Genomic DNA, 144179 nt, shown 5'->3' with positions numbered 1-144179 from the left:
AGAATAATAATTAAATTGCAGCGTGTCAAACGTATAATAGTCGGTTAAGTACGTTTAGTGAAACGAATTATAATTACGTTGCTGAGCAGAAGAACAAACGAGCTATTCTCGTTGTTATTGCTACCAATGGTAAGTATATTATATAGGTATCGTCACGCGTAGATGAGACTTGTTTTTCCGAAACACTGGAAACGAAATCGTGATATAACAAACCGATGGTGTGTTTACACAGATGTAACACAATCGATTATAAATCTTTGGACAACGCGCGGTTTTGAATATCAATGACGTATACGTGACTGATAATAATATTAGACAGTCGAAATATTATAATAATATAATGTAATTCATTACGATTTTGGTGGTATAGCGACGATACGATGGCCAGCGTTCCAATGCATATTATTGTTTCGCACGTCATAACAATATTTTCCGAAAAAGTATATAGGTAGGAAAATCGGCAGTCATAAATAACCGATAAGTATATTATGATGATAATATGTAAACGATGATGATATCGATGTAATCGATGCGTTTTTATCAGGCAGGTGGCCGTCCGCGCCGTCGCAGCACTGCCTACACGATGATTCGCGGCGAACGCGTTAGGACGCACGCGATCGAGTGGAATATTTTCAAAGATTCGAGCGCGCAATTAAGGATTTTCGCTTAATACCGGCGATTCAAAGTTTGACAGTTGTTTTAGATCCAAACTGGCCATTGCGGTCGCATTATTGTCTGCAGTGCATGCACATCCGCGATCGCATAATAATATAATGTTGTTTTCGTGGCGCAGTAGTAACTATACAATTCAAATGTTGTCTATACACTGCGTCCAACGGGAAGCGTCATAAATCAGTCGATCAGGTATAATATTATAATATATCATAATATTATGTATATATACCCACCCAAAGGTACAAATATACACGATGCAGGCTGCGGCTGATCGGGCCTCGGAATGTGTCCGTAGTATATATTATTATTATTTTACTGTATATATGGACGAATGACAACCGATCGTTTGAGCTGCAGCTGGTTACTCAATTCGGTTGAGTATTCAAAAATGTAAAATTAAAAGTATAATATAATATACATGCTATATACTTGTTTCGTAATCCTCGATGGAGAATATATAGTAGTTGTTCGGGGAGGTACACTTTTCATCTTGCAGACATCGCACCACAGATTTTTAACTGCCTCCCCCGTTGTTTAGAAATAATATTATATGTAATACTTTTCGCGCACAAAAACTGGTGACGGGACGGGCTGTTATATGCCAACACATCACTCTACTCGTATGTTACAGGGCGACGGTGGCGTAATTAGGTTTTTGTCTTTGGGGTGGGGGGGGTATGATTTTGTCCAATATCCACGCCTTTAAAGTTAGAGGCCTTAGGTTAAACTTTTGTACATTATATGTACAGCCTATGGATAAATACGCCACTGCAGGGTGACCCATCGCGTTTGCCAGTCTTTCTGCGTTAGTATTACATAATATTATGTTAGTGTTACATTATACATGGAGTGTGTGTAGTACAGTGACGGATAATATTGTGCTTAACCTAACGGTCCTGACGCGTTTACCGCCGGTCGTTAACCGCCCGCTTAATATCGCGTCATCGTCAAGTCCCCGGCCGCGGCTCGTCGATGCGATATGGCTTATTATTTTATTATGACATGCACGAGGTGTACGCGACTCTAATGGGATTTCGTTTTGTCTACGATACAATATTATATTATAAGATCATTATGGCGGTGTGTATTATGTGTGGCGAGAGAGCTCATTGTTTTCGACCGAAATTCATATCGGCCGCGGTGCAGCAGTGTGCGATGTGTGCAGCGCGCGCGTGTAGGTTATACGATATATTATTATTAAGGCCGCAGACGTTTCTGCAGCGAAGACCGTCCCGCGATGTGCACTGCGCTCGTACAGAAGAGTTCATGACCAGACAGTGTGTGTGAGAAACAAAAATTCGTGTATAGACAAACATAATATTATTATAAACGCTATTATAGACGGGCGCGCTTATGATATTATAAAAAGCTATTTCGACGAATCGACCGCGGTCATACGGCTCATACCTATAGAGTATCTATATACGTATATACTATAATATATTATAATATACGACTGCGTCCATAACACGACGTGTACAGTACCTAACCTGCGCACGTTATATTTTATACGCTCGCGTGTGCCTACGCGTAATTAGATTCCACGAACAACATAGGAAAGAAAAAAAAATTAAAAAGGGCACACGGCGACGACGACGACGACGACGACGACGACGACGACTGTGCCGCGGCGATCGACGACTGCGACGACTATATGTGCGACGACGATCATTAATCACCCGAGTGAATTCACATGGCGTGGCGTATATTATTTTATACACGGTACGTACACGTTTTGTTATTATATTCGACGACGAGGTGTATTATAAAATGGTATATATAGGTATCCGCCGCCGCCGCGTTGTGAGTGGCATTCTGACAAGCCTCGGACGAGATAAGTATCTATCCGCGCGGGCACAATATTATTATTATATTATTATATCCGTGTGCGGCGCGCGCGTTATCCGCGACCGTTGATTGGTCGACGTCAGGTGTCGGAATGCGGCCGCTGGGTGTGTGACATATTGGCCCCGCGCGGATATCGTAGTACCGCGCCGCAGCCCTATCGTCACCCGCCGCCGCGGAGTAACGGGCCGGCGGGCGGGTTGTCGTTGCTCGGCGGTCGGACGTGTGGTGGGGTGGAACGCGTCAGCGGGGCGTCCGTGGGGAGGTGCGGCGGTGGCCCCCCCGCAACGGGGTTTTAGGGGAAAACGCCGAGCTCGATTGATGATCGTCGTCCGTCCGGCCGACCGACCGACCGACGCATTTACATAATTGAAGTGGTTTCCTGCGCGCTCATCGATCGACGTATCGATCAAATCTGCGATGTATACATGTGTATAAACACTAAGACGAACGTAGGTATATAATATACCATATACGTCGTTATTATTATTATATATTATTATTATTATTATTATTATATATTATACCGTTTCTCTGCCGGGCGTAAATTATTATTAATATTTTAATAGTGATGTGTTTTCAGCATGACAATTAGGTATAATTACATTTAAGTACATGGACAATATCGGATTGCCTTCGATTGAGTTTTCTACTGCAGACGATTTCGTGTTCCGATGTGAATACATAAATCCTATACGGAATAATAGGTCACGTTGTACATGTGTGTGTGTATGTGTGTGTGTGTGTGGACTTTGAATGGGAAGGATCGGTCGCTGCAGATAAGACCGACGATACTATTGTGTTTTTGAGTTGTTTTTTTTTTTTTCATGTTAATGTTCAAAAGTCTGAAGAAAATAATAACTTAGGCCTGGCAATAACAAAACGATCCATTACACTCGCTCACTCGGTTTGTGTGTATATATATATACATAATAAATATGTATATAAAAGTCTTATATATTATAGTATATAGAAGAAGACGACTGAAAATACATGGTAGTTGTTGTCGAGTTGTGTTTTACTTAAAGAGTAATAAAATAATGTATTACCATAAACAATATTTATGAACAAGAAACGACCATTACGCCGTCATAAAACTTCACGATTTTTCCGGCGTGACAATATTCTGGCGTTGTGTGTGCTTCAACCCAATTGGGGGGCGACCGGAAATTTCGAAACGAGAACGGATGTTAGCGCGGTGCAGTTTATTTTCATTACAAATGTACGTAATGTATATGTATATGATATGTATAACTGTTTTCTCATCTTTTTCTCAAGACGTTTTTATCGGATAAAAAGATAAAATATGCATATAATATTATTCTCGGTAATAATACAGTTTTACGTTAACCAAAATAATAATATAATAATAACATTTGAGTTTAAGTATAAAAAAATCATACTATAGGTTGAATTAAAAACGAATACCATTACTCATTCTCGTTTGAGTTTTTAATTAATTTTTTTTATATACATATTATACATCTTATACTAAAAATCATCAGATTATATTGGTGGTGGCTTTTATGCCACGTGCATAATGCAATATTAACAAAAAAAGAATACGAGTTCACGCGGTAGTAAGTACATTTTTTTCGTTATTAAAGTATTAGGTGTATTTTTTTTGTCAAATTGCAAATAACCTTTCTTTGATTTTGATTTTTTTTGCCATGATCTGCAGATATCTCATTAACGATTAGGCTCCATCACTGTCTAACAATGTCAAATAATAAAACGGAAAAAAATAATGATCCTCTCTTTGGTTGGTTTGGTGCCTATGTAATATGTTTAAGTTATTTGCCGCTGCGAAAAAAAATTGAATGAGCCATTATCAGAGTTCATTTCATTTAAACCGGTTACCGCGTTTATTTGAAATTAACTTTAATTTGTCTACATGCCATCCAGAAACACTCGTTCGTATATTAAGCATTTAATATTTTGGGTGTGTATTTTTTGATAAAAAATAGATAATCCCAATGATTTTTGGTAGGTTAAGTACAGCGTAAAAAAAAATAAAAATTATCGCTGATCTCAATGTTAACCAGTTTAAGAACATTTGATTGTATAATAATGTATCTACAATATAAAATATATAACATATATACAATATTAAGTGTATAGAATGGGATACACAATATTATATACCTACCTACTTATAAGTTTAAAATGAATTTGAATGAATAATTATTATTTTTCGCCATCCATTTTAAACCGATTATAACACTGATTACATCCACGTGTGATAATTATTTACATCCGCGCAGAGAAAACGTATATCATACAAATTATTAACTGTAATGACGTAATAAGAGATTGGAATCATTTCGCGGACTTGAAATAATAATATTTATCAACTCTATACGCGTGGTTAACATTGGCCATACTTCAATAGAAAAATATTTGTATAATAAATTCCCATTTATTTATAAATGATCAATATTAACTGTATATATAGGTATGTATATGAAAAAAAAATCACGGCATTTCTATAAATTGATATTATGTACCTATTATGTATCGGTTTCAATGAAAATATAATTTACAATAATTATGAAAAAATGAATATTCCATATTATTATACGTACCTATATAAGGTACCTATTATTCGATTCAAGACCCCGCATTAGAGTACAATAGCTTTGATCAACTGTGCTGATTTGCTCTTAAATACGGCAATCTATATTTTATTACTTAACAAGTCATCCATTGTTCAAGACCTATTTCCTTCGGGCATTTAACAAATCCATATTATTTATTTTTTTGAATTCCGTTTCACTGTAGGCTAAACGTGAAAGTTCAGTTTGAGATACATTAAAACCATATTATTAAAGTATTATCCTTCCGATATGATATTAATTTTATTTTGCGTCTCATAATATTATATATATTATATATGTATACCCACATCAAAGTATAGGTCGAAAAAATATTGTGCACATTATTAGCCGACCATTCGAATAAATCTAAATCTAATTGAATTCATAGGAAATAATAATTATTTAGATTTTTTTAAATCAAATAACAATTATTACCTACTGATTTCCGCTAAATCTACTATAACAGCCCGAGAGTAATAACTAATAAGTAATAACAGTCCGAGAGTAAGTATATTCTTATAAACATTTTATCTTTTGCAAAAGCTTAAGTGCATCCGAAAACGTATTAATATCATGTATAAATAACTATCAGTAATTGAATAAAAAATGATTTTTTTACGATTTTAAATTATTAGTATACCGTAAAAATAATATCTAGAAATATATTCGTATCTCTCCTAATATCTATATTATAATATTATAACATATTATATTAAGACGATTTTAGTAAATAATATAATATAATATGTATTTGATATATTTACAATATATTCTATATTTATAATGTATCTAAATAATATGTATTATTTTGTTTGTAAATAAATGAAAATATTCTTAACACGTACATAACACTAACATTGCCATATAATTTAATATTATAAATATCACTTAAACTTGAAACGATATTTGATTTTTCTGTATCAATGTGAACACTGTAATTATAATAGTCAGACACAAGCACGTCACACTACATATTATATTCAATACTAATGCATTAATGTATAAAACGCACTAAACACAAACAAAATGTTCAACTGATAGACAAATGTTTGATTCGTTAGCTATTTTTCACTTTTATTGCACTTTTATAATAATGTAACCTATTGAAATGGTTTATAATGTTTATGTAATATATTATTACTATCGATAAATCAGAAAAATGTATACAAGATCGTCTTCGGAATTCGGGAGAGTTTATTTTACGACTATTTTGACCTTTTTACCCGGGAGAGTTCGACGTAGAAAGAATTATTATTGTGTCGCTAAACCACGGGAGCTCAGTACCTCACAATTCCACAGCCATCATCGTCCATCACCATCAAGCATTTAAGGGTGCCCCACTATCGTATGATGAGTAGAAATAATACGTTTGCCCACCCTCGTGCCCGCCTGCTATAATATAACTTTGCCTTTTGTCCGGCATACCTACATATTATAATGGCGAACAGCTAATACGTACACGTGTCAGTAATTTACTGATTCGACTGACTTTGGCCTATACCAATTTATAAATACTGCAAACCTATATAATATTATACTACGATAATGTTATAATATAATATATAATCGGTATTGATTTCCGAAAACAAATATAATTTAAATTAGAAGTTTTCATATCACTCGTTAGTTGATAATATTATACACATAATAATATATTATTTGTTGCTAATTAACAGTTTGAATTTATAATATATCATAAAAAAAAATGTACACTATAGTTATATTATTTATATATATTATAGAACAAACACATCGCATTTAAAAACATACCTATTTAAATTTAATATTTGTTTTATCTAATAATTATAACTTTTTTTATTATACTCGTGTCTCTCAATCAGTAAAAAAAAAAATTTATACTACCTATTACATTCTTATTCGGAAATTACGTCTGAAATATTATTAATAAACTGATAATAACTGCGGCAGTAGTTCAAGTAAATTATAATATGGTTCACGTAAAAAAAATATGATGATCAATATACAATATTATAATATATAGGTAGTGTCGTCCATCACGTTACATTATTTTCTCAAAGAAATTCTTCGTGTGAGACAAATATTTAATTAAAAATATCACGTTGTAATAATACAAAACAAAAGTTCGTTGAAATGATTGTAAGTTATAACTTATAAAATGCAATAAACAGTGTTATAAGTATAGTACAGGTTAACAGTGATTTGTTTTCTCATCGAATCCTGCAAAAAATAACAATATGTAAACTGCTGTGAATGTTTAAATATAGTCGTAATATCGTATGGATGGTAAGTAATGTCATAATATAGAACATATATTATATATATATATATATATAGCATAGTACTACTAACACAGAATCACGACAACGTGTAGGTACATTTTTTAACCTGAAGGTGCAGTTTATTTGCATAATTTGTCGAAAGTACAGGTATTTGAGCGTGATACTTGTAATATTATATTATACAGCTCTGTATACGTAATGCTGAATACGTCTTATTGGTCGATACCGTACAATAGTAGCTAATATAATAGATTGTGTGCCTATATACAATGCATATTTTAATGTAACGGTTTTGGTATGTTTAATAAATTTATCGTTTCAACAAAGTTTTGACGTTTTGGACTTTCTCGCGGCGTCGCAGCGGGAAAACCGCTATACGTTTGCTACCGATTCGATAAAGTTCAATAGGTACGGTATAGAAGAGGTAAATACGCCACCGTGCCGGTTTGTACGGGAAACGCAATATACATTTTCATTTACAACTAAAACGATTAAAAATCTATAGCACAATGGATTGGCATGACTATTGCGAGGTATTATTGTACTATGCGTGCACATATTATTATAATATATATTGGTATACAATGCAGCCGTGATGTACACCGTATAGGTACAATACGACAATGAGGACGACATTATTATAATAATTTCCATTTTATAATAATTATAATAATTGTATAAACTATGTAAGCATGTTTAAACTGTTCAAGATAGAGAAAAAAAATTATGTTAAAATCCAATTCAAATAGTATATTCTAATAACATAAACATAATTTTATTTAATGGCTTCGATAAATAACCGTCTTATCGCGATGATAAGAATCGAAAACGGCCAATCGAATTAAATATTATAGTAATATACATATTGCACGCGCAATGTAATCACTATTTACTTTGGATGCGTTAAATACTTAAATTGTATACAAATGTTTTACTTCAATCTCGTACAACACCATATAAGCCCATTCCGAAATATGTGCGGAACATCTCTCGGTGAAACACTAATTTTTTTAATGTCCCACCATCCACCTATACCAGCAAGCCCGAACAAAAGCAAACATCAACACCATCTCATCCAAAGAAGTATTCGATCCCAGACCAGAATCAAGAATAATAGATTCCCTCAAGCTAACCGATTTCGCAACAATCATAATATTATAGAATAACGCACCAAAGATATTTACATTACAACAATAATAATTATTGTATTATATAAGAGCTCAGATTTTTGTCCAATTGCATATTATTTTTTCTTTTCACATTTTTGGGATTTTTGGCAGTAATTGAGCAATTATTTATCTCGACGAATTGTAATAGCTTGAAGCTAACGGCGAATTTTTTTTTGCATATTTTATGGTTATTGCATATTTCTGCATATTTTGACAAAGGTACCTAGTGCATATGAAAGCGAAAATTAAAAAAAATTGTATAAAATAATATTTTGTCAAGTATAAAATGTAATAGTACATTTTGTAGGTACTACCTGAGTGATTATTCATTTTAATAATATTAAATTGTAAATTATTTTTTGTTTATTTAGGAGATAGTTACGATAGGTACCTATAATTAGGTATAAGTTATTTAATTTGTTCTAAATTATTTTTGAGTCATACATTTATTAACTATTAAAATGTAATTTTTTACCAAATTACTCAATTTAAAGTTTTTTTTCTCGCATATTCGTTGCATATTATTTTCACGATTTTGACTGCATATTATATGAAATATTTTGACACTTTTTAGTTGATAATAATCCAGGCTCTAAATATATTATTACGTTGAAATGTTCATAATTTGTGCTAAACTTTAAAGTTTAAGGTATCGTAGACTAATGAACACTGAATTTGAAGCCTTGATCTAAAAACAATAAAAATGATATATATATCATAATTATAGTGATCTATATTATACTATTATACTATAAATATTATGTACTTCCCCAAGTTAGAGGGTATCCACACTGGTGGGCCTCCTCACGCCATTTTATGTTATGTACCTTATATTAGCCATCCAATTTACTTATTGCATTGTGTATAAATATTACAGATTATATATTATATATTATAATATATTATTATTTATTACGATCGACAATAGTGTAATCTCCACGCGTGTCCACAAGAACTATAGGTACTTACTCGTAATCTCGTGACGCATGACATGTCATTATTATTATTATTATTATTTAGGATCACGCGCACCTATTATCGTATTAAGTCGCTGCAATCCCGCGACCGCTGTGTTTTTCGGCGAAACCGAAACATATTTTGCTCATCATCGTCTGTGACGTATTATAACGCCGTCAGAGTGAACAGATTAAAATCAACCACGGATCGTATAATAATAATTGTATGCTTTACATTATACTATTAGCTGTTATAAACGTTCTAATATTATATACACTACCATACGTCAGACACGGGTATTGCATGATAAGTATTTTGCGACTGTCCAACGTTCGTCCAGCGAATCCCAAAATCGTGGTGTACCTATACTTATTGTATTCACCGTACGAATTATTAAGATATTAATATGATGAATCTAGAAACGTTTTCGGATACAGCGAAACTGTCTGCCAGTGATTACGACAACTTATTTTTTTGTTTTAACGATTTATAATCGATTTACATATTTTACACCTCAACAGCAAGTCGCGTTCTTAATGATTACTTATTTTTAAATATTATCTAAAACCATATTTCCCCTTGATGTTTTTGATGTAATTAAATGATACAATCAATAATCTGCATGTAACGCTTTGATTGTATTGTCAAAGAATAAATGTGTTGAAGGCCCTATCTAAAAAACAAAAATTATGCTTTAAATATAGGTATTATAATAATGTGTTTAAATCTTTTCAAAAATTATAATATGAAAAAAATACTTAACGATATAATAAAAATCGGAGATAATATCGATTTGACAGCATTGACCCAATTTCCTTTAGTCCTTTAAAATCTAACCTTTGGACCACGGTTGAAATTTTTAAGAATCTACGAAAAGTATAAGTTCGATCGCGTTGGCCATGTATGATTATCATGATTATACTGATAAGCCGTAATATGACGAATCTGGACTGTAGCTAAGCATTGTGTCCACGAATGTACCTCCTATACTGTGGCTGGCTGCGGCATATAAATAATAATAATAATACCGCGAATGCATTTTGAGCGACAATAAACTGCATATACAGCACTACTCGCGCGCGCGGTTAAAAGTGTGGCCGTTATGGGTATTGATGTATAACATAGACTGCTGCAGACTATACGTTGAACGTGAAGTGTTTGCACAACGGTCGAACAGATTTCCGGTCGGATGACGGACTGTACACCACTGCAAGTGGAAACTAAAATATATAAAAAAAAAATAACGGAAATGAAAAAAAAAGCGCACGTGGTAGACCGTGGCGGCACGCGTTTCCTCGCGGGACTCGGGTCGGCGGGGCTCGTGTGTGTGCGTGTGTGTGCGTGCGTCGGGGCGCTCCTACACGGGGCGACCGGAGACGATGTCGACCATAGACGACGACGGCGACCGCGACTGTTCCGCTGCCACCGTCTGCACCACCTGTTGCGATCGCTCGTGTGTTGGGCAGACGGTGACGTCACCGTCTGGGCCGTCGCGTGGCCTTGACCCCGAGAGATGAACACACACACACACACACACACATACACACACGCACACACACGAACGCACAATCTGGACCCTACCCCCGACACTGCTACCCACCCCGTGGTATATATATATTATATTTTATTTACCGGCCGGACGGGGCGGCGCCGCAGACGAGACACACACAACAACCGCCGTCGACCGCGGCTGCTGACCGAGCGAACGGTACATATAGCAATATAGTACATAATATATAATGATAATAATAGCGTAGTGGTGTGTTTTAAATAATTATATTAAAAAATAGATTTTTACTGTCTTAGCGGTAGGTATCGAATTATTCCAAACAGGCAAACGTCCGAAGAAACCCTCCCTTGATCGCCACGGTATGTAGCTACAATGCTACATGATTATATTGTTATTATTATTATTATTTATTATTATCTGTAATAGTATTGGCACATTTGAGGGGTTGATGAGTGAATTGCTCCTCGTTCTTTAAGACTTGAGACGTTCGCTTTTTAGTTAGGTATTTATAATAATTGTAGAATATAATTGTCAAATTAGCATTAAATAAAATAAAAAATAATTATAGCTGATTTTGATAAAAACGTAATGGAAAAATGCGTATCAAGAAATGTACAAACAATTTTTGATTTCCCTTCCCCTCGCTTCCTTCCAATAGTCTAGCTTCATAAAATAATTGTTTATTATGATAAATGAATAAAAATATGAACATCTAGCCGAGTATTTACGTGCATAATCCTTAAGAATATGTTTTTGATATTGTATACGTCTTGATATATTATCGAACAGGCATTAATGTTTACGACCCTGAGAGGTATTAAAGCTTAATTATTGTACAAAATTAAAGACTATCCCAGGATTTGGTTACAAAAATGAATTCTTTTAATCGTTGTATAAATAAGATAGGTAGGTACATCGACAAAACTCGCTCAAGTAGCTGCGGTATACGACATGTAGAGATTGCTACTAAAAAAATCTTAAAACAATACACTTTTTTTAAGAAAATACGTATTAACCTAACATTATAAGACTATCAAAAATGTATTACCTGACTACTATTTGTAAATTGCGGTAATAACATTAAGTCGTTTCTAAGTCATTATCTAGTTTAATTAGGATCAAATACACCTTTTAAGCCGTGGGAATGTTGTAATAATTATATTACTTTATAGTTAATATTATTATTATCATGTGTGTGTGTTACGATTTTTATATAATATAATATTTAAAAACTTCGCTGCTTGCATTGCGTCAATAACGATAATCGATGTTGAGATTTTTAAGACATTTTCCTTATACTTTATTGTTGTATCACCGTTACGCCTGCAGGTATGATATCAGCTACTATAATTTATGTATTGTTTCCTGTAATGCGATAAAATGTGCACTTGAAATATGTGAAAAAACGGTAGATATGGTGATTAGTAATTAGATAATGTTTACTGATTTATATTATTGGTATTTATTCGTCTTCAGTTAAAATTGCCTGCATTGACTATAGTAATTTATTTTTTAAAACAATTTTTATTTCCATTACGGAAATCGTTGGAGGAGAATTTTTTTTTCTTCCGCGGTATCACCTATAATATAGGTCCTATATTATACAAATGCACAATAATTGTCATCATCATAAGTTTGTATAAGCGATATTAATATAATGAATACATTCTCCGCTGCACAAAAAATTATTTCAACGTTTAATGTATACAGAGCAGCAGCAGTTATCTTTATTCACGTATATTTTCCTTTATACTACGACGTATTTCATCTGTAACATTGTAAACTCGTCTCGTGAATTAAAAATGGGTAAAGTTCATCTACGGACAGAGTGAACAGATGGACAGGAAAAAGCTGTGTATTGGATATATAAAATAAAATATTATTTGCATGTACAAACTGCATATTATGCATAACAATATTATGAGGCCGACCACCTATTATAGTGGACTATAGGCTCTATAGCCCATACTCTGAACATGCTATTATATTGAACAAATAAGTATTTATGAACGAAAAAAAGCTGTATAGTGTATAGGTATACTATTTATACAAAGCAAAAGAAAATGGTCTCATAAATACTATAAGGAATATATTAATCTATATCTATTAACAAAAAATATACCGGGTATTATACTGTCCAAAGCACATTAATTTAGCGACAATTTATATTTTATAATCGATTTTAATGACGGGCAAAAACATAGTAACAATAATAAAAGTAATTTATATAATATTGTTTATTGTAACTATCATTATTTTCATAGGCCAACACATAACACAACGATAATATAATATTTTGGATATGTTATATAAGTAACCTCGACCATTATTATTATTGGAAAATCATCTTTCCCTGAAATGATATAAGTCGAGTTCTGTTAACACAGAAATAAGAATATTATTTCATTGCTATAAAATGAACATAATATATATGCGGTTTAATATTAGATACTTAAAACTATATAGTTATAATAAGTTATAACTTGTAACTATTGCGCAAGAGATTTGGATTTAAAATGCACTAAAATTCTAACATAATCCCGCTAGATACTGACATATGATTTTATTGAATCACTGAAAAGTTTATCGTCAGAGTTTTCAAAAATGTTTAAAAGTCATAATATAATGCTATAAATTTAATAACACAATCCGACCATTAATATAGTATGAACTATGAAGATGTAATATTATCATCGATCATAGACCAAAGACATTATTACTTTACTTTGCAGACAAATAAATTGGAAACTCGTTTAACGATTTAGAAAAATCACAATTATTCAACACAAAACAAAAACATTTATGTGACTGTTTACTTTTTATGTTGGAAAAATAATAATGATTGAGTTATAGGACACCATCATATAATGGGTTTTAATAAAATCATATATTTTTAAAGTTATATTATATTTTTTATTGTTTAAAAGTTTCAATTTGTATTCTTTGCGAATAAAGAATTATTGATTTATTTGAAATATTTATTTTGTTTCGTTAACACTTTTTAGTGGTAATATTTTGTTCAAAATTGTTTTTATTATTGCAGTAGCTAAAAACTCTCAGAAGATAAAATCTTCATTACTAACTTTAATAATTTATCCATGAAAACTTAATTTAAGGCAGTATTTTAAATTTACTTAGTTTGTCTTTCGGGTAATTCAATGTTATTGTATTAAAATAATAGTTTCAGTTACTATTGTAATACTTTTACTGGTAGTTTTAATTTTTAATTAGCTACAATTTTTATAATGTTTATGAAAATATTACAATAATTTCTTTAATATTACTATACCATTAAAAAAAAATCATTTTTTTTCCATCAAATATATTTTGTATGAATAATAATGTGCCCTGAAATGCTATTAGGACCTAAGTAATATACGCACTAACGTATAATATATTATTATTTCATACATTTTCGTAGGTTAAACCTATACAATAAGTACCTATAATAAATGATTATAATTTCATGAAATCTGTTATTCATTGACTACAATCTTAGTATAAAATAAATAAAATAATTATTACTTATTTATCAGAAAGCCAAAATGTATTAAATAGTTATACAAACATATTACATGGTATAATTTAGGTAGTCATATTATAATTTAAATTTTGTTAGGCATATTTGTTTTTTTATATTAATATTACTATTATTATTAATAACCTAGAAGATATTACCTTTTTTTTTTGACTTCAGAGGAGATACACTATAAGACTTGATGTTTTTACGTTAGATACGTTGGAACGAAAACACGTCTAAATGCACATGTTCCAAGTGTGTTTAACAAATACAGAAAATCACCGTTTCCATTACCCTTAAGCCGGGCTCACAGCTATATCGTCTGTCGTGTCGTCGTGCAGTACATCGTATTCTGATTAGGTATGCTAATCGTGATATAATTCATTAACTATAATCTACCAGGAAATTTCCAATGTTGTGTCGAGCTCAACTTTTGGACACCACATGACAGACAACCATACGTACGTTTCCCCAGCAACCCTCCCCCCATATGATTTTTTTGAATTTGTACGACCTCAAATCTAAGTACACATAGCGTTCCAAGCATTTTGGCAATTCTTCAGCCCCCCTCCAAATATAAACGATAGCGTCAGGGTATTTTTTCGATCCCATAATTTTTAGTACTCGATTCATTAGAATTTTTGCGCTTCTTTGCAAAAATGATAGTTAGGTAAGAAAATAATTATTTTTTTGAGATCGTGTGAATCAAATTATTTACTACCTACTCAACCAATGGACGCTGTCCATTATTTCTATGTGTGTTGGAAACGAAAATTCACGTTGATCAGAAAATAATTTACTGTTTTGAGTTTCACGCTCTTTATGATAAATAATAATCAATATCTAACTAGATCTAAGTCTAACAAATTATCCTGATTTAAAATCCAGAATTTAATTCACACACCATCCTTGTCACTTCCGTATAATAATATGGTTATTATGGTTTAACGTGCTGATAACGTTTCAGCATTTCGAATTAATTCTTTAAAGTTAAATTATGTTTATTACATGTGTCCCTCCGAATACTATTGTATAATAATTAAATGTTTTAATATATTATAAATCATAATATGGCACGTATTGCCTGACATTTTTTTCTGTGCCTAATTTCATAAAATGCCTAAGCATTTTAGCATTATGTCGGTATATTTGTTAACATAAATCGGCTGGAACGCATATACATAATTATTTTTTGTTTGACTGTTATAATGTTGATTTCAAGCAAGTTCAGCCTCGTACACTTTCTCAGATGTATACAATTATGTGTATATAGTTATTGCAAAGGTTATGTAAAACTATTGTTCCATTGTTATATTGAATCGAAAACGCATTATTTCTTCTCCGAGAACTACATATTTAATAGCTGCAGTTTCTAAAATATGATATGCATATAATACCGATGCCCGATATAATAACTTTTCAGTGCTTACAACACTATACGGAGCAGCGTTGTCGTAATATTATGATATGCACGAAGGCTATACAATATAATATAATATAATGTAAGAATCGTATTATTATTGGGATCAATAATTAATATAGGTTTATATTATAATATTATGTATTACGCAATTACAAATCAACACCAGACGAATTGAATTCGTCTTAATTTTTCACCGGCTCTTTTTCTAAACAGACGCGTCACCGCGATGAAATAATGTACAAAAAGTCGTGTCATTTATAAGTCTAATAATATAATAGTATATAGGTACTCGTATACAACGGTATAGAACAGTGCAGTGACAGTATAACTGCAGCGTGTGTGTGTTTGTTCAGTGGTGGTAAACTTGGGCGAATAGTAAGCACTATCTCTGCAGCATAATATACAATACTAATAATAGTATTACTTTATATTATAATATAGTATTGTATAGTCATATTATATAGACTATATATCTAATACGACTGCACTAGTCTGCACAGTGCACATACTAATTTCGCCGGTGGTCGCTATAGTCGCAGCTGCAGTTCCGGTCACAAATCCTCACACCATTTTATCCGGACACTCGCTCTTCCTGCTTCTGTATTCTCCAAGTATTTTTGTCATGAAGCGTTCTTAGATACGTACACGTAAGATTTGAGTGCTCACTATCAAGATTTGTTCCAAATATGAGAGAAAACTACGCATGCCACTAAAAGCCAATGGGAACCAAATTTAAAATTTAAAGTTGGCGTTTATATATTATAAAGAGTCAATAATTCTTCTAACCTCACACTAGTACTCGTTTAAAATCGTCATATATGACCTATAGGACTTTTAAGACTTTCTTTTCCGAGTGTTTAAAAGTGACTTTTACATGACGACGCCAATCAACATTTATTTTCTGTTCTTTTAGAGGTATTCGGTTCTCTCTTTTATAGTCTCTTAGTAATAACTACTCCATTGACGACCCTGGTTTTCACCTCAATCACAATCCACTTCCGAAACGTTTGTTGCAAGAATCTAAAAATGTGAGACTTATTCTCAAATACCATTTTATCATTTGGGAATCTTGTTCAGTATCTGACTTTCTACAACTTGAATGGGTCCAACGCATTTTTTTTTTAACATTGTCGCATAATAATATATATTATTTAAAATCGAATGTCATCCATGACCTCGCATGGTTACACCCCAGTAGAATTGAAGCTAAGTCTCCATCCCGTCCCAACCATCCTTAGCGGACCGTAGACAGGCAGCTAATATTATCCTCGTCCCTCTACGAACCTTCGTACATTTTATGTGCCATTTAGCACGACTATAATTATCTATCCGATGAGCCCTTTACTCGGTGCATGTGTTTGGCTAACACCCACATATCTTTTGTTCCATGAGATATAATTCCGCTTTAATTAATTTCTTTCGTTCAATCAAATTGTTCCACACATATATGTTAATTATAATATATAATATAATAATATATATTATGATATTTGTGTACGGAATCGAATCAAGCGATTAAATAAAATCATTATAATATTATTTTCAAAATGCTAATAATTTGACATCATAGCTTCTGCCGAGTGTCGACAAGCATTCCGCGCAGCTTTATATTATGTATTAGCCAATATGGGTACCTATTATAGAGGCTACAATACATCATCATAGTAATATTATAATACCTAGGCATTTAATGTTTTTCTTACGTTTCGTTTGAAAAATTCGATTATATTAACATTGGCATTTGGCAATCATAGCAATATGATCGACTTGTTCTTAGTGCGCAGCTGGGTCAAAAATATAATGAATAATGATATACGATTGTATATAAAGAGTGATTGCCCGAAACTTTTAATTACAGACATGAGCGGGCCGGCGCGCGTGTGTGGGTTTGTATTTGTGTGCGTACGAATCAACTGTACACACAGTACCTATATAGGATAAGGTATTCGATTTAAACGACCTCTAATCTTATCAGCAACATTATATATACGTTTAACAAATCTGTACCTAATTAATAAAGGCATAATTAATATTATTTGAAATACGTTATTTGTTTTTTTAAAAAAAAAAAAAGCTCGGGAATCGATTCCGTGAGTGTATAGTATAATATATAATTTATACACGCGTATAATGCTCAAGCCGTAATAATTACCGTAGGTAAACATAAAAATTATTATCGACATTTATAACAGGGTCATCGAAATTAAATGATAACGCGTTCACCTAGCTATATATATATATATATATACCTATACCTATGATGTGTGTGTGTTTTATTATCGTGGAAAAAAAGCTGCTCTCGTCGTTTTCGTTTTACAGAAAAACGGTTGTGTTGTAATCTAATAATATTTCAGAAGAGAGGCGATGACGAACGGCCGCAGCATTCGTACATAGTTCGTACGTTAAAGCGAAATTTATATTTATTATATTAATATAATAATTAATAATCTATATGGTTGACGATGAATTCCGGAAAATTCCACGGATATTTCCTATTATTATTAAGCGCGCGCGTTCGTATCACGCGACATATTTTTGGATTAATTGTATTTTAAAATAATTATTCGTGTTCCTGCGCCGACATGTGGCGACGGATGATCATTAAAAAATGAAAATAAAAAAATAAAATTTAAAATATAGGGTGAAGATCGATGTCTATACTCGTCCGCGGAGAACAATGCCGTATACGTAATTTGCATAATGAAACCCTATCGTATATAATATGTTGATTAATACCGCATGGGACTGAACCGCTCTATTTGTATAATACCCAGTGGACGAATATATGTTGTGAATTATTTAAACTCGTTTAAAAAAAAAAATGTATATAAAATATCTATGTAAACAATTTTAAAAACGCTCGCATGTGACGCGTCCATATATTATTATTATAAAAATTGTGAAACAATAAGACTATATAATGATGTAAAACGCACGGGTAGGAATAAACTACGTACCTATATAATATATATAATATAATATGTGCCTATAATATCGTAACAACGTGCCGATACAGGAACCACAGTGTGATAGGTATATTGTGTGTATATAATTTACAAGAGATATCACCAACTATTTTTTTCGTCTATATAGTGAATATAATATCGACGAATGATATACAATGCGGAATGATTCATATCATATTATTTACATTTAATATAATATCATATTATATATTATTCACGTGGACTGACTAATTAGACGTCGGTAGTCGTTTCGTATAATATTGTTTTTTGCTGTAATTGTTAATGAATATTATATTATAACTTATGGCACAGGTTTGCCGGTAATTCCTGCGTGCAATGCGATAATCCGAACCATAGATTATTATATGAAATATTTAATAATAATGCATCGATGACGTTAAAATAACGAATAACGATTATTACAATATTGTACTTACGCATAACCTTTGAAACTTGTTCATGATTGTTTTCTTCAAAAACAATAATTACTTTATAGTTTATAAGCCAAAGCACATTGTTGCATAAAATAGATTGGTAGTATTATAAACTTGTAGAAATAAAAACACACACTATGATAATATTTTGTATGATTTGAATCCGTGTCTTCGTGACTTCGTCAATTTATTATTATATTATATTACAGTAAAAAATAAAAACATGAACATTTTATTAAAAATGTATATTAGCAAAATATCACGGCGTTTAAAAATAATTTATAACAAATAATAACTAAATAAACAGAAAAAAAAATAGTTTTTTTTAATGATGTTAAACTTTTATCTTATTACTTAATTTTAGAAGACTATTTTATCAAACAAATAAAAAACAGATGTTGTTTAATAAACTCGTGATTTATCACTTTTTTTATTGATCTTCAACCAACAGATTATTACAACTCGACAAATTATAAATTTTATAAAGGTTATTACTTAGGCATTAGAAATTATATAAGTGTTAATAAAACAAACATATATAATACGCATGCCCAAATCGTTATACATATTTTTATTATTAAACATGGTGTAGGATACCTATATTGTAGAATTTCACTAGCATAAAAATATCTTAGTAAAATAAGTTCAATAAGTAAGTTGTAAGTAAGTTGGTCTATCATATGAAACAAAATAAAACATTTCGAGTATAAAATTTAATTTTAATATGTAAAAAATGCAATTAAAAAACATTTTGGTAACTATTATAACGTTATATATATATTATCAAACCAGTATGCATACAAATAATATTACATTTTGTACTAGGTATAAAAGTTTTCAATAAAATAAAATAAAACAAAATAAATAAATTTAATTTGTGAATTTTTTTTCTTGACAATCAGTCGAACAATATGTTCTAGACTCTCGTATGATCAATCGGTCGCTGTTGTATGCGGTTTAATAAATTGAATTGTGATTTATTTTTTGTTTATCGATCAAAATAATGACAACCTTGTTCTAAAATAGTTTACAACATCCAATAAAAAGCGCAGATACATAAGTATATAGCCATATATGACGGTCGTCGGCGGGATACGATTTAGTTTTATCAAAATCGGATCACAAAAACTGTCATCGATTTTCTTGTCGCTGCAGTGCTCAGGACCTATAACAATCGTAATAATTATCCGCCGCGGCCGTCGTCGAACAGTTCAAATTCGACGGGCTGTAATAATAATTATCGTGTCCGACGACGACGGCGGTGGAGGATAAAAAATAAATTTAAAAAAAAAAAGAAAAAAACACGAGAGAGATGCGCTGTTCTAATTTAAAACATTGTCAGCGGCCATCTGGCGTCCCTAGTGTTTTATTATTATACAATACATAATTTTTATCATCCTTCTCTCTGCATTTTTTTTTCCGTCCCGATAATTATTGCCCGTTTCGATACGGGGCGAAAACATACACATGGGTAGAGGGGGAGAAAAGGGATAAAATATAAAAACACACACACACACACACACAAATGATGAGCGGCAGCAGCAGGACCTGCAGCAGTGGCGTATTAACCCGATGAAATAAAAACGAACAATTATAACGAACGAACGAACGAAAAAAAACGGTTATAATCGCTAAAACATAATACGTATACGGCGGTAAATAAAATTACCGATGATATATTTTTTTTCGGAAAGAACGTCTCTCTCTCTCTCTCCTAGCCGGAGATCTACGCGGCCGATAATCGAGGGTCGTCGTCGTTGCGTGTACATTATTATTATTATTACTATCATCATCGTCCTGCAGCAGTTTGGGTACCAGCTATAATACTATATTATGTGCACATAATATACGTAACTATCGGCAGTTAGTCCGAATGTCCGATGCATCGTGTACACAATAATACAATAATATTAATTGTTCTCGCACGCATTATAATATCTTGCTGCTGTATTATAGTCGACCGGATGATTGGTCGTTTTCGCGCGACAATTATGATTATAATACGGCCATCACAATCCGATATAGACATATTTATGGTATGCACTATACAGTATTATTGTTATCCTAGATTTCTTACGAAAATCGTTTATCCATCTATTTTTGTTTCATTTAAAACTGCAATTTGTTGATGGACCTAAAATTTACCTACTGCTATACTGTACCACACTCTTTAAATCTGCACCGCACGTGTATGCATTTTAGTACAAACTGCATACTGCAAATTACGAGGGGCCGCGGGTCGGTGTGATATCATAATAGAACTCCACCGTCACATCGTGCGGCACACAGTGCATAGTAAACGTCCGGACTACATCACCGCACAGTTTAATATGTAATATGTCAGTCTACATCACCGCAATAGCGTAAATCGGGATTTACGACAATAATCATAATAATACCATAGTAATAATACCTATATAATATACTTTTAATAATATAATATAATATAGTTCCGGTACTCGTTCATATAACAGAACTACATAATATCATACCCACAAATAGGGAATAAAATCAATGCACAGCTGCAGAACGGTCGAAATAAATAATACAATTTACTGGTGGTCGGTAGGGAGGCTTAATATGTTCACCAAGAGCCTCCCAAGTCCCACCTCTATTCGTGAATATGATGATCTGCACCCGTTCTTTACTTATTAATATATTATAATACAACAGACCGCGTACACACTATAGACATAGTGTTATTATTCATTATTATTGTTATTATTATTTTATTTTTTTGTGGTGGGGAGGAAATACTGCAGTAGTGTACTAACAACTCTGTATCTTTTGACTTCGACGAAACAATTGGCATTCACTGTAGTTGTTCAGTTTAAACGCCACCACGTATTTAAGAATTAAAACACTAAATACGAACAAGTTGGAAAATATTGGCACCGGTCTTATGCTGTATAATTATTGCGAACCACGCCGAATGAAAAAAATGATGGAATTAGATTGATTTCAGTTGAATATAATATTATAGTAATAATTGCGGTAAATGTTTCGTGAAAAGAATAACGCCATAGTATAATCACTTTACAACGCAGAAATCATTTTTATTGCAGAAAAGCGATGTAGAAATAATGACTAGGTACCTATTTGATGAACCGCCACCGCCGTGGATGAAAATATTATTATTATTATCGAGTTTAAAATGTGCACCGTAATATTAGACATTAGACTTTATGAAATATATTCCTTATTCGTCATAATAACAATATTAATTAGTCGTACGACATTTTAGCCGGTTAGTTTCATTATTCGTGTGATCGTGTATTTTGTTTTTATTAAATTGTAATACATTTATTCGTACAATACAATGTTCTGTAATCTATTATTATAGTTAGCGTTAGTTGTTTTTACGATGCTTTTTCACTTGCTTAAAATATAATGCCAATCGCAAAGTACAATAACATGAAATATTATTCATTAACACTATATTTGTGGTTAGTTTGTAAACCATTTTTATTTCAAGAGTCAGACATCGTGTACATTCACGTTTTACAAGTTAAATATCAGTGCCCAAAAATTGAATTTAAAAATCAATTCGAAACATGTGTATAAACTGTTTTATAAAAATATATGTTTCACTTCGAGTGGTTTTATGAAATAAAAAAACCATTTACAATTAACCGGTCTGTGATTATTAAAACCAATGGTTAGGTAGACAGCCTTAGATGATATTATTTTTTAAATGGTATTTTTCATCCGCTTTTCATTGAAATTAAATAATATGCTATGCACTATCGTTTTTAATATTTAATTAAAAACCTTCAAATTGTATAATTATATTTTGATAATAAATTTGGAGTAATATAATAATACAATATTATATTCATTATTGCATCGTCATAATCTTATGTAACACTCTATACTGGCCACGGTCATTTATAGTTCGACACAATAATATCTTATAAGGAAAAAAAAAATATTTCACTCATTTAAGCACACATTTATAATATTATACGAGTATAATAATATACATTATAACTTTTAATACAACGTATAGAATTGTATAGAAATAATTACGGTATTTATGTGATTAGCTTTAACTGTACTGATGAACTATTTTTGAAATCAGTGAATGGTAAAATTTATGACATTTTGGTTTTTGATAGTATTATAATATTAAATGAAATCATATTATCGAGTTATTACGGAACAGCATTATAGATAAGAATACAATAATTTGGATAATTATAATAATAATATAATTTGATATCGAATTTATATACGATATGTATTATACTCAAATGTAATTTTTCAGCGTCTTGGACATTCAGATGCATGTTTTAGTGATTACCTAAATTCAGTATATCACTTATACACGATGTTACGCGATGCTTTTGTAATAGTTTTATGATAGTAATATAATATATTATTATGTGACGTTATCAGCCCCGTGCATAGGCAAATTGAAATCCAGACATGTATTTTCGCACGTTCAACATCAAACCGCGTTACCTGTGTGATATAAGAAGGGCAACACATCATTGCGTTGTTATTATACTATACTACCATGACATTGTGTTGCAAGTAGGTATATTGTAAAATTATAATTTTTATTTATTAATATTTATACGACTTTTTAATGTATACGCGCGCTCAAAACGCAATTAATATAATATGTGTTCGAATTTATATGCGTCCCGCCGTAAGTATATTATTAATGCTTAACTTATATTATCGTACAGTATGTATGATGTGCAGTTTTACACGAAAAGCACGCGCATATAAGTACATAATAATAATGATATATGACTTTTAATAATGTACGGTTGAAATTTTGTACCGATTTTTAGTGAATAAGGATTTAGTTTTTTTTTTTTATATATATCTGGCGCGTCTGTCTGTTGCTCACGTCGACTTATATATGGGTATAATTATTTCTGAGTCCCGGGTCTGACATAAATAATTTTGAAGTTACATACTATATTATACAATATTATACATATACATATTATATTGGTATGTGTGTGTGTGTGTACATGTGTATGCGGTATATCGTATATATATGTGCCACACAATCAGACGATGGTTTAAACAATTTTTTGTTTCTTTTAAACCCATTGTGTAGTACATTTTAACCACCAAGTTAATCGTTCAGATAACAATGTGCTCGGAATAGAGCATAATAATAATATAATATAGTGTATACGCACATAATATGTATAAGAAAAGAAAAGAAAAAGAGAATATCATATGTAAGATACCATCGATTACGCCCAATATCAATCAATTATCCTTTCTATATGTTTCTACCTCCCGTCGACCACTGCCAAGAACACGTTAAACCATATTGTATTTGGTTGGGAGTTCTAAGAAACATCTAAGTAACAGCGCGCGTGTGTATCTTTTTGAACTTATTAAACCCTTTCGTAATTAATATTTCCATAATGAAAAATGCGCGTTAAGTACATTATTGGGTGTTTCTCGGCCTACACGGGTAGAATAAAATACTAAAATATTTATTAATCATCGATAATACTCTGTCAACTCTGCGACCTCGCGGAGTCATCAAAAGACGAATAATAATTATTTTATATCTTATCCCGAAAATCTCGCATTACCTGTACATAAGACCGTACTCGATGAAATGGAAAAAAAAGTTTTACTCTTGCAGATTCGTGGTTGCACTATTGTAATTTCGTTATAACTTTTCCGTTGCGTCTTCCCGGAAACAAACTAAATTATGTACGCATATATGTAATTATTTGCTCGTCTTGTACGAATTTTGTAACCATAAAATGAAAACAGCGTTGTACAGCACACGCGTTTCGTATACTGACTATGACTATCTCAGTGATTCTCAACCTTTTTAAGCTGACAACCCCTCTCAAATTAAATATGCAATGTTTTTGCGATCCCTAAAAATATATTTTTTTTCTATTATGCGTGCACACCTAGATATCATTATTAAAAATAAGTGATTTACATCATGTGTTGGTGATCATAAAATATAATTTTGGCAAATCCAGGTTGAGAATAGCTGTAGACATCGTTTGTTCAGTCACAACCAATAAAATTTGACGCGAGTAAATTTCGATTTACAAAAAGCGAGATAATTTGATTCTTCGTGAACTTTTGATGTGCGGGTATTATTTACCTATATTATATGCAGTGAGTCGGTGATGTTATTGTCATTACTGCTGCGGCAGTGGTGCGATTTTTCTGAGACACGTTTTAATTCTAGATAATAATACATACCTATAACATGTCTGTATTTCATATTTTTATTGTTGCCCACCATCATAGTCACTTTGAATGACAATAGAAATCCCATTATAATAATATTCATGGGCGTATGCGAAAGGAGGGGCTAGGGGGCTCCGCTCCCCGACAAGAAAAAATTAGCCACTCCAAACTAGTTTTTTTCGCTCATAATAATATTCGCGAGACAAAAAAATCACGCATTTCTAACCTAGATTTTTTTTTATTATTATTATTATTGAACCACTTGACCCTCGTCGTACCGTTTTCGCCCCATTTCACGTATCCTATGATAGGTATATATATAGGTATACATATACGATGCATAAAACTACATAAAGAGACCGTTAAATTTCGTAAACTCCTTTACACATTATTTATAAGCAAAACAAATGCAACGACTGGTGATTTCTACCCCTTTCCCTCAGCTGCTGAGGGTTTGATACGCAGATATAAATAATCCGTTGAATCTTTTCAACGTAAAATCTTAATAAAAGTAATGTTATATTATTTATGCACTAAAATTAGGAATAGAAGTATAGAATTTATTTAAAAACGGCGTATATTTTGTAATATTATTGTTACTATTTTTTATTATCTAAGCGTTACAAATATTATATAACTTTTTCAAGCTATACATAAAATAAAATATAAAAAAAGAATTTTATTAAATGTAATTTTTAACATTTAAATCAAACTATTATCTAAAACAATTTCCTAGTTGTCAAATTAATTATGTCTTAGTTTATAGTATAATCTATTGGTCATAAAATAAACATTTTATGTTTTATTTTTAGATAATATAATTTCACAATTATAATAATTATTATAATATTATAAAGTATATACATATATTGATAGTACCTACATACTTAATATCTTCAATAAATTATCGAAATGAATTATCATGTATATGCGTATATAGGATGATTATTTTAAGAATAAATTATCATTCATTATCTCTAAAATAAAAATAAATCGTTTTAAAAATATATTTTTTACATAATTTGTAGTTATTGCAAAACAACATTTTTGAAATTATATTTTTCTCTATTTGTTTTCGTTAAACACAAAATTTTATTCGAGTAGGTAGTTGGTAAGTGATATCGATCAAAATTCGATTTTAAACCTAAATTTCAGGATAATTTCCCATGCTGTTTTTCAAAAATTAAAAAATATAATGTTTCCAAAAACGTTAATACCTAATGATAAAAAAAATTCTTGTTAACCTTTAAAACAATCACCCTGTATATAAGTATATTAAATAGTACCTACTAACATTTTTAAATGGATTTTATATTATATAGTTATCAAAATTAATAGAAAATGTACTATCGCGCAACTATCTATTCATATCTAAAAAAATGGTACTTTTGTTAAAACTCATATAAATTATTCAAGTGTGTTGATAGTTATTTCAAATTGAGTTATTTAATTTTCATGTAGGTATAACAGTTTATTTCTGAGAAATAAAAAAATATATAATTCATTAGCAAAATGTTTATCATTAAAACAAATAAATGTGTAGTTTAATAGGTTATTATTTTCATATCACATCGATACGTTTTATTATGAAACAAATATAATTAATTTTAATTTTAATACACTGCGTACTGTATTATAAACCAAATTTAGCTTTGCGTACAACAGTTATTAGAAATATGTTACTAGTCTTTAAAACTTTAAAATTAAAAAAATAAACTTTATCAGTAAAAAGCATAGTTTTTTTTTGTATGTACCTATGGTAAAAAAATTGAATTCACTGAAATATGTTAAAACTTTACATCCCAGAAATAATGAACGAGAATTAGTTTCAATTTTTTTTTAATTTTATCATTTTAAATTTTTGATTGACAATTAGTCGGAAAAATATTTCAAATGCCTGTTTTATTTCTGTATATGATAGGTAAACGGCCGTGCTCTTTTTTATTTAGTTTTAAAATATAAACAAATCTATTAAATATATTTACGAAATCATTAGGTTCCTACACTTATTTTGCTACAATATAGTTGATCTCAAAAGCTTATGACTTTGTAAAGCTTTTAAGTAGTGTTTCATGTCTGAAAAATTCAACTCAGAAGTTTTAAAAATATAAAAAGTTAAATCGCATAAAGTAGATACAACCTAACTTTGAAGTAAGTTTTTTTTAAAAAAACAATAATAAATAAACTAGTTTTACTATAGATTATTAAAAAACAAAATGTCAAATTTTATATTAACCTATTGTTTATTTTTACCAACATTAAATTATAATTACAAATATTTATCATCGAAAAATAATTTGCATAATTTAAAACTATAATACAGTATAGATGTTATAGAGCTATAGCTCAATATAGCTAGTAGGAAATGTTTTTCAATTTATTTAACTATTCTATAAACTATTTTATACAATATACGTTATATTGACACATTGTTAGATTTTAAATATTTTTTTTTTATATAATATACCTTATAATATTATAACCTATTTAATAAAGTAAATTATATTTTTCGGTCTTGATATAGAATGCACACAAATTATTAAAATAACCTGAAATTCTTCTTTACGTCTGTGTATTAATTTCACATAGAATTCCCACAGTATCAACACATAGCTACAATTTCAAATTTCTCGTTTAAATTTAAATATTAATAAGAAATCCGGATTACCTATATATACGGTCATTATTATCCGATTTTTAAAAATATTATTGCAGCGGTGTTATACAGTACATAATGAATTCAAAATTGTTATATTTGGAGAATAATTATTAACTTATTCGTAAATATGATAAAATACGCTTCACGGAATTTTTCGCTTCAATTATACACTGCACAGGATAACGTTTCTTTTTTTTCCAGGAGTATGATAAATGTCGATGCGATGCAGAACTAACGCTCGGATACGAAATCTGCGTTTGAAAAACGATCGACCGATTACGGTTAATTTGAATAACATAACCGAAGTACATATTATATTATTATAATAATATCATAAACGTTTTTGTGCGCATGTGATTTTTCTCAAAATTCCGTCAATTTATATACAACATAATAATAATAATATTATAGTGTTTAAAAAACGTTTGCGCAGCGTAAATACCTATACGACCTAAAAAAAAAAAAAATCGTAATTTGTTTTTAATCCGACTATATGAGGCGCCTATAAAATATAATATTATAATAAACGCGTTTTATACGAAATACCTATACATATAATAATAATATAATATAATAGGTATATATATTTTTTTAATTGAAATTATTAACTCAACCACCGCATTATTATAATACCTATAGGCACCTAAACAACACAGGTTATAGCTACAACGTAAAAAAGTCGAAAAAATCAAGCGAAATCTATTTCTAAATACACGTCTATAACAGGTAAACGTCGTCGAGATCGCAGGTTAAGTCGCGGTTTACTCCCGGACGATCCGACGCAATAATAACAATATACATATATATATATTATAAGTACCGAAATAATATAACGAATATTGAAACGGCACGGTGGTACTGGTATACCTACACGGCTATATATATATGTATGTATAGGTATATTATATTATAATATAATATGAAGTTACCTCACCTATACACAATAGAGCAAAAACGTTATAATAATATATAATTCGGTTTTATTTTATTATAGTGTTAAATATTTTTTTTTTGGAGGGAAACGCGCGAGACGTGGCCATTGGACTCGAAAATCCGTTCCCCCCGCCCGCGCAGCGGGCCGCGCCCAGACACGGCCGAACGGTTGCGGCGGCGTGACGGGGGCCGGGTCGGCCGCTCGGGCGCCGTCGCCGCGTCCGCGGTGGGGATACGAAGGGTTTCCTGCTTTTCGAATTTTACGTTTCAGTGTCACCTGGCCACCGCACCGGCACCGGCACCCGACGACAACGACGACGACGTCGACGACTATTACACTATATACGCGGTACGACACACACGCGCCGCGAAAATAATAATAATAAAATTAATAAAAAGGAGGAAAAAAATTACGCCGCAGCAGCACGCACGCGGGATATACACTCGTCGCTCCGCCGCCACCGCCGCCACCGCCGCCGTCGCAGTCGCAATCGCCGTCGCCGTGGTTGTCCGCTGTCGTCCGTCGTCCGTACAGCACTGCACGCGCGCGCGCCCGGCAAGCACACGCGGACCGACCGACCACCCTCTGCCCACCGCCGGACCGACTACGTATCACGCGGGGGAGAGAAAAATTTTTATCATTATTTTCTCGCCGGAGCTGAGAGAGATTTTCCTCGATTTTTTTCTACACGCGATTAATGCGATTTTTGTTTGTTTGATTTTTTTTTTTTTTTTTATCGTGTCATTTGCTCAAGTATAATAATAATAGTATATATTACAGTGTTTTTATCCGCACCGCCGAACACGCACCCGCGACATGCCAACGCCGCGTACCGTGAGTGCCGATCGCCCCTCGTCGACCGTTTCGCGATTTTTGCGGATTTTTGCCGATTCTTAGTTTTGTATACTTACATCAATTTTTTTTTTTTTGTGCTTTCCGTGTGAGTGAGTGAGTGACGCGCTCGTTAAAACGCCGGTCGTATCGCCGGTATATACGCACCTGTATATAATTATTTTGACATTTACGAACGGTTTTTTTTAGTAATATTTATTTGTTGTTGTTTATTTTAAATTTTTCGTTTTTTTTTTGCGGTAAAACCGTATAAAAATTTCACTGTTAAAATTCTCACTGTTTGTGCAAGTGTCGTGGACGCAGGACGTGTACGTGATTGTACACCACGATCGGCTGTTACTGTAAGTAAATCATCATCGTCATAATATTATTTTGTACACATTAATGTTAATTTAATTTTTTCACTCGAAAAACGTAATCGAACCAATTTTTTTTTGTTAACACCACATGCATTTTCTACGTAAAAATGTCACTAATATAAAAGATTCAAAATTTTTATTTTCTTTCGTCCGAGACCTAGTCAGGATCTGTTGAAAAATTGAACTTATCATCCCACTCGCGACGGTTAACGAGCAATATAAGTCATTGATTTTCTTTTGGATAATTTTAACACGTAATTATGCGTTTTCGTCGATATCATAGTTTAATTTTTCCTTCACATTTACCATTTTCGCCTCAATCCGTGTTTTGTATAGAGTTATTATATTAATATATAGAGTAAAAACCGTTTGCGTTTACAAAACTCGTAATCGTATATATTTCGCAATTATATTAATTCCCAACAATTACCATGTAAAAACACGCGTAAAAATACACACTCGCATACCAGCTAATTAATTAATTAAACGATACACCTATACTTATTTATACTTCCAACGTACAGTAAATTTCTTAATACGCGTGAATACAATGTTAAGCTATGTGCGAACATTTACGTCAGTATTTATGGCTTTAAATGTTAGAAAAAGAAAAATTTTAGAATAATATAATTTAGAAAATAATAATAGATTGAATTTATCGATGCAATTATTTTGGCAATCGCAGTATTCTAGTAATTGTAGACAATTATAATTATTTGCCATCTGAACATAATTATTATTAAGTGCTGCCTATAATTATTTGCACAGTAAAAAAATTCGTTCAATTTCGTGAAATTCAGTCTTATCTGGGTGTGAAGTGGCATCCATAAAAAAATTATGATAAATTCACGTAAGCCTGTAAAAAAAAACGAAGAAAAAAATAAGACTAGTTGACCTAAACTAATTATTACACCTCGTTATCTAATATTTTTTTTTATTTAAATTTTTTAATTCTTTCCCCTTCCCTCCCTGTTTGATACGATTTTCCATGTAACTAAGTAAAAAGCTTACTTATATCGATTAAAGTTAAAACGCCTGATATTATATTATTATTTTTTATTTTTATCATTTGGGTGTTTTTCTTTAATCTATATAATACACATATTATGTAGGATATTATGCCTACAATACTACATAATAAACATGCATTTTCAATTACTTTACATAATATATATTATATTATTTTATCACCCTTGAAGTTTAATATTCATGTCATAAACTAATCAAAATCATGAGATTTCGTCACATTTTCTGAGATCTTATTCCAATTATCTTACATTAGGCTCTTCTATAAAGCCCATACAAACAAGTTCAAGTTCAATGCACTACAAATGAGAAGACACTCATTAACTATATTATGATCATTTGAATTTGAACCAATCTGCCGAGCACTAAATCTTTGTAATATTTTTTATACAATTATTTATTTTATACAAACATTCTTAATGACAAAACTTACTGTTGGATATTCTGATTGTTAATTATTGGGTGGATATTGTGCTAATATATTATAATATATGTTTTATGCAATAATAAATTGTTCATATTTTGGCGACATCGGAAATAGAACACGGCACCTCGGAAATGTTAGCCGACTATGTTTTTTTTCTTACAATTTCGTAATAGTGCTTACAAATGCATTTAATTCGTGTAGAATTTCAACATTTTTTTTTTTGGTTTCCGGAAAGAAGTCCGTCTCACCTGTACACAGGAAGCCATTTAAAGTAAACATTCGTGCTACCTGTGCAAAGTGTGTAATTTTTTGTGGCGAATCCACAGAGACAGACATACATGTAGGTACCTACGAACGATCGTAAAAACTTGATATTATGTATATTATTATCACAAAATTCCATTCATTTTATATTTTATGCGTTTCACTGTCTTAGAATTTTTATATTAAATAACATTCGCAGAACGTTATTATTTTAAATAAAACTCATCTCAATCTTTATTATTCAAATATTTATAATGATAAAAATAATATAATGTATTACAATATATAGTTGATTTACACGTGGTCATTAAAAATGACAAATTTTATACTCTCGTTTTTGAGCTGCGCATTATCGTTGAGATCCGTCTAATAAAAATCAGTTTTACAGCCTTCACGCATTTCTTTTATACCTCACGTATTCGTATTATTATATATTGTATTATATGCGTTTGACTTGCCGTCCAAAATATACTCGCGACGCAGACACCCGTTTATACGTGTAATATAATATAATATATACCCATCATACCCACTGCCGGCTGATAAGTTTTTCGAATAAGAGAAGAGACCCTTCGGACATATTATATGTTTATATCTCATAATAATTTAAAACATAAAATAAATACCTACATATACACATTATAATATAATCGTTTACCCTACAATGATATTTCCACCGGGAGGCGAACCCAAAACTTGAAATAAAAAAAAAATCGTCAAATAGGCCCGAACATAAATAATTATTATACAGCCAAATGTTTGATGTCTTTTTGCCGGAGGCCGTGGTCACATGTTTTTTTTTGTTATTTTATTTATCTTTATCTGTAAAATAATAATAATACTTACCTATAGTCGTCGAGAAAAAGGTGCAGCTCAGTGAGTAAAAAAAAAAAAAAAGTGGAGCGTCGTCGTGTTCCGGCGTTCGTCGCTATTACATCTTTTACCGCGTACTCAAAAATAAAATCGAAAACATATCTTGTCTTCACGTGCGTTTTTTCATTCTTTCTATTTTTCTTGTTTACCAATATTTTCGTCTACACATCATACGCGAGCGTACACGTGAAAGGGTATCCGCATACACACGTATAATGTGTAAAGGATACACCACGCCGGATATAGGAGTGTCCGCTACTGTTTGTTTTCTCCGCGTGCGTGTTTGTGTGTACCTATACTCGACGCTCTGTCAAGGTTTCTTAAAAATTAAAGGCGCGAACCGTGCTCACTTCTTATTTTAAGCTAATTACTCGGGTTTTTCATCGCGTAAACGTCGCGTACCTTATATTATACGGATATTATATACGTTGTAATTACTCGTTTTACAATGTGTACACAGCCACACGGTAAATTATTATTACTATTATTATTGTAATAAAGGTACGTCTTGACTTTCGATGAAACCGCTATTACGGGCTATTATAGTGTTATATTTTAATAATATTCTAATCATAATAATGTGTATGCCGTGTGTATAATAATATGTATAAAATATATAACAGTTGAAACGTATAAAAATTAACAAATATAATTAACGACGTTTTTTGTTTTGTTTCCCCCATAAAATATTAAATAGGTACAAATAAATTCCATCTTCATAAACTAAATAAAACATAGTATTTTCTTCGCTTCTTCGTTTCCCATATCAATACGTATAGAACACCGCGGCCAGATAATATATTGCGCATATCATATTATTTTTATTTGTATTTGTATTTCAGTATTTGTCACCCAATCTATTAATTGCCCAATAAAAGCGTGCACCGCACGACCCGCCACCGCCACCGTCACACATCACGATAATAATATAATATAATGGGCCTTATTACTTTTTGACCGAGTAATTAACTACACATTATAATTTATAGTAATAGTATATTATTCAAAAACTATAAAACTCTCGTACGTTTTTACTACCCGGAATCAATTTTATCGGGTTCTATTAAACGTGCTCGAGACATTATAATATTATACATTTATTCCCCGGGAACCGATAAAAAATATATGTATATAAGAAAAAAACATTTTAGAATTCAATTAAAACAACAAAATTGCCATGAGTCGTAAACCGTCAGATATACGCAGCACCGCGTCATTATAATAATTCATAATATATTACTTGTGTATCATTATTATCATCATCGATCGTCTTGTATCTAAAAACACAACTCTCTGGATCGACGGTTCAATTACTGAGAATTCAATCATTTCGACTGACGCCAAGTGCGAGAATTTGGCAATTTTATTATTCACTAATACTGTATAATTTGTATAAAGCAGCAGCGGAAAATATATGTTCCGAACATTGGCATCTTGACAACTACGGTTTAGGGTTCTTTTTTAAATTTTTATTATTAATCCTGTAAATTATTTCGAAATATTTATCGTATTACGCATCTTATAGACGATGTACGAGTTTAACGCGTCTGTGTCCTGAAACAATATAAACGGATCACGAAAAAAATGACAAATTGCGTTAATGTGCTTTCGTTTAGCAGATTGCCTAACAGCTATTTTTTTCCAATCGGGAAATTTTCATTGTACATAAAAATAAAAACGGCGGTGGTAATAAATCTATATAATATAATATTATATTATACACAATATAGGTACTATATAGACATTAGACAATATATAAAGTAATACACGGGTGTAACCTATATAAAATACAATAAGTACATTGAATCGTAAATTTATTTATGTCAAATCAATATACCGGATAACGAATAAAATAAGAAAAAAACAAATGTACATTACGCCTACGATAAAGCCTATATATGTATGTATGTGTACAACCGAGTAAAATACCGATTCCTCCACACTTATATATTATATTATGTACGTATATATATAGGTAACGAAAGCTCGTTTAAAGGTTCGTCATGATATTGTGCATCTATAAATTATTATATTATTATGCCGCCGTGTACGCTGAGGTTTATAGAGGGATTATTAAATATGTATAATATATCTTTCCATGGATACACGACCTTGGTTTTCGCGGGCGGAATTCGCAATTTGTATCATTCTTATGTATTACATATTATTATCCTCTATATGCCACGAGTGTGTGCAGTGCACGACTGTGCACGTGGAATTTATATTATATAGCAATAGTCCATTTATATTAAAATCAAAATACATATAATAGGTAGGTATATACAAAAAAAAAAAAGAACGAACAATAAAAATGTGCGGAAAAACAATTTTTTCCTGGAATCAAAAGGCTATGCCTCATATACGCGCATTTCTCTTGGTAGGAAAAAATGCGTATAGGTACCTACTGCAGCAACGTGGAATCCAGTCGACCCAGATGCAGCAGAGACCGGGAGCGGTCGCCACGCGCGCTTGCGATACAAATTTAAACAAAAAACTGTACATCTATGTACGAACTATTGAAATTTATTTATACACTGCAATATTATTTTTATTATAATGTAGTGTTATTAGTTATTTTAATATCAATAAACGGATGAAAAACGGACGAGTACAACACGGTGTCCGGATTTATATCGAAATTTGCTGCCGGCCATTTAGGCTTGTATTTTTCCCTCCAACGTTGCAAGCATAATATGTAATATATATACGATATGAATGATATATATATATATATATACAAATGAGAGGAATAGTTTTTTTTGTGCTAAGTTTTTTTTTGTTACTGTCGACCGGCACGCAATCATCCGACTGAATTGGCCGAATAAATAAATATAAAAATATATAAAAAAAAAAAAGGCACTAATGTATGAAACGTCGAAAAAGGCGGCTAAGAACAAACAAAGACATAATTCACAAACACACACATACGCTCACTCGCGCATATATATTGTGTACGCGCGCATGGAAACCATAAACCTTTCTTTTGGCCGAAAAATCTCGCGTGAGTGTGTGTGTGTGTGTCAGTGAGTGCGTTTATCCTGTTACACGGATATTTTTTACTCCGAGCGAGCCGTGGGGGAATTATTATTATTATTATATCTTATATTTTTTTTAATTAATATTTCCCTCCCCCCCCCCATCAACCACCACCGCCACCACGCCACTATCACTGCCGTCTTGTACGCGCATTTCTGCCGACGCGTTATTATTATACACACAGACATCACACACACACACACACATACACACACACACGCGTATATTATATAGACAACGCCGCGGCCATATGGCTCTTCACTCGCGTATTATTATTACACAGAGGCGACCACTTCCCTCCACCCGTCCGCCGCGTACACACAATGGATATTTTCTGTTCTCCGAGTCCGTTTCGTGTACGCCGGACACTATAATGTGATACATAACGTGATGGTATTATGATTCCGATCGTCGCGCGACTTCGAAGCTATTCGGGGATGTCTGCTGAAATCCAAAAATGTATGGGTTTAGGTATACATATCTTTACAATCGACGCCCAGCGGTATCGTCTACCCATGTAATATCATGATATTAAACCGCGGTAGGTGCTTACGTACAGGTAGATATTATTGTAATACGCTATTACTGCAGATTTTTTTTTTTGATCTCTTTCGTTCGCGTGCTACAGATTATGTGCCGAAGTCTTGGCACGGACCCATGCCAACACCAAAACCCTGCAGTATATGTTATAACGTATATGTTTTATCGTAGAAAATGATTACCTATCGTAAATTTATAATTATTAATATATTTGAATCTAATAAACAACAAAAATAATCTTTCAAACTCCGACCACAGCTGCACTGTGTGGGCGGAGACTGTTATTCGGACGTGATATTATTATAATACATAAAATATGTATTAACAGATCTAATCTGTTACTCATATCAATAATACGTAGGTGCCCGTAGCATTAAATATAGAGCAAATTCATGTCTAAAATTGAATATTTTCGATAAAGCAATGTTTAAAAAGTCGATACCGGTAATCCTCGTACCGCTTATACGTATACGACCATATTAGTTTTCTTTTTAACAATAATTAATATTTGTACATTTTTTCGGGTGACATAGGACTTAGCACAATAATTGCACATCGGGTGGCCCGCGAGAACTGAGGAAATACGTTCATTGAGATCAACCGATATATATATATATATATATAGTTGGGCTCACAAACACATAAAAATAATATCTATAGCCTATCGCGCACGGGCCTTATAAACCCGGTGATAAAATCGAGGGAAGAATAAAAACTCCGCGTTGAACGAAACGACGGAAACGTAAAATTATGTGTATGGGTAAAACTATATAAGTAACGACCCGACGACCGTGTTATAATATTATAGCAAAACGCGTACATAATCGGAATCGAATTAGGTAAAAGTTGATGAAAGACATGAAAATGTTTGCTGACAAGACCTATCCATTGCGTGCAGTGGTGCCTAAGCATGGTGATTAAGAAAATTCGGGAGAGGCTAACTCCGAAATAGTTTTTGAAAACGAAGAGGCAGTGATCATATTTTATGCGACGGGTCCCAGATGTGGTTTTTTAAAGTGTTTTTCGCGGTATACAACACATGTATATATTATTATGTTATATTATACCCGCATGTCTACCGAGTTGGGTTTCTTAAAATCCATCTTTAACAGTTTCGCAAACGCATTAGTATTTCGGTTCTTTTTGCAAACCATTATTTTCCACGAACTCGTCGTCGTCACACCGTGGACCTCCTCGTCCGATGCCGCCACCGCCACGCATAACAAAACGAACGTTACGACTTGCGACTTTACGATCTCGACGGGTGGCAGCGGCGGGGACGTGCTACAATATTTATTGTTATTATTATTTTGTTCGTTCTCGCCCGCGAAGAAATCGCGTGAAATTTCCACAGATATCCAGTGTAGCCGTATAAACTCGTAGTCATATAATTCGCTTTTTGCAGCGTTATAATGATATTATGTATGTACGTTTTTACATCTATATATATATATATATATATAAACCTAAACGTATTATATTATACATGATATGGGCGTCTTGTGGCATACAATAATTTCATCTGGCGGCGAGATATTATCGTTGTAGATCATATTATTGTTATTATTATTTGGGTGTACGCCGCTGGGTTTTGATCGACGATGACAGTTCTCGGCGAAAAATCTTCGGCAGTAAAAATGTTGTTTTTTTAAGCCGTCTCGTTATCGCGGGCTTCTTTCGCGGCGGCGGCGGCGGCGGCGGTATAGGCGAGTTAGGGTTTTGATGAGCGGGTGGCGGCGGCGGTGGTGGCCGGAACGCGCATAATGCGCGTTTAAGGAGAGAACACGCATAATGTCCGTTGAACTCGCAAACAAACGTAATGTAATAATGCCGGTTCCGTCTGTCGGCGGCGGCGGCGATAGATATAGATGCAGATTGTGCGCGGCTGCGAAAACCGGTACGGTGTACGACGACGACGACGAACGGCGGCGGCGGGTACACGCCTGGAATGGGAGCAGTTCGGATTAGCATACGATACACTTATATATTATGAGTGCGCGTACACACACACTACGACACACGCACTCAGAGATATACATGTATACATGTGAATTAATACTGTTTTATTATGCGCTTTTAAAACCGGGTTTTATGTATATGTATACCAATACCGCGACGAGATTATACTATTATTTCGTATTTTTTTAATTTTTTTTTTTTTTTTGTTCTCATAGCCAACTGCGCGATATAGAAATAAATAAATAAATAGTATTAATATAATAATAATAATGATAATACGATGTAGAGGAGAGCGAGCGAAACGGGTGCAGGGGAAGGTATAGGACGAGAGAAAAAAAAAACGGGAAAAATTGTAATAATCGTTCGCGTATATATAATAATGTACGCTCATTTATATATACATATTATTTTGTATATATTATGCCGGTCGTACATCAATTATTATATTATTACATGCAACCATTGTTGTATGCGCTTTTTATTGCAATACTGTAGTACGTTTTGTCCAAGTATAAACGTCTGTGTGCGAATGCCTGCGTGTGTGTGAGTATCATAGGCGGATCTATACAAACAAAACCGACCACCCCCAAATCGGTTTTTTTTAACAAAATTAATTTCCGTTTAAATTAAAATTTTTTCCAGACATATAAACAAATTATACATAAATACACACACACACACACACACACGAACACACACACAAATACAAAACACGCTGCTAGTCCCTGTCCTTCGTCCCTGACTTTTTCCTAGTACTCGACCGCCATAAAAAAAAAATAAAAAAAATAAATAAATAAAACTGAGGAAAAACTTTTTCGGATCAATACTGAAAAGCAGTTTAAACACACAACAAAGACTGCAACATTTCTTTTTTTTTCTTTTTTTTTTTCATTTCTTTTTCCCAGCAGACGAATACATTACCGTCTGCAAAAAACCGATAACGTCGAGACTTTTACGACATTTGCCCGTGTAAAAGTACAGTTTTATCGTCAAAACTTATGGAAACCCGAAAATGATTGCGTTGCAATCGTATGTATATTGTATATGTATACATACATATATATATATATATAAATAATATATAGGTACACCTACCGGTGGTGGCATAGAAGGGGTTGGAAGGGAGAGAGTCAAGGGGAAGGAGAGACCAATGTTACACGACGACGAATGCGGCGGCGTGGTGACGGTGATATACACAGTGAATTGATTTAAATGCAGTTTTTGCGTAGCGCGGGTTCACCCCGAAAACGAGGACGACTGACCCACATATTAATATCATACATTAGCCGCGTCTCGAGTGGTTTTTTTATTTTTCGTTTCAAAAACCAGTTCAATCTCGTAAAAACGATTATTTTATAAGAAAAATCCACGTCATCCGCTGGCCGGTTATACTAGACCAGTTTTCATGTAATCATGATAGATAGACGCATGTGTTTTCCGTTTTAATATTATTATTATTATTATATATTTTTTTTTAAGTAAAAACCGTAAAACGCCCCGAGGTTGAATTCAAATCGGATACACTGTAATTTCGCCAATTTTTTCCTACTTTTTAATCGTGCTGATATTATACCTACCTACCAATATAACGTTATTATATATTTATGCGTAGTGTATCTATATAGATAGATATATAGACCGTGTGCAGCACATCGTTATTTTATGCAAACGTTGCGGTCGCCCGTTTCGCGGTGGTGTTCAAACCGCTCATCAGTCTAGCGTGCTCCGGTTGTCAGAAGCGTTCTGACCACAAACGAAAATACCGACCGAAACCGCGTGGTTACAAACAATATACATACCTGTACAGTATAATACAACCAGTAGAATATATGTCGGTAATATTTTAAAATCGCTCATTTTCTCTTTTTCTTTCCTATCGATCTCCCGCCCACGTTTTTCCTTTTTCCAATTATAACATTATTTTTTATGCGCCCGTTTCGGGGCTATTCCACCGGTAAATGTAAAGTGTAGGTTTAAAAAAAAAAAATGTATGTTATGTCGTTTGAACGTGATTTTCACTTTTTGTCACACCACTATAATAAAGCTGCAGTGGCGTGGACCGAAAACGGCGTGCCGGCCGGCCGCGCACAAAAGGAGCAATTAACGTATAATTAATATTGTTTCACGCTGAGAACCACTTGATCGACGCGCGCGCATACCATAATATTAATATTATATATAGGTACCCTCGCCTCTATATCTATACATAATATATTATATATATGTTTGTGTATACGGTCTCGAGAACAAAAAGATTGTACGGTTTTGTGTGATGTGATTATTATCTCTCTGGAGCTATTGTAAAAGCGCCAAGAATACTGATCGTTTCATATATATATACCCACAATAAATATTATATGGTAAAAGAAAGAAAAAAATAATACTCGCGTTCGTCTTATATATTATATTTTATATATATACCGTACATGGGTACACGGCCGCGCCTATAAAACGTGTTAATGGATGTATAATATTATTTCACCCACCTCCCCCTCCCACAAACCCAGCGTACACAGCCACCGCCGTCGTCGTCATAATCCCAAAAGGTTAAAAACGCAATGACGGCTGTTTTCGTTATGACGCGCAATGATTATGTTATATTTATAATAATTTTTTTTATATCAATAATGTATACGCCAGACACCAGTAGAGCCGGCGTGGGTATACCGCAACAGACGGACTAAGAGATGGACACGGATAGAGAGAGAGAGAGAGAGAATCGCATTAGATACACATCACACCCTATATATGTACATATATATATATTATGATATGTAAAATGTAAATTATCATTCATGATTATCGTGGTACGAGGATTTAGGGGACGTCGCGCGTCGTAGTCGATGATGAAAACTCACACGACACCATATGACGATAAAATAACAAAAAAATAAAAATGCAGAGTAGTAAAAATATCGAAAGAAATAATCGAGAGGCAGTCTCTGGCACTTTACACTTTACTTTTTGTTGTTTTATGTGCCGCCGGACAAAAGCGTATTGTAGGACTTGGGCATTATAATAATATAGTGTGTGCGCGAGTGAGTGTGCAGTGTGTCTGTAATGTGTGTAACGGCGATAAAACGCCTTTGACGTTTTTACTACATGAATAATGCGTAATAACCGTTTCGACGATAATAATCCATGTTTGTCGTGACATAATATTATTAGCCGAAACAGCGACAGGTTTCCAATAAGGTAACTTTATTTATTATATGTAATGTAACTACCACATAATAGCTAGGCAAAACAACCTAGCCGAATTTCGGGTAAACGAGCGGGTTTTATATTCTGCTGACCGAATCCAGCTATCGATAACTTAATTTAACGTTTAGGCGAAATATTATAATATTAAATTATACATTAATAGTTTTTTTATTAATATTAAAATATTATATTAAATTATTAAATAAGTATACAAGTGGAAGACAGGCGGTATGTGGGTAACGCGTTAGTACATATACATTTATATGCCTAGTGTTAATTTACTTAATTTAAATAAAAATATAGCATTTTCGTCGCTGATGTTTATTTTTTCACGAGCAGCGAGTTACAGGTACCACTGTGAAAACTCGGTAACTTATCACTTTATCGTATCGCCGTAAATCCGTTTGTGCCCACCTGCAGCCGATCAACCGTACCGTATACCCGGTAACCGTGGTAGCCCGACACAGCTATAATACAGCAACAAACGACCGTACGATATTATAATATTTTATTTATAATAATGTAGGTACACAACACCGTACGATAATAATATTATAATAAGAGAGGACAAGAAAAAAAACGAGTCGTGTGCGCACGCAATCGACCACGTGGACGAGAGGAGCTAGACGGCCGCGGCGTAAACGGACCGTGAATGAATCAACCGGTTCTCTCGGCGGTTACGCTCCTCGCACCCTCGGCCCCGCGCATCGAGACGGTCGATCGGTCCGCCGCCGCAGCCCTCGTCGGGCACGTGACATCGGAAGCGCGCGCGCGCCCACCGGTTCGGACCGCGGCCCCCGCAACCACCGAACGACTGTTATCTGTCGCGTGTTATCGGCCGACGAGACGTTAATGCATGCGACACGAATAAAATAATATTATGTTGATTTATCCCGCGTGCGATGATCGACAACAGACTTTTCCGAGCGAATATCCGTAATAATAATAATGATAATAATAAAAATTATCGCGTTTTCTACTACGACGGGGACCACCGACGACGAGCCGAGAATTGCGTTTTCGTGTTTTATATCGTTCGAATTTATTATTATTTTATTTTCCCGGCACCGATCACGAGGGCTATATATGTATATATTATGTATTATATGTATAGTTCTACACTTCTACATTAAGCATTATCTATATGACGCCATGCGTACCTACACTTAGTAGTTAGTACGATATAAACCCCCATCCCCCACCAATCACCACCACTCAAACCACACACACACTAATCAGCTCTCAGTTTACCAATTTATATTCTAAGTTTTCTATCAATAATTAATATTAGTCTTGTCCTTGAATTTCCTCTCGCAATAACTAACAAAAAAAAAAACAAATTCTAAAGAATCCAAAATGCATAGAATATATACGTTATAATAATATAAGCCCTCCATAGGCATATTGTAATGTTTGATAATTCAAGTGGAAAACTCGGAGATTATACAGCACTTAAACACTGTACGACCAGGGATATTATATTATTATGTTTTAATTTATTTTACGTGTATACTAATTTATCGTACATCAGCCCAACCTTTTTAAACGTGAGTCTGAACATGTGAATTTCGTTACACGGCTGTGGTGGTGGTGTAACTCAATAGTTTATAGCTTGTCAATTAGGGTGAGGAGGGGATTAGGGAGATTGTTCTTTTCCGAATCCACCTACCTATTTAATAGTATCGTCTTTTATATTGAACGTGTTGTGGTGTATTATTGCTTCTAAAAATTCTGATTGATTCATTATGGTACAATATCGTATATGTTATATTTTATGGTATAACTGTAGGTACCTATATGATATACGTGTACCTAGCATTGCTATAGTAATTACGAACACATAAATATTATATACACTCACTTACAAGTTGCAAGCTTATACATCGCAGTCATGGCCCTTAGGTACTACATGCGCAAAACCGATGCAGTATAGCACTTATACTTGTATAATACCTACGTCGAAAAACTACCTATTAGGTGCTCGTACGTGTCCAAAGCGTTGGCGCTCGAACACTGTAGACTGCAGTATAATATTATACGGATACCCGAGCTATATAATATGTGTAGACACCTGCTGCTGCAGCGGATTCGAATTATTAATACCGAATCACACGTTTATGTGAACATAATATATAATATATTATCGAGTTTAACGATATATAATATAGAGTATTCTCTATTATATTATGAATATAAATATTATACGGGTCTGGGCGTGCTAAAATATATGTATATATAATATATTATTATTGTGTATTATTATGAGGTCACGTTCTCGTCCGTATATTATGTATTATATATAATATATCATACATAATATGCATAATATATTATCATATAAACGAACGAAAAAAAAAATATAGAACGATATTTCGATATGATCAATGACAATAAAATATAATAACAACTTTTATCGGTAGTGCGTATACCTCTGTCTAGATTAATATAACCTTTCGAGACACCGAGTCTGCAATGTAATTTAGCGGCAGCTATATTATAAACAGCGTTTAGTTCGATTTTTTACCGATGTTCGGTAGATATTATATACGTAATTTGTGTGAGTACGTCGCGGTCAACGCCTATTTAATACACCTGTAAAAATTGTAATACCTAGTACCTATCTAATAATGCACGTTAGGGCTCATACGATTATACATATAGTAACGCAATCGTTGGTTTTTCGCGCACCTGCAATAGGATAGAATGGGATAGACACGCCTTCGAATAGATGTAGATTGATACGTGTAAGTTGGCTGAAAATCAAAAAAATAGAAATCGATAAGATACCGATATTTTTTTTAGTTTGTACGCATTTTGAGTTGTAAATAACGACGCGTGGAACACATCAAGTATAGGTAATATAATATATAGGTACATACAGTATATATTAATTATATACGGCCATACGGGTATATAATACAGGTGAAATTGTGTATTTTGAAGGCCGTTCCCAATTCCCATACCGAGGTAAACACATTTTTTGCCAAAAAACTCATGTTAACAGTAATTACACGTATTTTCATTTAAATTATTAATACAATATTTCCAGACCCCCAGGGAGTTGGCAATTTTAGATTTCGGCATTCCGACGCGACCTCCACGCCGCCGCATATTATAATAATATTATATTATATGCCAACCGGTCCGATCAATCAGCGGCTTGTCACGTTTTCTCGAATAAACCGAAAAACGAACTCTCGCGAGTTTTGCGACTCGTTGGATATACACATAATATTATAACATGCATACTAATAATATAATAAAACTACGTTGCATAATTATTATTATTTTGTATTCTAAGTACGCTTAACGACGCTGGACAATATATACTTTTGAACTTTCTTATTAATGCTCTATTGATTTAACGGTCAATCTATTTATTATTATTATTATTACTATGTATATCTGTTATTGGGTTTCACGTGAATGAGAACGAGTGCACGATTTCTTGTTGAAAACAATTTAACAGCTGTTTGTATGGGAAAAAAAGGAGTGTTTTAATAACTATAAATAATATTATAATTTGTAATATTTTCAACCGATAATTGTTTCAACTGCGATGGTATACTTTTACATATACTTTAAAATACATATAATTTCACATATATTATATGCCGCTATATAATAATTATTTTTCACGCATAATTACTATCATTCAAACGATTTAATATCAGACGCAGCAAAATCAACAATTTTAGGCGATGGTAAAAATGGGAGTAGTAATATAATATATATACTGTATAAGTACTCGCGCGGATATTACAAGATTTCATTGCGAGCGCGGTCTGGTTAAAACGTGCACCCGTCAATAAGTAAAATCCGTGTGTTCTTTTAATATTTTTGTCTTAAAAGATGTTTTATACACATATGCACATATATATATGTATACATCCATATCTATATATTATATATAAATAGGGTCGGATGCTGCGCCGCATTCATTATCGCAGATTACACGAAAATATTGTAAATACCCAACAAAAGAATCGTGCATTTACATATTCACCGAGCATCGTCGGTTATTAAATAAATCTTATTAACATAACAAATGTGTTACATCCTTTCACTTTTGATAGGTTACGCACACATACACACAAAAAAAAAGGTTCGTTCATTCATTCATTGAAAAATAAAGTAGGTATATATAAATATTATATGATAATAATATGTTATAATATTTTATTACCGTTTTATTTCTCGTCCGTTTCCCATCGTGAGATAATAATATTATAGTTATCGCACATCGTCTGGACCTTGATGTCATTCTATCCACATCTCACCCGTCGTTCAAACGAAGAGACGTATTTATTTTTTTTCCTGTCCGGCCTATCTGCGCAGCGTGTTTAACGTATTAATATTATAACCGTTCGCGATCGGCAGAGGGGACGGCGGCGACATCGACGGAGGGAACAGACATCACTTTTCGCGCTTTCAAAAAAACTTGTTCTAAGCACGTCATTCCGCGGTGCGCACTCTATATTATACACACTGTACAACGTAAGTATGAAGTGACTTTATAGATATAGGTACCCACACCACTACACGCGATGTAGGTATATAAAAACGAAATTCTACTGTGGGCGCGAGCGTTTTACTCTAAATTCCGAGAATACGGCTAAGGAGGAGCGATATCTGTGTGTGTGTGTGTGTGTGTGTGTGTGTGTGTATACATAGTAAATATATATTTCGTATACGATATGGTCCGCGGGCGATCTTTTTTGTGTTTAACTGAAAAAAATACAAAACCGGATCGACCGCGACGGCCAACCGCGTATACCCATACGGTTAAATAGACATCGTATATAATGTAATATAATGATACGTTGAAAAAATAATCATAATAAATATACCTACCTAAATAATAATATCGCATAAAATATAAGGTGTTAAAATAATGCACGGAATGACGGAATGTATATTAATAGTGGTGACTCTGTTTTTTTAACGACGCCGTTTTGGACATTTTCGCGTTAATAACCCGCCGGAGTCTCGTTTTTTTTTTTTTATATATTTTATATAAATGCGTTTCATCTCGGTTGGCTGAATAGGCATAATTGGCCAAGTCGTCTGTGCGTCGTCTGTTCGTGTCGTATACGCGTATAAATGATATTGTAATGTATACAGCGTGCTCGCCACCTCACGAGGAAAAAAAAAATGTTAATATAATAACAATAATAGTAAACATACCTTATAATGGCAGCCTGCGACGATGGAGAGCGGAGACGACGACGATTCGACGTGACGCCATCGCACCTTTGCGAACGGCGGAAGCGTGTCGAACACCACACCGTTAAACGTATAAATATAATCGCCACGGCCCGTCAGGTGTATAATATAGATAATAATAATAATAATTGATGATTGTTTTCTTTTTTCCATTTCGATAATAATTATTATAAATCATTGCCTATTATAATAATATATCCGTCCGTTATTGGCGCGTTTCTTCCCGTTCGGTATTGCAGCCACTACATAATGATATTGTATTATTGTCGCTTGCGTTTAAAATGCCGTGGTGTTCATATTATTATATTATTTACACACGGCCGACATACGTCGATTTTCCGTTACGATCGAATCGTCTTATCATCGTTATACACGTAAATCAACCATATTGTGCCTATATACTACATTATAATTACTTTTGTCCATGCTTGAGCGTAATCACAGAACCCATACGTACGCATAACTATGTCCATTACCTAACGACATTTACCGAGTCGAATCGTTGTGAAACTGCAGGAACAATGTATACTATAATATCGTTACATTGGGATACATACACCTACGACGTCCGAAAGTTGTCTTTTCGTAGTGCTAATATTGTTGAAAATTTGAAATATAACATTTAGTTACAATAACTGCGCAGCAATAAACGACTGGGGTAGGTAGTTAAAAAAAAATACTGAACCTATACTGTATGTTTAATAATATTATATTGGGCGACGACTGTACGTCAACATATATGCATGTACAGTTCCACGTTTTTCGTATGGCGTGTGACGATAATAAAAATAAAATTCGAATCTCTATACACCTATAATATTATGTCCGTATAGTGTATATATGATGTATTATGAGCGAGAATGGAGGAGACAATATAAATACAATAGTATATATTATTGTCATTTGAACGTCATGCTTTGTATTTTTGAAATTGATTTCGAAATTGATTAAGTCAAACGGACACACACTCGCACATAAAAAGACCATTGCGGCCCACAAGGGTGCCACGCACATATATTATATATGATATTTGTCTATGGGGGAAACGCCGTTCGGGTGACATGTCCTATGTCGGCAGTGGCGATGGCGGCAGAGGATTATGGGAGCGTTGACCATGATGATGATGATCAATATGTTCGGGAAAAATTGGAGGAAGGCCGAAAACAAAAGGAAACTTAAAACGGGTTCGTGATTCCAAAATGGCGACCGTACGGTCGACTTATGCAAATATTAATAACGGACGATGGGAACTTTATATATGTATATTTATCGGGGAAAAAAGGAAAAAAAAGAATGTAAGGGTTACCGACAAACAAACACAATAGCAATAATAAAATATATAGAAGGGGTATATATATTTTTTTTAATACTCTTTGAGAACTCGTTACGTGCTAGGGGTACTCACTTCTGTGTGTGTGTGTGTGTGTGTTTGCATATGAATAGGAGTTCAATTTTTTTTTTTAATTCTTCCCTACAGTAAAACAGCTAGAGCGGGAAAGGCGTTCGCGGGCGGGTTACACGTCGTAAATACTAATATTCGATATGAGTCATTATTTTTAATGAAAAGCGCCGTAAAGCCCGGTGTCAATTTTGGAAGCACGAAACGCGCCCGCGTGAGTCATCGAAAAGGAAAAATGCATATTCCACACAAAAAAATATATATGTATACAATAGAAATTATACGGGTCGACCAAAATTCGTTTTTTCCCCCGTTTGAACATAATAATATTTAAACGGTCCTCTAATGAATCCTCGTAGAATATATACCCTTGAAGCTAATTAGATTCCATTATATAATCTCCATCGCCGCCGCTGCGCTGCGATGGATATATCGTGCGTGCACTAATTCTCCGGGCCCGCTGAGGTCGTTCTTATTGGCTCGTTAATCATATTTTAATTAAAAATAAAAAAATTAAGAGAGAAAAAATATTATACATATAATAATAATATATTATATATATATACATACATACGCTGCACACTACACGTTCGCTGGCGTATATGATGCGTATAAACTCGGGTAAAATACGAAAAAGAATACACAGAGCTGGGTTTGTTTAGACGATATTACGGTGGGCCGGCAGACCGTGTTTTTTGAGGTCATTTATCATTTCGTACGAGACGATAGCCGGCAGACACACTCCTTCATCGTATTTATTTATTTATTTTTTCTTCTTATTCTTTCTCCGCGTCTCCTCGTGTTCTCTCTTAACTAACCGGGGGAATCTTAATTATTTTGGTTTTTTTGACAAAAACAAAGATTTATTATTGTTCTTTTGTTCGCAGACGTCGTCAAATATGACGGGAATTTAATTACATCTGTATAATAATAATAATAATAATAATAATAGTAATAATAATATATAGTGTTTATAAAAACGGTCAGATCTTTGTTCTAAACGTCGTCATTGTTGTCGGGTGGGCATCATAATATTATACATATTAGGTGATGCATTTCGTTTTCTTTTGGACTCTTAACTGACAGTGACGAGGAAGCTATATTTATAAATACATATACGCACTGTGGGCTTTGCTGTATGAGTGTGTATGTATTATGTGACGTCCATTATATTATATAGTTTTCGAGATATTCGCGAGTTTTAATTACGGCGATACGTGTATATAATATATTTTGCCATTAAATGTATTGAATTTTCGACCGTATATTGTTTTTAGATTTCTTTTGATCGTTCCGTATATACATTAACACTCGGGATCTCGATCCAAGGTTATAACAATATCAATACGCCTGTACACGGATAATTATTATTTCTGTATAATGTATTCAACAAGTATAGGAGCAACAATAATTTCAAAAATCTCTGCATCTGGAATTGAAATGATAATATAATACGCATTATGGTACATATAGTAATATCTGAAATATAGGTCTTGCGCCGAGACTGCACCCCGCGCAATATATAGACGCGAGTACACGACACCGCGAGCTGCAGTCTCGCAATAGTTAAAATACATAGATGTATAGTATATTATATAGTCCCGCAGACCTTGCCCGATTTTTATTTCAGGGGAACTCATTATTATTATTATTCCAACTTACAATAAACATAATAATATATACATATACAGACAAACGCCATCGGCGGCGACGTGTCGTTTCGCGAATAATTTTTGTCTTTTATATAGGTATATAACATTATAATACGCGCGCAATGCAGTGTATACATATACAATGTTGAGTGTAACGTAGTTGCACAATAATATGGTCGCGAACAATGTGATTTACATACATTTGCGTGCAAATCCGAAACCCCGCAAAGACCACATAATTATAATAATACATACATATATATTATGTCGGACGCGATTCGACTTTTTTTATCGTCTAAACACATATTTTACCCGCGCGCGAACACGTAATACACATATATACTCTCTGCGCTTGTGTATAGGTACTCGTAAATTATTATATCATTATATGGTATGTACATTAGGTCGTACAGTAGCAATGCGCGAGAATCCGTCATCAAATAATAATAATAATAATATACGCAACGACTATAATACAAGCCGATCGTCGTGATATTAGACGTACGTCTTGTCGTCGTGAAAACTGCAGCCGCGGGTTGCCTACCTATATATCATTATAATATTGTAAATACTAAATATGGTAATATATACCTATATTATATATTATGATATGATGATCACGCGACACAAAAATGTAGACCGTTCTCCGTGGTGTGATTTCGGTTAAATGTATACGAGCGAGTACAATATTGTATCAAAGCAGTAGCAGTGCGATTCTACCGGCCGGATATATTACCGCGCGTATAACCATTATTTTATCCCTAAAATAAATTTAAAAAAATTGCATTACTCGAACCATAATTAAAGTCAAGTGGGGTTCGCCAACGCGACCGCCACGACGACGCACGGACGCTATTAAAAATAAAACACATCGAACCGCACAATAATAATATTATGATATAGGAACCTCCTATATATACATATACAATATGAAAAATATTTATTGTGGGCAGGTGAGTTGTTTTTTTCGCGGCTGCAGTGTATAACAACATGTGTGTGTGTGTGTGTGTGTGTACGTGTGTATACTTATAAATTATAATATTATATTATACATGTACACGGACTTTACTCCAAACGGGCGATCGTAATATTTATTACTTTTGCGTTGAACGTAAGGACTTGACCCATGTCGTCGCACTGCTGCTGCTGCTGCTGCAGAAAATTGATTTAGTCGGCCAAAATTATTAACACGCCGCCCGCCCGCCGCAACGTAATAAATTATGTAAAGGATTATAATGTAAACCAGCGCAACTCGGTGCGGGTATATTATTTACAGTTAAACTTACTCGGAAGACGTCATGTAGGTATATAGGTATAACTATAATATTATGTTGAAAATATCGAATTATATGTATAATCGTTATTCTTCACTAATACACAATTTTTTCCGTTGTTCGTGCCTGCACATCGACCATTAACTCCATGAACAATATAGGTTATTACAATCCGTATAATTTCGAATTTATTTTCGCTTAATATTTGTGTTTCAAAAGCTCGTTCTTGAATTTGATTCGTAATCGTTGAGCTGTGGTTGGTACAAGGAACTCGCGAATTCACAAAAATCAAAGAGTTTTCGTTGTAAATGTAATTACCCAGTAACTGAACATAATCTGCAGGATGTACCTATTCCTCTCGAAATGTACATTGTTCGATACAATTTTAACATAAATTATACCGATTGAATACAATTTAATATGTAATGTACGTATTGTACGGCCTAACAGTATACCAAGTATATACGATGGATATATGCTATACTTGAGTTAGATTTGATATATTAGGTAGGTACCTATGCGTATTAACTGCATGCGTGTTATAACACATTATATACGTTTTTATACATCGCCCACGCGACCAACGGATAAACAATTTTATACGATTTCGCAAACGATTGTGTGTTTTCATATGCATAAATGTATAATAAATAGGTATGCAACGCGTATCGGAAACGTGTTATTATTTTATTTTTCCGATTCGCGGCCGGACACCCGGGGTACACTACACACTGCGGTATTCTATTACATATATACACATTAATACATTATATTATATTATATATTGTGCGGTGCGCGTCGAACAACAGAATAATAATGAAAAAAAAACCAAATCATAACTATTACTATATGCCTCGGTGTATAATATTATTATTATATATCGTGCCAGTACAAAAGAATAACACTCGATAACACGACATAGTATATATATATATATATAATAATATACATACACACACACACTATATAGGTACACGCGTATTAAAAAAGCGGCGTCAGACTGCAACAACCGGAAGATCGCGGCGTGACCAATCGGCCGCCGCACGTTTGACTCGCTGGCGCCCGAACCGACCGACGATGGACCTATATAACCGTATTTTCGTATTATCGTCGTCGTCGGTATATTATACCTACGTCGTTGTGTACTACACGGTGTCGTTGTTGCTTATATGCACACACACACACATGCATATATATTATAACTTATATTATATAAATATAAAAGCTGGCTCACGCTTTTTATTTGAATATAAATTACATTTTGCAATGTTACGCAGGCACATTTTACAGGAGGCTCACATAATATCACGGGTACGCCGCTGTGGCGTTGCGTTGACTTCATGTACCGTCGTTAATGTCTCCAATAAATATAATCGATAATAATAATAATAATACATCGTTACTGTTATTGTACATTTTCATCGTAGTTTGGGTCAACAACACCCACTCCTCGAGTAATTTCAGATTTCGTATTGTTATAAACCTATACCTATATAGTTATACATAATATATATTATCATACATTTCTAAACCGATAGCGTACAACTATTTGCTCGTACATCGATATTACCTACCTATCTATGAACGATTCGCACGTGAGATATTATGTGCATGTGCATCGGTGGCATCGCGAACTTACTGCTCAATATAGGTACCTATACCTACTTGCTAATAACAGTATATTATGAAGGTTTTACTTTTTAACACATAATTTATATTTGTCTATTTAATACAAAGACATCATAACAATATTATTCTGTAGTGCATTCGTGGTGTATACACGATCTCGTTGTGTATATACCCATCGTATAATCGACTTTTATAGGGAGAAAGTCGTCCACTTCATCATCGTCATCATCCGCATGCCGTACCCCTACGTCTGGTTATTGTTATTAGACCGTATATATATAGTGACCTTTGCGTCAGGTCGTAAAAGCTTAATTTCGCGACGTACCTATTACTTTTTTTTATTTTTTTATTAGCCCCTGGACGAAAATGAACGTTGCCAAGACACATCGATTCGATTTATATACGCACAAAAGACCGGCATTTTCACGGTTTTATACAATATAACGACCTCAACATATTATTCATCTATGAGTTACGAATCACTGATGAGAAATAGAGCCTAAATCTAGTTTTTACATATTTTCAGTTGAGTTAAACAACGTTTTATTTAGTCAGTTTGCAGTTTTTCTAACTTCAAACTGTTATGATTTATGATTCATAGATGTTGTTTTATTAGTATTTAATTTCGTTCATAGACCGATTTTTTTCTAGAATTTTGTTTATAAAAAGCTTATTTTTAAAAAACATTGGAGATATGTAGATAGGCGCGTAGATGGATATATTCTATTATTAGTATCTCATACTCGCATAGCCTTGTGTCGCGCCCGATACTCCCAGCAAGCACAAATCAGTTTGGAATGCGTCCTCAACTTGAATCCCACAACAAATGTGACGAAAAGAGTAAAAGACCGTACTGCAGCAGCCGCGACAAGGACGGGAGTGCGCACAAGAAGGGCGATTGGAAATTCCAGTAAAACACAATGAGACATTGTGGGAACGGGCACAAAAGGACGTCCTTCAGTTGCGATGTCTTGTATACTCTTGTATATATATGTATGACAGTCCTAGTCTATAGGTGTCTATAATACGCGTATATCTCTATATAATATATACGCCTGCAGTAGCGGACAACAATGTTTTTTTCGAGAGAAAAAAAACAGAAAAGGGAAATCGCGTATTTTCAAAATCTTACTATATTGTGCAATTAATACAGTCGTTTACTCCGTAATTCACTGCAGCCGGCTATATTTTGAGTCGCTTGCAGCTGCCGAAAATCCTTGTCAGTTTACGAAAAATACCCTCGCGTAAAACAAACACAATAATAATTCTATCCTTTTGCCGATCGCGCCATTGGGAAATTAATAACTATTTTACTATATCATTTAGTCTCGAAAGTCGTTTCGTAACCGTTTCGTATTTCACCTGATCGGATTATTACTGCTATATTATAATTTTTTTATCGAAATGCAAAACACTTTACTATATTTTATATACCGTCTGCGACGGCCGTGTCATTTACAACCAGGGGAACCACACCTGTATATTATCGGTAACCAGGTGTCAGCGCATTTTTTTTTTTGTTATTATATGTATATAGGTATATATATACGTGTGTAATTTTTTTTTTTTTTTGTTTCCGGCAGTCCGATTTTATTATTCGAGTGCAAAAAGGTTAGCTGAAACCTAACTCCTATTGTTTTTCGAATAATTTAAAACGAAAAACATCGATCACCACAAAAGTCAGACTGCTCAGTCTGACAACCTACAACGTGTGCGTTTGTCGGGCGTGACACCGCCAACATTACAGTAGTATTATAGTCATAATATGTTTATAGGTTATTAAACCGGGCACACGACAATACGCTTCTTCCACGCGAAATTTACCCTTTTTCCGCATTATGTAATATTAAACATAATATACGACCATCACCGGATCGACTGTTTTGCATTTTATTATTTTTCTTTTTTGTTTATATTGATCGCCGCCGCCCGAAAAAGCGAACTATTAAGTGGTTATCCCTCGCACCAATATTGAATTGCAACTGGGAGGGTACGAAATCGATCCAAAATAAAGACACCGCAAGGATATGTCGTGTGGATACGGTTCATTGATTTGCGGGGCACATTTTATTTCCTTTTTTTTTTTTTTTGGCCCGACCTACACTTGAACGAGTACCTATAAAATATATCATGGGGACCGGCATACTGCATGCTGCACGAGCAGCTCGTGTGTGACTAATGATTTCGGGGGCTTTCCTTTCGCGCTCCCGTCGAAACACACCTGATCATGATTGTCAACCCCTCGTCGGCTTCGGTTTGACCTTTGCGATTTATTGTTAAATTATTACTTTTTTTTTTTTTATCAAACAATTTTTTTTCGTATAAGTCGCTATATATTTATAACTTTATAAGTAATAGGTTACGTTCGCGCGTCCGTCATAGTTATAATATGCTCGCGCACGATAAACGCGTAATACTCGCCACGATAAATACCTAAATCAGTCGGTATACCTATTGGCTATTGCTTTCACTTCGTCTAGACTCTGGACCGTTTTGAAAATCGATTATCGCTGACGTATAGTGCGCGGGACACTGTATAGAAATCGGATTAAAATAACGTACGGTATTTATTTTTTTTTTGTGATTTTAGAAACGCAGTCCGTTTAGCGAACAACACGGGAATATTAATTAACGGCCCTGTTGCTGTGTATCAAGTCCTGTTTCGTCTTATTTGGTGAATTCCGGTCCATAAAAATTAATTGCCGCCGGACAGCCGGAAAAAAATCGCGACTGGCGTTATAGCAGGTGCCGTTTTTTTACGACTATGGTTCTTTTTTCCACGCATTCCGCGCACACAGATTCTGCGTATTCAGTTCGTGTACACTATATACAATCATACGCGGTATATTATGTTTTAAATGCACCGCGTGTCTCGTCCCCGGGTCCCTCGATGCCACTGCGTCAAAATTGCATTTCCTATGCGTCGTTCCCCCCGCGGTAATTTCCGCGTCGCATTGTGGAAAATCACACTGACATTTTATGTCGCCGATTTCACTTCCGGCGACGTCGAACCCGCGAGTTTATATATAATAATACATACTCCTCATACTCAAAAACGTCAGTTTTTATTTTTCTGTCCGGTCGGTCGTCCAATTTGAGTTCGTATTGTCTCGTCTGTGTATAGCAATATGCGTGTACACAATATAGTATAATATAGTGATTCTTTTATTCGAACACCATCGAACATACTTTGGCCTATAGTATCGTCGATACTTTCGATTCACTGCTTTACGTGCGCGAAATACGCGGCGGCGGCGGCGGCGGCGGCGTCGCCCGCAGTCGCATCTATACGTATACTAAGCGAAGTATGTAGAAAACAAAAATTGGAAAAAACGAAAAGCGTCATATTATTATACACACGATACCCGCGCACGCGCACTCGCCCGCCGTGAGTTCTCCCACGTCCATATACGTGTCCCATTATATCATATTATATATATATTATTATTATATTATCCTTTTGTGGGCATCGCATATGATAATAATATACTGTATTATATATACACGCGTCACCGTGAAAAGGACACGCGGGAACCGATGGCCGGAAGCGATACGTCTATATATTATGTATTAATATGATATTATTATATTATATATATATATAGGCACCTCCCGTGTCCGTTGGACGTACATCACTAGATATTATTAGAGTGCGAGAAAACTGTATGATATATTGTATACTCACAACCGAGGCGCCGGGCGCGACGACGACACCGAAGACGGTCGCGTTATTATTATTGTCGTCGTGGTACATTATAATAGCGTACGCGCGTCTGGTCTTCCAATACAATGATATATATATATATATATATGTATACATTATGTATTGCGTTATTGTGGATGTCCGAGTCATTATATCAAGCCGACCGTATATCTATACGTTCGTATTGTATTATTGTGGTACGCATCTCCTGCAGGGCGATCGTCGCCATATTCGTTGTGGTATATAATATGCATTGCCGATTTTCGGTTAGCTAAAAAATATTATAACATGCAGGCTTAACCAGTCGACAATCAAGTCAAGAGCTGTGTGCATTTCGTTTCGTACGTCGCAATATAATTTGACTCCACTCTTCGACTTAACTAGAAGTATAATTTGAGTTGATTTCGAATTTTCGTCATCGGAAAAACAAGATTTCACACACCCTTTTATATACTATACTGTACATACGTCTACAATATTCTACAATATCCTATAATATTATAAGTGTATAAATTAACTGAAGTTTTAGGTTTTAAGCACAGCTGTCTTTTTTTTAATATCATACCATAATTAGCACCTGCAGGTACATAATCGTATGCATATTATATGTTTACAGGTTGAATGGTGACAATGGCCGATACGGGATTGTTGGCTGCACCGGCGGCGGCGGCAGCCCGGCACAGCAAAGTGCAAACGCCGCCGCTGGGCGTGTTCTCGTCGGCCGAGGACACGGATTCGGAGGCCGAAGCCGATCGGACCCGTGACGAGGAAGATGACGACGATGACCACCAACGCAAACGTCAACACCACCACCACACCCAGCAGCAGCAGCAGCAGCAACAACACCATCGCCGCCGTCAGCGTCAGCTGCAGCAACAGCAGCCCGTTTGCTTGGCAGCCAGATCTAACGCGCCCGCCATCAACCACAACAACAACAACAACAACAGCAACAGTAACAACAACAACAACAATATTAACAATAATCACAGCACGCGGAACAAGCGGAAAAACTTTCAGCCACGCAACATCAGCTATACGCAAGACACGGCTGAAGACGGTTGTGATGGCGGCAATGGGGGCGCCGGCGGAGACTCGGCAGCGGCCGGCGGCGACTTGTCCGCGGCCGCAGTGCTCGACCTGAGCGCGTGCACCGGGTCCACCGTGGCCAAGCGGCCGCGCGTCGACGACGGTTCCGCACCGATGGATCTCACGTGTGCCGTAGCGCAGCCACCAGCGGCAGGCGCGGTGCCAGCGGACAAGCGCCCGTCCACCGTCGCTGCTGCAGCAGCAGCCGCTGCCCATGGTGTTCAGCACCTATTAGCGGCCGCGGCCGCAGCTGCCGGCCACCACCAACACCATCAGCCGCACGAAGCGACTGACTTAAAGGAGTACGCTCAGAACACGGTCCGCGAGCTGCTAGAAATCTACGGACTCAACACTGACGTGGCCGACGCCATCACCAACAACGTGCCGATGGTTAACTTCTCTACCGGTAAGTCACCATAATATTCACCAAACAATGATAACTTCATATTATAAAATAGTATACTTTACACGTCGAAAGAAAGGTTATCGGGTCAGATCGGTCGTTTAACGTAATAATTATAATATCTAGGAATAACATAGGTATAGATTAGAAGGTCTAGAAGTAGCTTATACTGTCTTATATTTAATATTTGGTAACAAAAATAAGCAATGTAAGTACCTACGTTTTAACTCAATTTTAATTTTAATTCAAACACCGACGCGTGATGGCAGAGTCACTACGTTTTCGTCGTACGCGATACGCTCTTATACCGAATAAACTGAAATGGTAACTGGTATGAGGTTCGCTCTAAAAACAGTATAGACCAAAAGTTGATAGGTAGTCTAGTCGGCGTGTAAAGGACGTATGTGCGTGTATACGATATATATGATGGCTATCCTAACGAGGAGATGTTTACATAATGCGCTCGGTAGCCATGAATACCTTGGCCCGCGGACGTTTCGAATATTGAATTCGTGTCTGAACCGCACACGCGATCGATTATTAATAGCAGCGGGTTATATATCGTGTATGTATAATATATTGTACATATGTGTGTGTGTGTGTGTGTTTATATGGGCACGCACGGGACCTCCAAAGAATGATTATGTATACCTATGGATTGTACGAGAGTAGAGGTTTTTATGATAATATAATGTAAATCCGGATGCTTTGAATCAACCATCCGTATTTAGGTATGTATCGCGGTTTCAATTACACGAAAACGTGTTTCTCCGCAGAGTGGTGGTTGTCCGATCGGGCGAGATGAATTGATTAATGTATACATACATAAAAATATAAAACAATAATTAAAACGTCTCGAGGGGCCGGCCGATGAGCGCGCTAGCAACGGTATATTATGTAATGATAATGAGCACTGTGGCCAAAGCAAGTAAGGAGTTAGGACCAGTTGGAAAATATCATATTGAAAAATTGCAACCCGTTTGGACCAATTACTTATACGGGATAATTATCGATTTTATAAGACTTTTAATTTATAATATTATTAATTTTTTTTTTTTTTTTTAATAAGTATAATTAGTATAATATTAATCATTAAAAGACAGACACAACAAATTATTTTATTAAAACACAAGAAGGCGTAACAAAAAATAAAAAACAATTCGTATATTATTATTTCTATGGATATTTTTCTATTTTTTTCTTATATTTACAAGGTGGTATACATGTCACCGTTATCCGAAGACTAAAATGCCTTAAGTTTGGGGCCATGGAAAAAAAATGGCACTCATTTAAGTAAATACAATAAATTCTAAATATTAGCGCAATATAGTCACTATTTCTACTACAGGAACCTGCGAGGCTGTGAATAACCTGATGTATACAATGTGTATCGTACAACTTCGAACGAGTCGGCCGGGCAGTGCGTAATTCCGCAAACGGTGCGTTTCTTCGGGGACTGGAGATGATATTATGGAGAACTGTACAAGTCTCGTTTCGCCAAAATCTCGTCGCGCTGCTCAACACTGCAATATATTATTATTATAAAGGTTTATACTCGCCGGCGGACTGATATAATATTATGTCGTCCAATAAGCACGGTTAACCAAATATGGTATCCTTTAAATAACCAATGGCAAGACTACAAGAGGGTTATCACGATATTTTCTGTCAGTCAGTGTTGTGAGTTGGTCATCGGGTTTCTATATTTTTCCCTATCCGATTATCGAGAATACCGTTTGCTGCTTTTTTTTTTACGCGTCCGCGACCGTGTGCAAAGCAATACGACGCAATTCCAACCACAAATCTCAATCGATAACCAACAATTTTTGAGTGCATATTATTATATAATATTATGAAGGGTTGAAAAAATGGTAGAACGAGAGTCTTGATCAGCTCTAGTCGGCAGACGCATTACGTCGTATCTCTAGGATTACGCGTGTGTGCGCCGTCAATCATCAAGGTAGGATGCACAATGTTGTATTAGGTATTTTACTGTACACACATGATTCTATTTGTATACATAGTAATAGACAGTTTTATACGCTACTAAACTATTGTTATTTAGAAATTATAACTTTTTGTGTAATTCTTTTTTAATTGATCCTAACGGGCCCAATAATATCCCAATAAATAATACAAACAACGACGGGAGTCGATATTTTTCACTAAAACCGCCGAAAACGAACACCCACGGGTGGCGCACCCGTGGTGAACGGACCCGTCATATACTTGTATAATGTATATAAAATATTGATATATATATATATATATACATATATTGCCTATTATATTGCCTACATACGCTGTTTCATATACGCATTACCGCGCGTACTTACACGAGACGTTTAAGACGCTGGCGGGGAGGGGTGGGTATTCGTGCGTATTGCAGGATCGACCTTGATGAATAATCTACTCTGCAGTTACCCGCCTATAGATGTAATAATATCTACGACGTCTAAATTTTAAATCATTTCGTTCGGTAATTTTTTCTCATTTCATTTTTTATTATTCTTATTATTCCATCGCCGGACTTGTTCACACACTGCCGTCGCCGCTGCTCTACACATCATCATCATCATCACACACACACACACGAGCTCGCGCCCGACGTGGCACCTGTAAATTTTGTAAGAATGTGTCGACTCACCTCGGCAATCATTATCCTCATCTCGGTCGTGGGAACGATTAATCAAACCTTCCCCCCCTCCCTCGCCACTTACACCCGTCCACGTTCTGAATCGGTCTCTTTACACACTAGCTCGTACTATAGGTGTATACATTACGCCCGACGACGTCTTATACGCGAGCGGCGTTTTATGGAGATTTTTCTTTCTATATTTCGAATGACGCGTAATTAACAACGATATATTGTAGATAATATTATACACAATATTTTACACGAATACGTTTCGGACGGGCACCTAACGTCACACGGCATCGAGACGTCGATGGAGCGGATTTCGGAGGACACATCATACGTAAAGAAAAATACGCGATTTCAAACCAATATTCGTGTAATATATATTATCATGATACCTACATGGGTATATTGTTGTTTTGGATAGCGACCGCATTATCGTTACTCGTCGCCGTACACACCTACACAATAATAATAATATACACTATACATACGCTTATACGACTAATGTACGCGTTTTATTGGTCATTAAAGATTCGCAGAAGGGGGAAAAGAGCTGTATAATATAAGCCTGTAGAGTTTTTAACGGAAACAAAAAATAAATAAATAAAACACAAGTCTAGTGAGACTTTATTTTAATGAAAAATAAAACGAGCGTTATACGCACACACGCGCACACACATAGGGTTGTAAAAACCGTCTGTCTTTGGGAGACGACGACGGCGGTGGCGGCGGCGGCGGCGGACTCGTTCATTTTTTTTTTTTATGGTCATAATATTCTTTTTTTAGGCCGATACAAATCGTATGCTAACATCTGCAATAAATTATGGCCAATGTGTGCGCGCTGGCCTTAAAAAACATGGAAAAAAACCAAGAAAATATTCCTATAGTGTTGGCGCGGCAATAGCGGCGGCGGCGGCGGCGGTGGCAGCAGCGTTGGTAGTGGTGATGTTGGTAACGGTGACGCGGGTCGGAGGGAAAAAAAATTTGCCGCAAAAACCGTCTTGAGGGAACCGCCCGGCCATGTTGGCCCCGTTTTTATGACGCGATACGCGAAACTTTTACGATAGCTTTAACTGTCCCAGACGGACGGACGCGTTTTTCTATTATATTCCGGGGTGCGTTTTATTGACTATATTTTCTTCGCCGTTTTCCCTTCCCGCCGCACGACTACATGCCGTCGCGCCCTCTCCCACTCACTCACGCTCACTCGGTCAGTCTCTCTGTCCCTCTCTTCCAGTCTTAGTCTTTCTCTCTCTCTCTCTCTCTCTCTCTTTCTCTCTCTCTCATTCTCGCGCGCGCTCTTTCTCTTTCTCTCTACACCTCTACAATACCTCGGCGGCTCTCCGTCTATCGCCCCGCGCCGCTACCGCACTATCACTGTTGTACGATTTTTAATTGTTCGAAAAATATCGTTATACGTATACGAACCACCACCCCGACCGATTCCTTTTGTTTCCCTGCAACACACCCCATCACCGTCGGTTTTATCGTCGCCCATTGTCGGGGAAACGAGTCGTTTTCATAAAAAATAAATAAAAAAAACAATAAAAATCGTCTCCGATCGACATCCAATCGTACCGACTGCATAATATAATATTATAATAGAATGTGTACATAATAATATTATATTATCGTCCGATAGTAGTTCCGACCAATCTTCGAGTATACTCATGTATGTTGTACCTACATTCTACATAATGGTTATACGTGTAGAAGTATAATTATAAATTATAACGCTATTATATGACTCACACCATCAGAATTTCGATATTTCACCATACTTGCGGTAAAAGCAAAATCAAACGAACAAATACGACGTGCATAGAAGTACTTGAGTGTACTCGCCAATACCAAAGCGAGCGAGAGGATTAACCTATATAATATATTATAATACGCATATACAAATGCGCTATAGTATAATAATATATTTTTTATAATAATATGTATAGTATATTTACAACCAAGAACGCCACCACTGCAGTTGACGGCGTTGAACGTCCTGATCTGGCAAATCGCATACATCGGCTTATACCTATAAATCAAAATTTATAATTTATTATATTATGATGCATGCACAGCAGAGGGATTTCACGTCTCTTAGTTAGAATCGAGTTTTGTGCAAATTCCTTTGCATTCCAGTGTTTCAGTGTCACTACTATGGGTCTGTCTGCAACAGACGTTTTATACACACACATTGACTATAATACACTGTGCGGGTGAAACGCCGTATTAATGTTCTATAGATATTAGAGTAGGTATTATAAAATCCACACCGAACTACGTCGATTGTCGTGTGGTACACGTTTAATATAATATATTATATAAATTCGAAGTAGACGCATAATATGTTATTACATATTATCGGTCTGTCGAGTCAGCGAATTCTCTACGTATATACACCTCCATGTATACACACACAAATACGATATATATATATATATATGTTCTTATTACGTATATACGACACACGTATAATATGGGATGATATATAATATAAAACCGTCCGCCGCCGCCCCGATGACCCTTCTTGACGAGTGCAATTGAAATGCTGCAATTTTGCGCACCGCTCGCGACGTGTTGTGCAGTGTCGGGTAGGGACGGCACGGAAACGGTAATCGGATTTTCTTCGAGCGGAAAACACGCTTTGTACGGTTTCGCCAATGCGGGTTTTTTTTTTTGCAACCAATGGCAAATTTCACCCCAGTGCCTTTTGGGACAATTTTTTTCCTCGTATTTTCTATTTCCTACCAGTATATTATATTTACTTATTTATTTCGTTTTTGATTTTCGTTTTATCATTATTAGTTTATTACTACTATTATTACTGTTTTCCAATGTTGAAAGGTTTCGGAAACCTACTGACGGCTCGCGACATCGACGGCGGTTCGCGTGTATCGCGCCCGACCAGCTGGGTTTTATATGACACGCGCGCGTAAACCGAACCTTATCGCATTATCACGCCCGCGGTCTGCGCATAATATATTTATTATTATTATTATTATGTCGCACATTTATGTCGTCGGTGCCTAGAATGACGCCTGGGGCGTGTCTCTTGACTGGCGTTGGTCACGGTGCTCCCAATGATAAATGGTTTACCCTTACATATATTATAGTATTATTAAGTCGAGAAAAAATATATTATTACTGTGGTAGGAGCTGGCGAACGCGTTAGTCGACGAAGTCCAGCGAAGTAGAAATTAAGGACTATTTAACGGATAACAAATTCACACATTGCTGATGTATTTTTTTTTACTCTATTAAGAGCTTCTCGTAATTTCTCAGTGTGTAAAATGTAGGAAAACCAGGCTGCAGGAATGTATGCATAATATTTTGTGTGTATATAGTATGCACGCGGCTTACGTCACAGGAGCACACGTATATACAGAAGTCTTGCCTGTGCAACGGCAGAGACCGACGAAGTGTATATCACACGTGGATACCCACGTCTCTACCACCCAATAGTAATACCACAGTAACAGTCATATTATGGCCAACTCCATCAATGATAAATTGATGAAAGAAGTCAATCGTTGGCGTCGAGAACAGTGTCGTTTGAAAAATGATTTACCCTCGTAGCACGTTCGTTGAAAGTCTTCGCTGCGGATTGTCGAGACGGCGACAGACGTACGCGCGTGTTTTATTTTTTTTCCTCTTACCATTTCGTTTTTTCTCTCTTCTTGACTTAAGTCGTCCGCCATCTATTATACTGACTTTAATGAACATCGTGCTGATAAATTACCGATGCGCGTCTCAGCATCGATCCCACACAGCAACACCACGGCGTGCAACTATAATTTAGATAATATGACTACTATTCTTGTACTGTAAAGGGTACATGTTGGCGGAACCTCAAAGTGTATAATGACGGATAATGGAAATGAGAGAAGGAACAAACACATGGGTTGATCGTTACTGAAATTATACAGTCATAATTATTATAGTCAATGCCCACATATCAAAATTACGAAAAAAGGTTAAATATGTACTGTATAAGACTAAATAAATATCAGTTTTAAAATCATAGTTTTATTGCCCTTGTATAAATGAATTTGAGTATAAATCGTACTGCCAATATATTATTAATAATTATACTACAGTGTGGAGTGTGTCGCATATGGCACGTATCGCCCTCAACCGAGAATATCCTCTGTAGAAACACTAGACCTTCCACAGTATACAATTTTGGGCAGGCCTTTGTCTCACTCCGGAAACAAAAAAAAAATATATATATCTTTGTATACACTGCAGGTCGCTCCGCATATTGTTTTTTTTTTTTACTTCTATTTCGAGAGCTCAAAATAATATACAATAATTAATAATAAATAATAATATATTTTCCAAATTAGGAAGTCTCCGACGAGTCCCTACAACCAGGGTTAAGTCAATGCGATTACGTATCGATTGGTGTGACACGTCCGTCGTCAGTAGAGCACGTTTACTCGTTGTTTCGATGAATTCAACGAATTTCTCATCTGTCGGTTCTATGTCAAAAACTGTGGCTCCGCACTCGAAAAAAAATCCTTTATCTGCTTGCACGTTATATTATAATAATATTACATAGTTGGTATAATATGATATACCGTATATCGTATACATTCGTACATGTGTACACCACGCGCGCACAATGAACTCTCTTCTTCTTAATACCAGGCTATTCTCGTCCACCGCGCCACCTCTAGTTGGCAAATTATACTCGGTGGACATGTTATTTTGACTGAGACCGTTATTTGTCGGAGTATACGTCAATGCATAACGAGGTTATTACCGGGATCGACATCTGTAATTACACATTCTATAACCATTAAATTATTATTATTCGTACAATGTGTGTGTGAGTACCCATTTGTGTGCATACGGCATACCTATACCTACCAATGGACGCGTGGGGATATGTTTGAGTCTCCAGAGATCGATTCGATGTTTAAAGTGCTGCAGACGTGTTTTTATCGCGATGCGTGCAGATCAGAAATATTGTAATAAAATACGTGTATTAAACATAGTCGTACGCCCCATAAATTATAATCTAATTGAATTATAATATCGTGCATAGATAATAGTACTGTGTATTTGTTTATTTTTGATTAATTTTCTTTTGCCTGCCCTGCAACTGAATGTATAATATTATATTGTATAGGCACGTCTCGATAAAACCTGAACGAGTTTTCTTTTCGTGCCTAATCCTCATGCATGTGCAGCACCTATCTATTATTAATAACTACGCTTATCGGCAGGTCACACGACGATTTATTTACATATTCTTACCGACGAAATGCGCGTTAATTGATATACGTATAGACTATAGAACAATTGGTAGCGCCCACGTGTGGCTGTTCTACAGTGTTTTCCTAACGACGTTATTATATTTTAATGTTTTCATCAATTATTATAATGATTTAGAGAGCCGTGTCAAAACACACACGGACCAACAGCGAGTTGTCTCGTTTTAATGGAAAACCATTCACCAGAACGCAGTTCGGGCCAGTCGCACATTATAATAATAACGTTTAAAAACCTTATATGTACATATATGACGTATATTATGTATGTACGGAAAGTCGTATCTCTGCAGCTACATTATAGTATGTCTGTGCTATAGTGACGTGTGTCTGCAAACACTGCACGAAACCAGTCTCAGATTTGATTTCGCCGGTTATCGAATTACGGCTGAACGTTTTAATTTTCGCCGTTTTCAAGTCGTATTATATATACCTACCTATATTATGTATTTATAATGTTTATATACATAATTTATATATATATATATATATATAATATTATTATTATTATACGGAAAACACGACCGCTAATGTCCGTTACAATTATAATAATGTATAATATAGCGGTGGTGCAACGTGGATATTATATATTTATATACCTACATAGTCTATGGTAGTAGCGTTTGTTCCAAAACACACACATTATAATATATAATATTATATACGTGTGCGTTAATACGTTTCTAACGATCGTTGTACGTTCGGACGCATTTAATTTGATTTTTTTTTTTCAACAACGCGTCATCCGAAATCTTCGAACTTTCGGTGTACCTATTTACATTTATCTATGGTTTATAGAATTATAGGTAAGCCTATATTAACGATAACTTGGAAAAGCAGATGTCAAAAGAACCCCCGCTGAGGATCGGCATAAACTATAATAATATACAGCTGGCATACATCTGGCCAGGTAGGATAATCTTGTATATATATACTATTTTTTTATTATTTATCCCCATGTACACGGAAAACACTTGAAAACATATTTTCGTACGATTTTTTCCCCCATTATTTAATCCTTTCGGTTATTCTCTGGGAACTCGGCGTAACCCCTTCCGATTCGTTATTTTGGGTGTCCTGGATACACACACACACACGCACGCGCACACGTATGCGCATGTATATTATATACGAACGATATGAGGGTTAAAAAACTGCACCACGACAGCTGCACGACGTGTGTAATCAGATTTTTCTCTTTTGTTTTGGGTTCAACGGCCAAAAGTTTGCGCTAGGATTTCCAAGTAATATATGATATAGTAGATCCTTGTGCGTCTGGACGATGGAAAAACATTGAAAAAAGTAAAATGTCTATCGAGATTCAAAATATCGTTTAATTCTATATAACAAATAGTTACTATGCCTATATGATAGAACAACGTGTGTTGAAAAAATAAACATAACTTGTAAAAAACCTACTGCGTGCTTCTAGAATTGTATACTGCAAAATAAAAATATAATATTGTATTAATATACTGCATATTTAAATATAATATATTATTTAGTATTGGTGCCGGAGAGGATAACGCGTAGTTATTATTATTTAAGTCGATAAACAATGATGTCACGATGGATCCGTGGACCAAAGAGGCTTACCAAAAAACGCTTACGTCACTTCGATCAATATGAACATAACTGTTTTGATTTACCAAATACGGCGTTTGTTGACGAGTGTAAGCCACGTTTTTTACTTCCATTTCATATTACCGAGAGCACGTTCATTATACAACTTTTTTCATTTTTTTCTTTCCACTTTTTTTTTTAAGAAGAAATACTTAAACACGCACATATACATACGCCTTATATAGGAAAACACATTGTAGAAACACACCAGATTTGTGTGTTCAATGGATTCTACTGTTCGTCAAGTGGCCAAACACATTGCATCATGCACTACGCGTCCGTGTTTAAATATAATATAATACATTAACCATGAAAATAAATATATACAAGTAATTTGGTTTTTATAAAAATACTTTGTTCAATTTTTTTGTGTGTGCGCGTTCGTTGTAATATTTGAATACGATAGAATGTAAATACAATTCTAATGAATTGAATTATAAAAACACATAACTCAATTACGTCGTAAATTCGTAAATTATTATCATTGTTGCAGCTTAATAATCATTTATTAGATGTAATTTTTATTTATATTTTTATTTTTATAATATTACGATATTCAATCATATATTATACAAAAACGACATTTTAGAGTATTAAGTGGTATAATATATACTCTCCTATACTTATTAAACGTGTGCCACTATACGTATATAATATGTATATTATGATATACGAATAAAAGTGCACTTATAATGTATAGCTTGAGTCAAACCACTTGAAATTAACGTTTCGAGAAAATACTTTCTCGAATATTTACGGGTTTAAATGTATGGTTCGATGGACTGTATACATTGTTTTTGGTAAAAGAACTACTTCCCTACGCGTATGAGTTACTCATGTGGAAAATGTTCAGTCTATTGTTATATAGTGGCGTTGTTAACTAGTCCGATGGATGGATGCATCTAGTCAAATGCGGTAAAAAACATCTTAATATCACTGACATTTTTATTTCTTTATTTCTTTTTATTTCTCATTGGGATTTGTTAAATTTCAATTCGTCTAAAAACCAACATAGAGCCAGTCACTTGTGACGATCTCCATTTTTCCGACGAAAAAAAATATAATTCTAGACAGTTGCCCGGAAATAATGAACTATTATATTCATTAATATTTCATACCACTATACAGTGTATATGTGTGTATTAACAAAACGTATTCATTAAAATTCGTAGAAATTAATCATTACAACTGTAGAGCGGATGTACTCTATATAGCATTATGCATAATTTTTCGGATAGTTAAATACTTAAATAAACAACCCGTCTGAAAATGACCAAAAATTCATGAATAATTTACTAACAATGATACACATGTAACTAGCAGTATATAATATAAGAATAATTTCTCGTATTATCCCGGTAAATTATATAGGTGATATCTTTCAACAGCTATCCACGTATTATAATATCATATAATATATTTGTATAGGTATATTCTGGTGTATATTTTATATAATTATATGTACCTACTATTATACATAATATGCATATTATTTTCACAAAATCACCAAAAAAAATACTGCCAACATATTTTATTGCTCGGTGGACGAATAAAACAGAGGGAAAAAACTTTTTCCTAGTAAAATATTTTCGGGGAAAGAACTTTGGGGTCTCCACCATAGGCCGTTAATCTTTTTGTTACTTACGTGCGTCGTCGAGGACTTCAGAAAAAAAAACCGTATAAAATAAAACGATCTTCGCTATTCACACGCAATCTAACTCTATCATCGAAGCCTTCTCTTTTTATTATTATTATTTTTTTATTGTCAAATCGTATAATATAAATGCAAAAGTATCCTGCCGAGTTTCCGACAATAGGCGGCGAGCCACGTACGCATAACCTATACCTACCTATCTTGTCAGCTGCTGGCTGTGTTTTTTTGCAAAATCATATTCCTGGTTAAACGCCCAAGCACGGTGGGAACAAAATAGGATGTCATCCATTAGTCCCCTTTAAAAAACGTAAAAAAATTATCCCGGTCCCAGGATATTATGCGGAGCGAAAAAAACCTCTCGTTTATATAGCTTTTAACCTGTTCAATTGATCTCCCCATGTGTCTGCGCTTCGCACAAATATATATATAGGTATATATATATATAATATAATAATGAGGATATCAAACTGCCGAAGGGGACTGCTATTACAGTGCGTGGTATACGGCGTTAGTGTGTACGAGTGTGCGTGTGTATGGTTATTAACAGTTTCCACCGCAAATAATATTTACCCGTTTTACGGAAACCCTCGTGCAAAAATATTCGGACGAAAAAATATAAAATATACGATATGGGGGGAGACAAGTGTGACACAGGGGTCGAGGGTCTTTTTTTTCGGACGCTACAGCACGAACCCCAGGCGCATAGGCACGCACGCATACACGCACGCGGATTAAGACGGTAATGACGGGAACGAAATAACCGAAACACTCGAAATTTTTTCATCGGTTTTTTTTTTTTTTTTATCATCCTTCCGGGTGTCACATTACCAACGCATTGTGCTCCACTTTTACGGGTCCCTGGGTCACAATGGGAAACGGATTGAACCCGTCCACGCGAACCGCTGCAGCGGGGCGAAATGCAGATCACGAGAGCAATATAATGTTATATTATTAGGTATTATATTATTATGTAGAGGCGTTTATTGTATACACAATATGGATATTATTGTATCATATAATATAAAATATATCGACTGTTGTACGTAAATAATATTATATAGAGTATATTTTTCATGCAGGCGTTATTTTATTATCATTTCATTATTGTTTTTGGAGGGAAATAATGGTTCCAATATATATTAAATGGGCGAGTAAAAAAATATATATATATATATAAAACCTATAAATTAATCAAATATAAAATATTCCAGTAGTGGAAACTACTTTTTAATTTAACATGTAAATGCGTATCCGGAGCCCCCGTTTGCGACTTCTCACGCGATATAGCAATTTCGGGGGCAATATATATATATATATTACCTATATTATTTTTTAAAAAACGTCGAAAATAAAAACATTAACCTGGCGATTACCAACCGTGATCCGTGTCGACGAGATTAACGCGTTATACTGACTAAACGACGGTTACTTGACGACGATAATGGGCGTATTTACATAAAACGCTATACATATACACCTATATAGTATATACGAATATAAACTCGCAATCGAGAAATAACGACTAGTCGAACAACACGGAAAACGACATTACAAATTTTCAGGAATTTCTATGGTAATAACAATATTTCGAGTACAAATCATTATAATCTACACGAAATATAATAAATTATGGTATACGCGCATAACCAGTAAATTGGTCGCAAAACCAATCGATAAAATGCTACTCCTCGTTCGAATGAAAAACGAATTCACACCGGTAAATTTCACGAAAGCGACAAACGATGACCGTCATTGAAAGATAAAAGGTCGGCGCTTCAGACGGTCTTGCGACGAAGTAATTTCGGAAAAAATATAGAGTTCTACGGCGTCAAATTACCCATGCTAATATGGTGGGTGGGTACAGCTGATGATCGCAATTTATTGTGATAGATTTTATTTTTGAACGCAAAATTGTAGTTTGTGCATGATAAATGTAGGTATAACGTATTATTATAGTACACCTACGGGCTATATAGATTCTATTGCGGCGTCATAATAACACGGTCGGACAATTGAATATGCGCGTGCGTACAATTTTTGATATTGAACGATAGCCCTATAGGTGAGCTATACTGTTATCTCGGTAATCTCTAGAGTCAACTACCTATATATACATCGTATTATTTGCGTATTACTAGCGTCAGACAACTTACTATACAGCAGTACAGTCGCGTCTTCGTCACGTTCGTCGTTCTAGATACGTCAAACAGACACTCCGGGGATTTTCGACGTTGGATTTTTTTTTTTTGTGACTTCTCGCACGATTTCTTGTGAAAAAATATATTCACTTCACGATTTCCGCCAAAAGAAAGAGAATAAAAATGATAAACGTGTGTGTTATTCAAAGACGATAAATAATAAAAACGAATGATAATAATATACATGTATAATGCTCACATAAATATATTACATTATTATTATTATTATTATTATTATTATATTGTAATAATATGTGAACCACATTTTCATTACGCATAATAAACATGCCGGTGTGTGCTACTGACGCCCGTGGCGTTCCTTCCACAACGCCGATACAAATATGAAATAAAAAATATTAAATGTATGTGTATATAAAATTCTTATCTTACGCCAACTGACAGGTTCACAAAAATTGCCCCAAAGGTGTGTCGTAGTCGTCGGTTTCTATACTTACATAGTATCGCCGGGTGATAGAGAGCACGATTTTTCACCTCCTTTATTTTTTGCTCCGGTTTCGTGTTTACCTTATTTCACGTCCGTCTGTGACACAATGACTAATGTGTTGATTATGTAAATATGCATGTATACCTCTACGTTTATACGCACACACGGCAGCAACTGTATTATTATTATTATATTATGTCTATCTATGTATATTGTATATGTATAGTCCTTTCGGGGGTACCTATTTGTGCAGTTAACGCTCCCGAATGCGCACGACAAGAACTCTCAAAAATATATAATATACGTTTACTATTCGACTTAATCGATACCGCCGATACCTGACGATGTTTTTGTAGCATAACGACGTATATATAGATTTTTAGTCTTAACAACATTTTTTATTTTACTGCAGGTCGTATATTGGAATCATTGGCTGCCAGAGGTGTGGGTCTGTATCCGGCCCTGGGTTTGCCACTGCTCGCGGCCCAACAACACAAACCGGCTAGTGTCTCGTCGGCCAGTCCCAGGTCCAGCCCTGCGAATTCAGCTCCATCTTCGCCAACGCAAAAGGTAATTATTATTTATTTGCAACACATTATAACACACGATGATATTGCGATTGGTTGAACGTTATACGCGATATGCCTTCCCAGAGTTCCCACGCTATGTAATAGTAGGTACTTATAATATTGCGTTTAAATGTGTAATTATAAATGAATAAATCGAAAAAAAATTTTCGCGCCAAGTGTTGGTTACCTATGAGCATATACTATATATGCATATTCCATTTCACCATACGGAACAATGCATCATATTATATTAGACGATATACCACGCAGTGGTGCACAAATGCATTTTCGTTAGGTAGTTTTTTCTATTATTGCATTATAGATAAAAGTATATACAATGAAATATATATGTGTATGTATGTATACGCACGTGTGTATGTATTATATATAATATATATACATTGAGACACGCTGATCTTTGTTTCCGCGCGTCAAACGATAGCTTTTTGTTTTTTTCCCCATAAACTTTCCAAGTTTTCGTACACTGTTAATTTATAGGTACGCCGCCACATGTGATTTTTCTCAAAAAGTAGTGTCTCTTACGCATACAAACACACACACACACGCACAGAGGTGCGTATTGTAAATGCATAAATATATATACGCTATAAAGAAATGAAGTTGCAGCGCTTCAACCATGTTCTTGAAAATTGACTGTGCAAAAATGGTTATTACCCCCTGCACGCCACGGTGTATACGGTATCATAAAATCGCGAGCTCGCGTTCGGGTTCAAGACAACAAGTCGCCACCCCGTCCCCTCCCGCGCTGCACCCAAAACACTCGCGATAAGGTCGTTTCCGCAAGTCCACGAAGCGCGTTACCCCGATATATTGAATACGCGGTGCATCCATGGATAAACGCAAAAAATATTCTACTCGAGTTCACCACAAATCCAATGTAATAATATACGTGTGCGGTGTGAGTATTTATGTGTACCTATGCGCGTGATACACCAAATAGTTTGTCGATCTCACATATGTATAGTGATACGCGTTTACCGGGCTATATGCACAATACAGTTATGACTTGTACGCATAATAATTTATATGATATCTAGAACCTACACTATATTGTAAGTTATAACGACGATAATAACAATATATTGTATTGTGTGCGGCGCGAGGCGTGTCACGTGCAGCCCGACCGAGGAACTTCGAAAATCGGTCGGGATGTCGGGGAATACGCGCTAAAGAGGTTCAACGGGAAAAAAGTCACAAAATAATTACGATGTAATTATCATATAATTACCCCGCCGATGCGATGTAACGATGACGGTGATGCCTCGGGAATTCGATAATGTGTGCCAGTGTAGAACATTATTATTTATAATACGAGACCGAAGAATATACAGAAAAAATGAGTGTGCGCGCTCTTAAGGATCGGCCAACATTAGACAAGGCGTAAATTTATATTTATATATATATATATATATATTTCTGTATAAGACAGTATTATTATTATTATTAATATATATATACTAGACGAGAGCCATTAAACGTTTCGGTATTGTGTGCAAATCGGGTCTAGAAAGCCAACGGAGAATAATGGGTGTGTCGTACATATTTTTATGTTTGTGAATATAAATGCGTATGAAAAAAAAAAAAGAAAAATTAAAAATTAAATATTAAAAAATAGTGTGATTGTTGTATAGGTTAGCCTACAACCGTGCGTGAATATTAATGCGGTACTTTGCGCTCGCGTATAATATATACGTATAAGTATACCGTATACGTATACGGTTATATGAGTTTGGAATCGACAATATATAATAATAATAATGTAAAATGACGTGTTTAGGTCGATCGCATCATCATCGGTGCTCGTTTTATTTAAACACAAACACTCGCACACGCACAAATATAGACACACAGAGATACCTATATAATATCGCACGAAAATTATTAGAAATTTAATCGCCGTCGATTTAACGACGATTTTTACCGATTTGCTAATCATCGCCCGTTCGATGCGTATATAATATTATTGTATTGTAATGACGACGACGACGATAATAAATTAATAACAATAATAATCATTGGTATTAACGTTATTGGTTATTATACTCATTACATTTGCACCCTCGGCACGGCTAATCGAATAAAGATTTACCTATTATTTTCGGAGAAACACGCGCATAAGTCACGATGGAAACACGGTGGGTAATTATATTATTACTCTGTCGCGTAATTGCGAATTTTATCGGTTATTTAGTACGCATGTCCGTCTACGTACGACGTAAGTTGTAAGTATACTTTGTATATTGTGTATGCGTAGGTACACAAGTCGATATTATACTAATGCTTACGGTTTTCGTCGTATATTCACGCGCATCGTAATCACCAACGTGATATAAATCTCGCCGTGACGGTGTATTATAAATATTATATAGTCGTCGTCGACTACATTTCTCTGCCACACGCCGTACGCTCGTATAATAATCAGAAACAAAATAAATATCGTCGTCCGTATACTATAACCCCTGTTAAATAATAATAATAAACACACGTATTATACGACATTATATTAATATTAATACGCATAGTCAAAATATGGAAAATGTTTGTCTTGAAGTGGGTTTTTTTTTTTTTTTTTGGTTTGTCCTCCAACCGGCTTTCATCGCGAATTTTCTCGCAAAATTTCAATTTATCGCCCATAAAATTATCACGGCGATCCGCCGTCGACCGAATAACACAAAATACAATAATAATATACTAGTCCACCGAGCCACATTATTGCACAACGATGAATATTATTTACGTGCGAAATATGCGTACGCACATATAACACCACCGCGAGGGTCATGGCGCGCGTAAATTTATTTCGGAATAATTTTTTCGCGAATAATGATGCAAATCTTCGGGATCTACGGCGGGCGGGGACTTCGAGCAGCCGAGGCGGCGGTTGTGGCGGACCGGAGGAGAGCGACGAATGCACCGCGCGGAATAATAAAAAAGCGTATAATACGAAGTGAACAAAAAAGAGCTAAATAAATAATATAATAATAATAATGATAATAAAAAAACCACACATTATACGTAGGTAATATACCTGTATACCGTCTAATGCACAATGAGATTCTTGGTGTTTCCGAAGGGCATTTGCACGGACAGTTTTTGTCTTCTGATATTTTCCGCAATGATTTCAGACTCAACTCTAGCCCGATAATATTATGTACTACTGTTGCAAAACATAAAATATACACATATTATTGTATGGGACTCGGCTATGCGCGATCGCAAATAACACGAGAACGTATATACATTCCATGTACATTACATTTCCATACATGAAAAAAATTGGGAATTATTTTCCGCCCACGCTTGTCCCGCACGTATGTTATACCTACACAGGAAATCCGTTTTCGTTCGTATACGCGTATTACAGTGTATTGTGTATAATAACATGCGAGTGCCCGCGCAAAATTCTGCTTAAGATTTCTCGAATCATCTACACCGATAGGCAATAACACTTACACACACAAATATAGGTGGATTATCCTTGTCACGGTTTATGATTTATAATATACTGTCGTGAATATCAGAATGTATATATATAATATTAATTTTTCCGGCTTGCGGGTATAATAGGATTCCTCCCTACCAATGGAGAGGGGGGGGGGGGTGCAGGAGGTTTTGTTTCAACAGTAAAATACATATAAGTACCTATATATCTATGTACCTATACTCAGATCACTATCGTCATGTGTACGTGCGTGTGTGCTATCAAAACCGGAACGGAATCGAAATATCGTTATGATTCCTCGCTTTACATATTATATTATAATATTCGTTTAACCTGCTTTTAATTATTGCCACGATAACTATCGCGTGTTCTTGTCCGATACAACATTATCGCTTATTCATGTACCTATGTATGTAATGGACAATTAATGATGTGCTCGTAATATATATATATATTATATACGTACACATATAGGAACACATTTTATGTACATACCAATCTCGTTCCGGCCGGCTGACCAAAGCGTCGGATCTACCGCGTTGGTATAGGTACGTATAGGTATACTGAAAAAATTACACGTGTTTCGTACGTTTATCTTTTAAACAGTACATTAAACGTTGTACGCATAATAGATACCCCGTCGAAACGATTTAAATTAGCAAATTATATGCGTCTGAAACAATGAGCGATTTAAACCATCATTTACGGGCGGTTTATATTGTTTCTAATTAGCGTCGCTTTTATTTTTTGTGGGAGCATCTCGTATATATTACCGGAACAGAGGAGGTATTAATAAGGTTGCATACGCGTTTCGCACGGCGACATTTCCGTACAGCCGACCAAGTCAATATATTTATGCATACATCATACGCGAATAAAAAATTCTAGTTTTAAACGCGACCTATGCCTATGCGAGGCATATTGTTAGATGGGGACGAAAAACGCACGAAAATCCGATAAACAATATAAACAGTCGCAGTCGTTATTTTATTTATATTATTACCGTATTGCGGCGCGTGCAGTCGTTAAATGTATACAAACGGCAAATGTAAAATATTATAATACAAATACGGTACACAGTGACGGAAGTGGAATAGGAGAAACGAATTATGGGCAATATTTTGGTGTTGATATTTTCAACGATTCTCACGAGCTGACCATTTTGAGACTAATATTTAATTTTAGAGAAGGTGTTAATACGTCCGGACAACATAGGATATCAGTATATCACAATTAGTTGCCAAAATAAAATTACTAGTATTTTACCTACCAGATAATTAATATACAACCCAATACTATAAACATAAGTAACGTGTTATGAATTAAATCGTCTACTATTAGATCAAACCTAGTGCAGGTTCATCATTTTTATGTATAAAGTACCTGTAGGTTAGTAGTTTAGTAGTTTAGTCTACTGCAAACTCTGAACTAAATACACCAATAAATTTTTGTTGGATCTATTCAGATATATTTTGTCGAAGAAAAAAAATGTAAGAAACGATCTTTATGGAACCGGTAGTGGTTTTTGAATCCTTTTACTTGTATAATTTATACATTATATATTATTATATACTATATTATAAATTATTATAGGCATATTTAGCATAAACACGCGTCATCCGCCCCATTGCGGTCGCTTGAAGGATAAAATTATTATTCACAGTCAACCAAAATCAGCTTATTCTTTAATAACTTCTATAAGACTCTTCATCTATATAATATTATAGCAGCACGATTTGAGATATCGATCGATGATTATTGATTTCATTAGGCGTAATATCGACGAGGTTTCCGTCATATTAGTGAAACATGGGGTTCATCGCGATCGCTTCCCGTTCGATAGGCGTACAGGATAATGTTCATGTTATACGATCCGTCACGTGTATACAGTTTTAGGCGCTTACATCAATTATAGGTACAATGATCGTATAATATATTATGCTATTATATTATGCTGTTGTCTGCCACTATATAATATTATTATATCGCAGCCACGTCGGCGAATATCCGACAAGAGATTGACATTTGACCTGGAGTTTTTCGCCAATGATAATGATATAGGAGGTACCTATATACAGACGCGTATAATATTCAAAAACTACCGCCAACCGGTGTCGGTGCCGTTAGCGTGGTCAGTTCGACGTCTATCAATAAGGCCGCACGCACTTTCTAATTATATTTTGTTCGGTTGGGTTGGGTTGGGGGGAAAATATTATGGTAATAATGAAATAAAATAAATAACTATATGTCAGGAAGCATACGCGCGTGTGTAGCATAGTATTGATAAGAAATATCTAAATACCCATGCCTAGACCTACACCTAAATAATATATTTTATTATTATTATTATTATATTGTACCAGTAGGTACTGGTTTTAAAAACGAACGCAATATATTTCTCGTGATATATTTCGCATTACTACCAGGTCCCGACAGCCACTGATCTGTCGGTGGCGAAACGACTACTATACAGCTGTGTACCTTGTAATATGCGTATAAATAGTATCAATGTGGCGTCATTGCAAATTTGCTCGCCTGGAAGATGATCCGTAAGAAGTCCTGCGGTACCTACTACCTAACATATTATAATCGCTTATAGGTTGTATGTACCATCAAAATGTGATAATATTATGTCGTAGGAGTGTAGAGAAAATATCCTCTTTTGAACGATTTTATAATGCGATTTTTCTATAAATCATTTATTATATTTAGCCATCTAGAGCTGGCAGTCATATAATATTATATTATTACATAGGCGAACACTTATAACGAAAGCGTCACTGACGTTTAGGTATTATAATATATTTTACTAGCTGATCCCGTGCACTTCGTTGCCCGTTAAATGTACCAACTCTATATGACTCAAATTTTATAATAGATACGATTTATTAGTTTATCACATACCTACATTATAAACAGGACTGCAGTCGAGCAGGGTAGACGAAAACGTCTCGATTTCGTTACTTATTTACCCTTTGTGTATACATAAAACGGCAAAATATTCCGACGAAGTGTTATCGCACATGTATTATTTCAATTTTCGAATTTCCAAACAAACCGCTTTCTGTGTTACGGTATTTATGTTTTTTTTTTTTTATGCATAAGGAATATGGATAGGTGAATTAGCAGGATTCTGTTTTTATTTAGTATACCGTGTAATATACAAGATTAATATTCTTGGTAAATATTTGTTGACAACTGAAGTCATAATAAGGTTTGAATCAGCTGATTTGTCGAACGCTACAGCAGCTCTAACAATAGCTTTGGCCGTCATCGATCCTCCGGTATTATTATTATAAAATATGTTTTAATTAAAAACAATGAAAAAAAAATTATTAGTGCGTTCTCCGAAAGCCGCTATTGTTTTCAAAAAGTCAAACTATTCGCATAACATTATGTATATAATATGTATAAATCAAAACGTCGTCAGTCACAGCGACGTGATAAACGCGCGCGTGCGCGTGCGCGCTCGTTTGTATAAATCTCACATTTTCGCAATACGTGTAAAAATTGCGATTCGGATTTCGCGAAAATCCTTGATCTACACGCGCGCACTACTTCTGCTGCTTTTCTGTTACATGTACACGTATGTATGTATATATCGGTTACGTGAACAATGGACATGACCTTAAACAGAGGAAGGATAAAATTTAAAAGGAGAAACGAAAAATAAAAATCACACACACACACACACACACACAGAGACACTATACCACGCGCGACAACGACGTTTACAATTCGGAAATTTAAATCAGCAGCGCAACACTCCACCCCCCCCCCCTCCACCCCACGGACAGCACTTAGACGGACACAAGTCTGTATAATATTTGCGAAATCGCATAAACAAATTGGGAAAAAACGAGTCAACATGAGGACATGTGGCGGTGCGAAGAGGGATGGGAGGGTGCGGGGAGGTCCTACCGAGTGTATACCTGTACATTATATTATAATACAATTTCTGCACGCCAAAAAAAGGAATAATAACCTCGGCCTATCTTTTATTAGAATCTGCAATTATTCAAGTACATCCGCGTTTTGGAATCGAAATTCGCCTTGTAATAATAGGCGAATTTTTTTTTTTTTATTATTATTATTCCTTCACATATTATATCGAATCTCCCCCGTGGTTCCAGATTTATTATTACTCTCTTTTTTTTCTACTGTTTTTGCTTGTTTCACAGCACCGCGAGTAGTATTATAGTGCGTGTAATGTGTATGCAGCGCACTCCTGCTCAGTCTCTGCGCGCGTTTATTGTCTCTTACATAATATGGATGCCTAAATATACCTATATATATATAAGTATACGTATACAATGCCAAAAGTAATAATAAAATAAAAAAACATGATATAATAAATATTACATGCTTATAGTATACCAATAGGTACGCATCGACGGATTTCGGTTCCCCGCAGGAGTGTAAAATTCAAATTGTCTTGGTGGCGTCTTCTCCGCGATGAACCTAACCCCTTTTTCGCACAAATGAATCATAATTTACAATAGTATGTAGGTAGTTAGGCTGCAGGTGATGTTTATAAGCGGAAAAATTAGTAGTTGTTACTTTTTTCTTCCTTTTCACGGGACCTATGGGAATATGTATAACTTAAAATGTAATTCCTCTAAGAATATATATGCGCATAATAATTATTATTATTATTCACCCCCGAAATTCAAACACCAAAGATTTATTATTTTTTTGCGTCCTATTTCAACGTAATTATTATTACAATACCACTGCCGCAAAAAATTCTCTCTCTCTCTCTCTCTCTCTCTGTCTCTATAGTCTCCTCCCGTCGACATCGCCGGCCGTCCCCGTGTGAATCGTATGCAAATGATATCGTTATGCCAAGCACATGCTGTGTGTGTGTGTATGTTTTGCCGCCGCATCGTGTAGGTATATAGAAGCATATAACTGCCGTACGTCACGAACGTCGTTGCCGGCCATTGTTGTTAAAATAAGGAACGACGATTGCACAATCTCGTAACGATATTCGCATTCGGTTCTTATAACCGAGTGAAATGCGAAAAATTCAATCCGCGCATAATTGCTGCCCACTATATTATTATGTAGGTACGGGCGATGTTAACACAATTTTGTTCAATTATACATATGGATACACATTCCGATTTTATACAAGGAAGAACTACTAAAATCATTTGTACGATGATTATTTATTTATTTTCACCTACCTACCTATTACACATGTCATATATGTGTACTCACACTTGGCAGTTGACACGCGCCAGTTTAATGCCTAATAATAATAATAATAATATAATATAGTTAAAGTCAGTGTTGCGTATATATAATATAATATATAGTATGCAGCGGACGTGACGAACGTCTGTGTCTATGAAAAATTCGATATTATCTCATCATAAACGGTGCAATAATATTATATAATAATTAATAACGATTTCTTTCTGGTATATGGTTATTATAACTTCCGTTTAAGATTTCGTTCTGAGAAAATACCATAGGTACCTACGCGTATGATCATAGGTATATACCCTATTGTTTGATTGTTAAAACTGCACAATCATAATGTGACGATAAATTAACAACATATATAATTTATCATCCTCTTTTTGAATGTAACAACTAACTGTTAAATATATTTAAAATTACAGAAACCATCACCATTAATAGAATAAAATATAGGCAGGTAATATAAATATATTATACCTACACGCTCCACGCTCCACGAATAATATGATTTAAATAACGCTGTGTTTATGTATACACGCGCGCGCGCACTCATATGTATAAATATATTATATACAGTTAAGTACCTACGTGTATTTAACTGGGAAGAATTATTGATTGGAGTTTTGTATTCTGCGTATGTATATATTAAAATTGTATGCCCATTTATAACGCCAAACGATATCGTAATCATCATTGGGATTTATAAATTTAAGCAATATTGTAAGTAAGACAATTTTTGTTTTTCCTTTTACAGCACGTCTCACCGTCTGTCATCGTACCCTTGCCGCCGATACACAGGGACACGACCGGTACCACAGCTGCGATGACGTCACTAGGCATTCAGACCCTGTCACCGCACTCGGCAGTCACCACTCCGCTCACGGTGCCGACGCCGACCTACGCCAATGCCCAAGGTCAGTAAATTGGAAAAAAATAAAAATAAAACATTATATATATATATATTATATGAATAAAACCTCTTCGTGCGTTGCTCATAGTATATATAATGTATATGTGCGTCACATATTACATATGCAAGGGTTGAGCGTAAAACAATTTGTTGGTTGGGTTTTTCTTTTTTGGCAAACGCAACGAAAGCCCATAACCTCGATACCGGTATATACCATCACCACTACCATCACTACCTCCCTCCCCTCGCCCCCTTTTACTCGTTCCTCTCCGCCACCCTTGACCATCTATTTCGGTGCACGGGTGCAGAGGCGCGTGAGACGAACAAACGCGTGAATTTTCTCTTTTTCTCTCTCTCTCTCTCTCTTCGTTTGCTGTCCGGTGGTATTTGTGTCAAGCGATCGGCCAAAAGCCGCCTATCGCAAATGTCGTGTTTTCCGAACAATGCGGGAAATGCACAACCGCTGGCCGCATGTGAAGGTCAAATACCGGACCGCCTTTACGCTCTTTTATTCAAAAATAAATCCCAAAAGATCGATGAACCCGTTTGAGGAATCCGTCCACGTTGCGGTTTTTTAACGCGGTTTCTTTTAGCGAGTCTCTTATTTTAAACCTTGGCGGACGAATGGACTTTTAGTTATTTCATATATAGGCAGCTATATATTATATGAACGTATATATAAGGTATAAATTATACCACGTATTGCTCGGGTTGCTTCCCATAACGGGTGCGTCGTCGACTACTGTCCGTAAATCTCCCAAAACGGCTTGGTTTTAAGTAGAAGCATAAAACCTATCAAATTGCGTGTTATGTAAACCTAAATATTAGAGTAAAATTAACCTATTGTTAAAGTTAAAGCTAATAACATTATCTGTGTTTAAGCGAGTTTGCTTGTTTTCGGTATCTTAATAATTGTTATGCGTTTTCAATTTTGTGATATATTTCACAAACCTATACTATAAATATTTTGTTTAAATATTTAAAAAAAATTACTTGCACGCGTTTTGCGAGAATTGCGGAAACGAATCGGTCGATTATACATTTATCCACCATGATGTATCAGCGTTCAAGAACAATAATAATATTCATCCCACTTTCATGGTTATATATTGTTATTCGTATACTATTATTTGTATTGAAGATACGTACCGACGTGGCCGTGGGGTTGATTTGAAAATTACGGGCAATTGGTCTGGAGCATAATAATCTTACGTGGGAAATGTGACCTACTCAGTTAGTATGTATATATATAAATATGGGATGATGACGATATCGTTGTAACGTACTTAAGCGCGCTCGGTTAAGTTTCCACAAAAATGCGAGAAAAACGATACCGCGAACGTAACCCGATGCCTTTGTCTGACGCGTGTAATCGTCGATTGTTTTCTACACGAACCTTTTTTTTTATACTCCCCTCTCCCCACACGCACGAGGGTGTATTTTCCTTTCGTTGTTTTTTATATTTTTTTTATCGTCGCGTTCTCTCACCAAAGGTTCGCAACGGTCTTTTTCTTGTCGGCTGCGCGTCCGAGTTTGTATCGCACTGCGCCGAAAACCTTTTCGCTACATCGATACGCATGCTTACCGTACACAACGTTTTATTTTAATTTTATTTTTTACGAATATTTTGAAACTGTTTTATTTTCTTGGCTCGCACCGGTAACGGCGGCGGCGTCGGTATGTAAAGAACGCATCAATTGCTCACATTTCTTGTAGGCCCTCGCCGCCGCCGCCGTCATCGTCGTTATCGTCGTCAGCGTAGAAGTAGTAGTAGTAGTAGTACATAATATGTGTACATTAGCCTATAATACGGCATTTGTATCAATCTAAATTTATTAACAGAACCAGTTTAGAGCAATAAAGACCAATTGCTGTTTGCCCGACGTCGTTTCCTCTTAACCCGTTCCGCAGACGAATGGGAATATATAGTCGAAAAAAAAAATTAAAATAATAATAATAATAAAAGATGAAAACGGTAACTGTGAGGGAAAAAAAGAAAGAATTCGTAGACGATGAAAAAAGTATGTATTAATAAAGAGTTTAACGCGCATATGCGGGACTCGACAATTTAGCAATCAAACACAATAGCTCGTTTTAATGAACCGCTTTCGGACGATTTACTGTTTGCCCTAAGGTCCCATGTGATTGAGGTTAAACCGATTTTATTCAAATCAAAACCCGGTCTAACTAGATCATTTATATATGTATATATAATATATAACATAAATCATTACAATTTCAAAAAAACATTCACTCGTTAATTCTGCTGGTGAATTAGTCTTAAACGATCATTGATTACTGCACTCCCGTGCGTATATATTATAATATAACTACGGCTATAGCTATTGTAACTGCTTAAAATACTGAAATATGTTTGATTTATATTTAATATTATAAAATGATATACAATAACGATTAATGATGTACACAATAGTACGTACGAATAGTTAGATCCTACGGTATGATACGATTTAGAAACAACTCCCGTATACTGTAATATAGCCGTATATAGATTTATTTGTTTTTACTCTTAACCATATAATTATGCACAACTGCACAAGCATCAACATTTCAATGTTGAATTATTTTAAATAAGGTAAAAAAAAATCATTAATACTTATTACTTTTTAGTCATTAGTAGGTATATTATACTTTTTATAAATTTTTTTTCACTATTGTTTATTTTGTTGTCGAAGAATCTAAAATTTTATGTCACGATCTTTCGCAAATAAATGTTTACAGAAATATTTATACGTACACAACGTCGTGAGATCTCATGGTTTGTGGCAAACAAACAAAAAAATATAACTCATATAATTTAAATTATAATAACAAAACACGCAGTGAATTTGTTTAACAAATACTTCTACAAAAGTCGTGTATTTTTTTTTATATTTTGTTATGTACCTATATGGCTATATGCCGTATAAAAAATTCAAGAATCTCGAGAATGAAAATAAGTTCGAATGTTCGATAGTATAATATTTTTAGATTTTATGTTTTTGCTGTTACGTAGTAAAACACGTTATCGTCGGCCAAAAATAAAAAAAAAAAATAAAAATCGTTCTGAAATATTATTTCGCAACCCTTTGCGAGCATTAAAAAACATGTTAACAGTATTATTATACTTATTTCTAAAACGACTAATTAGATCATTCTCATAAACGAAAGGAAAAAATATTGGGTGGTCTTTATGCAAAGCCAGTGCAATTTAACAACTGTCCTTAGGTTAGGTATGTTTATAAGACCGTCAATATTGTGTATTTTATAAATTAATTTTATATAATGCACAAATATAAATTATAGTATTATACACTGTACATAATGTTAATTATATTATAAATGTGCACACAAGCGGCTGCAGGGTGCGTAATACACATACGTCATACACTCTTATTATACCACAAGCTATCGTTTACATGTCATCCTTACAACCAGCGCGAACCTTGTGTGAATTGAAATCGAGCAAGTGTAAACAGACACGGGTGGGGCGCAAGGAAAAAAAAGACACGCTTGTCACTCATTTGACTGGAGGGTGTGTTTTTTTTGTGTCATTCCTGCGTTTTTCCCGAAAAAAAAAATGATATACATTCGTTTTTGTGTGCGTATAATAATATATAATATATATAGTGTATACGAAACACGTATACCTATAAACGAATCCCCATATTTCTTGCACCCTCAAAGCGCCACCGCTGCCACTGCTGTACACTACGACCGCTCACCGCGAGAGACAACCGAACATTATCTCCGGTATGACTTTTTCGACTATTGTTTTAACAAGTATATTATTATATACGAAAAAAAAACGTATACACAAGACTTATAATCACTAACATTAATAATAATAATAATAAAACAATAACCGAGCGCATATAAACAATGGAGTGATTTATCGGAATCCCCGCGACGACGTATGTTTTGATTATGCTTGAAGAATTTTCCCAGCGTACCTAATATACAATGCAGTCGGTGAGTTTTGTATTTGAGAGGTGGAGAGGAAATCCATTATCAATTGGTAAAAAAAATTGACTTTTTATTGATAGTTTTTCGATCGTCTGACGTCGTTTTCTCGTCGGCCGAATTTATTCTATAGGTGTGATATATCTGTATATACAATTAATATTATGTACACGTACATGGTACATCTCGAAGTTTGTATAATCGTATGCATATACATTATTTAACAATATAGGTATATAGGCAGGTGTAGATAACTGATAAGAGTTAGTAGCGACTAGCGAGGATTTGACAATGTGTTTATTATATGTAACAAAAACAGAAAAAGCACTCGTTTGGGTTTACTTGAGTGATAATATTATAGTTTTAAAATGCATTGGAGTGGTACAATGTGTGCAGTGCGAGTTCCTATATTAACTCAAAGCGTATAGTAATATTGTGTTCGCGATTCAAGTATTCTCGCGACCGGAACCGCATCATTTCTTTCGTATTTTTATAAACCGTTTCTTCCGACGAAGTGGTGTGTGATTTCCCACCTCCCCCCAAATGCTTAATTTTTTAGGCATTACCGTCACGCACAATCGTTTTTGTCTTCGTCTCCGTACGCGTATATTATTTATACATTTTGTTAGCTATACAACAGCGATGCATATAATATAAAAAAGAAGAATACCCACCAAATACTATACTTACATTATTATACGCCGAGTTAATTAAAAAATGTCACGTTAGGATATTTTTTTGCGCACGTACGCATCCACGGCGTATCACGGGCGGGCGCCTGGCTTATAAATAATAATAATATATTATTATATTAACAACCCGAAAGAATAATAAAAAAATAACGCATTCTTCACGTCGTCCGGCACGTACCTATAGCAGTCACCGTAAGTACATCGTAAAATGTCGCTAATTGTTATCGGCTAAAAATAATAATGTGCGTAGGTATATGATAAATTTATATATAATAATATATGTATATATTGGATAAGTGGCTCGCGTACGACGACCGGTGGATTTATAATTATTCTGTTAGTATGCTATGGGCGCGCTTCCTTGCAAAGCCGATTCGGGTCAGATATTTTGGATACCTACGGCGACTATGAAGAGTAAGTAGGATGAGGAGGAGGTATAATAATTATTATCGACTGTTTATAGGTAAATGAAGCTAAATGACGCGGCTAATATTTTTAACGGAGTGAATACTGTAGCAAATATTCAGAACAAATATAACATAATACACGCTATACCTACAGCCTATATAGCAGTATAATATTGAACGTGCAGATAATAAAGTGGGTATAGAAAAATAAAATTGTTCGTTCTTTTCCAGTATTATAATATTATATGGACCATGTCGCTTATAGCTCCCACTTTTGCCTTTAAGCAGTCGTGTATTTATGCGTATTCCATGTCCCGCCACCGCGACTTTGAACGGCGCAAATATCGGTTTACGCGAATGGAACGAGAAAAAATTAAAATAATCTCTGCTAGAATAACACCGCAGAGCAATATGTATAGCATATAAAATCTTATTATTATTATTATTATTATATTATTACTATACAATAGGCATATAATATATATACCTGCACCATTGTCGCAGATAAAATATTACACACGCAACGAAAATGGATAGTGCAAACACAAAGTCCGCGTACATTTACCGCCAACGTACATTTATATTATATATATAAATATATTTAGGCATCGTCTATGTCATCACGACCGTGTTCACAATGAGCGCATATACCTTTGCGCAAGTCTTCTCAGCCTAACCTGTGCGTATAATATTATACGTACATTTTATACTTACGCGAGTGATATTCAATCGCCTGGAGCATAATATAAGTTTTTATTTCATGATAAGCGAAAAGATCTTACTGTGACGTACGGTTTGCTGCAGTCTATATATTATATAGCGTTTGCATAATGTGATAACGCGCTATTGGATGCTATCGGTCAGTATAATTCTGTTATATAGATATCTTATGTACTATGTAAAAACTAAAAAGTGACTGTATAATAGATAACGGTCTCCGTAAAAAAATGCTATGTAATAATATTGTCTCGTCGTTTTTGGCCCGAAATCGGGAAATGACTCGCTTTGCGCATGCTTTAGTGTAACGCGTCTCGTAAATCGCGCGTAAATCTTAATATTAAAACACTGTGGATTTTCGTGTGATCTATGCACCACGGCTGGTCGTGATGATCGACAATAGACCGCTCATACAGAATTTTTCATAGAGATCGACATGACATGTTTAAAATTCGTACTCGGTGATGTTATTGTCATCATATTATATACAGGAACAACGGTTTTTTCATGCACAAGAATTATATAACCACGCTGAAAATTCCGTTACGGAGTGGAAAATATCGTAGTATAAACGTGTTATCATTACCTATTTAAAATCCCGGGACCCGTCGTACTAAATATTTTGATGCATATACATAATTTTTTTTTTAGATTTTTACTTTCTTTTCATACAATTTTTTACCAGGTAGAATATTATAATGAGCACGTTAACTTGAAGATTATAATATATTAAGTATACCGCCTTCGACGAAACCGGAATACTACTCCGGGTTAGGTGTATGCATATTGTATACGGTTTACTATAAATTAACAATAATGGCTGCTGTTATACTCAAAATGTCTCAATCCTATCCATGAGGTGGCGGCAGCGACGATATTAATACATGTACGTACACGGTATATTATACTCGTCTCCGTCTAATCGATTCGCGTACACCTATATAAATATAATAAACGTTTAATATTTTAATAATATCACGTCGATTTAAATAAACCATTATACTCACACCGATCGGTAAACCGTTTGCCGGACATTTTTGGCACCACTGCAACCGTAGCCGCTATGTATGATGTTATAAGTTTATAACTTATAATAATACTACCGTTTTTGCCCCAAGTCGCGCTTGTATATAGGTATTATAAGGTACCTATATATTATAATTATATTATTGAATGATAGGTATACATGCATTCGCGGGTGCGTTGTGTTGTGTTCGTCTTCGAATTTTTTTTTCATTATGTATATATTTATATAAAACCGACATGTGTTAATTCGCCTCGTTCACCGACCGGGTTATAATGTTAATTATCATTGTTTGCTATATATAATAACGTCGGAAACACAACGTTTGTCTGTTTTTTATTGTCCTCTAGTAATTAAGTATTTATGAATTCGTCGGTAATGCCCTTGGTTTTTTATTTAATTTTTTTTACGATACCGTTTCAGGCGCATGTAAATGTATGTGTCTGTCTGTTTTGTGTATGTGTGTGCGTGTGCGTGCGTGTGTGTGCGGGCCCTTTGTCGACCGAATTTCAGTTCGTATGTACACCTATATAATATATTATAGGTACTTTACTACATTAGGTACTGTAATAAGTAATAACTAATAAGTTAATAACTAACAACTACTAATAAATAATATATTAATATATTATTAATTATTATGTATTTGAAATTTGTTTTCACGCAATTTTTTTCTCGGTTTAATATTGTATTCTATTAAAAGCACATATGTGATTAAAACTGCTAATTAGAGTTAACGTATGTACACAAAACCATTAACTCGACAGTAATAATAATAATAATAATAATTCGATAGTCCGCCATTAATACAGTGTAAATATTTGACGTATTCGGCAGTGTGACGCCACGAGGCAGTTAATAAAACCGAAAAATTATTCCGTATATGTTCGTGTTTCTTTTATTATTATTTTTTTTTTTATGCAATTAGCATTTCATAATATTTGAACGAGACTTTTACCTACTATTGTAGTAAATTTAATAAGCATCGTATAATTATTTAACAGTGTTAGGCATTTAAAAATTAAAAACTTATGATGATTAATTAATTTAATCAGGTAATTTACCATTCGTGTTTACCAATAATTTATAATTAGACAAATAGAAAAATATTTATATTTATAATCGATAATAACTATTGAGTACCTGTCGTTGGTATAAATATTTATAGGTCGCAAAATATGGTAATAATATACATAGTTATACCTACAAATGTATAATAGATATTTTATATTGATGGTTTTAAAATTATGTGTTTTATTTATTTGTTCGTATAAAATATGATTAATTAATCATACTATTCGATTAGAAGAATAACTAAGCCCTATATATATATGTTTATAAATAAAAAAAACTGAACAGAAATCAGGTTTATAATATAAGTACATAATTTAAAAAGGTTGTGTTTAATATTTCCCAATACTTTAAAAAAAAATGCAAAATCAACCAAAAATCTTAGTTGAATGAGGTAAGAATCTATTCAATGCTCGCCAGGCAGAAAAACTGTTAGCATTATATTATTATAATTTTATAATTATAGTCTTATAGTGAAATTAACTTTTAAAAATGCCTAGTTATTATTTTATGAAATATGCAATTTTAATAACGCAGATGAATGAGAAGGTTATAATCACAATACATATTATGTGATCTAGTGATAGCTCTAGCTAAATTGAAAAATACTATAGGTACATTATTAAGTATATACATTGTACATATTTCATAATATGCAGCAAATCGATTTCCCTTCAAAATCTACAATATATTTGCCACGAAGCGAGCGAAGCCGAGCGAGTGTCGTATACTGCAGTATCCTATCTCGTCCTTTTTTTTATTATTATTATAAAAAGTAATAGTTTTTATTTGATATATGTACTATAATAATATTGCGTACCTACGTTTGAATATCTGACGTAACGGAAATATATTGTAATATTTCCGTTAAATCAAATTAACATTAAAGTCTATTGTTTTCTGTGAAAACAAAATCTAATATGTATGAGAAACATAATGTAAGTCGAAGAGAAATCAATTTTCATTTCCGAGACTTTGTTGTGTATTGTCTGTACTCACAATAAACGTACAAGAATATCGATTATTTTTACCATTTTCCCTGGAGCGTGCCACAATAGATAATCAAATTGTAAAGTAAAATACACAACATTTTCGTTTCTCGATAAACACGCGCGTTTTTCTACACAAACATATTTTTTTTTATTCAAAAAAAAACAAAACAAATACAACGAAATAACCTCCGAACTGAGTACAAATTTAGTGTAGGTCCACATAAAAAAAAAACCTTTACCATATATACGCGTACCGCACACGGTAATGGCTTTCACCCATCGTGCACGAGGAATTCGAGAAAAACCTGAGGCGGCACGCGTGGGCAGTACAAAAAGACCGTTCGCGGCCACTTGTTAATTAAATACTATTAAAAATACTCAGTTGAAATACTATTAAAATAAACGCGCTCGCCGATGAAGCCCGTTTTCTCGGGCCACCGTCGGTGATTCCGATCTCGTTTTAGTCGTAAAAGAAAAATCCAAACGACGATAACAGTATTATATAGTATCGTATATTCGTACGAGTGAACTCAAAACGACGCATTAAATTAATTAAAACAAATTTGAAGTTTTTAAAATTTGCCACATACGCGTGACGCCCGCACCGGCATGGTATATTGCCCAATTATTGTGAAATTATATTTCAATTGATGTAGCATATTGTATAAAATACATAATATTATAATATGTGGAGATAATAATATAATAATATCGTGCGGGCTATTCAAGGCTGATCTTCAATAGAAAAACATATTTCGTTCTTCCACTGCGTGCGCATTTGTCGTGTTGGTTAGTATAGGTACCTACAAATAATAATAACAATATATTTTTTTCTCAACCTTTGGCTCTCTGATCATTTTTGTGTAAAATAATAATAATAGTGAAAACAGTGGGGAGGCGATGATTGGCATAAGCCATAAATAAAATCTATAATATTATTATCACACTGAATAATAATAATATAGGCGTCGGTTGCGACGCGCACCGACGCCGGTTCAAAACCTCGGCTGCGGGTGGCATTTTTCTTCGGGCAAGTCACGGTGTCCGGAGAGAAGTGTCGCCATCCCCCACCCGGGCATAGCAGATACCTATATGGGTGCCCACTAAAAAATCTGCCAGAGTAACAAATACACGTGTTCAAATCTACAGTACCCTCCCCCACAGTTAAAAACCACCCAATGGCCTAAGTTGCCGCGGGATAATTAATAAAAATAATAATAATAATAATAATAATATATTGAAATTTACATTTATTGTTGTTATTATTTTTGTAGCGAGAGTAAAAATACAAACTGCTCTTAAATACTTATCGTTTTATATATCGTAATTAGTTGGTACATATTATGCACCAAGCTATACCTAGGTCTGATCCTTTACCATTCGTGAGTCGCGACGTGTAAGTGTTAAAAGGAAAAAATCTATATATCTGTCTGCCAACCGTGAGTTAATTATTGAAAAAAAACTTAGTTAGTGTACGCAGTAGTTATGGAGGTAGAATTGTAAACGTATTATTATTATCTATTAAATATACAATATAAAGAGATACTGCAGAATTTAGAATTTAGATTAAGGATTGGTTTTTGGAACTCGAGTTACGCTTATGCGTTCGGTTTATTATGTCCTACTTAATTTTCGCATCCGAATCAAATATAATTGGTACAACGACGACGTATATTTTTTTGATTCCAATAATCATATTAACATTGATCTTCTTGTATTTTCGATCAATGTATAGCAATATCCGTAGACGTAAAAAAATAAAGATTTAGCAATAAGTAGGTTTTGTCGAAAATTCGAGAACAAAATAATAGTTTATTTATATATTAACGATATTATAATATTATTATAAAGAGCGATACGCGAAATTAAGAGCTATTATCTATAATACTAAATATACTATAATGTAAGTCTTTGCACATCGCATCAAGTTTTCGTCTACGTCTTTATGTTGTTTATTTTTTTATTTATTTTTTCAACAGTCATAAACATTTCGTTAAGGTGTATATTATTATTAAATATTATATTGTGTACGAGTTATGTAGTGTACTTATATGTGTATATGTTTTATGTATTTATATACGTACACGTACGCGAGAAGTTTTCGAATTACTTATGCAAAATTATGTAAAACGTAAAATGTCATATTTCGATTATTTACACGTCGAAATACATTTCCAGTTTACACGTGTACCTATACATTTTATATTATATATATAAATTATAAGGTCGACGTGCTTAATATCATATGTAATATGTATACATATACACGTAGCGGGCATGGGTTCTATATCCAAAATGCAAATTATCACTCTCGACAGTCGACACATCCGTTTCCCGTAAACGAATTAACCTCATCGCGGGGGAGCAGGGGGTTAAAATTGTTTATATATTTTTTGTGTTACTGCCGTGTGAAACGCGACGAATAAGTAAAACTACATATTTTACGCGCAGCGTTCGATAAAAATTAAATTATTATTTTTTTGTTAGTAAATGATAGTAAACGAGACGTGCAGTATACCGTGGTGTTTTGGGCTCGTTGAACTAATAAAAACAGTTACGATGTACAAGTCTATACAGAAGAAAATAATTTTATTTCGATTCGAAATTCCGGCTGTGTTTACGTTATAATAATATATTATTATTAATATAACGCACCCGTCCGTCCGGCCGCCTGCATATTATTATATAATAAATACGCAACCAAATAGGTTGTACGATGTGTACATAATATTATATTATTATTATTATTATTATTATTATTATTATTATATTTAGTTAGGTGTACCTTGCCGTAATATATACTTTGGGTATAATATATTATGGTACGTTTTTAACATTGTCGTTATTATAATTACTATTATTTGTTTGCGACTGTGATATCGTACCTATTTATTTTTCACTCATCAATAATGTATACGACGGCGGCGCTGAAAATGTCACGGTTTGTGACCGGACAGCGGCGATGCGCGTGCGCCCCCCCTCCCCCGACAACCTTTCTGCACAGTTTGTCACTGTCATGATTTTTTTTTTTTTTATTCAATTTTTTCACTACACAGACATAAACTCGCGTTTACGTCTTACCGGTCGTTGTGACTTATGACGTGAAAATTCGTCATTACTGTGACGTCCCCGATCCGGTTCCAATGTTGCAAGTGCACCCGAATGTAGGCCGAAAATGTAGCGGAAATAAAACTTGAATTTCGCGTAATCGTATTTTATCACCAGTGAATACTATACACAGGTACGCGTAAATAATATTATAATATTATAGTGACGGAAAAACAAATACCTCTGTACAACGCAGCGACGAGTGCAGCGCACCAAAAACTGCGTCGTCGTCGTGGTCGTCGTCGTATGTGCGTCGAATAAAAAATATCGCGAATGTTTCGGATTCTTAACAAACAGAATAATATTATTATATTATTGTATTATGTACAGCACCTAAATCGCGTTACATTCATCGGCACGCCGTTGAATACAAACGTATTCGCGCTCGCGGATTTCTCTGTTTCGGACATGACGTATAATAATAATAATAATAATCCCTACACGAATGCGTGCTCGACGTAATAATGATATCGCGGGATAGGTATAACACTACTACATCGAATATTATTTCTTATCGGATTCAATTTCGCCGGACGAGCATTCCGGACTTCTTCCGTACACACTCCACACATACACACATAATATTATTAAACAAGAAATATATTTTAAATAAAAATATATGATATCGTGTCATATTATATACTGCAGGCATGCATCGAATGTTCGAATTTGTTGTTCTACATAATATACTATTACATACAATTTTCATTTTTCGACGCGACGTGGGAGTGTTGTACATAGCCGGTGTGGTATATATTAGTATACTTATAGTAAATATATATAGGTAGTATGTCGCGGGTGTGCGGCAAGACGACAAAGAGCAAAAAGGGGGAAGAAAAAAAAGCTCACGTATATGCCTACAACACATATTGTGATGTTTAGGTCCAGGTGGTTTGCAACCCCTTCAGGAAAAAAAATATTGTATTCCTGCAATACGTACACACGCGCGTTTGTCTGTTTTGCCCTATAAAACGCGTATCTTTATATATAGGTTAGGTTAGTAGAAAACGCATGAAATGAAAAAAAAAAAAGGGTTATGACGAGCATTATGAAGAGTGATTTTTATATTATTTAATCATATACGTATATATATATATATATATTAGAGGGTCGATTTTTTATAAAAAGGTCGAAACGAACAGAAAAAAATAAAACCGGTCCCTCCCGTTTCCCCATACATGTCGTCGTCGTCGTCGTCGTCGTCGCCACCGCCGTCAGCCTCGGGGGACCCCATCACGGTGTGTACACCTATGTTATATTGTATACGTTATTTGATTTTTTTTTTCCGTGGAAAGGATTAAGGACGACCGTTTTGTCGTCGTCAACAGTAGCAGCGGCGGTGGTGCGTTTCGCTCGCGCCTCGCCGAAAGAAATTAAAAAATTGTTACAATACGCAAAATGGCGCGACCCTGCAGTTTGTTACGTAAACAGAAATCGGATACGGGATTAGGGAATTTCGCGCTCCGTTATAATATATTATATTATATTATGTACCTATATAGGTGCATGTGGGGTGCAGCTAGAACAATTATTTCCGTAAAGGGGGTAACCGCGCGCGGCGTATTATATATCCGCATATTATGTGTATTATACATATATAACATACATAGGTAATAGTACGGTAACATACGCGTGTATTATATATTTTTATGTGTTCGTGCGAGTCGAAATCCAGTTGTGTTCACGGCGAATATGTACCTACCTATGGATCGGCGTGCGTGTGAAATATTATCTGTAGTCATATTGTTCCTAAATCGGGTAAATACTAAAAACAACGACGTGTAAGACACGGAATTGAGGTGTTTATTAATAATAAATCGGACCCGTTTGTATGATATTATTATTATATTGTCTTATAAACTGAACCGGACCGGGTGATAATAAGAATATAAAAGACATGTTGTCGTATCAATTTTAGAAAAATCATTATTGTCGTTACCTATATACAGATATTATACTCGTTAAATTAGTGTCCGATCCCGACCGTGATTATATTAGTAATAATAATAATAATAATAATAATAATAATAATAAGGCTATAACCGTCGTGTACATGCTTCCTATATGTATACAATATATAGGTATACGGTCAAACCGTAGACTCCCGACGCATAATAATAACATAATAATGATAATAATAATTTGTCACAAGTTTTTAAAACGTAACTCTCGCCTGACGACGAATCGACGATAAATAACTCGTAATAAAAACTAATGTTTATACTGGTCTTTCGACCGTTGTCGGCCTTAGCGCCATAGGGCATACCTGCGAGTAAAAAAAATACGTGTTAACACAAATATGTATATATTAAAAAAAAAAAAAAACGAATAAAAAACACACCGGTATTTGTTAATTCGACTTATAAAATAAATCAAACGCTGCGATAGCGTTGGCTCGAGTGTTATGTTTTTTAAACACGATTTTTTTCTTTCCAAATCATTATCGATAATCAATACAGCTTAAGAATATCCTAATAATATATTGGCACACAAAACTTACAATGATATAATATAGTATCGATAATGATGTAAAAAATCGAAACGATACCGTCTATCATAGTATCATACGCCGACATGCGCGTCAAATGTATTATGAAACGAAAACTTTACACCTTGGCAGCGTTTATGCGTTTCGACATAGGTCTGTTTGCATATTTCGCGAATTCGTAAAAATGGAGAGAAAAATCCGTTGCGAAACAAAATAATAATACAAAATATTATTTACATCTATTATACAATACAGTCGCGGTACAACTATGTATACTACCTATATGCATGCTGGTAAAACTATCGTTCGGATCCAGATCATGCGACTACGATCGGATTGCACAATATTGTATTCGCACTACTATTCTTTGTTGGTTTATTACATTTTTTTTTTTTACTTTCTATCATATCTCTGCGTTTTTGCTTAATCCCACGGGTACGCGGACCGTGACGCACTGGTCGAATAAAATGTTTACAAAAACCACACACGAGGAAAACCAACGAAAACGGGAAAGAAACAGCTTCGGCTGCAGCGAAAAGGTACACCTACCGCAATTGTAAAATGTATGATACTGTAATTCGATCATCTCGCGTGCGACGCGAGATGGAAAAAAATCCAATAACAATCCGAATTACAACACTTTTTGCAAAAATGTAAATATAATATACGAGCGTACAGGGTACAATATATAAATATATTATTTATTTATTATAAATTTAAACAGGGTATGCCTATAATGGATTAAATAATAATTACCATTTCAGTTAATTACTAAGTATCAGTTTACACACTTAATGACTTATAGTAAAACAATATAAAATAGAAGTTAATAGGTACTATATTAAAGATAACATAACATACAAAATATAATAATCATAAAATATGTATAGCATTGTTAAGATATACATAAAAAGAGACAAAATTATTATTACAACAAGCAATACAATAGTGTATTTTTCAACAATATTGTTATATATACGTATTAAAGTGTAGGTACTCAAAAAAAAAAACAACTCGTATACATGAGCGCATACCCGGGAGAAGTCATTAAGTCGCGAACGCGGGTGGTGAAAATCCGAAGGGGGGAGGGGGAGAGAGAAAGAAAAAAAAAACGTTTTCCTCGTTGTTTCTGGCACTGAATAGATAACGGATGCCCATTAATCACGACGAAAAAATATCACAGATTTCACTGCGTACAAAATATCTCCGGCGGCTGTGGCCTGTGTGCCGCATACATAGATATTTTCTGTTAATATTTATTTTACCCACATGTTCTTTTTTAGTGTATAATACCTACCGGTTGAGAAAAATATATATACAAAAGTAAAATAAAATAAAACGATTTCTTTTTATTTCATTCCCCTACTAAATCCCGCGTGCAATGTATATACTGCATATATATATATATTATATGTACACGGAGGAGTCGTGCCCACACCTCTATAAGCGTTTCGGTTTATGCTTCGTCATGACCTCATATATGTCTTTAAGACACGTTTCGTACAATTCAAATACCATTATCGTGTCTTTTCATCATCATTTTTAAATTTTCTGTAAAAGGACGTAAAAAAAACATAGTGTTTAACCCGTGAAATCCGTATATATATAGTGGTAAAAATGGTATTTTTTCATTTTTTTTTTTTTTTTTTTGTTAAACCATCCCTTTATAACGCGGATCCGATGAATTATGAGACAGAATATGTATTTTTTATGTGTGCGCGCGCGTGTGTGTGTGTATCGCAGGTGACACCGATACTAAATGGATTTGTGCCCGAGGTAATTTTCTGTACACCCACGGGAAAAATGATACGCGAGAAATTCGGTACGCGTGTGTTAGTGTGTATCGTGTGCATAGGGGCGAAGACGGGCGGACAGTAACAGCAAAAAAAAAGACGCACAATATTCCCGTACACAATAATATAATAAATAAAGCGAGTTAAAAAGAAAACCATCCGACGGAAGCTATAGCTGCACGCATGCACGCACGCATATATGGATATAAACTTATGTATAGTACAACTAATATAACTATTATATAAGTATATTTAATTTTTGTCTGCAGAACTTCGGCCTATATTATACACTATCGACTATATATAATATTACAGTATAAATGTCAAGTGTATATGTACTATGGTATACTGCATGAGGAATATTATGGCGCTTGTATGGATATAGCTTTTAACTCGTGTTGTATAACTTAATATTTTACTATCATATTATATTCGTATATTTACAAGGACGCCGCGACTGCAGTTCGCCCCCGTAATTATTTGCAAACGCGTGCACACGAGTATACGACCCTGCCCGCCGAATGTGATGGACGACTTATACAAACCCGGAATTTTCACGAAAACGGTGGGCGTTTTGTTTTTGTTGTTTCCTCGTGAAAAAAAATATTACCGAAGTACCGACAGACTAAACCGATTTGTATTATTGAATCCGGCTTGTGTACGTATAATACTATATATACAAGTGGAAAGACGAATTCGCTGGATAATCAATTTTAAAGTCGAAGAGGGACGTGAGACGAGTACTGGGGGCTGGGAGGGAGAGAAATGTTCAGAAGTCGAGAAGAGTGGATAGGAGTAAAAAATAAATAAATAAAAATAAGAAGAAAGAATTTCCAATAATATCAACAATAATCGGTTACCATGGTGATTGAGTTTTTGTGAAACGTCTACGAGGCCTGTGCGTTTAAACTTTTTATTATTATTATTATTATTATTTTGTTCCAGTCAGTTGTACAATAGGTACTCGAACAATGGCTAAAAAGTTTAAAGTTCGATAATGTAAAAAAAAATACCTGGTTTACTCGGAGATCAATAGTTTTCATTAGAACAATAAAACTATGTTCATTATAACATTCTTTCTCCGTTTCTTTCTTTATTTTTTTTTTTAATTTGCGTTGTGTCGTCTCGCGACCAGATACGAGAGAGACGACCCGAACATGCGTATTTAAACCGAATCTGATAAGTTTTCAATTTCGCGCACAATATGGGCTATTGGTAAAATAAAAGGGGAAAACGGCTATATATCGAGCCTGAATAGGTGCTTGGCGGTGGTAGTAAGGGATGGATTGTGGGGTGGTAGGGCGATTGTGAACTTTCAATCGAAGACGTTGCGACACGCCGATGATAACGAAATATTTCGTTGGCCGACGGGTATTTTTTTTTTTATAAATTTCAATTCTTCGCATTAATGCTGAGTGACGCGCAGAGCATGAGTTCGCTAAAAAAAAAAACGTAGAAAAATACTTTATCACGATATATTGGACCCAAAATTCTCGAACGATCATAATACAATACATAATATATATAGGTACTGGGGTCAGATTTTGTCATACAGCCTATGTCGGTGTTTGATTTTTATAATATTTATTATTTTGGGGTTTTCCTCTAAAAAAATACTTATATTATAGTAAATAAATCTTTCGAAATAAAAAAAAAGTGGGTAGGTATTATAGTGGTACACAGTATAATATATACAATATTGAATATACATAATATAAATGTGTACACCTACATTACGTACAAATAGTATTTATGATTATTGCCTTTTTCGTTTATTTATTTGTTTAATTTTTTTCTTCTTAACTCGTAAACCACTATCCGTGTCAAGGGCGGTGTGAAGCATAAGACGCGCGTACCTATACGAGTGTGTACATACAACGAATGACTTGCAACTGCCAAGCATGCTACTGCACGCGCACAATAACGCTTTTATATTATTATTATTATTATATTAGGCACGTTTAGTCTCAGGGTTTGGTCTAGTTGAGTGCGTGTGTTTTGTCCCACGTGATTTCCTTGACGTCACTCGATACGATCGCGCAATGACAAACCGGGAAAATCAAATGCAAAAATATTTTAATACACGCGAGTCTTAATAATGATTGTTATCACGTAGATACTTGTTTCGTATCGTGGTGATTAGAAAACTATTTCGAGTGTACGACTTTTATCAAATTATAATACGGTGCAACATTGTTATTACGTCGTCGTTTATTGGATTTATGGAAATTAATTTGGTTGCTGGGAATCGGAACAGAGCAAAAAGATGAAAAAAAAAACGTCACGTATATTAATGTAGGTAACGAAAAAGAATAAAATAATAATCTTACGAAACCGACAGTGTAAACTCCTTAAAAAAATATAACATATAACACAATGTAGCGCGATTCCCTTTTTGATAAATTTCCCTTTTTAAACATCACATGTTTCATTGTATTCGCGGTATTTTTTTCACAAAAAGACGGTGACCTTTTTTTCTTTTTTTGTCGAAAGGGTTGGTCTCGCTCGGGAAGGATTTATTATTTCGTTTCTACGCGCACCTGGACCACTGCAAGTCTACGTAATTATGGGAAAACAGTCCGGCGCGTCTCTCCCGGTTGCGTGTGTCACCCCTTTCGCCCAGCATCGGGTTACGCGTCTGCCACCTTATATTTTTTTTCCACAAAAAACCATTCTGCAACTTTATATTATGTACTGTTATTATATATTTTCGTATTACATGCGTACAAAGAAAGGTTTTTTTCGGGGTAAAATGAGGTGACACGGACAGCTCGGGTTACCGGGAACACAATGATTTAACCCTATCCGGTGGCTTCTCGTATTGTCGTTATTGTTTTGTTTTCGCAATATACGGATTCTTTATAGAGGATTTGAAAAATTCGCTCATTTTTCTCATGGCCTCGCTGAGAACCGAACGGGTAACTCGACACCCGGCCTAAGATGACTTATAAGTCGCGTGTTTTAATACATTAACAATATATATAATAAATATACTCGTACACATTACATCGTGTTATAAATATATAAATTTAACTTTACTTTATTTTCTGCAGATAACGGAATATCAAAACGGTCTTTGAGTCCGTTGGCGCTGACGACCACCAGATCTGAATCTCAGGCAAGCGGAGTTTCCTCGATCGCTTCGGCCCTCAATAACGTCACAATGGTGTTACAAGGGGCTTCGTCCACCGTTGGCGGCGGTAGTGGAGGTAGCGGGTGCTCAACGCCGACCAGTGGCGATTACTCACGTTACGTGAGGAGATTCAGTAGCTGTCAGGAATGCGGATCAGCCCGGTGCAGAGATTTGAACTACAGGTACGGCGAAGGCTTCATTCATGGCGACTCGCCTGAAGTGCTGTGCAAAACAGTGCAAGACAGTGTAATATTATTGTTATTCGTTTTGTTCTCGCAGAGAGCACTTCCATTGTCTTGACTGCAATTCGAGAGTGTTCGTCAAGAAAGAAGAAATGATCAGACACTTCAAGTGGCACAAAAAGAGGGATGAGAGCTTGCAACACGGTTTCATGAGATACTCGCCTAGTGACGACTGTTCGGACAGATATCAGGGATGCAGTCACAACCGCAAGCAAACACATTATCATTGCATTCAAGTGAGTAGTACCTATAACTTTAAAGTGTAATTATATCAATACGTCAATAATTTACATTATCGTAATTGTTTTTCGCAGGGCACCTGTGATAAAGTATATATAAGCACGTCCGACGTGCAGATGCACGCAAACTATCACAGAAAGGATTCAGCCATAATACAAGAAGGGTTCCAAAGACTTAGAGCCACGGAAGAATGTCGGACACCATACTGCGCGTTCTACGGTCAGAGAACTACTCATTTTCACTGCAGACGTGATCACTGTCAGTTTACGTTCAAAAACAAAGCTGACATGGGTGAGTCTCATTAGTTTAAATTTTGTAATTCATATATTCGTATAACTCGTAAACGATTAAGTTGGTCATCGTTTTCGTACGCAGAGAGCAAGATGGAGCTTCCATCTCTCCCCATCTAATTTTAAAAAAGTCTACTGACCTGATCGTTAGGAATTTTTAGAATTATCCGGTCCAACAGTATCAAAACTATCAAAAAAAGTTAAATATACTATGAATAATTTAATATTTTTCTTAGCTGTATTATATAACCACTATTTTGTGGTTTTTAATATTTTCGACTGTTAGTAGGTGGTTATAATATTACAGTAAAACTTCCATAATATAACAAACTTCCATTTAACAAGATTTTCTGTTTGACGAAATATTTTTATGAACCAAACCTAATTAAAATCAATTTTATTTAATTCTATTTAACGAAATTCTCTATAACACAAATTGTATTTGTTTCCCGTCAGTCTTCGTAATATGGAAGTTTCACTGTATTACATTATGGTATATAGAATTATACAGATTTCTAATATCGTATACATATTTTATAATAATATTAATATAATATCGACCAATATGGGTGAAAAATACAAAGCTCGTTACTCAGCCAGTTCACTGATACATGGAGGTCTGTGGAACCTAACCTATATATTATTATTGTAAAAGGAAAAACTCGTATCATTATTTATTCGTATATGAAAGGCTGGCCAATATGTTGCCCCCACGTGCAATGACGCCACTGTTTGATCGCGTGTTTTACGTAATACATGACGCATGTTGGTATTTTTCCAGAAAAACATAAGACCTATCACATTAAGGACGAACAATTGGCGAGAGACGGGTTCAAGAAGTTCATGAAACCAGACCCGTGTGGTTTTTCCAACTGCCGGTTTTCGCAGGTGTGTAATCACATCCACTGTGTGCGGGACGGGTGCAACTACGTTCTGCACTCCAGCGGGCAGCTACTGAGCCACAAGCGGAAGCACGAGCGCAAGGACAGCGAAATTGCGTACCGAAAGTTCAAACTGGCCCAACAGGCCGTGATGAACATGGCTGGAAGTGGCGGCGGTGGTGTCGTCGGCGGCGTCGTTGTTAGTGGCGGCGTTAGCGCCGGCAACCCACCGGACCAGGTTAGCGACGATGAATGGGTGCCATGGGACGGGAGACGAGTGGCTCACGGTGCAACGGCCGCGGCAGATTCGCAAATGAACGAGCTGTCGATATCACCCAGCAGTTCGCTGCAGTTCCTCCACCAGCAGGCCAACTCATTGGCCTCTCTGTCCGCGCTTGCTGCGCAGGCCGGCGACGCGGCCAGCTACAGCAACAGCTCGAGTGACGGAGGCGGCGGTCCCATGTCGCCACTGTCCTCTACGCCGCGTGCCCCGTCCAAGATGATCGGTGGTCACGGGTTCTTCACAGACAACTCGTCCACCGGTGGTGCGGACGGTGGGTCGCCCGAAGATGTGGAGATGTGGCCAAGATACCTGACCCGGTTCAAACCGAACACGTGCACCGGTGGATCTGGTTGTGCGATGTCCGATACCGACCATTTCCACTGCAAAGAGCCCAACTGCGAATCGCCCGTCAAGTAAGTTAATATCGTGTGAGCAATAATCCAGAAATATAAAGGATACTTTGAAAATATTTTTAAAATACTATGAATATACCTAGTATAAAATATAATAATTTTTAAGTACAAATACTTTTTTTTCAAATTTACTTATATTGAATACGTATTATAGTATTATGACGTATTTATGTGCAATTTAAATTTGAAATCACAATTCACAAAGTTACTACAGAAAACGTATTATTTTGTTAAAAAAATTTATATATTCAATATCAGCAAAGTTTTTCAATACTTTTAGTTTTCTGCAACGATAGTTTTTCGTAAGATTAGATTATAATTTATAGGTTGTGGTAATGTACAGTAGGGATTATTTTGACACAAGACGAATTTTGACTGCTGTGTCGCCTGAATTGTTTAATATACAATTGTCCTATAATCTAAACATCCGTGATTGATATCGTTTTCAGGACTCAAGACGAGGCCGAAACGCACGCTCGTAACCACGACAACCAGGAACGGATCAACGAGAGTTTTTACCCAGGCGGGCCGGCCTACTGTCAGGACACGTGCACCAAAGACCAGCATTTCCATTGCGTTTTGGTAAGTACACACTACACAGTCATGGATTAAACGACATGACTCACTCACTATACACACACAATACGCGACCATAGTACCTTATCAATAAAGTGGAAATAATAATAATAACACGGGGTGCGTACGCTTTGCAGGAAGGATGTTACGAGGCGGTACTGCCGTCGGAACGCGGCGAACACATCAAGAGCCACGACATCCCATACGGTCAGTACAATTCGTTGGACGCTCTGTTCAGGAGGAAGCGCGGCCGACCACCAAAGAACCGGGTGATCGAAGTATGGAATGACTATGCAGGCGGGTCCACCGGTGATTCCCCGCAGGCCATATTTACCAGTTTCAAATTGCCCAAGCCATCGCAGTCGTCGGGACAGTCGCAACAGTCGGAAGATGCGGAAGTGCCCACCCAGACCACCCTGGTAAGACTCACCGTGACGTAAAAAAAAAAACGAAGATACGCGATATTTATATGCATATCATATTATTGTAATGGCATTGTCGTGTCATATTGTGCTGCACCAATAGATGTGGTTTTAATAGATAGGTTTTTTCATCCGATTTTCGATGCGAGGGTTGGGGTCGTGTTTTGATAGTTTGTAGGGGTCGGGGCCCAGGCACGGATCCAGAGTAAAGATCTGGGGATGGGAGGGCACCGATTTTTTCACAATACAATTACAATATACACTTTATTTTTATTTCCAATACTTAATATTAGTATAATTTTAATGTAATAAATAAATTATTGATTATATTAGGTATATATAGTTCTAAATTTCTAATCCATAGACATCATATAATACATATATTATATGTCTAAGGTACTAATTATAGTACGTATAGTAATTATAGAATTATAAAAAAATTGGAGAAATATTATGTCTGGGGGGGTTCTGTCTCCCCCCCCCTCTGGATTCGTCACGGGGTCAGGCAGGGCATCACGTTACGACGACGTTCTCTGACGGTTTTTATTCTATGGCCATATACATGAAAAAAAATACATACATATTCTAAACACATTCCACGAGATGAGATTGTTCATAAGAAATACTAAGAATGTAATTGATATGTTTAAAAATGTACCTATGTTAAATTGATAATTATGCCTTTTTCGACTGAAATATCGAGTTTTGGCCATATAATGTTTCTGGTTTTTTTTTTTTTTTTAATTTTCGTATCTTCGTATCGTAACCACAACGGGTGAAAAAGAAACCGTCACTATTTTATATAACATACATACGTATGAATAAAACACAATTATATTATATTTTTTTCAAACGTTTTGTTTTCTGAGATTCATAAAATATGCATTTACGTCCTTTTTCAGGAACAACACTGTTTCGAGGAATATCGATACGGTTGTCCGGACAATCTCTGCAAGTACACCAGTGAAGGCGTCGCGTTGCACTATCACTGCCGCCGGCCCCGATGCTTTTTCGCCACAGACAACGACGAAGAGTTACAAGCCCATTCCACCCATTTCCATGACAACGTCACCATCATGGAAGGATTTTTGTTCTTCGACCGATCGGTCGACTGCCGGCTGGAGACGTGCGCAAAGTGAGTACAATTACAACATAATTATTATATTATATAACGACGGGAAAAAAATAAATAATTAGCCCGAACCCCTGCAGCAGTTGATATTATTATATATCTAATAATAATAGTATATATAACACGCTGTACGCCATATACCTACGTGGTTCGTTATATTTTTATTTCACGGTCCGTTTCAATATTTTTGCAGTAACACGATCAATAAGCATTTTCACTGCGTGCGAGCTGGATGCGGTTACTCGTTCACCAGATACACTCAGATGGCTCAACATTTATTACAACATCAGGCCACCGCTGGTTTGCAGATATCTGAGAAATTAGGTAAGTTCGCACTAAACGTTCAATAATATTGTAATAAACAATTTGTGTTTACCAGTATTATTACGGAATAATAAAAACAGCGTATACCTATAACCATATAATAATATAACTCGCCCGTCGTTTGTCACAGAACCTCAAATCAAAGAAGAGATTTTGTCTCCGGCGAGACCCCAAGCCACCCCTTCGCCGTCCGATTCAGCTACCAGCCAACGGTCGACAACGGGTATGTGTTTTATTTTTTATTTATTTCTGTTTTAAACGAATTATCTTAGCGTAGTATTTTTGTCTTGATTGTTTTTTTTCTGTCTTGTTCAAAGTGGTGAAGGCTTCGGGCACTTTCTACCCTATGAGCGGCCTATCGAACGCTAAGAGTTCCTCTCCAAATTTTTCAGACCCTGCAACCCTGACAGGTGGGTCATGCAGAAATTATTATTATAGTTATCATTATTTTTTTATTTTTTTTTTTTATATATATATTTATATTATTTAGAAATTGATTGTATACGATATACGCATATTACGTATTTACTATATATATATTATATATTATATATTATACCCACATATTATTATAATTTATTAGCTTCGCTTTTTTCGGTGGAAGTGATCGAACATTTTACACGACTTATTATTATTGTCACACTATATATTATAATGAAGTCGAAAGACTTGATTGTGCACCATTCGAATCTTGTTATTAATTAGCTAGTACTGATTATTAATTATTTAAGTATCGAATTAAATTGCCAATATAAATTTAACTACTTTAATAATTAGTAAATACTAATGGAAATATTGTTTGTGCATTATTTAGAAAAACCGAAAACAGATTCCAGTTTGAGTATCGAACCGGTCGTGACTATTCAAGTTTTACCAGAGTGGATGAGTTTAGAACGGCATGAGAAATACGGACCCGAACAACCCTGCAGCCGCGCTTTCTGCAAGCTCAAACGAAAAGAACATTATCACTGTAACGCGTGCAATCAGGTAAATACAAATATAACAAAATTAATAATGGTATATTATTTTCGTATACCCTGTAGGACGTAGGTATATTATGTCGTGATAGTGCCTTTATACGCTACGGACACGCGACGGCGAGGTCCTTAGACGGAAATATAGTTACAAACCGTTTATTTTGGTATTTTAACATCGTCGCCACACACCACTAATGGTGGAAATTTATCGGGACGCCGCATCCCGAACGAAAACTTCGGCATAACTTTGTACTTGTACTTGAGCGTGGGATTGTATGCCTGCGGGCTCGGCGATTGGCCATTCATCTCGTTGGCCAACAGAGGGTTTTCGAATTTCTTCGACAGACTGTATTGGGGCGCTTTCGTTTTGTATTTGTTCAAAGGCACCGTTTGATATACCGGACCGGGTGATTTGATGTCTATGATTTCGTCGATTTTCTTGGCCAGCGTAATCTTTTTGCGCGACAGTGTTGACGGCAACTTGTAAACGTTGGACCCAGGGTTGACGGCTCTCTTAAACAAACATATATATGCACACAATAATAAATCAACCTTATACATAAGTAGTCAATTACATATAACATACAGACGAATAATATTATACTATTACGCGATGGATCGTACAAATTAAAATTTGATAAGACGAAAAATAACAACTATAAATCACATGTGTATCTTATAATATATGAGCATATCGGGCATATTAAAAGTTTAAACATTTTCACTGCCACAATCGGTATATGTATACATTTTAGAAAAGTTTTATATTTATAAATTTCTTTTCATTTCGAAATCTGATTAATCTTCGTTTTTAAATAAATGAAAATTCCCAAATATACTTCCATGCTAAAATATTTGGGGATTTGTGGTACACTCCACTCTAAAAAATGAATCATGATATAAACTTATCATTAAAATAGAAGATATTTTGTCCAGTTGCCAAAAGTTAGTCAGATTGTGAGTCTCACCTGTAGCTGACGTATAGTAGGTATATACCTAAAAACTATTAATTATCGAACTGGGTGTTCAAGACTGACATAACTCAAAAAGTACTGTTTTCAGGGAAGGACTCGATTTTAAAATTTGATATAATAAAAAATCATAATATTTTATGTCATGACAGAATTACAGCTCTTTAATGATCAATATTTGACTAATTTTTATTTCGTTCTTGAATTGAAACTGTTTTGAAAAAAGGAAATCAATAGTGGAATATGTACCTAGTTAACCAGATGTGTCCACATGGCACACCTAGTAATTTAAAATTAAAATAATTATAATAATAGTATATTTTCGACGTTACGGGATCTGGGTCGATTATCCGAAACAGCATCTTGGGTACCGGACCATTGACCGGGACTCTAGGCTTGTACGCCGCCGGTCCCGGGTTGTCCATGTCGCCGTCGAAAGGCAGTTTCTTGGCCATGCTGTACCGTGGCGCCATGGCTCGACCACGGCACGTCAGCTGTGCCAGATTGTACACTACCGGCCCTGGCCCCTCGGTCTCGTTGCCCAAGTCCAGTCTCTGGTGCATCGAGCACGATGGTGCACCGGCTACGGTGGGCAATCGGTTCAGGCGACCCACCGTCGTCCGGGCCCCGTATGCTGCAGGTCCTGGGCCCGCATCCTCCGTTCCGAATTCGAACACCTTGCGGTCCATGTATTCCGGACACTTTTTCATGATAACGTATAGGTATAGGTGGTTTTAAAATTATTTTCGGCAGACAATTTTTAGTTATTCTCGTTAAAATGGAACGTATATTAAAATAATATAGTATAATATTATGCACCTATAAATATTGTGTACCTATATACACTGTGTCGACGTGGAAACGAAAATTTACGAAACCAATCGTTTTTTGTGTATATATAGTTACTACGTATTATTATTTTGATATAATATTTCAACAACGGCGCGTAAAAAATTATTCGGCCGGAATTATTCCGTCTTTAAAATATAAACGGCAATACGGGGCACATTAAACGGTTTCAATTCTAATCAATTTAAGTGCGCGCACATTTCACACTATCAACTCCTTGCTGATTAAAATTGATGATGGCGTGAAAAAAAAACACTCAATATTTGTAAAGAAACGGAGGGTATCCGGTTACGTGTCTTGAATTTCGCATCAACAACTTCGTTAACAATAACGAAAATAACAATCTCGTGAGAATTTCAAGCACATTAAATAAAAAAAATAAACTTTTTCTGCAAAAAAATTGTTTTTTAAGGAAATAAAAGAAGGGAAAAAATAATTTTTTAAAAGAAACGAGTAGGTATTAGTAATCGTGTAGTAGTAGTAGTTTTAATCGATCGTGCGGAATCGCTTCCGAAAAGATGATTAATGATGCGACGACAAAAGGCGAATATTATGGAGAAAAAACGCACCCGGCTCGGTTTTATTATTATCATTATTATTTTTTACCCGCCGCGTGTAACGCCGCCGCCGCCACGAGAAAATCGATAATCGATCAGCATCAATGTCATCGGTTTCCGCGGCGTTCACCCCTTTTCGTTTTTTCACTTCTTTCGATTTTCGTTCCGGCCACGTATATACGTACAAGTTGCGATAATTATTGTCGTCGAGTCCCCGGGAAATACGCGCAGGGTGCGCGTTTCGTTTTTATATAATATATATATTTTTTTTTTTCGTTGAACATATGCAATCGCGAATGACACGCGTAACGAAAGAGTTAAATGATTGACGACTCCGGGACAATTATTATGTACGCGGACCGCGTTCGTAGCCGTTTTATTTATTTATTTTTTCGCACCACTCGTTCCTTTTCCGGGTGTTAATTTTTTCGGAAACGGAAAAAAAACGATTAAAAAACTACGGGCGTATTTCCCCTTTGGCTCCCGCCGAATCGCGCTGCTAATGATTTCCGCCGCCGCCGCCGCCGCCGTTTTCCCAGGGTTTTGTGTGTTGTCACGCATCGCGCGATTTCTAACGGCCGGGCAACAAGTCGCTACCACTACCGCCGCCGCCGTCACCATCGCCACCACCACATCACGTGTCGTATTCATACATACATTATTATCGGAAAATGTTTACGTGATAAAAATAATTTTCATTGCTTCCGATTGTTTTTCAATTATTATAGAATTTTTCGATTCCACTCACTCTCCCAGACTCACACCTGTATAATAAAATAATACAAATAATAATTATAATAGTAATAATATGTGCAGTAAAACGTGGCTCGGTTTACTCATTTTAACGATATCCGAGCGAAAACCGGTCGATTTTAATACTCGGACTTACTATACGGCCCCTCTCGCGACGTTAGCTGCACTCCACCCGCAATCCGGACGGTGTTCAATGTTCATATTATACATTTCTTTAATCGTTATTCGTTAAATTATTCATTTCGTATTGCTTTGCGTCACATTTATATATATTATATAATATATATTATATGCGAGCAGACTACCTGCAGCGTTCAATAATGATAATATTAACGTGTTTCGGCCGAGTCTGTTGTCGTTAAATCTGTCAAGTCGTCTGCAGAAAAGTAAAAACCGTGTAATTGTCGTTGAAAAACCAAGACACTATCAGCAACTGGGTCGTTATAATTGCTACGCACAGTTTATTCACAGCGGCATGTAAAATTCCAGTGCGCGTATTATTATCACCTCTCTCTCTATAGTTCTACTGCTGCGCAAAATGATGTGGACCGTATGGGTCTTATAATATGCACATATATTTATGATATGATTATTATTTATTGTTATTGCTCGTACGACGAAGACTCGCTCGTTGCAAAAATAAATAAATTGACAAAAAACAACGAGAAAAACTGCTAGACAGATAATACCTATATACCTATGTGATGTGTTAACGAAAAACGTGGTTAATGGTCGTTTTTTTTTTTTTTTTTTATTGTCGATTTATCACTTTTAATTATTTACGTACATTCTACTTTTATATTTGTTGCGATCGATAATTCCCAACAACGAAGACCTGTAGTACGCCCGATGCGTGCGTTTAATAAATAATAATTTTAATATAAAATCATACGCTGCGCGTAAATGCAGACAATAAATATCATTACAACATAATATAGGTACCTCTACTATATAATTGCCGATGTGACCTTCAATTTTTTTTTCGTTTTGTCTTTTCGTTTCGTTGTTCTTTTTTCGCGCTGACATCGGTGCAATAATATCAATACTAATAACAACGTGTCCTGGGCTGCTGGGCGTGATGATATCGCTCACGATAATATTCACGTTTATCGTACTGTATAATACGCCACGCAATCGTTTGTTTCCGCCGATTGGTGGATAACGCACTTCAAAAAATAATATATAATAAAATAAATTACGACCAATCGATACAAAGAAATTATTATATGCCACGATCGAGAGGGTCTTCTCTGCCCGCAGGTCATCGCCATGCGAAGTTGGTATTATATATAAAAATATATTATAGGCATATTATTATAATGCATGGTTATTATTTTTACTATCGATATTATTATTGCGGTATACCGAACGTAAAGCCTTAAGCTTGGTATAGGAAGTATGGTACCGTAATAAAAATAAAAGCTTTTTTTCGTTTATATATTTTCATCACTCGATAAAACTTTACACATTTATAAGAAATGGCTCGCACAAATTTCAGACATGAAAACTATTTATAATATTGGTACATTAATCGAAGCCAATCAATTTTTTTACCTACAGAAGCCCTTAGCTGCACTGAACTCTTTTATACCTATCTTATATTTTATATATTATTCGTGAAGATTTCGTCAGTAGGTTAATGATAAAATATTAAATGACCTACGCTGACACTCGTTATTCATGAGTAAAATACGAAAAAAGTTACCAACAATCGATTTGGTATATAGTTTCGAAGACATTTACTTTTCTTGTGATTTCGAGGAAATAATATCATGCACGTCGCTGGAAAACAAACACGTGGCGCAACCTGTTGGCGTACAACAGTGGAATGCCCTGCATTACCCTACGCTTTGTTTCACTTGTATTGTATTTATAAATTCAGATCGGAGTTCGTTTACCCGCCAAACCTAGTCACTTACCCGATGTAGCGGAAAAAATAAACTATAAGCACGTCGTTCACGCCCACGTTTACCCAGTTTTGAGATTAAAAAAATATGCTTTACGTTATATGGATAATAATAATAAATTATACATTTTTATATAGGTAGTAATCGTACAAATAGTATAGCATTTAATAAATTGCCGTGATAACGAGCAAATTGGAAACGTGCGCGGCTGTAGACAGCAAAAATGTTTAGTTTTTACGCGTCTTCATCGTCTCGTCCTTAATTTACTCGTTATATTATATCATATTATATCCGTGATTGCCGATAATATATCATACACGAACGAGTCAGTCTGCGTGCAGCAGCATCAATGAATTACTATATATTATAATATCAATATTATTAACGTCATTAAAAAACGACTATCTATCTTTCGTTTTTTTCAAGGCTTTTTCGGAATTGGACAAGCTCAAGCCGCACATCATCAAGCACACGCCGGGCGCCTTGCCGACGTTTATGCAAAAAACCGAGAACATCAATAACAACAACAACGACGATACCGAAGAGATCGCACAGCATCCACCCGGTGAGAAATGTTTTTACAAATATAATTATATCACCCGAAAAATTATAGCCGGTTGACCAAAAGTACATATTATTATATCCTCTGATAGTAAATATTCCTGAACAACTTGAATTCAATTCGTATTTTAAAGGCTAAAACAGTTCTATTTATACCAATATAGTAACTAACAATAATTATAATATGTATTTACCGCATGCTCGCAGCACTGACAATGATGCCGATCTCGGGCGACAGCAACTCGGCCGCCAGTATGCCGCACTCGCCGTATACTAATATACCGGGATTCGGTGCAGCCATGGCAGCCGCTATGGCCAACCAACAGTTCGCGTCTCTGATGACGTCCCAAGGGTTGCCTTTCATGCCACACGCCATCCAAGCCATGTACTCGTCTCCGACCAGTAAGTACCTACACACCAGTGCAACACCACACAAACATAACATAATATTGTCTTGATTACAATAAATAAATATATGTTACATAATACTCATTTCACCGGCCAGTGTGTTGGTGGTTTTTTTTTATATCGCACCGTAAATTCAGTAAACAAATAATACAATCCGAATATGTGACTGTCAATTATTGCTGGTCCGAAGACCCTAAAAAATCCCATGTCATATGAGACCCACCACCAAATATACAGGAGTAAAACGTTGTAACGCTGCAGTCTCAAACGTCGCAAATACAACATGCATTTTTAGTTTTTAACTCGTTTTATCATCACTCGATACTGTTTTTGCCCAATCAACGCGCATGGTGTGTGTCCGTAATGGGCAAAAATGTAGATTTGACAAAATTATGGTCACGCGGCGTTTCGTATAGGCTATTCAATAATACATTGAACTGTCCTCGGACGGTCTGGTTTACCGATGTTGTACAGCTGATAGGGTTTAAACTTTAAATAGTCATCAAAGTACGACATGATGTAAGTGAGTGATAATAAGTGAGATAAATCCGGTGTTATATAGTCTATAATGAGTTTATTATATAATATTATACTACATGGCCAAATGCGATATAATTGGCATAACTGCAAAAATGAACAATATCTGTTATATCAGTAATGGTTTTTATATAATATGTATATATTTTTTTACGGTGGACAGTCAAAATTGGTATTTATAATAATTTCAAATCCGACCATCGCGACCCTCACCCGATCAATATACCAACAATATCAACCTCGACGTTAATATAATAATATACATTGTGATAATACGATAAACATATTTAGTAACGCTCCGTTTTCCGGATTTTATAGGCCTGATGTTCGCTCCACCGCCGGGCTTCAACCACCACCAGACCATGTTGGCGGCGGCCGGCCACAACGGGCTGCTGAACCACCATCGGGGCGGCGAGGCGGCCGGCGGCAGCGACGGAACAGCCGCCGCGGCGCCACATCACCACGTCAACCGGCCGGTGTCGCCGTCGCGTGACATGAGCCCGGAAATGAGGAAGGCACGCGTCCAGAACTCGATGCGCATCCTCAAGGACGAACCAGTTCCCGAGGGATACCTCCGGTTTCGATTCAACGAGGACTGTCATTACGCGCATTGCGGCTACAGGGAGCACCAGACGCACTTCCACTGTATGCGCCAGGACTGCGGTTACAGTTTCTGTGACAAGACCAGATTCGTGCAGCACACGGCTAGACACGAGAGGTACGTTCCGATAACGTCGTAATAATATAGGCAGAGCTTGTTTATGATTTAAAACCTTCTCCGGAGGTTGTTTTACTGTGTACGTGTCAGGTATAGAGCACGTCCTAACCTGACCTAACCACGACGATGACATATTATGTCTTGGCGTTGGTATCTATATTAATATATTATTAATTTATTATATTTTATTATGCCATATGCCCGTATCCATATTATTTACCCATACCACAGACAATTCGTCGACTAATATTATGTACAGTGACAACGAACACGAAAAGATGTTCTTGGATTTTGAATTTTTAAACATCGAATAAACATGTAATGATATAAATATTATAATATATGTAACCAATATTTTATTTCATCGCGATTTAAAAATAAAATATTAAGTCCCCTGCCCCCTGGATGACTCGAGGCGTTGATTAACAAATGATACACAGTTTTGGCTGAATATCAAAATAATATCTGAGGAAAAACAATTTTCAGTGCAGCGTTATTTGAAATAATTGTGCTCTGCCTTTTGTTTGTATCACGGCCATTTCGCACCCTCTGTTTTGATTTTACAATGCATTACCCCCACCCACATTTTCAATATTTTTTTTTTTTTTGATTCTTACCAAAATAATAAAATCATATAATTCGTTCGAGGATAAATAATGTTATAAAGAGATATAATAATTATGCTTACATTTTATGTCTTTTTTTGTACTGTGTCTTTGTTTTTAGTTTAAAATAATATACTTATACATATTGTTTGGCATGTGGTGCGTGTACCGTTTATCTGACCTTGGTTTTCTTTTTTCGCAGACTCGATACTCTGATGGGAGGCGATTTCCAGCAATACAGGGCCAACGTGTCGTGCGGACGAGCAGAGTGCACTTACATTTCTGCCATAAGTGAGTACACCTTTTAACTATGTCCATTATTGACCTTCATGTTATAATATATCCTACATAATTGAAAACGTTTTCGGCAATAAACCTGTCTCCCGTTTCCATATCATAGTATACCTAACCCGTGACGAAGTCGATGCCCGTTATTATAATCACGTTTTTGTTCTCTTCTCCCGCTCGCCGCACATAGGTACCGGTCAGAACAAGGCATCGCACTTCCACTGTCTCAAGTGCGAGTTCGTGTGCACCGACACCAACAAAGTGGTGGCTCACCGGCGCCAGCACCAGAAGCTTGACTCCATCATGGCCGCTGGCTTCGAGAAGTTCACCCCGGCGCAGGCATGCGGCCAGCCCGGTGGATGCGTGCACTCCGGCAAGCAGACACACTACCACTGCTTGAGCTGCCAGTACGCCGTGCTCGGCCTGTCCCAGATGACGGCCCACAAGTACCGTCACATGGAATGATGCATCACTGCACGATCGACGGGTACAGATCAGCGCACGTCTCACACACTCTCTCTCTCTCTCTCTCTCTTTATATTATGTATATATCAGTTCCTATATAGACATATATATAAATATTATTACAATCATATTATTATGTACGCGTGTCGATGTCTATAGTATATAATTATGCCAATAATTCGTTGTTGAAAAATATTATTGTTACGATAGGTATAGGTAGTAGGTACCTATGCTATACGTCTATACGAAATGGATATAATATAATAACATAATATTATGTAATCGAATTTTTAGTAGGTATATTTTCGCGATGTATATTTCTTTTTTCGTTTTGATTTAATAATTTATTTTGTATACACATACACACAGGGTGTACCTATATATATATATATATTTACGCGGATCAGTGTCGATATTATGTATATTATGTTACATACTATTATTATATTATTATTATATAGGTATAGAGAGAGAGAGAGAAAAAATATTTATATAATTGTAATTTATATTATATCATACCATTTACCTAGTATTACCTACACTCAGATATATTATGTGTGTACACTGTACAGGTATGATAGTATCATCATTGTATAAACGCTCAACCGTAGTAAGTCGATGGCAATACATGTTTTTAATGCTCTGCGACTATGTCGTTGGGGGTGGGCGGGTGGCCGACACTCTCTACTCCACTCTTCACAACACACACACACACAACCCCTAGACCCTAACCATAACCACGGTATATCCGTCGTGCGTGATCACTTATTGTACAGCGTAGGGAGGTTTAACTCTGTCCCACGACATATCATAGACCTATTATATTATGACCACAATATTAAACACGAGTTATATATAGCTATATATATATATATATATAATTTTTTTTATGAATAAAGACTCTCCGAGTCGATCACTATCTTTATTATTATTATTATTATTATTATTATTATATTTTTTAAAACTAGTCTCGCTTATTATTTCTAATTATTATTATATTATTAATCATCTTTTAACAGACCAAGTTCTCGTTTTGTAATATTATTTATGTATATATTATATTATAATATACACTTACCTATTATATTATTATATTTTTAATCGTGTAACTTATTTTTGGAAACCGTTCCTCCCACCTCGTTTGGCGGTTTTATTATTTTTTTTTCTTTTGTGATATTGATTTATTATTATTATTATTATTTGTATAAACACCCCCAAAAAAACCGTGTACATAAAATATTTAATATATATCATATATATATATATATATATTCTTTATATAGACTACTGCGAAATAATATAAATAATTAAAATAACATACATGGGTGTGTGCGCGCGCGGTCAGACAAGAACACGTCGTGCGAGTGATCTACATAGTACCTATAGACTATAGAACTATGTAAATATTAAACATATTATTATTTATTATAATACGTACCTACCTATAGCATTATATTATATCGATCAACCGAAAAACTCGATTACATAGACTTAATATCATATTTTAATGCCTTGCGTAGTGCGTACATATAACAATATTGTATGATTTTCGATAGTGTCATTGACAATGACTCATTGTATTGGGTTTTTGTATATTATATAGGTACAGACATATTATAATAGAATTTAGAATTCAAAATAAAAACATATAAATCAAACATGCAAATCGTGTTATCATGAATATTGTTATATGATATTTTATTTACGTTAGTATGCAACGTTTGGAAGGAGGGGGGGATTGCTGGTGCGGAAGTCCGTTGCCGAAACTCGAGGGTGCGCAAGGCGTTGTCGCTGAGTGGGAGACGGATAGAATGTCAGGAAAAATTTTGCCTATCTGGCGAAAAGAAATTGTATCGTCGATCTGTTTTTCCGGTTTAGGTACACCCCCAGCCATACCTATTTTATTATTATTATTATTATTAGGTACATCATTTGTATTGTAAATTCTCTATTGCGCGATTGGCGATTGAAGTCAACCACTCGCCACATCATGCCGTTTTATGCATCTCCCCTCCCCCCCTGCTCACCGAAGAGTGTTTTGTATTATATTTATTTTTAACGCGGGAGGTAAACTCCCCTTCCCGACCGAGGACGAGAAGTTGAGATGATCGCTGTGGATTTTTTCGGAGGGGATACAAAAATGTAAACGATGAGAGAGCAAAAAAACTGTTGAAATTTAAACATAACATGATAATATTACGCCATCACGGACGCAGCAGTATCATACCTGAGCGATAATAATTTTGATTTTTTTTTTACAAATATTGTGATAGAATTTTTTTCGGTATACATTCGTATTGATTTTCACGGCTGCCATATATATATATATATATATATATATATATGTATATAATATATACAAATATTATTTTTCAACTAGGTACTGTGTTTAGATTTTTATATAGTTAATAATAATAATATATTGTGTAATTGTAATAAAAAATTAAATAATTCATTTGAATATAAATATTTATATACTATTATGGGTTAATTAGTGCCTTAACACATTATTATTATCAGTTTTTTTTTGTATATTTGACTTTAGATTATCTTTACGACGGTGAGTTGATCACAGATATTTGATTGTACAATCTTTGTTTATTATTATTATTATTATTATTTTTTTTTTTTAGATATTATTTAGATGGTAGATTTTAAGTATGATTTTTATGAGTTGGTGTATAATAAATTTGTGAATTGAATAATAAAAAAACGAAGAAAATAAAATTATTGAATAAAGAATTTTTTTAATATCAGTGTATAATAATATGCATTAATTGCGTATAAAAAGTTACATTTTTTTTCCTGAATACTTAAAAGATTTAAATGTTTTATGAATATTGAATATAAAAATGAAACATGAATCTTAATAATTACTTATAACTGTATACAACATAAAATATAAATAATTAATTAAAATGCATAATGTTACTTAATACTATAAGAACTCACAATATTTGAAATATTGAGTCATTTAAATAAGACACAATAGTATACAAAAAAATTCCAATGTCAAGTTTGATTCTTTATTTATCAAGGCAAAATATAATGTCCACTGTGGTGTTTTTAAACGAAAGGTTCTTGATCAACTGAAATCATAAAATAAAAATTATAAAATTAATATATAATTAATTTTAATAACTACGCATAATATTTTGGATTTGTTTAAGCCAATATTAAGCCCAAAAATAATTTAGAATAAAAACAATGTATAATAATATTATACTAACAACTAAATTATAGAACTTATATTATATATAACTATTATTATATTTCGAGACCACAAATTTATTATTATTTTATCTAATGTATGATTATTATACTATATATTATGTGTTATTCTAATATTTGTTGAGCTATAATAAATATTAGGTTGATAGCTAAATAAAAAATATATAGTACATACATATTATATTATTATATATGCAACAAAAACCATGACACAGCCACATTATTTTCCATAAGAAATTTCATTCGATTTAAAAAAATCTATTAATAAAGGACTATTTTACATTGGTATGATACAAATATTTGGGTAATATTCAACAAGTAAAGTATTACAGAAACTTATGCAGGTAGATATAATTTAGTAGGCACACATTTTTATAAAATATTCTCATTACCCATTAAATATACAATCATCTGAGATTGATTAATAATAAATTGTTTGGTTATAATAAAATGTTTAAAAAACAAAATAAAAATACTAAAATACTTATTTAATACTAAAAATATAGAATCTAAAAGTGAAGTTCTACATTTACCACTGAACTACTGAAGTAAAATATAAACTTTTAGATTGTATAGAAAAAATCTTCCTCATCTAGTCCCTTCTACAAATACATTTAACAAACCTTTGGTGTGACAACCAAATACTGATTCTTCCTGTCGTGAAATAACTCCATAAACAGTTCCATCAGTTTCCTTTCATATACTTTATCCATGCCCTATGAAATTAATATCACTGTATGTTATTAAATAATTATTTAATATCTTAATCATTATAGTTTTAAAAGTCTACAAACCTGATTAATTTCATCAACAATTCTGAAAGGAAAATGTGTAACTTCTTGAAGGGATAACAAAAATAGAGCTGTTGTCAAAGCACGTTCACCACCACTTTGGCTTTTTGCATCTAATAGCCTCAGGGAAGGAATGTCATTGCGAAATTGCACCTTTATCAAAAGCCCATATGCTTGGAAATCGTACTACAAACCAACATTTGGATGTAAATCATAAATTATAATTATTGCCAAAAAGAAAACTGGTATAGAATATTTACCCTCGTTATGCCAATGTCCAAGTCAATTAAGCCACTACAACCAAAAGTATTGAGAAATTTCTGAAAATTATTACACAACAAGGCAGTAAGTTCTTGAATTTTCGGTAACCATTCAGAGTGTAATCTTTCAATTTCATGTTCTTTGGTTTGAGCGTTGAGGTTTAAATTTTCCAATTTCTTTTCTAAATTCTTTATTTTTATTTTACGTTCCTTGTATTCTTTTATTAACTATAGTATAATCAACAGAAAATATAACTAATGTATTTAATTATTCTAAATTAGTTTTTTTTTTAAACAAAAAGTTAACATTTGTTCTTATTTTACCTGAGGAGCATTTGGATCGATATTTAGACAATTGAGTTTGGCTTTTTTCTCAACAATTAATACATCTAAATCATCAACATCACTCTGTTCTATATTTTCAAATTTTTCAATCATGGGTTGAAATAAAGTTCTATCGTATGGAGACACTCCATTAGTCCAAAATACAGCTATATCTAGCATTTTCTTGAATTCCGATTCCAACTTTTGTATGTACTTCAGGTAATCGCTGAAATTGCTCTAAGAATAAAATAATATGAACCATAAAATAAATTCAACTAATCAAACAATTTAAATTTGCAAAAATCTTTACCATGTTAGTTACATAGAGAGTCTTTAATTGCTTCAAAACTTTGTTTTCATCTTCCATGTCAACACAACAATTGCTAACAACAAAGGCAGAACTCATCAGATATATCATACTAGTTGAATAACTGTCCAGCATCGCAACAACTCCATTCATTGAATCAAAGTACTTATTGATTAGTTGCTAACAATACAAAAATACATTAACAATCCGATAAACAAAGTGGTGAATGATTAATATTTAATAGTTTATAATAAACAAACCGAATTTTGGCTTAATAATTTTGTGGATCTTTCTTTTTCTGTTTTAAGTTCACTTTGTTTGAACTCCATATCTTTTACCATTTTATCATAAGCTTGTTGCCTGTTTTGAAATTTCATAAAACTCCCTTGTATTTCTTTTTTCCTTTCAAAAAAAGGTTGACGACTGTCTTCGGCAATTCTAAGCTGATTAATAATATCAGTTTGTTGTTGAACAAAATGTTCACAATTTACTCTAGCTTCTTCTTTCCTAAAAAAAATCCAATAACAAAATCAAATTTAAAACAAATTAATTGATTAAAATTTTAACATTACAATAAATGTTCGAATTAAATTTAGAACCCTAACAATTAAAATGTAAATATTTTTTCTGTAATGTAACTAAAATGTATTTAAAAAAATTAAGCCATGTGAATATCAAGTTGAATTATAGTTTTTCTAATTAACTTTATACATAAAATAATAATAATATACAACAAAATTAATAGTATTATCTTCTTTGTATGACAAAGTTTATTAATATTTATTTGTTGTTTAAAAAATTCAGATATTTTTGTCAAATGATAAGTTTTGAATATAAACGGTTTAAGTTTAAAAATACAGCATTTCTATTTTTCTTATTAACACATTTTAACTAGGAAAGTTGTACTGTCTAAGATTTTACAAAAATAAATGAAAAAATCATAAACTTCTGAGCTTAGTCATAAGAATTATAATAACAATTTACTTGGTTGTCAGAGATTGAATCAAAATTGAGTCTACAGAAAACAGCAAAAATTGTGCCTCAGTTGATATTTGAGTTTGTCGTGTGATTTTTTCTCCCGTATAGTTTGAAGTTCTTATACTAACTTGATCATTACCTGTAAATAATATAGTCACATCAAATAAAAATACAGATAAACATAATAAATATCCCAATAGATACTCTTGATTTCAATTTTGTTGAATTACCTGCAAAAAAGAAGCCAATATTACTGGGTAAACTCTGCATATGATTAAAAACTTCCTTAGAACCAATAGGAATATTTTGCATGTCGTAACTTCTAGCTAGATATCTCCTTATGACAGGTGGTGCTTGTATCATGTCTAATGCATAAGTATGGAAACCAAATTTTCTGTTTCAAAAATGAAAATATTGATAACTTAAGTTTGTACACAAATAAATCATTAGACAAAAAATGTTGATTTAATAACATTATTATAAATAATACAAAACAATGAAACTTCCATATTACTTCTAATCTCATGGGCAAACAAAATGTGTTGATAGAGGAATACAATAAATAGAACTAAATAAATTTGTTTCTCAAATATATTTCGTTAATAAAAAATTTTGCTAAATGAAAGTTTCCCTGTAGGTATAATAAAATTCATATTCCTGAATGGGAAACAAATATTTTTTTTTTTTGACATTACCTTAGTCATAAAAAGTGTATAATTTCATTTAGTTTAGGAATATTATTTAATATATAAATTGGCAAAACTATTTTAGCATAAATATTTTATTTACAACCATCAATATTTTATGAAGCAGTTTGATAACTTACCTTATACTATTTATATCATAATTTGGTGTCTCGTTAACTTTAAAATTGGCAGGTGGAGCTGAGATTGAATTAATTTTTTTCCAATTCTCTTGTTTTACTATTTTATTAAATGTAGTCAGATCTTCTGCATATTCAAAAACAAATGCAATCATATCACGATAATTAACAATATTTTCTATGTACTTGGCATTTTTTTGGTCACGTACTTCAATCTATAATTATTAATAATTGTACAAACATATAATATTATAATTTTTAAAACTAAACAAATGTAAGTGTATTATTCAGTCTACGCCGTAATCCTACTCCATCACCGCTAACTTTTAACCACAAACCAATCGCATGGAAGCCATCCGTCAAGTACCTTGGCGTAACGTTGGACGAAAGATGACCCTGGTGGCCACACCTATCATCTCAACTTCAACAGGCCTATCAATGTCTAGGGATGCTCTTCCCTGTCTTAAACAGAAAGTCTTCGCTACAAAAAAAACTTTCCCTACTTATTTATAAGCAAGTACTACGTCCATTAATCATTTACGCCTGCCCTATTTGGGGTAATTGCGCACACTTATCTTAAATAACTGCAAATATTTCAAAACAAAGCTTTAAGAACGATAACAAACGCTCCATGATTCGTAAGGAACTCAAACATACACAAAGACCTCAAAATTTCAACTCTCTAAGACCACATCAAGCTCACGGCTGTGAGCTTCGAATCCATCCATAAGTCAACAGGCTCAATGCACTACTACATAAACATCAGACCACCTCCACAGCGCCGTCTCAAACGAGGTCGCCCACATGACCTAATTCCTCAAGACACTATCTAACTTAAGTCTCTAACTACTGTTATCATCTAACGTAAAATTGTAATTTATTTATCGCACTTAATACGCCAAAATGTATTTTATCTTTCATCTCTAGGTATAGATAGCGAAAGCTAGGAGTACCTTATTGTAATAGTAATATAAAAAAAAAAAAAAAACTAAACAAATAAGAAATAATTTTTTAATTAAAAATACCTGAGTGAATAATGGTTCAAATACTTGTCCATGAAATATTGAAGATTTATCGCAGTTTCTTAGCCATTTTATTGCTTTCCACATTTCCGGAAACTTTCTCTGCAGTAATTGATTTTTGCCATCTTCTTTTCTTTTTTCACGTTCAAGTTCTTGATCAATGGCTTAATATAAAACACAATCAGCTCAATACAAATTAAATAAATAGTTAAACACAGTATAATATAGGTACCTCTACTATATGAGACTAAAATAACATCTTATTTTTATTTATAACATAAAAATACTAACCATACATTTTTTCAGTTAGACCTCTTAGTTTGTTTTTAATACTTTCCAAATTGCTTTTCACAGGGTAAATATTTGCATCGATATTTTTGATTTTTTTATTTATTTCGTTAAGTTCCAGTTTACACTCTGTACAAGATATAATTTACACGTTTCAGTATCAACAACATAAAATATTCAAGACTTTTTTTTTACCTTCAACATTTAATGTTTCATTTTTTATACATTGTAACTTCTCTTCCATAGATGATATGGACTCTGTAAGGTCTTCTATTTTGATTGAATTTTTTTTAACGGTTTTTATTAATTCATTTATATCAGATACATGACAATTGGCAGCTCCAACTTGATTATTAAGTTTTTCAATTAACTTAAATACTGCATTTGCCTAAACCAGATACATTTTCATAGATCATTCAAAATATTATTAAGATAGATTTAATTAGTTACATTCTGAAGAACCACATTTTTCAGATTAATTTCTCCTGACTGTTTCTTTTTTATTCTATCTCTCTGCTGATTAATAAGAACTAAGGCATCCTTATTATATTTTTTTGACTCTTCAAATTTTTTTTTTTCCTGTGAAAGAATAGTATGAAGATTAACATAATATACAATCTATTCACTTTTAATAGTATTGACTTATAATTTATAATATCATTCAAAATAATATAATGAATCATTCTTAATGAATATTTTTTAGTACATTAGGTAATAGGTATAACAATTTTTATATTTTTTAGTATAGTGACTGATCCATAGAAATCCACAGTTATTCTGTGACGAACAAGGCCGAATTGGACAAATTTGGCCCACCGAGTTTTCCGTACATCACCAGTACACCTACAAACTGACGGCCCTTGGGTACGTTCTTATTCCGTGCAAAGTTTTTTTATTTTATAGTCTTCATTTTTTCAACTTTTAACTCTTTACACTTTTTTAGTCAGCGAGGCCCCTCATGACTTGAACAGCCCACCAAGTTTTACTCGGTAACTTGCCGGTCCAATCCCGGCCCTGGTGATGGATCTAACAATGTTAACACATAGATAATCTTGCCCGAGGCCATAATTGTATTTATAATGTTCACAATAAGATGAATAGTGGCCATTGATAATAGTTAATTAATGATATATATTTTATTGTTACTGCTGAAATCAATGTTAACTTAAAATATAAATTTGCAGATTATCATTAAGTATTTTCAAGTTTTTTTTCTTATGGTAAATAAAGCTTCAACTAGAAAGATTTTTAGCCTACATGAACTTAATAACTAGAGAAAAATATTAGTATACATTGTCCTTATTAGAATGTTTGGGAAGATTTACAGTTTATGTTTTAAAAAATGTACAATATTCTCTTCGTTGAGGGCTTGGTGAAATAAAAGAGGGTTATTTTGGATTTTACAGGATTCAGCACATTTTTGGAATTCAACACATTTTTGGGATTATCATCATTATTTGCTTTCTATTAGGAGTTTTCAAGTTTTATAAATATTTAAAATAATATTTTATAATAACAATGAAATTCTGACTGAGGGGGCATCGAACACAACTTAGCATTATCTCACTATATGCTGTATTGCAGGCATGTCAAACACGCGACCCATGCCTTATTTTTGAATGGCTGCAACAACTATATTAATGGACGATTTCTTGTTAAAATAAAAATTTTTAAAAATTATACAATTTTCATTTTATGTTACAACAATGTTCGAGAACATTAAGTAACAATTATATTATTATCAATAAATTGTTATTGCCCATATAGTAAACTATTCAATATATTTGGCCCAGTAAATACTTTGAGTTTGACATGCCTGCTGTATTATGTACCATAAATATACAATATATACATACACTAGAAATTTGTTGCCAAGCCAACATATATAAGGACCAACATCTTTTCTGTAACACAACCAATAATTGTTCTTCCAACGATTTTTTCTCTGTGAATGAACTAACAATTGTTTCGAGTCTATAAATGAACAGTTTTAAAATAATATTAATAGTACATAAATTAATACGTTTAGGAGGGGTCGAAAGCAGTGATTTTCTGCCTTTGGTCCAACACACCCGTCACAAGAATTTAGATGTATCCTATTTGCAGATTATTCTATACTCTATTCAGTCTATTCCAAATAACATCAGGCTTCGGCTTCACGGCGGTCGATTTGTGCGCATGAGCGTGGCTTTGTTCCCGTGGCAGCGCCTGATGCGCCGCCATAGTGGGGACGGCATCTGACCGTCGCAGAACGAAAACTGGTCGCCGCCGAAGCCTGATCTTATTTGGAATAGAGTATAGTGAAGCGATAAGAATTCTGAAAACATAGATTTGAATTTGTCGTAAAGTCTACTTGAAACAACTTTCCTATGTATTTGAATTTATACCATCAAATCTTTAGAGGTTAAATTAAAAAATACATTAAAAACTTGTCATATTTAAATTATTGGAAGAAAAAGACATAAATATGGGAGACTATTTTATGTGGACTTAACGACAAACGGCGGCTGACTGAAACTTGTTTATTCTCACGCATTCCCACTACAAAACATATAAGCTATGCGTGTTTTCTCATGGCACAGGCTTTACTAGATGAATTAATAGATTGGTAATAGCATAAATCTAAATTTCTGTTGCGCAGGGGCGAAATGGGAAAAAAATTCAGGCCAAGAAAATAAATTTCCTCCAGGCTATTCAACATTTTTATCTCTTGAATAGAAATTTTATTTTATTCAAGTATGTAATGTATTTTGTATTTAAATGTATATAGTTAAATAATAAATATAAAAATACTATGCATAGGTATGTATTTTATTGATAAAACTAACTTTAAATCTAAAATATAAAATAGGTATCATAGGCGCAAGTAGAGAGGGGGCTTGGGTGGACTTCAGCCCCCTCAGAATTTCTTAAGTCCCTATACATTTTATTAATAATTTGCTTATTAAAAAAATGCTAGAGCTAAAGCCCCCCTAACTTTGAGGTCTAGTTATGCCTGTGATAGGTATACAAACCAAAATATAATAATCTTAAAATGTTTTGCATAATATATGTTAATATTTAATATTATGCTCTAATAAAATTAAAATAAACACACCAACTTACAAAGAACAATCTAATTTAGCTTTAGATGTAACTTTTAATTTAATTTGTTTTATTTACCTATAGTAATAATTTGTTAAATAATTTGGTCTTTTCTCCAACGAAGTTAATTATTTCGTCATTTTTGATTCGTATTTTTTTTTCGATGGACATTAACATGAAAGTTTTTAAGTGTTCGTTGCTCATCGTAGTACCATACTTCTTAATCGGTTTTTTATATACTTTAGTGTTTAAAATGATCTTTCACACTCAACTTGTGTTACGGCCTACGGGTAATGTCAATAAGAACTGGTATGCTAGGCCACTAGGCAGTAGGCACTAGTCCATCATACTGTATTCTGTTTAATAGGTACTCTGATGACAAAATAATGGAAAAACGTATATTTGACTCAATAGTCGCGAGGCGATGATTGTGTATGATTGTGTTGTCGTAGAGCTTCGGCAAAAGTTATAAAAATAGACAGAGGTTACAGAGGTTTAATTATTGTCATGTTTTTTTTTCTATCTATACTTCAGGCCATTTAGCTTCTAGGCCATCGGTATTTTTCCCGGTATGCCACCCCGCCCCTGGTATTCCATGTGTGTTAAATAGACAGTTCACTAAGTTTCAATAACCTTAAAAAATAAACGCTTACTTTAAATTTACAGCAATCTCTAATCTGATATTATCTTGTAATTTCTTTTGATCACTATCATATGAAGTTATGCTAACAGCAAGAGTTTTTAACTTTTCAAAATTGTTCAATAAGTCTTGATTTTCTAAAATAATATAATACAAGTACTAAATAAGTGCCCTTTTATCAAACAGTTATAAACTTACCAATACTTTGTAAAGCATTTATTAATAAACCTTTAGAATCTAATTTAGAAAAATCTTCAAGTCTGTCTTGTGGTAAAAACTGACATAAGTTGTGTACTTTTATGTTAAAACTTTCAACAACATCAGAGTACTATAAATATAATAAAAAAAGACAATATTCATTAACCTAAAATTGAACTTTTTTTAATAATTACTTTTTTTTTTGAGACTAAAATACTGTTGACATAATAGTGACAAGTATCATTGCTGGCAAATATTGTTCTTCTCAAATGTATATTTTGATTCGATCTCTTATAAAGTTCTATGGAAATATCTGCTACGGATTTGCCTAGTTTTACAAACTGACTGACCTATAAGTAGTTTACACATAATAATTAAATACAATGATAGAATTCACAATTTAAATATATGCCTTTTGTCAATATTATATTAATTTGTTCTTAGTTGATGAAATAACTACCTTTTTTGCATATGTATTAATATCTTTTTATCTTTTTGATTTTATGGACATACTTTGATGAAGTACATATTTAATATTTAAATAGAAATTATGTACTTTGGTAAATATTTTTTATTTGCCAGTCAAAAATGATTTAATTAAATTGTGAGTATGTCATAAAATTTATCGAAACTAAATATTTAGAAATTATGATCAATTAGGTTGATTTAAATTTCAACCAACTATATACAGTGAAAATGCAAATTGTATCAACAAATTTAGTATGGGTAATTTAATGGGAGTAATAAGTGGCCATCATTGATTATATTTTATACTATAATTGCAGTAAATCCATTCTATATTGTTAACCATTTTTTTTTTTTTCGTGCATATTTAACTTAATATTTTAAAAATGTTCTACAAAATAGTATTGTTTTTTATCATTCTACACTTAATATAATAACTACGGTTATATTTATATTGAACTTATAAAAAAAATAAGTATCCACAGGAAAATCCAGTGCACACCCAGTTTTCTCTGTACCTGATCACGCATTTCCCATGTTATTAATTAATGAGAGACAAATGAGTAAGGAAATTACCAGATAATACTTCAAGTTGTACCTAAAACTATACTAACTTTGTCTCCTCTATTTATGTCCTTTGGATTACCACCAAATCCTAATATGAGAGCTGTAATAATTGACGATTTTCCAGAACCATTGGGCCCAATTATTAAATTCAGTTTTGAATGTGGAGTATATGTAACTTCAGTAAAAGTCCTGCAAAATCGATAATATTTGTATCACGGCTTATTAGGAACCTATTGCTTAAAAAACTTTAAATTTCTTCAAAAAGCAATAAGTATAATTGTTATTTTTTGGTAATTGATATTAGGTATTTATATAATTATTGTAATACTCTTAACTACACATAGTAGTACAGACCAATTAAAATACCTACATTACAACATTTAACAAAAAAAATAAATTACTTCTAAACTACTTGTAAACCGTATAGAAATTTGTGTAAAATAAATACTAATTTGTAATAGGTAGGCATAATACAAATTCTAAATATTCAAGAAAGTGGTAAAATATCACTTTGTTATTAATTCATAAATCAAGTAGAGGTTGTTTGGATTTAATCCACGATCAATGCACGTAGGTTTAACGTATTCAAACTCCATCCAGTGACCAAATGTAAAATCAGTACTAATTACAAAATACCAATTTTCAATAAGAAAAAAAGTAGCTAAAAGGTAGCATTCTACATTTAATCAATAGGTAACGTTAAAGGTAACGCACTTCATTTTAAAAATGTAGCAATAATGATAGCGAGCTACTTTTTGGAGGGAGTAACTTTTGCGTAAGTGTTCTGCGAAAAAATCCGGTAGCGTTCCAACCACTGGTAGCTAGGATACAAAATTTAAATCTGTATGAGTTTAGTACAAATTATTTTATACAATAAAATATAAATACCTAAAATATATATTTAAAAAATAATAAGATAAAAATGTAATTGCTAATTAACTGAAATAAGTACAATTATTCACACAATCATAACTAAATTAACATTTTTACAGGCTTTGAGGATGTAAACCAACTCACATGAAATTCTTTAATACTACTTTGACAATGGAACCGTCGACCTTGTGATCAACTTTACGTCTCTTGCTTTCAACTTCTGAATCGTCACGGCTTCCAGAACTTGTTGCGGAGTTATTCATTATTACAAATAAGTACCTAGTTAGAATAAAAAATATTGAGGAATGTAATTTACACTTGACGTACTTGTAAAAAATACAAATGCAATACAAAAGTATAATCAATCCATAAAAATATAATAATATATACCTAAACCACGTCCAAACGAAAGGTCAAGCACAATTCGTATTAAGTATGTATATTTTTGTCGAAGCGGAAAAATGATTATGTATCCAAATGTAAGAATTATTAAAACCACTACGAAAAATATTGTCAAAAACTCGGACGACGTACACCGGTATTAACGAATTAAGAATTACTCAATAGCAACAAAGAAAACTTTAGATACTCGGTTGTCAGCATCGAAAAAAGACTGCTAGTACTCGGTAGTCACTAGTCAGTAGTCAGTCACTAGTCACTATTATAATAATAGAATAACAATCGTCATTCGTCAGACTCGGCGGCACTTTTGTCCATACCCCGGTACCAAACAGTCCAGGTGAGGTTAGGTCAGGCTTGGTATCCCATTGAATTTCGGGAAAAGTATTGTACCAAGTTTCAGGCGCTCAAACGGTTGTAAATAGGTAGTCAATAATAGTTGTCTAATCCAAATTCTACAAGTAAAAACTAAAATTGAATTGGTGAGCTGCAGTGACTGATGATAATTGATAACGCAAAATGGCGCGAAAATTTACAAAGCAGTGTGGGCTATTGGGGAAACAAAATAACAAAACGTGGTCTGGTGGAAGTTAATTATACCTTCCGATTCGGCGGGATATATAGATATAGTGTTACGTCGATTAATTTACTTTTTCTATTTTTTTTGTAGTAAATTAATATTGTTCTCAAAACTTTATACTCTGATATAGCTGACTGTATACGTTGGTAAGTACAATTTCTACTAATATTATCAAATACATTAAAATACACTTCACTAGAAGCAGTTGAAGCAAAACGTATACGGAATATCGGGAAATTACATACAAGCCGATACCCGATAGGCGATAATGTTTATCCTTCAATTTATTCTCCGGACTGGTGGGGTGACCGCCTAACCTATTTTTACGGACAAACCGGCGTAATTGTACCTAGCTTTGTGAAATAATTCACATAATATATAACCTGCAACCAAAGGCAACCATTAATAATAATAAATAAAAAAAAACTTTCGATTTCCACCGTGAATCTTAAGATCTCTGTTTAACCACCTCTTTAAAAAGCGAGCATCAGAAAATCCTTTCTTATTGCATATCTAGATCATTAGTGCCTAGAGGAACCATAATATTCCAATTAATATCAAGTTCTTCCGTTTAGTATTTTAAAACCAATAATATTGTATATTCAAATAAGATATTGCTTGATAGATGGCACCACTATTATATTCTTACAACCCCTTATTTTCCCCTTTAAAGATTGAATTTCCAAAAATCCTTTCTTAACGGACGCCTACGTCATAATAGCTAGATGCCAAATCTATCTATATGCCAAATTTTAGCCAGATCCGTCCTGTGGTTCCGCCTAGGCGATGACGAATCCACTCAAGACAAGTCATTTTATGTATAGAGATTAAGGTATAATATTATCTTAATAGTTAATACTTAATTCGTGGTGGGTAGTAGGTACATGCCACATAGCCACGATTAATGATCGTGTATTCGTGTACAATATTATCAAGTCACCAAAGTAAATGAATATTTATTTGTTAAAACATACACATGACAACATTATTTTAGTTTTGAGTTGTGACAACCCTATTATACATTATTTAGACATTTTATAAAAGATTCTTTTGTTTGATGCACGGACGTTACATACGTATGTACATAGTGGTGACCACAGACACCCAAGTCCCAGACCTAGAGGCGAGAAGCCAGTGGGCAGAGGGCGACAGTGGCGACTGTACGCCAGACTGTGGTTCGTCGAGTGATGCAAGTGAGACACTGCCTCAAACGTGTAAATAGGGGAGGGGGGTTAGGGGCTAAGCCCTCTAAATGCCAAACGGCAAACGCTATTTCTGCCTTCTCAAAATGTATACATAATATAAATAAAATATAATACATATTATGTATACATCGAATGGTGACCATTCGACCCATCTGATTTAATTTGATCTGTAGCTGTTTTATTGTGAAACAAAATGTAGTGATCTGAGATCTGAATATTATTCAATTATACACAAACATATTAATCAATAATCTATACATATATACATTAATCTTTAAATTATATCTTGTGTTTCGTATAGTCCACGGTCTCAGAACAATACGAAATGCAGTGTTGGGTAGCAACGTAACGCAAATTTCAAATTACTGCAACGCAATTACTTTTCAGTAGGTAACGCAGCAGTAATTTCATTACATTTTACTTAAAGTAACGCAATCGTAACAAAATTACTTTTGAAAAGTAATTTCTATGAAGTAACGCACTTTAACGCGTTATTTTCCACGTAATTAAAATAATAGTTATGAATGATTACAAAAACAAACCGATAGGATATCCCGGAAAAGTTAAAAATCAATTATATTTATATTTTTGATTTTGATAATAGTTAACAGTATTACTAAATATTCCAGGAATAAATGTTATCACTTTATTATCATAAAGAAAAGAGTTCGGTTTAAAAATAAAATTTAATACAAATTAAGGGGATTTGATAATATGATTTTCTGTTTTTGTCTAACACACGCGCGACATAGTATTTTAGAAATGTTTTTTCCCTAACATTCCAATTGATCTATTGAAGCGATAAGAATTCTGAAAACAGACTTGAATTCGTCGTTAAGTCTACTAGAAATCGACTTTCCCACATTTTTGAAATCATCCCCCAAATTCCAAAAAACGTCATATTAAAAAAGAGTATTTAAACATTTTTGTATTATAATTTTTGGATAAACTAAAATCAATAAAATTTAAACTCTAGTAGACTTGACGGCGAATTCAAATCTGTTTTCAGAATTCTTATCACTTCATTAGATCAATTGATATGTTTGGCAAAGAATCCGTCTAAAATCCTACGTCACGCGCGTGTTAGACAAAAACAGAAAATCCCCTTAATTATGATTTATTACCATGAACTAAGATATTAGTTTATGTTAGTTTATTTATGTTTATCTTAGTTCATGTTTATGACTTTACTATATAGCCCGCATGTAGGTGAGATGATTGTACATTAGTACATAATACTATAATAGATATATTATCACTAGGTCTATGATTGTAAAATATATGGTAATCGGAAAAAAAATCCCCGGAAAATAAATCTCCAGACTACAATATTACTCAAACCCACAGTCCACATGCAACATGAACAAATATTTTTTGAACGTTAATTAGTATCTATAATTACCATTTACCACATTATTAATATATAATTACAAATACGTATATTATATTATAATATAATAATATATTATGTGTAATATGCACATTAAATAAATTATTGTTTGATAATTATTATTATTATTATTATTATTATTACCTATATTTTGCATAATATTTTTGTATACTATGTTTTTAACTTCATTATTTGACGTATCGATCATTCGAAATATTTTTATATGCTATATTTGTGAAGTTGTTAAATTAATTAAGTTGAATTACACATAATATTTAGAACAAAATATTATTTATAATGTACGTCTATACTTTTTTTAATAATAAGATTTATAATTAGATGCTAATTAACGTTTAAAAAATATTTGTTCATGTTGCATGTGGTTGTGAGTAATATTGTAGTCTGGGGATTTTTTTTCCGGGATTCAAAATATATATCTAATAATTGAATCATATGAACTGAATATGGCTTAAAAAAAGTAACGTTATTTGTAACGCACTATTTTATTAATGAAAAAGTAATGTAACGTGATAAAACAATTTTAGTTAACACAAATGTAGTTTAAATAAATATATTTAAAGTTACTAGTAACGTAATTTCATTACTTTTTAAAGGTAATTACTGACGAAATGATAGTCGTATCAGCTGTATGTAATATCATTAATATGCATAATGCATACCAGTATACCACTTTACCACGATTAAATATATACTATATTTTAACACGAATTAAAATATTCGTAAAATGTTACGTTATTTTCGTAGGTATATTACTATATTATTATTATCTAATCGTAATCTATCGTAATATTCGTAATTCGCAATGTACATTGTATAAGGACGAGTGCTTTTGGAGCCTTGGAGGGAGTCGAAATTGCCGACGAGAGGGAAACCGAAAAAGAAATTGATACTACCACGGTAGTCGGGAGTTGTGGAGTACGGACTACGGAGGCGGCGCGATTCCCACGGTAATGCGGTCGTGTGTCGTCGGCTATCGTCGTATTATTACTATTATTTTTATTTTACTTTTGCTATAATTTATTATCTCTCGACTACAACTCGACTCTCCGTCTCCTCAGTCCACACAACTTGCACTTCCGTTCCGGGGTCCCCTACACACCTTTCCAACGTCGTCACCGTCACTGTCGTCGTCGCCGTCGCCGTCGCCGCCGTCGCCGTCTTCTCTTTTTTTTGACGCGCGTACACTTCGGCGCACGAGTGCACGACGTCCTTGTCGGTGGATTAATCGTTTGTTATTTTTTCTTATTATTATTATTATTCACCATCCGCCTTTAACAGTGTGTTCAAATTTGCCAGTATAGTCATAATAACAAAAAGAAAAAAGTCTATTATCATTAGTTCGATCACCTACTTCTGACCCACCACCATCACCAACGTCGAATTATTATTTATTCATTTCCGTATTTAAGTCATTCACACTAGGCGTCTACAAATTAGTCACTTTTACCAAATACCTATTGTATCACCTCTGTCGTTCAGACACTCGTTGCGCATCACCTGGGAGGGCCGACGGACCTCCTACAACCATCGAGCTGATTGTAGGTACTGGATTAAGGACTTCAAAAGTCAATTATTTCGAACTTCGAACTTTATTGACATCGGTTTGGAATAAGTAAGTATTTACCTACCAGTCGTTCAAGTGTATCGGAACTCTCGTATAACGGCTCGGACTAAATATAAAATGCGCATCATTATTGTTTTGGGCTCTGAGGCTTAAGGTCACATACTATCTCACCTTATATAATAACAGCACTAATACACGTTATAAATTATAATCTCAGTCCGATAGCAATTGAACTTTGTTGCACCATTTATGGCAATGGGGGCTGATGTCATCATTACTATGAATTTCCAATTTCGTTTTTTTCAGGTGCTGTTGTTTTAACCGGAATAATATAATGTTGTTTATACAACACTAATAGTAAGACAACATACCTAGTAAATTCACTTAGGTATGTCACGCAAACAAAAATGGAGATCAAACCCTGATAATGAACAATTGGATGATTCACCTATATCACTTACTATTGAAACACTAACAGGTACAGCATTTGAAATTACTGTGTGTCCAACTGACTATATAAGTTCATTGAAGTCGCGAATACAACGTGTTGAAGGTTTGTACTGTAATAAAATATCTACTTGTCTGTTCTGTGGCATTCAATATTTCAGTAATTATTACCCAGGTATACCAGTGAACCAGCAACATTTGCTCCTAGGAGAAAAAATATTATCTGACCATACAACTATAGCTAATAATAATCTTCATGATGGATCAACATTGCGATTGGTATTGTCCTTACAAGGGGGACCCATTGGCACTAGCCGTAGAATGCTACCCTTGGATAATGAAACCATTCGACAATTGGTTAATCTAAATAAGTAAGTAATATTATATTTACATAGTTTAAGTCTAATAATAAACAATATAAATTATACCTTACTGTCAAACTTATAGATGACTCAAAATATTGAAAAATAAAAAAGTAACCTAGGTGTATATAAAACTAGTAATACCTGTAAACTTAAAATTATTATTTTCTTAAGTAGGTACCGATTTTTTTTCACATTTATTTAAAAATATACCATCTATAAAAAGTATTTTTTTATAATTAATCAATTGATTAGAAATTAGTAAAAAATAAAATGGGTATGTACCTACTACAATAATTGTTGTAGATGCCTACTAAGTAGTAAACTATATCTTTATTTTATACGATCTGTTGACAGTATTTTTTTACCTAGTTATCAAGTTCCTTTTAAAATAAATCTGTTTTTATATTTATGATTTTTAAAATTCTAATTTGATACATTTTTCATTTGTTGTGTATCCTAATTCAGTATTAGGGTATTCAGGATAGAATACCATAAATACATCATATTATTGTGATATCACGATTACTTTTAATCGCTATTAATGATAAACCTTTTTATCATTGCTGTAACAATTTATACACTTAACAAAAGAATGTTTTGGATTTACAATTATGATTTTTTTTTTTAGATTTGTTTTCTCATTGAGAACTTTTTTGATGACATTTTTTTAATCAGCCCTGCTTAATGATTGAAAATCATATGTAGTTATTGTTTTGAAGAGTGATTGATTTTCTTCTTAGTTTCTCTAATAAAAAGCTTTAGAGAAGTATCCAGAAAATTATTTCTATTTTACCAAGCTTCTCTTAATTTTAAACCTATTGTTTAAATTATATTATATAATATTCTCTTATGTAATTTAACCTTACATAATTGTTATTGTTAATCTTCCAGAAAAGAAATATTGGAGGATGCACCTCCAGGTAGTAAGCTTGCAGTCTTGATATTTCGTGAAGGTGAAGTTATTAACTTACTTCGTGTTATTGAAAATAGTGATGGCTCTTTAACAAATTTAAAGGAATCCTCTAAGTAAGTGTTGAAATATTTCTGTATTCATTTTTAACAGTAATATACATAAAAAAAAATGTGTCTAGAAAAATATCTACAGTAGAATTACCAAAAAAGAAAAAATCTAAGCCATCTGTTGAAAATAATACAACATATCTTAAGATGATGCTGTTGAAACATAATTTAGAAACACTATCGATTTCATCAAAATCTAAAGTAAGTCTAATTTTGTAGTTTATTGCCTATTTTTACATTTCTTATTAACATTCTTTTAGTACAATGATGCCCAAATGATGTAGTCTGTTGACAATTTTTAGGTTGAAACTAAATATTTATTAATTTCTATTTATATTTTATGTATAATATTGGTGACCTGCATGAGGCTAACATTTTACAAATATGACCTTCCAATTATATATTATAATTTATTATTCATTTATTTACACTTGCAATTTGATATATTACATCTCAAATATTTTTGCAGATTAATGTGTTGTGACTGTTGTTAAATATATAACAAAATTCCAATTATTCACTATTTCTATTAAGACAAGTGCCTGATACCCAGTTTGTGTGTTTGTTTTTATTTTAGTTTAGTTAAATAATTGAAATCTTCAGTCATTTGGTATATCTCTTAAATTTCTTATTACAGTTTTAACTTAAAATTTAAATACTTGTGTTAACAAATATTATATTATATTCTTATGGTAATGAATTTCTTAAGATATAGGCAGTATGCAATTTTTTAGGCATATTTTACTGACATTTTATTGTTTTTTCAAACTTGTAAAGAAGTAGAATATAAAAAAAACACTACATTTTAATCATATATTTTCAAAATTGTATTATACTTGGTAAACTTCTTTTAGATTCTATGCATAGCAATTATATTAATCATATTTGCTTCACACCAATGTGTATGTTTTTTTTGTGTTTGTTTGAAAACACTAGAAAAAATTCTTTAACTTCGGAGAAGATTTTTGGTGGAAAAATGTATCTAGTTTATACTGTTGGGTTTTAGTGGAAATTTCCAATACTTTTAAAAATAATTAAGGATAAAAAAGTTATTGAAAAATAAAAATACTCAAAGCCAGTTTTTGACAAAATCTAATTATTTAATGATTTTATTTTTAACATACATACTTTTTATACTGGTTTATATTCTCATTATTATTATATAAAATACTATAACATTCATTGTTAGTTTCTTTGAGAGTTAAGGGAAAGTTACATGAATGATTTGTTTCACGCTCTACTTATTTGTGACTATTCACCTAATCTTATAGCTTTATTACATGGTAAGTTATTCTATATCTAATAAAATAACTTTTCCTATAAAAAAAATTTAGTTTAATTATGTTAATTTATAGTTTTAAATTTTAAAATATAACTACATTTACTTCTTCCAATTTTAAATCAAAGCTCCCAATCCACACCAAATGTATTGTGTAATATGTATTCTTTTTTTTTTGACCCATTATAACATGCGATCCAAATTTGGGGCTTTTCTAAGCTGTCCCGGATTTGCACTATACAAACACTCTCCATATGATAACCTCTGAATCTTGGTCTGTATCTGATTTCACACTACACTGACCTCAAAATCAAATCAATTCACCAAATAGCCACCAAGTAGATCTTTTTACTACATTCCCATACTAACTCATTAGTATTGCTAATAGCATCCAATGTACAACCCATCAACTCAATAGAAAATGTTGTAGAGATTTATTAACCTAAAATGTATCACGTTGGGTTCCATCACTGGTTAGTCTTCCTCCTCATTTTATTAACAGTTAAAATGTATTGTATACAAATCATATTTGCTTATTGTGCTATTCCAGCCCGATTGTAAATATTATTTCAAATAAAATATATTTAGGTAACTGACCACAATAATATTTCACCTAGCAATTAAATATACTATTATCAGATCTTAATTTATTTTCATGTATATTATATTAAACAATACTTTTTTTTATGAACAAAAATTTATAAAAATTTCCAGTTAAAAAGAACAAAACCTGAGCATCGTAAATCAGCTTCAGCACCAGAAAAATCACAAATGAAGACTGAAAAAGATAGTAGCAAGCTACATACATGGAGATTACCTATTGTTCAATCTACTCCGGTTTTGGGAAAGTATGTTCGTAGTGCTGAATTCTCAAGAATACCAGTTTTGCCAACCATCACAAGTACATGCTCGGATAAGAATGCAAAATCAACTACAACAAGACAACTTTGCCATATCATGAATGAACCTAGACATAGTGGTAGTACTTCAAGCATTGACAGGTAATTTAATTTACACCATCAAACCAATTACATGAAATATATACTTTAAACTTATAATTTATTTTATAGAGATTTGATAGTAAGGTAGAATATTTTATGTTTTTCTCCTTATTATATTTTTGTGTACTTATTCTATAGACAATTTAAAGGATTTCAATTTTCAATTGCTTTAATATTAGTATCCTAATTTAAGTGTATTTATAAAATACATAATTTAGTGTAGATATCCTTTTTTAAATTATAAATTTGGCAGTACCTATGTTATTTTTACCTCTGGGTTAATTTTTTTTTTTTTTGGAATGAAAAGGCTTTTAATTATCATGGTTAATTAGATGAGTATGACATAAAAATACATTGTTTAATTGTAAACAGTTTCAAAAATTATTTTTATTTTATTGATTTTGGCAATTTTTATAGCCTTTAAATACATTTGTTGTTTGTTATAATTGTCTATTGGTCTACTAATAATTTTGAAATCAATGAAATGGATAATTGTGTCTGATAGCTTATATTTATATGATATATAAATTATACAATATTATACTATATAAAAATGAAGTTCAAAATGTTAAGTCAATTAAGTATTGTATTCATATTTATTAAAATGATAATATAAATGTAATATATATTATTTATAAGTTATAACAATATTATTAAAACATTGTTCTGATTTCAGTATCTCCGAATCTGGTACTGATATTGATGTGTCCAGTACAGATTGGTCTAGGCGTCCTAGTAGTTCATCGTTGGTGTTATCCCATAACATCCACATAAATGTTTCTAGACAAGCATCACCGACTGAACAAATGACTGCCATGTCTCTATCCAACAATACGGGATTGGGAGCTATACATAGGATACTGAATAGATCGGACATGCCTATTCAACTTGATGATGATGAAGAACCTATGGAATCAGAAAGTAATAGAGTGGAAAAAAAATCTCCAACTATTGTACCTGAAGATCTGAATCAGACTATACCCGATCAAGTCGTTGAGAAAAAGAAAAAACGATGCGCTCAATGCAATAAGAAACTAACTATTAGCGCTCAGTACACATGTCGATGTGGGCTTACTTTTTGTCCAGTACATAGGTAAGTTAGCTAACTTTTAAATAAGTTTAAATTATTTAATTAATATTTTAAAATATATCTAATTTATACTTCTAGTATTAGTTAAAAAAACATAAAATTTTGAAGCAAAAAGAAATAATTATTCATTTTGAAGTATAAATGCGTTATATTAGGTTCATTATTATTATTTTTAATTTAAATTGTAAATTATAACTTACTGTATTTGTATTATATTTCAGGTACTCAGAAACGCACAATTGCTCCTACGATTATCAAAAAAATGGTCGCAACTCTATTGAAAAGAACAACCCTTTAGTTGTTAGGCCAAAGTTACCAAAAATTTAATATGTTGGTTCAGAACGCAGAATACATAATATATCTTATTTGTAGATGTAACTTAATAGGTACTCGTGATTCACAAAACCTTTAATGATTGTCTGCATATTGAATTATAAATAATTATTAAAATGCCTCGTTGACCCATTTTTTCATAACTATGCAATACTTGTTGAGTACTTTAACTATATAATAATTGACTCAACATTGTTATAGAAGTGGTTTTTTAAGAGCTTTTTAAGTGTTCTAACACCAACTTACTAATATAGTTGTGTAATGTTGACTATCTTCCATTAAAGCAATTTATTAAACTTATTATAAGATACTACTCATAATATAATAATTATAATAATAAATAATAATACAATTATAGCATTTTTGGTTGTTAGAATTAAACTACGGGTAAAAATGTAATTTAACCAAAAACTTTGTATTTTTTTTTCCTAAATGACCTTTTTTGTTTGTAAATTTATGATGCCTATATTTATGTTTGTTATAAGTTTATTGGCTCTTTAAAATATCTGTAACCTGATATGACAATAAGACATAAGTGGTGTATTGCAATGAATGTTGAATTAGATTTGAAATTAAAAATTAGTTTTATTTGTGTTAAAAAAAATAAAAATACATGCATATTATCTTTATGTGCACACAAAACAACTATTTATTTTATTTTAATTATAAGCAATTAATACAATATATATAGAATATTATACAGCATAGATTTTGTTCTGGGTAATACAATAATTACGCCATATTTCATATTTGTGAATACTGAAAATGTCTGTTACCACAAAATAAACAAGCATAATTTAGGAATGGCGGAGGAAAATCAAATACTTTATTTGTAGAAAAATAATTTGTACATTTTTAGGTGAATTCAATTAATTTACTATTTACAAAACTAGCAACATTATTCATTGTTCAATATTATTAGTAATTATTAGCAGAATTTGTTAGTAGGAGGTATATAGCATTTTTCCAAAAGATCTTCTTATTGCGCGGATTTATATCATGTGTAAGGTCTTTGGTGGGGTGGAGTGCTACAAATTTTGGGGCCAATGTCGTACGCAGGATTTTTAATGGGGAAGGGGGGCTGAATTGAAACTTAATTACAATTTATTTTTATTTCGCCCAGTCTAATAATTTTATAGGTTTAGATGAGGTATTTAAAAATATTTGTACAACTTTGACTTCTTAACTTTTCTAGTAGAAAGAATGCTCTAATCATAAACTTCGATGGAGATTTTAGGGAGCAAATTGGATCTTAATGGAACTTTGGAACGTTGAAATTGTAAATTTTTTTTTGCTGACATCTTGATTTTTAGGACAGTAAAAGTTCTTTGATTTTCTACTTCAACATCTTTTCTGGTAGGAAAGTGAATATATTTGGTACTTTGGGGGGAGATGAAAGTATAAATTCCTAGTAGTTTTCAAAAGCACCGGGAAAAACCAAAAAAAAATTAAGGAAAATGGGAAATTTCACTCAAAATCGATTTCATTTTTTTGTTGTAAAGTGTAATTAAAAAAAAACAAGTTAGGAAAGCTCACTCTAGGATCGTTCTAAATTCCCGGTTTCTAAACATATGTATATTAATTTAATAATACAACACAATGAATTATAATTCCATACACAATTCATGTGTAGTAACTAGTAGGTAACTACAGACATTTATAACAATAAAATACCTATTAATATCAACAATCGTAACTATGTATCTCCTGCTAATATAACGATCGGACAGACACAACGGGGATATTGAATATATAATATAAGCAATAAGGTGTTCTTAACATATGTTAAGAAACCTAAAATGATCGTCATTGGCGCAACTAGGGGGGAAGGGATGCAAAAGAGTCTTTAGCAGTGTTGAGAAGGAACTCGTTCCAAAAGGAATAGATTCCTGGAACAATAGTTCTTTTTCTATGAACTAAGCTTGGAACTTCCTTTAAAAATAAAGAAAAATGAACAACTTCTTTTTTTTTTGATGAACATGAACAAAAATCACAGTTCCTTTAAATTTTAAAATATTTTTCTTTGCTTCAAAGTGTTAATAAGTATAAGAAGTAATTTATTTACGTTTAAATGTTTAAATCATTAATTGTTGTTCGTTCATGCCCAACATTTTAAATAAAAAAAATTATTATTTTAAAACAGCCATTTTTTAAATAACTTGGTTAAAAATTAACGTAAATCGGAACGAATTTATTTTTTAGATGAACTAGATTTGGAGTAAGTTCCCTTTTTGAATAGAACGAGTTCGTATATTAAGAAATTACCGGGGAACAGAACAAGGACTTTTTTTAAAGGAACTTTCCCAACTCCTAACACTGGTATTTATATGATGTTTCAGATATTCTGTAAGAGGATATAAGAGATATAAGAGGCACTAAATCTTTCAAAATCGGTATCATATGCATTCGTAATAATTGATTCGTACAAATACAGCTGTTCGTATACGGTACAGGGGTCATGGCTCGACTGAGTTGCTTGGTAACGTATAACATGACAAATACGTTTGGATTTGGACGTTGTTTTTGTTGTTTTCATCAACAAGGTTTTAATGATTTCGGAAAATGTCCATCGATTATTAGTTTTTACCTATTTCGTTGATGTTTAGAACATTTTTAGATTCTGAGCGAAGCGATGAATGTATTGATTTTACAATGATGTGTGTTTTTTTTTTTATTTTTTTTTATTTTTGTGTCTGTCATCACCTTTTAGGACAGTAAAAGTGCTTGGATTTTCTTCAATAGTAACTTTTCTGATAGGAAAGTAAATCTAGTTGGTACTTTGGGGGGTCAAAAGTAAAAATTTCCCAGTAGTTTTCACAAGCGACGTGAAAAACAAAAGAAAAATTAAGGAAAAACGCGAATTTTTCGAGAAAATAGATTTTGGTTTTTGGTGTAACTCTAAAACAAATGACCGTAGGGACATGAAATTTTGACTGAATGTTTATATTAGCATTTTCTATACACGATAAAATTTATAAAATAATTTGACTCGTTTTGAGCTGTTTACGGCCATTGTCAGTTTTCAATTTTTTTAGTTTTTTTTCTATAAATATCAATAAAATTTTATCTATTGGGTAAAAAAGCTTGACAATTTAATAGAAGGCTCCTAGGTTATTGTTTCAAAGGCAGATGAAAAAAATTAAAAATCCTTAATCACAGTTTTTATTTATAAGCATTTAAAGTCCAAATCTTGACAAAATTTAATATTTATTTTGTAGTTAAAAATTTATAAAATGTTCAACTTTTATAGCTAAGGATCGAAAATTTAAAACAAGGCTCCACGTAAATATGTTATATATAAATTACTTTATTCACAATAATATCATCAAATATACTTGGTAATATCATATTCTGACTGACCGTTTTCGCTCAGAATCATTTTTCTTATACAATGATATTATATCATTGAATTCAGATTTAACACCATCCATTACAGTGACCCACTTGTAACCTACTGTACAGCAGATTGACATCCACTTACACACCTTTTTTTTTAAACTTTAATCAGCTATCTCAGGGAGACCCTTGAATAATAGTTCATTAATTAAATAATTATTATAATTTATAAGTAATTTTTTGTTTTTGATATCAGAGTAGACTGCAGTCTCCAGCATATACTAAAAGATTAGGTATATACTTGTAGTACTTACTAAGTACTCATAATTCCTATATAATTTCATAAGAATTTTATTTTTCTCAAAACAGAAAGGACCAAGGTCTAATTTAAGAAAAATAGAAATTTTATAACAGCCTCCATACTGTTACATTCTACTCTTATAAGGGAGTAATACATTTTTTTTTTA

The 144179-nt window shown here is 33.9% G+C and overlaps 4 protein-coding genes across 6 annotated transcripts; 2 read left to right on the top strand and 2 right to left on the bottom strand.

Annotated features, from left to right (window-relative positions):
* Window positions 1-29402: 29402 nt before the first annotated feature.
* Window positions 29403-116923, top strand: LOC132938622 (zinc finger protein castor homolog 1-like). Of its 2 annotated transcripts, XM_061005555.1 has the most exons (20): window positions 29403-30338; window positions 57185-58060; window positions 72307-72464; window positions 81889-82048; window positions 101353-101614; window positions 101712-101910; window positions 101989-102205; window positions 102986-103781; window positions 104231-104363; window positions 104495-104776; window positions 105682-105914; window positions 106105-106235; window positions 106366-106458; window positions 106553-106645; window positions 107050-107222; window positions 112676-112814; window positions 113018-113212; window positions 114074-114473; window positions 115281-115369; window positions 115557-116923. In XM_061005555.1, exons 2-20 carry the CDS (start codon window positions 57190-57192, stop codon window positions 115829-115831), a joined length of 4899 nt encoding a protein of 1632 aa, XP_060861538.1. In that variant the 5' UTR covers window positions 29403-30338; window positions 57185-57189; the 3' UTR covers window positions 115832-116923. The 2 variants fall into 2 exon arrangements, with proteins under 2 accessions (XP_060861538.1, XP_060861539.1); XM_061005556.1 differs by lacking the exon at window positions 106553-106645.
* Window positions 107263-109058, bottom strand: LOC132938624 (ciliary microtubule associated protein 1B-like). Its single transcript, XM_061005560.1, has 2 exons — window positions 108516-109058; window positions 107263-107725 (listed from the first exon to the last, which is right to left on the bottom strand). Exons 1-2 carry the CDS (start codon window positions 108891-108893, stop codon window positions 107369-107371), a joined length of 735 nt encoding a protein of 244 aa, XP_060861543.1. The 5' UTR covers window positions 108894-109058; the 3' UTR covers window positions 107263-107368.
* Window positions 116924-118595: 1672 nt separating the features above from the next.
* On the bottom strand, window positions 118596-130553 carry LOC132938623 (structural maintenance of chromosomes protein 5). 2 transcript variants are annotated; one of them, XM_061005559.1, is made up of 21 exons: window positions 130073-130553; window positions 129827-129961; window positions 128857-128998; window positions 127972-128127; window positions 127778-127907; window positions 127593-127716; window positions 125712-125829; window positions 124306-124434; window positions 124051-124243; window positions 123859-123984; window positions 123571-123731; window positions 122549-122760; window positions 121953-122116; window positions 121729-121861; window positions 121005-121251; window positions 120748-120924; window positions 120438-120674; window positions 120114-120341; window positions 119857-120039; window positions 119686-119778; window positions 118596-118920 (listed from the first exon to the last, which is right to left on the bottom strand). In XM_061005559.1, the coding sequence occupies exons 2-21, from the start codon at window positions 129943-129945 to the stop codon at window positions 118858-118860; spliced, it is 3135 nt and encodes a 1044-aa protein (XP_060861542.1). In that variant the 5' UTR covers window positions 129946-129961; window positions 130073-130553; the 3' UTR covers window positions 118596-118857. The 2 variants fall into 2 exon arrangements, with proteins under 2 accessions (XP_060861542.1, XP_060861540.1); XM_061005557.1 differs by having other exon boundaries at window positions 130272-130553.
* A 3704-nt stretch (window positions 130554-134257) lies between these two features.
* LOC132937887 (AN1-type zinc finger protein 4-like) lies at window positions 134258-141036 on the top strand. The gene is made up of 8 exons (XM_061004474.1): window positions 134258-134889; window positions 135148-135394; window positions 135464-135659; window positions 136545-136679; window positions 136745-136874; window positions 138667-138953; window positions 139630-140046; window positions 140265-141036. Exons 2-8 carry the CDS (start codon window positions 135232-135234, stop codon window positions 140368-140370), a joined length of 1434 nt encoding a protein of 477 aa, XP_060860457.1. The 5' UTR covers window positions 134258-134889; window positions 135148-135231; the 3' UTR covers window positions 140371-141036.
* The last annotated feature ends 3143 nt before the right edge of the window (window positions 141037-144179 follow it).

This window comes from Metopolophium dirhodum, chromosome 2 (genome assembly GCF_019925205.1).
Source record: "Metopolophium dirhodum isolate CAU chromosome 2, ASM1992520v1, whole genome shotgun sequence".
Taxonomy (NCBI): Eukaryota; Metazoa; Arthropoda; class Insecta; order Hemiptera; family Aphididae; genus Metopolophium; species Metopolophium dirhodum.
The sequence above is the reverse complement of the archived record's forward strand: the minus strand, read 5'-3'. Positions and strand labels throughout refer to the sequence as shown.

Excerpts from the sequence above, each read along its gene's own strand:
- LOC132938622 (XM_061005555.1), top strand. The coding sequence starts at position 57,190 with ATGGTGACAATGGCCGATACGGGATTGTTGGCTGCACCGGCGGCGGCG. Across the intron at positions 58,061-72,306 it reads GATGGTTAACTTCTCTACCG|GTCGTATATTGGAATCATTG; the intron begins GTAAGTCACCAT and ends ATTTTACTGCAG. Across the intron at positions 115,370-115,556 it reads CACTTACATTTCTGCCATAA|GTACCGGTCAGAACAAGGCA; the intron begins GTGAGTACACCT and ends CGCCGCACATAG.
- LOC132938624 (XM_061005560.1), bottom strand. The coding sequence starts at position 108,893 with ATGAAAAAGTGTCCGGAATACATGGACCGCAAGGTGTTCGAATTCGGA. Across the intron at positions 107,726-108,515 it reads GGATAATCGACCCAGATCCC|AGAGCCGTCAACCCTGGGTC; the intron begins GTAACGTCGAAA and ends TGTTTGTTTAAG.
- LOC132938623 (XM_061005557.1), bottom strand. Across the intron at positions 127,908-127,971 it reads TTTTAGTCTCAAAAAAAAAA|TACTCTGATGTTGTTGAAAG; the intron begins GTAATTATTAAA and ends TTATATTTATAG. Across the intron at positions 121,862-121,952 it reads TATTGGCTTCTTTTTTGCAG|GTAATGATCAAGTTAGTATA; the intron begins GTAATTCAACAA and ends TATTATTTACAG.
- LOC132937887 (XM_061004474.1), top strand. The coding sequence starts at position 135,232 with ATGTCACGCAAACAAAAATGGAGATCAAACCCTGATAATGAACAATTG. Across the intron at positions 135,660-136,544 it reads CAATTGGTTAATCTAAATAA|AAAAGAAATATTGGAGGATG; the intron begins GTAAGTAATATT and ends TTAATCTTCCAG. Across the intron at positions 138,954-139,629 it reads AGTACTTCAAGCATTGACAG|TATCTCCGAATCTGGTACTG; the intron begins GTAATTTAATTT and ends TTCTGATTTCAG.